Raw genomic sequence first — 144,179 nt, 5'->3', positions numbered from 1 at the left:
AAGATTTCATGGATTAAAGTGGAGTTAGCTAAATTTCTGATTTTTTTTTTGGGACTTTTCTGTTTCATATGATGGTTATGTTTGACCTTGGATTGATAGCTCTAAATTGTGTTAAATGGATCCCTTGTGCGTTAATTGCTGTTGTTTGCGGAAAATTTCAGTTTTGTGCGGAAATTTCAGTTTTAGGGTTCCAATCTGCCCTGTTCTGACCGGCTTTATTCATGCATGTTAGAGGCCGAATCAGGCTTAGGTTAAAACATGAAAGTTGTAGAAAATGGTGTTAACTAGTTGCCTACAAAATTTCAACTCTATCTGAGTACTGTAGCATATGAAATGACTGAAATACCCTTGACTGCCCATGAGCCCTGTTTCGCGGGCAGATTTCTGTTTTCGTGGGGATTTCCATTTTTGACCATGAAAATGCATGATTTGGCTTTGGAGGTCTTCATAAGAAATGTAGGTATATGTTTTGGCTTCGAAACGCCATAAGATTCGTTTCAATTCGATAAGTGTAGCTTCAGTTGTGCTTATTGTACCGAAAGGTGTATTTATAGTCTATGATGTGTATGTGGTTGATTTGAGATGAATTGGTGTTGCTTGTAGGATGGAAAAGTAAGGAAATGTAGGGGATATGCTGTCCAAATTTTGGGAGTGTTGGATTTCTTCGAGTTTGGTTTGGTTTGGAATATATATAAGAAGGGCTTTTGGGGTTGTTCGAACCCTAGATCTTCATGTTACCTTTTCGTCCCAAAATCATGTTTTGCACACTTGCATGAGTAATTATTTGGCGAGATCTACGACTTGTAGTCGAGTCTCATTTGTGCATTTTATTACTGGAATTGTGGCTGTGGGAACCATAATTGTTTACCTTGATTATTCTAGGGTTTCTTGGTGATTAGAGCCCTACTTTGGTTGAAACTTTTGAAGTATCCTTGCTTTAATTGGTGAGTGTACCACTCCCCTGAATTATTGCTAAACTGGTTATCTATACTTGCAAAATGCTATTTGAATGTCCTTACCGACTGTTTATTTTGTACGAGATAAGTGTGTACTTTATCGCACTCGTTCTCTGGCCTATGTGACTTGTTTCCTGTATATACTTGAATCTATTACATGCGCCTGTTATAATGTCGATTGGAAGTGCATCCAACGACCCTCCTGTTAAATCTGAGCTCAACCTCATGGGAAGTCAATTGGATCGAGTCAGCGAGGGCCTGGTCGAGAAAATTTAACAATCCATGGGTGCCTGTTCCTGGGAAATCTTTGGGTATTGAAGACTCTAGATTTCCGGTATACTCGAGTATTACTATTCATGTTCTTGTTTGGCGTTTGGGCCCTGTAAGGGGTATGTTTGGTGATCGGGATTTTGGCGTAAGCGGGGTCTACGGACATGTGTGTTTCATTAAACGTTGACGAAGGGTCAACGAGACTGAATCAAGTATTGCAACGGGGATTTGGCTCCTGAGAGCCACCTGTATCCTTTAAATTGTGGTGTTCGTTCATTTCTCTTATTTGATGTGTATATGTGCCCTAAAAGTAATTTCTCATGATTTCTATTTTTTATACTTTTGGATACCTCATTGAGCTTCTAGCTCACCCCGTTCCGTTATTCTTGTTTTCCTTACATGGAACAATCTTTTGGAATTTCGATGTTTTGAAGAATGAGTTGAGCTAGTTAAAAATTCTTTTGTACTTTTGGTATAGCTCCTCGACAATTTGGAAACCCTAAATGTATCTTAATACACTGTTTCCTTTTGGATTTGTAAACTTACTAATATGTATATTTTAAAGTGTGTCCTCATGTTTATGTGACCTATGTATTTGGGAATGTACATTCTCTCATGGTAAGCAAAGTTTACTTGTTCTTAGTTGGATTGTGATGTGGCAGTCACTGTTCATCCGTGGCTTGTTTTCGTTTTTCGTTTCATTTTTTTATCGGTCATTGTAGCGCTCGAGCACTGTATTATCGTTCAGAACGAGTATTTCAGGGTGTGATTAGCTTATTGTATCTTTTAGTTCGGCTCAATTGGGTTCTGAATGTTATCTTCTCGAAGCTCTTTTGAGCGTTTGGTAAGATTTCCGTTTGTTCCGGATCCATAGTCCCGGCGAGAGTTGGGCAGGCGGTCCGCCGAACCCTTTGGTTCGCCTTAGGGTGAGGTGGGGCTGTCACATTGTATATTCTTCCCTCTTTGCTTTTTTTAGATAGGTTTGAAATCCCATTAAAACGTTTGGAGGTAGAATATCTTTTTGAGGCCTAAACCATTGCCACCAATGATTGAACCAAATTGGAAATTCTCTGCTGCAACTTTCTTTGAATGTGAAAAACCATGAATGATTGAAAGGTCTGTACAAAAAAGCACGATACCATGCCATTTTGTAATCTTGATAAGTGAATCCATCTGGAATGAATCTTACTGAGAAGGATTTCTTTGAATAAAGAGAAGTCCATTCATTGGGAGAACAAACTTTCTTTATGATGCATTTTGAATGGCTAATTATTTCTGGGTTCTTTTTATCTGGAATAGGAAAAATTTCCACAGATTGAGTATCTGTGAGAATTAATTTATAATAGTCTCAATTCCTTTACTCAAAGACTTTTTCCTTCAAAATGTTTTTGGCAACCAGATGACCCATCCAAGTAAAGAAAGGAAAATCAAACTTTCTAGTTTCTAATTCTTTCTTCCACTCTAATATTAATTTTTCTATATATTCAGAAGATAATTTAAAAAACCAAATTCTTTTTTCTGTATTTTCTTCATCGTCAAAATCTTCTTGTAAATACTTATGATTTATCTTATATTCTCTAGTTATTTCATTTATTTCTACTTTCATTTGAGAATGTGTTGGAGAATATTCTGATTAATTCTGATTAACTACTTCTAGTACAGGAGTTTTGAACTTAAATGTTGAAGAATTTTCTGGAGTAAAATTGGTATCAATTGATTCATAACTGGATCTTCTAGTTGGTATCCATGAATGACTTGAAGTTGAAGGTCTTTCTCTAAACGAAGAAAATCTCAGTAAAACTTTTCCATCAGCTTCTTCTATAATATCTTCTGGATTTGTTTGTTTTATATATCAAAATTAGGAATAGTTGATGTATACAATACTTCACAAATAAATGTTCAAACTAATTTATATAAAAAATAAAAATTAAAAGACGATCAAGTAATAACGTCAATTCATCCTCCATTACAAGAGGTAAAAATTAATATAGGACAAGGAGATATAATTGCATCCCCCTTTAAAAAGGGTAGAGAAGCTGAATCAAGTAGTAATAGTACTAGTAGTAATGTAAATTTGGAAGATATTAAAAAATTATATTAGCAAAATAATTATACAAATCAAATTCTTCATACTATATCACAACATATAGAAGTAATAAATACAAAAATAGACAGTATTCAAAAACTAGTTACTAGATTTCCTAATGATATTTCAGCACCACATTTTCAACCAAGAAGTTTGACTAGAGAAAGAGAACAAGAGTCAATTCAAAGTGTTAATACTCAAAGAATAAATAATACAGATAATATATGAAATAGAATATCTCAAACATTGCAGACTTTAACAACAGAAGCTCAAACTCAAACTCCTAGAATAAGTACATTAGAAAATGTAATAAATAAAGAAATATCATCAGAAGAATCAAGTTATTCAGAAAGTAATGAAGATATAATTTCACCTATTAAAGATCAATTTAAAGAAGAAGGAGATAATCAAATAAATAAAAGAAGAAGAAGAAAACATTTTAGGAGCAATAAAAAAGATTGGCAAATGGTAAGCACTAGAAATTATTATCCTAGACCTAGTCCCCCAGATATTCAATATGAAGAAAGATCAAAATTCCACACTACAAAATATGATGGAGACTCAATTTATGAATGGAATATAGATGGAAAGGCAGAATATGAAGTATTAAATACTTTACAAGAAATGGGAATGGCTAGATTAGCTTATAAGCTTAAAAATATTCAAGAAAGAAATATTACAACATTATTAGTATCAGGATTTACAGGACAATTAAAAAATTGGTGGGATAATACTTTAACACTTCAAGATAAATTATCAATATTAGATCATACACAAGATATTGAAGATGATCAAGGTAACATTCAAGTACAATCGGATGCTGCAGAATTTTTAATTGTAACAATAGTAATGTATTTTGTAGGAAATCCAAAAGAAGAGTTAAATGCAAATAAAATATTTTTAACAAATTTAAGATGTCCAACTTTGACAGATTTTAGATGGTATAAAGATATGTTTTTAACAAATGTATTAAGAAAACCAGATTGTAATACTTCATTTTGGAAAGAAAGATTTATTACGGGATTACCAAATCTATTCTCATAAAGAATTATGGACAATTTACAAAAAGAAATGGGAACAGATGTTATTTCCTTTGAAAACCTTACTTTTGGACAATTATTTGCTTTTGTGAAAAAGGAAGGTTTAATATTATGTTCAGAATTAAAACTTCAGATTAAGTATGGTTCTAAAACAAAAGAAGTAGGGTCATTTTACGAAGCATTTGGTATAAAAAGAATTAAATCATCATCAGCATATAAAAAGAAAAGTAAAAAGGACAAAAAATATATAAGATATAAAAAATCTAATAAAGATGAAAATTATGAGAAAAAGAAAAATAAAAAATTTTATAAAAAGAAAATTGTTTGCTATAAATGTGGAAAAGTAGGACATAAAGCAAATAAATGTAAATTGAAAGAAAAAATAAATGAAATCTGTGCAGAAGAAGAAGATATAAAGAATAAATTAATAAATTTATTAATAAATGAAAAAGAACAAAGTATAGAAGATGATTATTACAATGATATAAGTAGTTCAGAAAGTGAAGAAAATTGTAATTGTTCTAACAGTCCAAAAAACATAAATGTAATTACAAATCCAAAGTACATAAATGTAATTACAAAAAAGGAAGATAAAGAATTCTTATTAGATATAATAGAAAAAATTGATGATCCTTTAGCTAAAAAAGAATATTTAGAAAGATTAAAAAGTTTAATCATACAAGAAGACAAGATGCCAAAAATAATTGAACCTTTTAGCATTTCAAAATTAATAGATAAATATCCCAATATAAATAATATAAAAAAGGAAACTACTAAAGATCTTCAAACTGAGATTAATAGTTTAAAAACTCAAGTGAAATAATTACAACAAGAAATTATAGAATTAAAAACTAATGATTTGGATATAGAAGCTAAAATGACATTATTAGAAAACCCACCTTCTACCTCAAAATTGTTAAAAACAGAAGAAATAATTATTTCAGAAGAATCACAAAATGAACAACAATATTTAAATGTAATAGAAAAAATAACATTTCAAAAATGGTATGCTTTAGTCACAATAACAGTAGAAGATTTCAAAGAAACATGTGTAGCTTTATTAGATAGCGGAGCAGATTCGAGCTGTATAAAAGAAGGAATAATTCCCACTAAATATTGTGAAAGAACAAATGAAACATTAATGGCAGCAAATGGAGAAAATTTACATAAAGGAAGAAAAAACTTATTTAAAAATTGAAGAACAATTAAAAGAAATAAAAATAAAAAAGAATTTCAGAATTAGAAGAATTAATTAAAAAAGAAGTTTGTGCAAACATTCCGAATGCTTTTTGGGATAAAAACAACATGTGATAAAATTACCTTATGAAAAGGATTTTAATGAAAAAAATATTCCAACAAAAGCTAGACCTATACAAATGAATACCGAATTATTAGAATTTTGTAAGAAAGAAATAAAAACATTAATAGATAAAGGATTAATAACACCTTCGAAATCACTTTGGAGTTGTGCAGCTTTTTAAGTAATGAATCAAGTTGAAAAAGAAAGAGGAGTCCCAAGATTAGTTATTAATTATAAACCATTAAACAAAGTTTTACAATGGATTAGATATCCAATTCCAAACAAAAAAGATTTATTGAATAGATTATATAATGCAAAAATATTTTCAAAATTTGATCTAAAATCATGGTATTGGCAAATAATAATAACTCCTGAAGATAGATATAAGACAGCATTCACAACACCTTTTGGTCATTATGAATGAAAAATAATGCCATTTGGATTAAAAAATGTGCCTTCAGAATTTCAAAATATAATGAACGATATATTCAACCCTTATAGTTCATTTAGTATAGTCTATATTGATGATGTGTTAATATTTTCAAAATCATTAGAACAACATTTTAAACATCTAAATATATTTTTAAAGGTAGTTAAGAAAAATGGATTGGTAGTATCAGCAGGGGTGATGCTAAGTGCTGAAACCATTGTATTTTGCATGATTGTGTGGCCTACTTTTGAGGCACTTGTTTTTACTTTAGTCTCTTGTGACTAAAAGTACTCTTGTGGCACTTACGTGCTATATTTTTGTGATCTCCCCCATGACTTGCTAATTATATGAACTTGAAATGTTAGTGAATGTAAATTATTATTATTTCCAATGTTTCTTGATTGGTTCTCGTTTTTGACTTTTCTTGCATAATTGATTTGTTTCTTGCACTAGACATGCTTAGGATAATGGAAGGACTAAGAAGTGGTCGAAACCGTGGGCGAGGGACTAGACAGGCCCAACCTCATAGGGATGACCAGGGATCGGCAACTGGACCGACCCAGGGACAGGAAAATGTAGAGGGAAATCAGGTGGCTACTGCCATTAATAGGATGACTGATATCCTAGAACGTTTAGCGGAAAGACAAGGTCATGAACCATTTAACCAAACTGGGGGACAGGATAGAGGAGAGGATAGAGCTCTAGAGAGATTTTTGAAGTTTAACCGGCCTAAATTTATTGGTGAACCCGATCCTGAGGTAGCGAAGAATTGGTTGGAGAGAATGACCAACATATTCGCCGCTCTAGACTATACTGAGGATAAGCTAGTGAATTTTACTGCTTTCCAATTTGAGGGAGTGGCTCGTACTTGGTGGGATGTGGTAAGGGGAAAGTGGGAGAGAGTCCAAACCCCTTGGATTTGGGAGAATTTCACGAGAGAGTTTAATGAGAAATTCCTTCCGCCTTTGATCCAAGAAAAGAGAGAGGATGAGTTCATCAAATTGAAACAAGGGACCCTTAGTGTAGCGGAATATGAAGGAAAGTTCACTAAACTTTCCAAGTATGCCCCTGAATTGGTAACTAATGAGCGAAAACGGATAAGACGGTTTGTACAGGGACTTAATATGAAAATCCAGGAGGGCTTAGCCACAACCCAAATCTCTACTTTTACTGAGCCTCTAGAGAAAGCACAAAGGGTTGAGAGTACCAGAATGCAAGTTAAAAACTTTCACAACAGGAAGAGAAACTTTTCCAGTCACACTTCTGGACAATCTGGTAAAAGTGCACGCCTTCCAAAATGGGAAGAGGAATGGAAGGAACAAGGACTGCAGGAGCTTCTAAGGGAGCTTTATCCAAAGGAGGTCGTGGTGGACCGGTTCAAGTTAGGAGAGCGCCTTCTAGTGGATCGGCAGTGACCCTTCAACTTACTTGTGGGTACTGTGGTAAACCCAACAATTCTAAGAATGACTGTTGGAGGAAGTCGGGGAAATGTCTATTTTGTGGGAGTGCCGAACACCAACTCGCAGGTTGTCCAAAGGCACCAAAATTGGGAGGTAACCCTCAGAGGTCTGAAAAGTCAACCTCTAAGCAGACTAGTGCTGGAGGGAGCCGACCTAAGGTACCGGTTAGGGTTTATGCACTGGATCACCAACAAATACCTGATGCGACTGAGGTGGTTGAAGGTACAATTCCTATTTTTCACCGCTTAACTAAGATTTTAATTGATCCGGGTGCGACTCATTTTTTTGTAAACCCTAATTTCATGAGTGGAATAGATTTGAAACCAATTAAGTTACCTTACGACTTGGAAGTTAAAACGCTTACTGGGGATCAAAGTCTAATTGCTAACTTGGTATATAGAAATTGTGAGACTGAGTTGGAGAACGGAAATTATTGGCCGATTTGATAGGTTTAGCAATTAAGGGATATGATATGATCTTAGGAATGGATTGGTTAACCCGTTACAATGCCCAGTTGAATTGTAAGACAAAGATAGTAGAATTATGCATTCCGGGAGAGGCAACCATGAAATTGGATGTAAAGATAGATTAGTCTCATCTGCATTTATTTCACGGATTTGAGCTAGGAAAATATTGAGTAAAGGAGTTCAGGGATATTTGGCTTTTCTAATCAACACCCCCAGTGATAAAGTGAATCTGGAAGACATGCCTATAGTGAAAGATTACCCAGATATTTTTCTTGAAAAGTTAGAATCTTTACCCCCGGAACGGGATATAACTTTCAAGATTGATGTGATTCCGGGAGTAGCACCTATCTCTAAGACGCCATATAGAATGGCGCCGGCTGAATTGAAGGAATTGAATCTGTAATTGCAAGACTTGTTGGAACGGGGTTTTATAAAGGAGAGTGATTCACTGTGGGGAGCCCCGGTCTTGTTTGTTAAAAAAAAAGATGGGAGTTTAAGGTTATGTATAGATTACCGAACCTTGAATGGTGTCACTATCAAGAATAAGTACCCATTGCCCCACATCGATGAATTGTTTGATCAATTGCAAGGGACGGTAGTATTCTCGAAATTGGATTTGAGACAGGGTTATTATCAATTGTGGATTTTGGAGAAAGATATACCCAAAACTGCTTTTAACTCGAGATATGGACACTTTGAGTTTGCAGTAATGCCATTTGGATTGACCAATGCACCTACTGCTTTCATGAATTTAATGCATAGGGTTTTTAATCCTTATCTAAACCAATTTGTGGTGGTCTTTATTGATGATATTTTAGTATACTCTAAAAATGTGAAAGATCACGAGAAACATATGAGAATTATTTTACAAACTTTGAGGGAACACCAATTATGTGCTAAGTTTAGCAAGTGTGAATTTTGGTTAAAAGAAGTGACTTTCTTGGGACACATAATTTCTAAATATAGGATTAAAATAGATCCAAGTAAAGTTGAAGCTGTTTCAAAATGGAAACGACCGAAAAACCCTACAGAGGTTCGAAATTTTATAGGACTAGCAGGATATTACCAGAGATTTATCCAGAATTTTTCTAGGATTGCTAGACCCATGACTGAGTTGACCTAGAAAAGTGGGAAGTTTGTTTGGAGTTCCAAGTGTGAAGAGAGTTTCCAAGAGTTGAAAAGATGTTTGACAAGAGCGCCTGTGTTAGTTTTACCAAATGGAAAGGATAATTTTGTGGTCTACACAGATGCTTGTAAGGAAGGATTAGGATGTGTTTTAATGCAAAATGATAGAGTGATAGCATATGCATCTAGGAAGTTGAAACCACACGAAGAAAATTACCCGATTCATGATTTGGAGTTAGCGGCTGTAGTGTTTGCTTTGAAGAAATAGAGACATTATCTGTATGGAGTGACGTTTGAGGTTTTTACTGACCACAAAAGCCTTAAGTATTTATTTTCTCAAAAGGAGCTGAATCTGAGGCAACGTAGATGGATGAAATTTTTAGAAAACTATGATTGAACGATAATGTACCATCCAGGAAAAGCCAATGTAGTGGCCGATGCTCTAAGTCGTCAAGTGCAAGTGGTCGGATTGATGATTAAGAAATTACACTTGTTAGAGGAAATTAGTTATTGAAATTCTAGACCTGAACTAAGAAAAGTAATTTTGAAAAAAATTGTAGTGAATTCCACTCTGTTGGAGCGTATCAAAGAATCTCAGGCAAAGGACGCTGAAGTGCAAAAGTGGTTGAAAAATGTCAAAAAGGGAGAAAAGTCGGATTTTAACTTGGGATCAAATGGTATATTAAGGTTTCGGAATCGGATAGTAGTGCCAAAAGACGAGGGGCTTAAAAAGAAAATTTTAGAAGAGGCACACCGATCGAAGTTTACGGTACACCTTGAAGGGAATAAAATGTACCAAGAATTGGTGAGAGAGCATGAAGAAGAAAATCGCTCAATTTGTCCAGACTTGTTTGATTTGTCAACAAGTAAAAGCCGAACATCAGAAACCATCGAAACTTTTGCAATCTTTGGAGATACCCGAGTGAAAATGGGAAAATATCACTATGAATTTTGTATAAGGGTTACCAAGCACACAAAGAGACCATGATGCTATTTGGGTGATAGTGGATAGATTGACCAAATCGGCTCATTTTCTGCCCATTAATATGAAATACCCATTGGAGAAATTAGCTAAGTTGTACTTGGATGAAATTATCATATTACATGAAATACCTGTGAGTATCGTATCCAATAGAGACTCGAGATTTGTTTCGAAATTTTGGCAAAAGATGCAGAAAGTGTTGGGAACTAAATTGAATTTTAGTACTACTTACCATCCCCAAACCGATGGACAGTCTGAGAGGACAATTCAAACCCTTGAGAACATATTGAGGACTTGTGTGTTGGATTTTGGGGAGAGTTGGAGTAAGTATATAACTTTAGTGGAATTTGCCTATAACAATAATTTTCACTCTTCTATTCAAATGGCTCCATATGAAGCATTTTATGGTCGAAAGTGTAGATCTCTTATTTGTTAGGATGAAATAGATGAACGAAAGATTTTAGACCCGACTACAGTGTCTTGGATCGAGGAGGCCAATGAAAAAGGTGAAGTTGGAGCGCCAGAGGATTCAGACCGCACAAAGTCGTCAAAAGAGTTACGCAGATAACCGAAAAAAAGATTTAGAATTTGCGGTTGGGGATCTAGTATTTCTTAAAATTACACCTCTGAAAGCAAGTTTAATGTCTGGGAAGGGAAAGAAGTTACAACCGAGATTTGTAAGACCTTACAAGGTTATCCAACATGTGGGAAAAGTAGCGTATAAGTTGGAATTGCCACCGAATCTGTCTCGGATCCATAATATTTTCCACGTGTCCATGCTTAAGAAGTATCATCCAGACCTTTTACATATTTTACAACCGGAAAGTATAGAGATTGAAGTGATTTTGACCTACGAGGAGAAACCGATAAAACTTCTGGTTAGGAAGGTGAAAGAATTGAGAAATAAACGGATACCATTAGTAAAAGTTCTTTGGAGGAACCACGGACTAGAGGAATCGACCTGGAAAATTGAAGAAGCAATTCGAGAAAAGTATCCAAACCTGTTCGTGAATCAAGGTAAATTTCGAGGACGAAATTCTCTTAAGAGGGAGAGGATGTGAGGACTCGCAAAATTGACTAATTTAAATTTCCTATTTCTAGTTTATTTAATTATTTATTTGGCCATTTATTCAGAATATTTTATTTTGACCTTTTATTACTCAATTACATAGAATAATAGCTCACATGTATTTTTTTAAAGTAGCTCGTTTCAAAATTTAATTTTTGAAAATTCGTTAAGTGAGAACAGCTAATACGCGTTTGGAGACAATAAGCGATTTGAGAGTACTATGACCTTGAAAAATTGGAGACTTATACACTAGTTTTAAAATAGGTATTTTTATGTTTAAGTACTCAAGTATTAGTTAGTGATACTATCGTTATAAGAATTTCGAAAAAATTTCACTCTACCGCGCACAAATTGGAAGTACGCGTTTTTACACGCGCGATTTAATTGAGGTACTTTAGACCCTTATTTTTAGACCATTAAGAGTGAATAATAATAGTAGGAATACAAGTGCATTAGAGGTTTAGTGCACAAGTGAAACAAACTCGAGAGGAATTAAGCACGAAACGCGCGCGTTCGCGCGGGAGAGAGTGTTGATTTTTGAACCTATTTAGAGCCACACATTTTAGCTTCTCTTGGAAGCTTCATTTGCAGCCAAAACCTCTCTCTCTCTTGCTCTAAGACAGTTGGCCATCCAAGGAGAAAAACAACCAAAGTTCTTCATTTTTCTTCATCAATCCTTGCTTCAAATCTTCATCAAATCACCTCAAAATTCACATACACTTTACTAACCACTTGGAGATCAGCTCAAGTTAGGAAAAGGGGCTTGCTCTCACAGTTTTTTTTGAGCAAAAAGGACCAAAATTTCTGCCTTGATCATCTAAGAAAGTAAGTGATGATCAACCTCTCAAATCTTGACTTATGCAAGTTATATTGCACTTATAAGCTCATATATTTATGTGGGTAACTTTATTTATGTTAAAAATTTGGTGTATGGGCTCTATGAAATTCCATAATAGTTTGGTGGATTGATTTGATGATATATGATGCTATTTATATTGGATTAGTGCTTAATCTAGTGGAAATACGTTGGGTTGTGAAGGAAAACTCAAAAGGAGAGAGTTGAAGTGACAAATCTGCCCTTGTTATTGCCGTGACCCTTAGTGCATTTTTTTGTGGTTCAATTGACTTGTTTATGATGTATACATGTTGTGTGGGTTGTGTGGAAGGTTTCCACAAAAAATTACATGATTTGGATGATTAAATGTTGAGTTTTCGAAAATTTGTCAAAGCTGGAAATGAGTCCCGTATTACTCTGCCAGTGTTTTTGTTTCGGTCATAACTTTTTACTCCGATGTCAAAATCGAGTGCTGTCAGTGGTATTAGAAACTAGACACTTCTAGTTTTTTAATGGTATAAAACACATGCCCTGATTCCACCTGAGTGAACCATACCAATCTTTTGAACATGACTGCCCTGTTTCGCTGATTCACTGGAGTGCAGGTCATGAGCTGCAACTAGATGCTCGAATATGGGCTAGTTGTGGACAAATTTTTAAAACGATTCCTTCTGCGAACTTTTATCCTTATGAATGTAGTTTCCAAAGCAAACAACCATGCTCAATTCCAAGTTAAATTGAGTGAGTTGTGGCCGAAAGTTCGAAACTGATTCAGTGGTTGAAAACCCTCTTTTTGACTAGTAAATGCATAAATCTTGATTGGACTTGTTATTTTAAAATTCTTGGTGTTGATCACCTACCAAATGTATCTTGGATGTTTCTTAGATATTGTCTACACAAATGGACCGTGTTTGAGACATTTTGTTGGCCAAACGTTTTGAAAACGAAAAACGGAACCACAAGGCAGTTTTGTCTTGGAAGTTCTTGGAGTTTTAATGATTTTGTTAACCGATTTCCTGTACGTATTTTTTTATGAAATTTGACAGAGAAATAACCCTCATATGGTAGTAGAATCATACCAAATTTGGTGTCATTCCGAATCTATTTCGAAGTTCAAACAAAGTCCCGAAGTACGTGATTTAAACCTGAAATTTGCTTAACAGTTTCATTTTTGCAGCAACTTTGAACTACCATATTTTAGTGCCCAAAACTCCAATTCTTGTTCTGCTTGTTGTGTTGAAAACTTTGATTGTAACTCTAATGCAGTTCCAAATTTCAGAGGCTATTTCACATTGTGTGAGTTTTGCCGAATTTCCAAACTTTGCTGAAAATCAACCCAAATCTGTCTTGGCATTCCAAAACAGCTACTTTGAGCTAAATTTTGAATGTCTTTCATTTGGAATCATGGAAAAGTATCTTCTAGAAACTTTTAGTACTTTGGAAGAAGTTTCCAACGGTACAAGTCTTCCAATTTTGGACTTGTAAAGAGTGAGATACGATTTTTCAAAAATTGCTCGACAAATCTGAAATTTCCAAACTTAAAGGAAATTGAGGGTTTCGAACTCTTTATCTCCTTTGATATTACTAGACCGTTGTATACTTGATTTCAAAGATGAAAAAAAATCAGATTTTGTTTGTGTTTTAAAACCCCATTTTTTTTAGTCTCGATTTACGAGTAATTAAGACTCATTTCGTGAAATTTTCTTAGATTGTACAAGTGTACAATCTTTCTTGATAATTGGGATTTATAAGTGATAGTTCATTATTAATTGTTTAGGCACTCAAGAGGACCTCCAAGAGGATCTCACGGGAGACTCTTAATCAATCGCTTGTACTTGCTACTTGAATCACTCGGTGAGTGTCAAGTGTATGAGTACTTGATACATGCTTAACTGTTATAAATGATTGGAGATTTTGAAAATAGAGTCGAGTGTGTACTTTACCGCCCTCGTTCTCATTTGAAATGAATGGAATGAAATGTATTCAATGAAATGAATGATTGAATGATATTAAATGATTGAATGAAATGAAATGGTATGCTATGACTGCATACGTCGCTGAAGTGAATCTTCTCGACTTACAAATGAACATAGGGGACGCCCAAATCTCACTGGCTAACTTTGGACTCGAGTCGGCATGGGTTTGATCGGATTCCTTGGTGAACCATGAGAAAATACAAGCTTGACCTATTGAGAGGTCTTGCTTGGCATACTCGAACAGTATCGCCTCAAACAAACGACAGGCGGGTCCGATACAGGGGTATGTAAGGTGAAAGGGAACATGATAAGTGAAGTTCTACGGACTAAACTTACCCGGTTGACGGAGTGTCAACTAGTGGAGGTTCGTGATCGTGCAAGTGGAAAATAGCTCTTAAGAGCTCCTATATCCTTGAATTATTTTTGTTTACTTTTCTCGCTCGAATTGTTAATTATTGCAATATTATTGCTCTACTTGTAAATAAAGATTGTTACTTGAACAACGTGTCTGCATGTGTGTTCTTGGACTCACGAGCGTTTTGCTCACCCTGTAAATTTGTTTTCCTTAACAGGAAAGGATCTGGAATGGACCTCAGAAAAACCCCTTTCGAATGTACTTTTATATTAAGGTTTTTCAATGTACTTGGCTAAACTCTGGATTATTGTATATGTTGAGAACTTGATGTAAAGATTGGATACTTGACATATTTTGGAACTCGTGATGTAAGTTTGAATGTTATTTATGGGAGTGACCTCCCTTTCTTACTTATGTCATCGTGATAGCTGGTATTTCATTAAACTTCAATGGGAATTGTCTTGAATCCTGGCGAGAATTGGGCAGATGTCCCGCGGATACCCTTTGGTTTGCCTTAGGGAGAAGTGGGAGCGTCATAATTATATCTAATAAAAATTCTTTATCTTCCTTTTTTGTAATTACATTTATGTACTTTGGGTTTGTAATTACATTTATATATTTTAGATTACTTGAACAATTACACTCTTCTTCACTTTCTGAACTACTTGCGTCATTGTAATAATCATCTTCTGTACTTTGTTCTTTTTCATTTATTAATTTATATTTTATTTCTTTGTCTTCTGCACAGATTTCATTTATTTTTTCTTTTAATTTAAATTGATTTGCTTTATGTCCTACTTTCCCACATTTGTAACACACAATCTTATTTTTATAAAAATTTTTGCTTTTCTTTTTCTCATAATTTCCATCTTTATTGTATTTTTTATATCTTATGTATTTTTTATCTTTTTTACTTTTCTTTTTATGTGATGATGGGGATTTAATTTTTTTTATACCAAATGCTTCACAAAATGATCCTACTTCTTTTGTTTTGGAACCATACTTAATTTGAAGTTTTAATTCTGAACATAATATTAAACCTTCTATTTTCACAAAAGCAAATAATTGTCCAAAAATAATATTTTCAAATGAACTAACATCCGTTCCCATTTTCTTTTGTAAATTATCCATTGTACTTTGTGAAAATAAATTTGATAATCCTGTAATAAATCTTTTTTTCCAAAATGAAGCATTACAGTCTGGTTTTCTTAATACATTTGTTAAAAACATATCTTTGTACCATCTAAAGTCTGACAAAGTTGGACATCTTAAATTTGTTAAGAATGTTTTATTCGCATTTAACTCTTCTTTTGGATTTCCTACAAAATACATTACTATTGTTACAATTAAAAATTCTGCAGCATCTGATTGTACCTGAATATTACCTTGATCATCTTCAATTTCTTGTGTATGATCTAATATTGATAATTTATCTTGAAGTGTTAAAACATTATCCCACCAATTTTTTAATTGTCTTATAAATCCTGATACTAATGATGTTGTAATATTTCTTTCTTGAATATTTTTAATCGTATAAGCTAATCTAGCCATTCCCATTTCTTGTAAAGTGTTTAATACTTTATATTCTACTCTTCCATCTATATTCCATTCATAAATTGAATCTCCATCATATTTAGTAGTATGAAATTTTGATCTTTCTTCATATTAAATATCTGGGAGGTTAGGTCTTGGATAATAATTTCTAGTGCTTACCAATTGCCAATCTTTTTTATTACTTCTAAAAGGTTTTCTTCTTCTTATTTTATTTATTTGATTATCTCATTCTTCTTTAAACTGATCTTCTATGGGTGAAATTATATCTTCATCATTTTCTGAATAACTTGATTCTTCTGATATTATTCCTTCAGTTACTACATTATCTAATATATTTATTCTAGGAGTTTGATTTTGAGCTTCTGTTGTTAAACTTTGCAACGTCTGAGATATTCTATTCAATATATTATCTGTATTGTTTATTTTCATAATATTAACACTTTGAACTAACTCTTGTTCTCTTTCTCTAGTTAAACTTCTAGGTTGAAAATGAGGTGTTGAAATATCATTAGGAAATCTAGTAACTGGTTTTTGAATACTATCTATCTTTATATTCATTACTTCTATAATTTGTGATATAGTGTGAAGAATTTGATTTGTATAATTATTTTACTGATATAATTTTTTAATATCTTCCAAATTTACATTACTACTACTACTTGATTCAGCTTCTCTTCCTTTTTTGAAAGGAGATGCAATTATATCTCCTTGTCCTATGTTAATTTTTACTTCTTGTAAGGATCGAAGACAACCAAGTGGAAGAGATAAACAATGTAAAGATCACAAACGTAACAATAAGTAAATAAAAAGGAAAGAATTGCAAACCAATTAACTATCCAACTCCTCTTGAGCTTGTAGATTAATTCAAATAAACTTCTTCAAATTGATGAATTACAATCACTCTTGCGTACAATGGAAGGTTCACCTCCTCCTTGCCCTGAACACTACTCGGTCAAGTCAGGAAGTTTTACTATCCCTCAGTACAACCCTCACAGAGCTACACTCATGAAATATTCACTCACAAATGAAAAATTTACAATGAACCTCACACCACTAAGACTACAAATCTTCTTTGAAAAATATTTTCTCATTAAAATCACTCTAGATCTTTTGTATTTTCAGTGTGCAAAAGTTGTTTGAAATATCTGACCAACCACTATTTATAAAGAACCAAGAGAGTTCCTCATTAATGCTTCCAACGGATAGAAAGTAGCTGAAGAGTCAGCTAGCCGTTGGAGTATCGGACGTCCGGTAGTCTTGTTTCTTGCGCCGACAGCAGGCAGTGAGGAAAAGAGATTTTCTTTAATTCTTTCGGACGTCCGGTAGGTTGGTTTTCTGCGTCCGAAGGTATGATGTAAAATTGAAAATTTTTCTTCAATTCTTTCGGACGTCCGGTAGGCTGGTTTTCTGCGTCCAAAGTGTCGCAATGATTATCGGACGTCCGATCCTGACTTCTTGAGCGTCCGACAGCTTCAGCATACTTTGTCCCTTTCAAATGTGATTAATCTTTGAATCTGATTTGCTTCATGGCTGAAAGTTTTTCTTGAAGAGATATTAGTATTATCCATTGTTTTGTAAACATCAAAAGCAAGGGACCAAGGCCAACATTCTCCCCCTTTTTGATGATGACAAAACAATGGATGAAAGAAAGAAAAAGATTGAGCATATGAGCATAAGCTCCCCCTCACTCATTGCATCCAAATTTATAATTTCAAAATAACTCCCCCTTACACATAGCATCCACATTTCTCCCCTTTTTTGTCATCATAAGATTAGAGTAAAAATATCATACCGTAATCCAGCAACAATAACAAAAAATCTAATATTTCAAACAAAGACAGAGAAATGATACCAGAATTCAGCAAAACAAATCATCACTAGATCAGAATTGTTCTTTTCTCTCCCTTTTGACATCATATAAATTCAGTAATATTCAAAAACATCAAGGAAAACTCAGTTCTAAGCATCAGAAACTTCAAAAAAAATTACAGAAAAGCATTATGAACAAGAATTTCACCAATCTTACCAATATCTCCTACTTGTTAGAATTAGTATCATGTCTAACTATCCACATGCATTTCATGCCACTTCTCATATTTTTTCTTACATAACAATCACTTTTCATGTGACCTTTTTGACAACAAAAATTACACATAACAGAAAGATTATTTATATGAACAGGTTTAACAAATCTAATTTGCCTTCTTTTGTAAATGGTAAAATCATTTGCAACAGAATTTATCTTCTTCTCATAAGTGTCAAAATGAGGTTTTGCTCCATTTTCTTGAAAGCAGTTTTGTTTCTTATATTGGAGTAACGTATTTAAATTATCCATTCTTCTTTTCAGATCACCTTGTTCCTCTTTGAACATTTCACAAAACCTTATTTTTTTATCAAGTTTATTTTGTAAATCAATCTCATTCTTTTTCAAGAAATCATTTTCAGTTTTCAGCTTCTTGTTTTCTTGAAAAATGCGTGTATTGTCCTGAAGAAGAAAACTAATTTTGTGTTTCAATTCCTTATTTCTAACACAAGATTCTTTCAAACTATCATGCAATTTTATAATAAAAGATTCAAGATCATCATCAGTTTCATCATCACTTTCAAATTGAGAGTTAGAAGATGTTACCTCATCATCTCCAATGGCCATGAAAGTCAATTGAGCAGATTTTTCTTCCTCTTCAATTTCACCATCGGAGTTGCATTCATTCCATGTGAACTGAAAGTTATTGAATCTGGGTTTTCTTTCATCTTTCCTCTTCTTCATTGGGCACTCACTTGCGTAGTGTCCAGGTTGGCCGCATTCAAAGCTCTTATCAGTTTGCTTTTTGTTGAACTCTTGCTTCCCTTTGTTTCTCGAGTTGTTGAACTGATTTGGAAATGAATTGCTAGGTCCACATTTTCTGAATCTCCTCTTGTTGAGTATTCGTTTGAAACTTCATGTGATGAGTGCAATATCACTGTCGTCACCTTCTATGTCATCTCCATCTAAGGAGACTGTATCATCTTCATCTTGTGAGACTTTTAGAGCAATACTCTTTCTTACCTTTGCATCCTCTACCTCTTGCACTTTGGACTTAAGTTTCAACTCATAAGAGGTTAGAGAATTAATAAGTGATTCAATAGGCATATTATTCAAATCTTTAGCCTCCTCAATAGCAGTCACTTTATTTTTTCAATCATTGGATAAGGCATTCAGAATTTTTCTGTTTTTCTCACCTAAAGAGTATTTATTTTCCAGCACCTCCAAATCTTTAATGAGGTCATTGAATTTACAATACATCTTATCAATATTTTCATGAGGTTCCATCTTGAACGATTCATACTTGGTAACCAAAATAGATTTCTTTTGTTCTCTAACATTCTCACTACCTTCATGAATTTCTTTCAATTTATCCCAAATTTCTTTAGCTGACTTGCAACCCTTGACTCTAATAGATTCATTTGAGTCTAAAGCACAATATAACACATTCATGGCTTTTACATTTAAGGTGAGATGAGCTCTATCCACAGCAGTCAGTTCATTTCTAGTTTTTGGTCTAGATCTATGAGTATTTTCTTCTATAAGAGAGGTATCATATGGACCTTCACTAATAATAAACCACAATTCAATATCAATTGATTGTAAAAATATAATCTTTCTTTCTTTCCAACTCAAATAATTTGACCCATTAAACATAGGTGGTCTAATCACAGAATGTCCTTCAAAAAATATGACATTATTGGTTGTCATTTTTACTCCAAAGCCGATTGAGCTTAATCTCTAGGAGACCAAACTCTGATACTAATTGTAAAGATCGAAGACAACCAAGTGGAAGAGATAAATAATGTAAAGATCACAAACGTAACAATAAGTAAATAAAAAGGAAAGAATTGCAAACCAATTAACTACCCAACTCCTCTTGAGCTTGTAGATTAATTCAAATAAGTTTCTTCAAGTTGATGAATTACAATCACTCTTGCGTACAATGGAAGGTTCACCTCCTCCTTGCCCCGAACACCACTCGGTCAAGTCAGGAAGTTTTACTATCCCTCAAAACAACCCTCACAGAGCTACACTCATGAAGTATTCACTCACAAATGAAAAGTTTACAATGAACCTCACACCACTAAGACTACAAATCTTCTTTGAAGAGTATTTTCTCACTAAAATCACTCTAGATCTTTTGTATCTTCAGTGTGCAAAAGCTGTTTGAAGTATCTGACCAATCACTATTTATATAGGACCAAGAGAGTGCCTCATTAATGCTTCCAATGGATAGAAAGTAGCTGAAGAGTCAGCTAGCCGTTGGAATATCGGACATCCGGTAGTCTTGTTTCTTGCGTTCGACAGCAGGCAGTGAGGAAAAGAGATTTTTTTTAATTCTTTCGGACGTCCGGTAGGTTGCTTTTCTGCGTCCGAAGGTATGATGTAAAACTGAAAAAAAATTTCAATTTTTTCGGACGTCCGGTAGGCTGATTTTCTGCGTCCGAAGTGTCGCAATGATTATCGGACATCCGATCCTGACTTCTTGAGCGTCCGACAGTTTCAGCATACTTTGTCCCTTTCAAATGTGATTAATCTTTGAATCTAATTTGTTTCATGGCTGAAAGTATTTCTTGAAGAGATATTAGTATTATCCATTGTTTTGTAAACATCAAAAGCAAGGGTCCAAGGCCAACACTTCTTGTAATGGAGGATGAATTGAAGTTATCACTTGATCGTATTTTAATTTCCATTTTTTATATAAATTGGATTGAATATTTATTTGCAGAGTATTATATACATCCTCTATTCCTATTTTTGAAATATAGAATGATAACCAAGTAAAGAAAGGAAAATCAAACTTTCTAGTTTCTAGTTCATTCTTCCATTCTAATATTAATTTTTATTTATATTCAGAAGATAATTGAAAAAATCAAATTCTTTTTTCTGTGTTTTCTTTATCATCAAAATCATCTTGTAAATATTTATGATTTATTTTATATTCTCTGGTTATTACATTTATTTCTGCTTTCATTTAAGAATGTGTTGGAGAATATTTTGATTGATTTTGATTAACTACTTCTGGTACTGGACTTATCTTTATTTAAAAAAGTCCTTCTCAGTTAGATTCATTCCAGATGGATTTACTTATCAGGATTACAAAATGGCATGGTATCGTGCTTTTTTGTATAGACCTTTTAATCATTCATGATTTTTTACATTCAAAGAACGTTGCAGCAGAGAATTCTCAATTTGATTTAATCACTGGTAGCAATGGTTTGGGCCTCAAAAAGAAATTCTACCTCCAAACGTTTTAATGGAATTACAGACCTATCTCAAAAAAGCAAAGGGGGAAGAGTATATAAGGCCAATTTTATTTCACATGGAATACAAAGTACCATGAATTTTTTGCTGGAGTTTCAAAATTCATCAAGAACTAGAAAGACCACTTCTAATGTCATTAGTCAGATAATTCAAGATCAAATGGTGGACAGGATTCAATCAAGAATTCTGTGATCAAAAGAATATTTTATGATTTTTAGAAACAGGAACAAAGCCCAAATGGACAAATCCAAATCAACAGAATGCAAAAGGAGTTAGTACTCCAACAACTCCACAAAAGAAGGAAAAAGAATCAAGCAGTTCAGTCTCAGAGACAATTGCAAATGATTTCTTAATGAGAAGATGATGTAAAATCCGGAAATGCTTAAAGAATATTTGAATTATTTACAGAATCAAGACAAAAAAGATGAGTCAGCTGGATCATCGTCAGAATCTACTTTTGATCCTTTTGGTGGGCCTTATGCTCAAGACCCGACAGATTTTTGATAAAGTTGTCGGCCAATTTCAACAAATAAGGATAAGAATCTCAAAACCAACCAATCAAAATAAGGTGTCGGCAGAAAAAGTAAAATGAAAAGGTGTCGGCAGAAAAAGCAAATGAAATTCAAATAAAAGTGTCGGGAACCAAATGAAGATGAAATTTTAAAAGCCTCTATAAATAGAGTTCAAAACCAGAAGAGGAGGCATCGAGTGTTTTAGCTGTTTTAAGAAACTTTCTGAAAACCTCTTACTTCCATTCAGTTTTAAATTCCTCTGTACTTATATTTCAATAAAGACTTGAAGTTTAATTTCATCTCAAAGGTTCTACAATTAAAAGCTTCCGTTCCAAAGATTACTCTGAATTTCTGTAAGTTTTTTATGCTTATCTATTTAACATTATTAATTAGCTTTACTTTATACCTGGGTTGGTTCTTATTTAACATTATTAATTAGCTTTACTTTATACCTGGGTTGGTTATGGTATCAATTGATTCATAACTAGATCGTCTAGCTGGTATCCAAGAATGGCTTGAAGTTGAAGACCTTTCTCTAAATGAAGAAAATCTCATTAAAATTTTTCCATCAGGTTCTTCTATTATATCTTCTGGATTTGTATGTTCCATATTTCTTGGTACTTGTGGATTTTGTATTATAAATTCACTATGTATAGTGATTTCATTCTTGGATACCAGCTAGACGATTTAGTTATGAATCAATTGATACCAGAACCAACTCAGGTATAAAGTAAAGCTAATTAATAATGTTAAATAGATAAGCATAGCAATTTCCAAAATTTTCAACTCTGCCCCACTAAATTTTAAGAAATGTAAATATACATAACTTACTTTATAATTTGATAGAAATGGAGTACAAAATAATCTGAAACCATATGCCTTTTACTTTAGTCTTTAATTCCCTTGGAACTCGTTATATTTTACTACTCCTATGCTAAAGGAGTTGTTTGGGCTTTTTTCAATATAACAAAAAGTACATTACTTCAATATGCCTAGAAAATGATTAGTACTGCCTAGTAAATCAGAGGTGACATATCCTAATAAAACAAAAAAAAATGTAATCCTAACTATCACAAAAAGTTGTAGGGACAAGGGAAATTGAAATGTTCTGTATGCTTTTTGAAAGAAAATGATTCTTGTATTGGCGAATTTGAGTATGTTATTTCCGGTTCTATTATACATGAAATAGTTGTACTACTATTACTTGTTAAGTGAATTTCGTTGTTATATCCAAAGTTTTTAAAGGAAGAATTGCCCCCACATGAATCTATACTTCTCAGAAAATGAAGCATGAGAAGCCAAAGAGGGAGAAGGAAAAGAAGAATAAAACTAATCAAGCTTGATGCAAGATGCACTAGGGTCAACACTTTTACAAGTTTTACAATGAAATGTATTTAACAGTGTTCTAAACACTTTCATAATGATGTAAACCTGGAAGCTGCAAAGTTTAGTGCAAGCAGAAAAATTCATTATTTATAAATAATTCCAAGTTTGAATATTAGAGAGACTTTTGGCCAATTAGGATTACATGTCATCAGAAAGATATTTGGCTTTCCAAATTTTTGAACTAATGTCATTGCATCCATATATTTATGTCTCACATTCCTTGGTCCTCCAATGAAGGAGGGTGGTAATATGATTCGTTGGCCAACTTTTGATGCTTGTGTTTCACCTGTAGTCACAACATCAATGATTCCTTGTAAAAATTCCTTTCGTATTTCTTCTAGCTGATTCCTAAAGAAGTCAAGTCTTTGACTTTCTAATTTGACATATTGATCTACAACGTATTGTTGTAGTAGCCTTGCAAAGTGAAGGAGAAATGATTCATCGATAGTCCTTATTTGAAGTTTGTAAGCATAATGATATGAATTCGACTCAACAAGAACCTGTCTTAAAGAATCAAGTTGATCAGGCAGTGGAAGGATCTAATTTGATCAAGTTATGGAAAAATAACTACTTTACTAGATCTAAGGAGAACCCGTCTCTAAAAACCTAATGGATTGATTATTGACTTGGAAAAACAAGATTATGTGATCATCTTGCCTTGAACACGACAAGTATCCAAACTAAATACTTGATACAATTCAAGAAGAAACTCAAATTCCATCAAGAAACTCCATAAAAGAAGAATAACTTACTTTTTGTTAATTCATCTATCAAAAGTTGTCTTACAATGGAGTAGAAGAAGCCTATTTATAGCTAAAACCTAAACTACTAAGACTAATCCAATTTGAACAAGAATTTAGTCACTTATTTCCCTAACTACTTTTAAATGGCTCAAATATCTCACATAGTTGGCCATATTTATTCATAATAATGATTAACTAACCAACTAAACAAGAAAAAATAAGCAAAACAAAAGAAATTAAAAATCCGAAAATCACATAACTGGCGCTCAATCGCCTCCATGACTTCATTTATTCCAATGGAGTTTTGAACGTCATGGATTGGGTTGAAAAGACTCTCAAGCATCTTGGCACGAGCTAGTGATGGTTCTGCTGCTCGTATCAAGCCTCTTTCTTGTCAATTAATTCGTCTACATTAGATACATTTATTGGGCAAATAGATTCAGTTGTAAGTTTGTTTTCCTCAATCTCTTAGTTTGTGCTTTTATTCCCTTTTTGGGAATACCTTGGTGCCATCCTGTGACGCCCCCACATCTCCCTAAGGCGAACCAAAGGGTATCCGCGGGACGCCTGCCCAACTCTCGCCAGGACTCAAGCAATTCCATTCCTCTTAAAACCAAACCGAACATTTCGAAGAGAGTAACATGAGTACAAATAATGCGGAAGCGTTCAACTTAACAAGTCACTTAACATGTAACCAGTACATCGGGTAAACATAATATGACTTAAATTCTAATTACACGTCAGGGCCCAAATTTTACATTTCAATTCCAAAAGTACAGTCCAAACCAGGGCCTAGCCAAAATATAGAAGAAATCCTAAACAAAAGTACAACGAAGGGTTTCTCCATACTTCTCCGAAATTCGGTCCTGTTAAGGAAAACAAAACTATGGGGTGAGCTAAACGCTCGTGAGGCCAAGAACACACATTCAAGCACATTGTTCAAATAGCAATCCCAAATTTATTAAATAAAACCGTGATATTCCAATAATCAACCATTCGAGCAGGAAAAGTAATCAGAAACAATTCAAGGATATAGTAGCTCTCAGGAGCTAAGTTCCACTCGCTCTGCCGATGTCATTCGTATACCTTCCCACGATGACCCTCCGTCAACCGGGTCAGTATTTTCATTTCCGTAGATCACCACTTACTTCCCTCCGTCCACCGTACACCTCCAGGGCCCACAAGTCATTTATAAGGCGATACTCCACGAGTATGCCAAGCAAGACCTCTCATTAGGTCGAGCTTATATATCTCATGGCTCGCCCAGGTTCCCGACCAAGCCCATTGCCGGCTCGAGTCCAAGGTCGGCCTATGAGTTTGGGCGTCCCCCATTCATTTGAAAGTCGAGGAGATTCACTCCAACGACGTATGTAGTTATAACATACCATTGCATTTCATTCATTCATTCAATACATTTCATTCATTCATTCAATACATTTCATTCATTCATTTGAAATTAGAACGAGTGTGATAAAGTACACACCCGCCCTTATTTTTAAAATCTCCAACAATTACCACAAATAAGCAAGTATCAAGGATTCACACACTTGACACTCACCGAGCAATTCAATAAGAATTATTTTCTGGAAGTTCAAGTGTCCACTGTAAGATCCTCTTGAAGGTCTCCTTGTGCGCCTGGCAATTAATAGTGGATAATCACTCAAATATCCCAATTATCAAGGAAGATTGTACACTAGTACAATCTAAAGAATATTTCACAAACATGAACCTCAATTACTCGTAAATCGAGGTTCAACTTGCATTTTATTAAGTACAATATTATTTGAGTTTTTATCATGAAAATCGAGGGCAAAACGTTTGAATAATACTAAGAGAATTAAGAGTTTTGGAAAAACTCCTTTGCCTTGAAAATTGAAAATTTTCAGTTTTATTATAAATCTTTGAAAATTCGTATCTCTCTCGATATAAGTCCAAAATTGGAAAAATTTATACCGTTGGAAACCTTTTGGAAAGTGTTAAAAGTTCTTAGAAGACACTTTTCCATGAATCTAAGTGGAAAGTACTTAAAAATGAGCTTGAAATCACTGTTCCAGAATGTTCAGGATTGAGCTAAGGTTGGTTTTTTCGCTAACTTTGGAAATTTGGCAGAATTCACTCGTTGCAAGCTAGCCCTTGAAATTTATAACTCAATTAGAGGTGTAAGTAAGGTTTAGGACAGAACAAGCGGATTGAGAATTGGAGTTTCGAGCACCGAGATACGGTAGCTCGAAGTTGGGAAAATTCAAGTCTGGTGAACAATTTCCAGATTTGAGTTTCCAAAAATTGGAACCTTAGCTAAGTGTCAAAACGAACTTGGATTGGTATAAAATTTTGCAGTATGTTACTCCTATATGAAAGGTATCTCTCTATCAAATTTCAGGGAAAAAATACCTTCGGAAAGATAGTTAATTAATCATCCAAGGTTCAGGAAAATTTCTAAGGCAACCTGTCTTTTGACTTCATTTCCCAATTCAAATCGTTTAATCAAGAAAGCTATCCAACCATGGTTCATTTGTGAAATAAAGGTCTAAGATACATCCATGATACCTTTGGTAGGTGTTTAGCATCAAGAACTTCAATTAATAAGATCACTCCCAGGTTTTGTCCCAAACCAGTCCAAGTATTACGGTTTTTCCAAAACAGGGCAGTCCTCTTGTTTTGGTCACAACTCAGTCAATTTAACTCAGAATCGAGCATGGTTTATGTCGTTGAAAAATACATTCATAGGGCTATAATATCACAGAAGAAATTATTTCAAAATTTGGCGCCCAACTAGTTCAAAATCGGGCATCAATTTGCTGCCTTATCACTTCATTCCAGTTGAACAGAGCAACAGGACAGCGATCTTAAAACGTTTGGTTCGGCTCACTCACAAAGAATCAGAACGTGCATTTTATCTCAAATTAAATCCTGAAATGTCTAGTTTCCAACGCCACCAACGGCACGTGATTTCGACATCCGAGGACGGAGTTATGGCCGAAACACCACCGCTGGTCAGAGCCATACGTGAACAGTTTCCAGATTTGCTAGTTTCACAAAAAAAATTCGTTTGCCCAACCAAACCTCATTATTTTTCAATGAAATTTTTCACACATCTAATACGTCATATAAACATCAAATTCAAGCCATTAGATCATTAAAAATTGGCCTTAAAATGGCCGAACAAGGCAGGGGCAAAATCGGAAACTTTTGCTTCTTGCACCCAATGAAGTTTCTATCAATTTCACACCATTAATCCATCATTTTAACCACTAAACCAACAATATATCCACCATCAATCATCAAATCAGCAACAACCCAAGAGTGGGAGTTCATAGAGCCCACTTTCACATTTTTCCAACAATATCAAGTCATCTACTTACATGCAAGTACTTAGAGATGCATATCTACTACTATAAATCAAGTTTAAGGTGATGGATCATGTTATACCTTCTTAATGTACTAGATCAGAATTTTGGCCCTTGAAATGCTCCAAGAAACCGTGATTTCCAGCACCCTTTTTGCAGCTCAAAATGATCTCCTAGTGTTAAGCTAAGTGTGGTGCAAGTTTGGTTGAATTTGGAGATGTTTTGGTGGTGGTTTGAGTAAGCTTTGTGAAGTAAAATGAAGAACAATGAAGCTTAAGAGAGAGAGAGAGCTGGTCGGCAGTCTTGAGAAGGAAGAGAGAGAGAGTGATCAGATTTTTAAGCTTCCAAGAGAAGATACTAACTTGTGGCCACAAATCACCCATTAGTCAACTCACATTAGGGGGCGTTTGGCGCGATTAGGGCTCGTTTTCACGCGCGTTTGGTTCACTAGTGCACTAAGCCTCCAATGCACTTATTTTCATGTAAATATTATTCACTCTTAATTGTCCCGAAATAAGGGTCTAAAGTCCCTCAAATAAAGTCGCGCGTATGAAAACGCGTACCGTCAATTTTAATGCTATAACGCGAAACCTCCGAGAAATTCTTATAACGACCGTACTACTAACTATCACTCGAGTATTTATTCATAAGATTACCTATTTAGGACCATATTACGAGTCTCCAATATTCCAAGCTTATTGTGCTCCCACGCGGTAAAATCTCCGAGCACTGTTCACTATTTTTACTAAACGCACTCCAGGAAATTAATTTTTGAAACGAGTCACTTTAAAAATATAACGAAGTTATATTATCATGTATTTAGGTCTAATAAGACTAGAAAATATTTCTCGTGGTAAAAATCCAATTAAATAATTTATTAAGCCATAAGTTAGGCTAAATAAAAATAATAATAATAGTTTTTACGAGTCCTCTCACATCCTAGATCACCAAAAGGAAACATTAGTGGGTATTGAAATAGATTATAACATCTGTAATAATATTGAATATTCTTTGAGTCCCACTATGAGTGTCCACTCTAATGTTTCACATTCCTGTCTAACCATTGTTTTCACCTTCAACCCACAAAGCTGCTACTTGTGAAGTTGTAGGTTTATTTTAGACTCTTTGGCCTAGACCACGAATAGTCTTTAAGACGATGTGATGATTATCAAGGTTAGGCACTCCACTTATAGTTCTAAAAAATTTAGCATCAGGATTGTTTTCCAATAAGTACATCAGTTTCCTAACTAAAGTTTTTGATAATCTCGGGCAAGACAATATTCGATTGGCTAACTCAATTTCAGGATCACAGAAATATAATTGAAGGTTTTCGCCATGATCATTGGTTGAATTTAAGTCATTTAGAAAATGATAACTTGCCCTTGAATTCTAAATGTATAAACTTCTTTATTTCTTCTGCAGAGTTTTTTGTCATATTTAACACCAAAAGAAGTGAAGCTAAAGTGGTTGTTGTAAGTTCCAATCATAGCTCTAAAGATTTTTGCTTCTTCTGAGGATGAAGTTAAGAGCTCTTTTAGAATATCGGGGAATTTATTTTGAGAGAGGACTACTTCACCGTTGGAACAGCAGAAATTTATTGTCTCAAAATAGAATTTTGTTGCTCCAAAATGTTGACATTGTGGCTCTAATGGGAACCTATTAGGGCAATTAGGTATGAAGCTTAACAATTATCTTCCAGTTGGACGGATTTTACCTATAACGTGATTTGCATTCATTGATTAGTATTACTCAAATGTTGCAATTTTTTGTATGGTAAAAATTAAATAGAAGTGAGTATAAAGCTGAATGGTTATTATTGGAGAAAACGTTTTCTTGCATGAAAACATTTATAGAAGAACGTAGAAATAGACATATATTAGATAGAGCATTAATTACCGTTTCGTGTTAGTGATTGTACGTTAGGTTGTGATGCAAGGTTGGTAGCAGTTGTGCAACTCCGAACCCTTTCCAATCTGATGGTCGATATATGTTGCATTTTAGCGCTAACATGTGTGCATAATTTCTTAGATTTCTACTTTATGTATGCTTGTCTTCTATAACTTTTTTCTCTCCAGGTGTGCTTCTTGAAGATAATATGGAGGAAGATGAGAAGGTATAGCAGAAAAAGATAGTAAGGAAGGAGGTGGCTGAGAAGTGGAAACGTTTTGTGTTCCACTTATATCATGAGGTCGCATGACCGTTAGATTATAGTGTTTTGACATGAGGATGTTCTATTTGAGGTTGATCTAAGATTGATATCGTTAGGTTGAGGATAATTCCTGATATGAGGAGTATGGATTTCAGGGACACATGTAAAATTGATGGGAGGTGAATATTGAGAGTGAGCATAAACCTCATCAATATTAAAGGTTAATAAGAGTTGGTCACGATTAAATTGATCTAAGGTGTTTAGATGAGAACCATCTAATGTAGGCATAAATGCAATATTGGGAGTGGATAAATGGTTCAAAACAGGCAGAACTCCACTATTATAATTTTCATGATCCTTCCTAATAATGTTATTATTTAGGTCTGTCATAGAGTGGAGAACGAGACCAATTAGATGAGTGTTATTTGTTGAAGTCTCAATATCTGCATATCCAGCATTAGAATGGATATGAATTTTATTAGGAGGATGATGTTGAGAAAGTGGCAGATTTCTTGATAGCTCTTGACATTGTATTGTTTTATGAGAGCTATTTGGGTTCCCTTTTAGTGAAGCCTCAGCATTGTAGCATTCATCAAATCACTCATCTACTAAACTAAAGCTTTCACTTGCATTCTTTTTTCTTTTCATCTTAATGAGAGTAGTAGTAAGAAAATGTGAGTAATAATAGGTAAATCAAGAGAGATAATAAATTATATATATGTAAAATGCAAACTGCTACTTAGAAGCAGTTGAGCAAGAGATACAAAGGTGCAGACTAATCGTTTGAAATTATCATATTCGACCAATTAGAGTGATTAAATAGTACAAGGCAAAATGTGAAAAAAAATAGTCATATGACGCATACATTTAGTTATCATATTGTGGATGGTGCACTAATGTAGAACAAAATTTAAGCACTAAAATTGCAGAGTGTAGTCAATGGATAGAAGAAATGACCTTGAATTGAAGCAATTCCTTCATAAGAATCTGTCAACCTCAAATAAAAGCTTCTTTGGAACCGATACTTATAAACTGCAACTCAACTGTTGAACAGAGTTGGCAATCTAAATAGGATGTAGAAGAATGCTATTAGCCAACGTGAAATTATGCAAACCATCTAATAAGTTTAATACCGACAGAGGAAAAAATTAGACAAAAAGAAAGGCGTAATTAGTTTTAGTAGGAAAGATTGCAGAGGTACAATCATTTTCAGCCATTTTCAGTCGATAAGTGAAACCAAATGAACTTACAATCTAAAAACTATAGTCATTTTAAGCCACAAAACAACACAGTACTGTTGCTTACCAGACAATCTGGCTCCATTAGGTTTGTGCATTTTTTGGTCCAAATATGAGGATGTATGGTTCAAAGTTAGTCGAGAACATATTTCATCAAGGAAACCTCATGTTTTTTTTTGATGTTCCAGCTTTATACATGCTTGAATTTAGAGAAACTGCCATAGATTCTGTAATCTTTAATTGGGTGTAATAGTATTCATATAACAGATTATGCATCACTCACTGCATTCAGAATATGTGAATGCATAAAACAGGCAACATGTGGTTTTAAGATTTGTGAGTTCTGTGGAACCCGGAACATTGCCTTTAGAAATATATTTGAGGAATTAATATTCTACACCTCTAAGCAACCTACAACAAATCCTAGAAACTCAATATTAGGATTATCTGTTTTAAATTTTGTTTCTTCTGTCGCCTACCTAACTTTTGTGCATAATACCTCCAATGTGGGGCAAAAGCTTAATATGTAAGACTCTATCTTTTATTCTCATTTTCATAAGTGGGATTTTGGCAATCTGTTCTTGTATATGTAAGACATGGATGTCACTACTCATTTGTAGACACCAAATTTTGAATAATTTGTATGTGGCATCTACTTCATGATTTTTATTTTAGAACGCTTGCATTTAGTTCATTGTTGTGTGTTTTGCATTTCTAGTTGTTATTTTATTTTAGTTTTATTCATTTTGCTCTTTTAGTTTGTCTATTCATTTTTATTTTGTCATTTTAGGTTGATTTTAGTTTTTAGTTTTTAGTTTTTAGTTTTTTTAGTTTTTAAGTTTATAGAGTTTTTAGAAAGAAAAGAAAAATCATTTTAGTCATTTTGTTTTTATTCAATGCTTTCTTGAAAGAAAAATGAAAATGAAAAATCATAAAAAATGAAAAAAAGAGGAAAAAGAGGAAAAATTCAAAAAAAATAGGCTTTAGTTGGGTTGGAAAAATGAAAAAAAGAGGAAAAGGAAAAAGGGAAATTTGTTCACAAAAATATGTTTATTTCTTTAAATTCAATCGTTGGGCACTTTAGTTATTTTATTAAGTTATTTTGAGAAAAAGAAAATGATGAAAAATGCAAAATTGGAAAAAATTAAAAATGGCCATTTTTGTTTAGTTTTTGGTTAAAGTTATTTTTGTTTTCTTCTTATTATTATTATTACTTGGTTTTTGTTAATTTGTTATTATTATTATTATTTATATTTTATCATTTATGTATTTATTAAGTTGAAAGTAAAAAAAAAAAAAAAAAAAAAAAAAAGGAAAATTGTTGCCGCAGCATGAAAGCTGCGGACTTGCGCCGTTTGCAAAAAAAAAATCTGGGACGGCTCCTGAAGCTGCAAAATACAGAAAAAGGACAGAGGTTCTTAGGGTTGAACTGGGGATATAAAAGCTAAAGGAAATGGTAGCCGCAGAAAAGGAGAAAAAGGGTAAGCTTCGGGGAGAGTCAAGAACGAAAAAGAAAAACTGGGAGCTGAGAAGAAGAGAGCATCGACGGGCTGAAAGAAAATTGAGCAAGGGTTTTGGGGATGAGAAGGGAGTTAACGGCTAAGAAAAACTGAGCAGAGGGAAAAACAAAGGAGAGGTTTGGAGGGGGAATCTGGGAAGCAAAAGAGACCAAGGAGGGAAGTGAGGAGAGCTTCGGGAGTTGCTGGAGTTTTTTCCATACCCGCTGCCAACCTTTGCCGAAACAGAAGCTTTGCGGTAACCCTTTTTTTTTTTATCTTCATAGCTTAAAGTCGCTGCCTTTCGTTGATTATTTTTGCATGACAAGTTCGATAGGTTTCCAAATCTGTTTGTTGTTGTTAATTTCATCCTCAAGTTGTAGTTTAGTGGTAAAGGTGTTAACTTTGAAAAGAAAAATAACATTTCCTTGGCTGATTCGTTCGATTCTGCGTTTGAAATCACATGTCGGATGGTTGTTAAAGTTTCCAGTTTGTGTGTATTTCATATTCGGATGCTCATGTTGAAATCTCAATTCCCTACGTTTGCAAAGTTTGAAGATAGCTTGAGGATTTTTTTTTGCTGGCTGAATTCAAATGAGGTGTGATTGTTTTTGCGCATGAAAGGGAGTCTGCTGCAATGACGGTTGTCGGCCCATTTGCCGCAGCCTTTCTCTTGCTTTCGGATGATGAAATTGCAGTAGCTTGATCACCTTGTTATTTGTGTAGTTGGATGTCGATTTCCAGTAGTAAAACATTCAAGTTAGGCATCCTAGCTGAAATGATAAAGCTGCGGCAATGATCCAATTAGGAAATGCAGGAATGTTTGCGATTGTTTCTGGTTTGCTTGGGTCGGATTTTAGCATGAATATGTATCATTTCTGATGTATCTTGAATCTGAAAGTTTGTTGGAAATTCATGATATGAGCTGCAGAGTTGCAGCAACAAATTGGAGATTGTGGCTTTTCTCTGTTTTGACTCTTTTGTTTAGCATGATTAACTGCTGTATGTGATGTCGGTCTTATGGAAGCTAATCAATATTGAGCTGGGAGTTTGTCTGAGTTGTTTGGGTAATTGGTGAGAAGCTTTGGCAGAAATTTAGCAACCAGAAATGGAGAAGGTTTCATTCGGTTCATGGGCTGGTTGGAGCATATGTTTTTGCAACTATCTTTGCTGCATTCTTGCTGTTTGTTTTTTGATTTCTTGGTTTGATTTCTATCCAAGGGGTTCATGAAAACTGAACAAAAATGATTGAGTTGAAAATTTGTGAATGAACAATGGAATGTAGGAAATGTTTTGATGGATTTCGTTTAGAGTTTTCTTACCAAAAGCTTCACAAGTTTGTGAAAGTGATTGCAGAAGCATTGTCTAAAGAAGAAAGCTACGTGATTGCATGCTTATGCATGAAGTAATTTCTACAAATTGAACTTTGATCCCCCAAATCCCCTCTTGATCTACTAAGGCCCAATTACATTCAAATTTCTTGCAATTAGATCCTAGGATAGTTGCAATTGGAACCATGGCTTGACTTTTTCTTTGCTATTTGACCTTTTAAAATTCCTTGAACATTTTGATTGGGCTTGCATGGTTGATTAATTTTCGCAATTGGATCTCTTTTGTGTGATTATGCCTTGATATGTTTTTTCATGTGAATTGTGGACAATGTTAATAGAATTCTAGGATCAAATCATGAAAGTTTGGTAGCTTGGAAGCATTGGTGGTCTTGATTTTGTTTGATTTAAATTTTGCTTAGCTAATCTTGTTTCTAAAACTTTAATATTTTTCCATTTCTTCCTTTCGTGATTTTTTTGCACTTGATGGCGATAGATTCCACTCTCAGCATTTCAATTTAGCACTCCATTTTAGATTCTTGAGGCTTTTTATTTGAGACCGAGTTTTGCTTGCACATGCATGGTCTATTCCATATTTAATTTTCGTTTCATGCTCAATTTCCATTTGTTTGTGTTTAATGGTTGTTTCGTGTGATTATTCGATAATTTAAGTGGTACCTTGACTTGTTTATTATTTTGGAGGGTAAATTAGTAATTTCACTACGTTAGGGCGTCGCTTCAAGGGAGGTACACTCTATCCCTCATTTGCACTTCATTTGACCCTACGTGCTCCTACGTGTTATGTGAACATGCATGTCTACTTCGCTTTCCTTACCTCCCTGCGTGCATTTACTTGCTTTTTACTTTTATTTAAGTTTTTATGGGGTATGTGTACACCTCTTGGCTTGTAATAGATAGTGCTCGGAGAGCATCTGGTCCATTCACCCTTTCCCTTTTATGCTTTTATGGGGTATGTGTACACCTCTTGGCTTGTAATAGATAGCGCTCGGAGAGCATCTGGTCCATTTCCCCTTCCCCTTGGTTGCTTGTTTTTGTTGCTACATGTTTAATTGCTTTAGTAGGCTCTTGCATCTAGTCGAGCATGCTAAGTGCTACGTGCTACGTGTTTACGAGCGTTTTGGCATGTCTACTTGCTTTCATAACCATGAATGAATGGAATGGATGAATGTACGCCACCACACTAGTCCAATGCTAGTTGTGGCTCATTAGGCCATCCCTTTTTGTTAGTGCATATTTGCATGTTCACTACATGTCATGCATTTTTCTTAGTTTTATCATTTGGCATGCTCCTCGAGCCCCTTTTCCCTCATTTTAGGATTTTTTGCATCTCATGCTAGTTAGGGTACATTTGCGTGAGAGTCCCCTTAAATACGGGATATAGACGAGTGTGGCTTTTTCTAAAGCCTTAGCACGCTTGTATCCTCTCTATAAAAGGGCAAATTGAGTCACGATTTAGGTCTCCCCGTACCCAATATGCATACATTCCCTAGGATCATGCATCCACTCTACCATTTTTATACTCTTATCACACTTTCATTTTTTCCTCCTATCTTGCACACGTGCACCTTTATGTTTCTTCACTTGCACACGAACACTTTTATCATCACTTGCACACATGTACTTCATATTATCATTTCACATACCGTACCTTGCCCACTCACGTGCACATTTTCATTTACATATTTATTGTTTTTTTATTACTTTTTTCAAACTCATATCCTCACATTGCATACATGCATTCCATTCATTTGCATCCCACTCGCATTATTCGTGACTTCTTCAAAGGATCGTTATTGGGCTTCACAACTAATGTGATTGGCACCACTCAACCTTTGAAGAGAAATTTCCCCCATGTCCCCCTAGGTCTAGGTTTTTGCATTCATATAGACATATCCAACACGCGATACATACCTTGGGTAGAAAAATTAGGAAAAATTGGTTTAAGTCACGCAATTAGCCTTGGCTAGGTCGAAGGGGTGCCTTGGATTTTTATCCTTGCCTTCCCCTTCGTCAAATGTGACCCCCGATCCCTCTTTTGGTTACGTAGACCCAAAAGTTCTCTAAAAGGGTTTATTTACTTTTTTCATTCAAAAACAAAAATCATTTTTGGGTGACTTGGTACACCCTAACTCTATACCAAGTGGCGACTCCATTTTTCAAGAAACCCTTTTGAACTTTGTTTGGCCAAAATCGTCGCATTCTTAAGTCCCATGGCCTTTTACTTCTCATTTCGCACACGTTCACATTCCACTATACACACACTACACACAACATCACACACATCACATTCGAAAAGTGGGGCGCGACAGTTGGCGACTCCACTGGGGACTTCCTAAGTGGGTCCAAGCATTTGATTTGGCCATTCTTTTCCCTTTTCTACCCTTTCTATGCATTGCACTTGGATATTAGGGTTGCATTTTTTTTATTTTATTTTAGGCCTTTTTGCCTCGCGCGCGTATCCAACTATTCCCTCACTCACGTACGTGTGATTGGTTGATTGGATGTATGTTTACTTGTTTATCTCGCGCTTGCATTGCATTTGGGGGGGTGTGTGTCACCTTTAGAGCCTCGCGTGGTTCTCACCCCTTTCCCTCAAAATAGGGAACACTTCATACGTGCACGTTTACTTGCTTTTATCCCATTTTATTTTATTTTTCGTGGGCGTTTCCCACACCGCCTTGTAGGAATAGGATCGATTGCCTTGGGTAGGCGGCTGGTGTGCTCTGCGCCCATAGCGCTACCTAAGGGATCACTCGAGCCACCGATCAAAGGCCCTGGGAGTGATGACCCTTCGCCTTTAGGTCTGAAGGCTTGGGAGCCGAGACTTATCGAGTCTAGTTGCATTAGTGAGCCCCAGCCTCATGCATCCATGTTAGAGTTTGCCTAGGTTAGAGTCAACCTCACCCTTTTGAGCACATTAGGCACGAGGGAAGGGGTTCCACCCCTTTTGCTTGTTTTTATTGTATTTCTTTTCTTAATTGTTCCCAATGTGTTATGTGTACTATCAACTGCACTAACCATTTCATTGTTTCCTTGGTTTGCATTCATGTGCCCTAGCAATAAGAGGCCTTTTTGGCACTCTTTTAGTGACTTACCCCACTAGATGACTCACATGTTTAAATTTCAGTTATTACACTTGATTTTCAATAAATACATTTCATTTTTAGACTTTTTCCCCCGATACGTTATTTATGTCCTTTAGGTCATATTTGTCACATATTTACATCGCTTTGATAAATGGCATCATACATTAACCCTAGAAAGGGAATGCCACATAGGGGATCCCGTGCTAGGAATAAACCACCCAATGTCTCGGATATATAATCCAAATGAGGCTTGCACGTTTACCTTTCTCGTACCATCCGAAGGGGTAGTGCACAAGATAAGGTAAAGATCCGATCATTTTCATGAAGCAATTTTTGGAATATGAGCATCTAATAATCACTTTTTGGCCATTTTCTCAAAATTGGTAAAATTCCCTTGCGTAAAAGAACGTTAATTCGAAGAAAATTCACAAATGATTCCTCATTGTTGAGACGATAAATATAGAGGCCAAATTTTGATTTTAGAGGCTCATAGACCAGGGCATTGTAATGATTTCTTGAAACCACCCAGTGGGCGAATAATTCAATCGATTTTTGAACAAATCATCCATCTTATCCAATCCATTTTTTTCAATTCATTCAATTTTAGTACAATTTAATCATTTTTGAATAAATTCATTTCATCCAACTCGTTTGACCAATTTACCCTTTTTAGGGTCATTTGACCAATTTCCCCTTTTTGGGGTCATCCGGTCGTTTTTGAATAAATCGTCAAGTCATTTGATCAATTTATCCTTTTTAGGGTCATTTGACCAATTTACCCTTTTTTTGGGTCATCCGGTCAATTTTGAATAAATCGTCAATTCATTTGACTAATTTACCCTTTTTAGGGTCATTCGGCTGATTTTTGAATCAATCATTCATTTGGCCAATCTACCCCTTTTTAGGGCAACCGAGCCGATTTTGAATAAATCAAGTTTTCGTTCAATCTATTTGATCAATTTACCCTTTTTTAGGGTGATCTGATTAATTTTGGATAAATTTCATTCAATTCATTTGACCTGTTTCCCTTTTTAGGGTAATTTGGTCGATTTTAAATAAATTGTCAACTTCATTCAATCCATTTGCCCTATTGGGGTTTCATTGTCAAATTCCAAATTGGGAAATCTAGTCAATTTTGAAGAAAACCGTCCATTGCATCCAATCACTTGATCAATTGGGGTTTTGACCCGTAATTCACTGAGAAATTTTATCAACGAATTCCAATCTCTTTGAATAGGAAGTTCGTCAAGGTCAAACCCATGCGTTTTGCAAATCAAAGGTAATCAATCCATTCGGACGAGGTCCTCATTTTGACAAACGTCTCTTCTTATTCCAATGGGCCAAATTTTTCAAAATTATTTTCACTCCATGAGTTGATCGGATTCATCAGGTGTTGTATGGTGCCTACCCTAGAGGATTGCATTTTCATGCTAGGCCTACCCTTGGCATAAAAGGGTTCCACCATAGGGCATGCATACCGATTTTATGGTTTTGATTACTAACTTTGGGTATTTTTCTTTTTTTTTCCCCCCTTCCCTGCATTCATAAAAATACTTCAATAAAGGGAAAATATTTTTCTATATCTGACGGCACTTTCGATCTAATAAAGTGTCAAAACTGCAAGTGTTATTTGATTCTTGGGCAGATCCTACAACGAAAACATAAATGATTTATCTGGAAGCTCTACGCCAAAGCCTCTGAGAGATGTTGTAATTGTTTTCCAAAGGAAAATTTTGTATATTTGAAAAGGAGACAAAAAGTGTATATGTGGAGCTCTTTACAAGTCTCTCTCTTCTCATTTGTACCATAATTGAATGAGAAATTTTGTTTCAAACTTTTTCAGCAATAAAGTTTTGGACAATTATTGTTTTGTGTAAATTTATGTACATTTCATTCTTTATTCTTATTCATTGGAGATTTCATGAATTTTAAGAAGTAAGACCAAATTGAGAAGCTTCCTGATCACAAGTGTATGCTTTCTAAAATCCTTATGTACACCAGATTGTTGATCCGAGTCATCCAATAAGAGTGCTCAGAAAGAAAGAGAGTGAGCGATCACTCAAAAGGCCCTATGAGATACCTTTCTCCTTCACTTAATTCCAAAATAAAATCAGTCACATTGATTGATGAATTGCAAGTTGGGGCAATCTTTGCTTGAGAAATTTTCACTATGTCTAATTATATTCAACTCACATCTAAGTGAAAGCAAAAATGTGCATCATCCTTATTCGTTTGGAAAATTTGGAGTGATACTTTGAGCATTCTTTTCTCTACCTATACAGATTTTTATCACTTGCTCTCCCATTTGAGCCTATGAAAGAATAATTTCGTTTCAAATAAGAGCCCTAATGATCACTACCCTATGTTGGAAAATTTTCAAATATCAAATAGGGGAATGGATTTTCAATAACCGTTTCGTTACTTTGGTTGTCATGAGGTGTAAGAATGATGCTTTGGCCGTCGTTTCTACAACCTAAACACTGATCACCCCTTGCATCCCCATTTTGAGCTAAAATTGGTGGTTCTTTTCTAATGCACTCATGATCGTACCCCGCATTGGGGAAGGAGATTGGGAAATTTTAAAAAGAAAAAGGAAAGGGGAAAAGCAAAAATGCTCGAATAAGGAGGGAACCGCAAATTGGGGAAAATTGACTCCACTTGGGTTCCGAATTTTGAAAAAAGAGAAAAGGAAGGGATTTGTCCGCGTGGATCGCCTATGTTTCACAAATATGGATGAACAAGGGTTTTCCTCAATCAGTTAATTCAGGTACATGCTAAAAATTTCCCATTAATGAATGTTTCCTTTCAGAGTTATTGTAAGGAATGGAATAAAAGTCAGGCCCTCTTCTTTTCCAATCAAGCATTCTATCTCTAGTTATCCCTTTTGAGCCTTCAGAATAAAATACTTCGTTTGGCGAACCCTGAGAATCGCAAACCCCACACTGGGGGCGAGTTTGAGTTGAAAAGAAAATTTCAAGAAGTGAAAAGTGAAAAGCAACAAGATCAAAAACAAAGGAAGAAAAGAGAACCTCAGTTCAAAAATAAACTGGGGCAAATTTTATGAAAGTTCAAAAGAATGGCAAAAGGCCGAAAAGTCAAAAGGAAAAAGGAAATGAAAGTGAAAAGCCTCAATTGAGCAAAAACCGAGGCAAATTCTGATTTTACCCTACAATAGGGTTTGGCGCAACAATGCGATCTCAGATTCTTCAAACCACTTTTGAAATCCGTTTTCAGGCCTTAACTTTTCTAAGCACCCCACCTGACCCCATTACAAAGCCGAAAGTCCTGACTCCTGTTCTTTGCAATGGCCCTGTCAAGAAAATTTCTGATGCCGGAAAATTTTAGCTGTATTTCTGAATTGCTTGAGTATGAGGTTGACGCTACTCACCATGTGAAAACCCATCAGCTCGAGGGAAAGGGAAAAGAGGCAAAAAGCAAAGCAAGAAAAGTAAGTGCAAGAAAATGCAGAAAATTCGACGCTGAAGTCTCCGGTGAGTGATGAGAAAAATGCAAACAAAGTCTGAGATCTTTTGATTTCAAAATAGGGGCAATTTTGGAAAAATGCGATCTATGGTGCAATATCCTTGAAAGTCTTAAACTATCGTTTTCAAGCCAAATTACAAGCTAAGAAAGTCCATCGTTGACTTATTCTTTCATGACAATCCAAAATGAGGATCATGCTCATAAGAAACTCATCAAATCATTTGTGATCATAAGGGCATAACCCGTTTCCACATGTTTAGCTATCACTTCTGTCCATACGTTACAAGCCTAGAAAGCTTGTTTGTTGACTAAGTTTTCTTGAAAATAAGGGTAACAAACTCTTTGCTTTCACTAAGATGTGACATTGAATGGATTACATACAATTGGGGCACAAAAATGAGACAGATTCTTATCTCCCATTTCCTTAGCCATTTCAAAAATAAAGTCACTTGATTGATTCTGAAAAGATGAGCCAACCAAAAGTGGTGACCCGTTACCCTAACACCAATGCTAAAAAGTGAGGAAGAAATCTTCTTGAATTTGGTGTTACTTCGAGGAATTCATCATGAAATTTCTGCATGAGTTCAAACTTGACGATTAAAGTTTCTTCACATTGTTGTATATGCGCACTCTTTTCTAAATTTTAGAAAGTGCGGTTTTTCTTTGTTCAAGTAAATGGGAAATCATCTAAACCAATTTTTGCAATCAAATGGGCCCAAACTGGGGCAAAATTTTTATTTGCAAAATTTCGCAAAATAAGCCCACACAGGGGCAAATATTTTTGTAGTCCAATTGAGGATTTCGTCCAAGAATCAAAATAATGCATTTTTCAAATCAGTCACGCTCATTTGAGTGCACGTAAGCCCTGTGCAGGTATTCACAGTTGAAGTCGACGAAAAGCATCTGGCGATGTAGAAGGCCGATGCCGAAGAAAGAGGAGAAAGAAGGGAGAAGGGCCCTACACTGGGACAAATTATTTGTGAAAAAGATTCTCTCGAAAAATCAGAAAAATTCAAAAAAAATCAAAAAAAACAAGTTCAAAATATTGTTTCTTGGAAAATCAAATTTAATTTTTTGTATTTTGACGAATCAAATTCAATTTCTTCACCAATTGGATGGCAGGATTGGGTCTTATCCCACTGACCATTCTAAAAATCACGTTGGGCCTGGATTTTGTGCCGCCAACATTCCAAAGATCCCGTGGGTCTATCCCAATTTTAAATCATTTTCGGGTCAGTCCCAGGATCAAAAGCATTTTTTGGGTCAGTCCCACGAGCAAAAGCATTTTCGGGTCAGTCCCACGATCAAAAGCATTCGGGTCAGTCCCACGATCAAAAGCATTCGGGTCAGTCCCACGATCAAAAGCATTCGGGTCAGTCCCATGATCAAAAGCATTCGGGTCAGTCCCACGATCAAAAGCATTTTCGGGTCAGTCGCCACATCACAAGCATTCGGGGTCAGTCCCATGAATCAAAAGCATTCGGGTCAGTCCCACGATCAAAAAGCCATTCTGGTCAGTCCCATGATCAAAAGATTTCGGGTCAGTCCCATGATCAAAAGCTCATTCGGTCAGTCCCACGATCAAGACATTTTCGAGTCAAAGTCCCATGTCAAAAGCATTTTCGGGTCAGTCCATGATCAAAAGCTCATTTCGGGTCAGTCCCACGATCATAAGCATTTCGGTCAGTCCCATCGATCAAAAGCGTTTTCGGGTCAGTCCCACGATCAAGAGCATTTTCGGGTCAGTCCCATGATCAAAAGCATTTTCGGGTCAGTCCCACGATCAAAAGCATTTTCGGGTCAGTCCCATGATCAAAAGCTCATTCGGGTCAGTTCCACGATCAAGAGCATTTTCGGGTCAGTCCCACGATCAAAAGCATTTTCGGGTCAGTCCCATGATCAAAATCGTTTTCGGGTCAGTCCCACAATCAACAGTATTTTCGGGTCAGTCCCGCGATTCAAAGCCTGTTCGGGTCAGTCCCGCTTAAATTCTGTTCGGGTCAGTCCCGTTTAAATTCCTGTTCGGGTCAGTCCTGTTTAATTTCATGTTCGGGTCAGTCCCGTTTAAATTCTTGTTCGGGTCAGTCCCGCTTAATTCCTGTTCGGGTCAGTCCGCCTTAAATTCTGTTCGGGTCAGTTCCCGTTTAAATGCTGTTCGGAGTCAGTCCGTTTGTTTAAATTTCTGTTCGGGTCAGGCCCGTTTAAATTCCTGTTCGGGTCAGCTCTCGTTTAAATTCTGTTCGGGTCAGTCCCGTTTAAATTCTTGTTCGGGTCAGTCCCGTTTAAATTTCTGTTCGGGTCAGTCCCGTTTAAATTCTGTTCGGGTCAGTCCCGTTTAAATTTCTGTTCGGGTCAGTCCCGTTTAAATTTCTGTTCGGGTCAGTCCCGTTTAAATTCTTGTTCAGGTCAGTCCCGTTTAAATTCTGTTCGGGTCAGTCCCGGTTTAAATTCCTGTTCGGGTCAGTCCCGTTTAAATCTGTTCGGCGTCAGTCCCGTTTTAAAATTTCTGTTGGGTCAGTTCCGCTTTACAATTTCTGTTTCGGGTCAAGTCCCAGCTATTAAATTTCTGTTCGGCGTCAGTCCTGTTTAAATTTCTGTTCGGGTCAGTCCCGTTTAAACTCCTGTTCGGGTCAGTCCCGTTTAAACTCCTGTTCGGGTCAGTCCCGTTTTATTTTTCATGTTCGGGTCAGTCCCGTATTAGAATTCCTGTTCGTCGGAATTTTTTGCAGCCCAATAACACAGGTAAGTATTTGGTGTCCACTTCTTTGTCTCAAGTTTTTTCAAAACTCAGACAAAGAGGGGCAAACTGTAGACACCAAATTTTGAATAATTTGTATGTGGCATCTACTTCATGATTTTTATTTTAGAACGCTTGCATTTAGTTCATTGTTGTGTGTTTTGCATTTCTAGTTGTTATTTTATTTTAGTTTTATTCATTTTGCTCTTTTAGTTTGTCTATTCATTTTTATTTTGTCATTTTAGTTAGATTTTAGTTTCTAGTTTTTAGTTTTTAGTTTTTTTTAATTTTTAAGTTTATAGAGTTTTTAGAAAGAAAAGAAAAATCATTTTAGTCATTTTTGTTTTTATTCAATGCTTTCTTGAAAGAAAAATGAAAATGAAAAATCATAAAAAATGAAAAAAAGAGGAAAAAGAGGAAAAATTCAAAAAAAATAGGCTTTAGTTGGGTTGGAAAAATGAAAAAAAGAGGAAAAGGAAAAAGGGAAATTTGTTCACAAAAATATGTTTATTTCTTTAAATTCAATCGTTGGGCACTTTAGTTATTTTATTAAGTTATTTTGAGAAAAAGAAAATGATGAAAAATGCAAAATTGGAAAAAATTAAAAATGGCCATTTTTGTTTAGTTTTTGGTTAAAGTTATTTTTGTTTTCTTCTTATTATTATTATTACTTGGTTTTTGTTAATTTGTTATTATTATTATTATTTATATTTTATCATTTATGTATTTATTAAGTTGAAAGTAAAAAAAAAAAAAAAAAAAAAAAAAAAGGAAAATTGTTGCCGCAGCATGAAAGCTGCGGACTTGCGCCGTTTGCAAAAAAAAAATCTGGGACGGCTCCTGAAGCTGCAAAATACAGAAAAAGGACAGAGGTTCTTAGGGTTGAACTGGGGATATAAAAGCTAAAGGAAATGGTAGCCGCAGAAAAGGAGAAAAAGGGTAAGCTTCGGGGAGAGTCAAGAACGAAAAAGAAAAACTGGGAGCTGAGAAGAAGAGAGCATCGACGGGCTGAAAGAAAATTGAGCAAGGGTTTTGGGGATGAGAAGGGAGTTAACGGCTAAGAAAAACTGAGCAGAGGGAAAAACAAAGGAGAGGTTTGGAGGGGGAATCTGGGAAGCAAAAGAGACCAAGGAGGGAAGTGAGGAGAGCTTCGGGAGTTGCTGGAGTTTTTTCCATACCCGCTGCCAACCTTTGCCGAAACAGAAGCTTTGCGGTAACCCTTTTTTTTTTTATCTTCATAGCTTAAAGTCGCTGCCTTTCGTTGATTATTTTTGCATGACAAGTTCGATAGGTTTCCAAATCTGTTTGTTGTTGTTAATTTCATCCTCAAGTTGTAGTTTAGTGGTAAAGGTGTTAACTTTGAAAAGAAAAATAACATTTCCTTGGCTGATTCGTTCGATTCTGCGTTTGAAATCACATGTCGGATGGTTGTTAAAGTTTCCAGTTTGTGTGTATTTCATATTCGGATGCTCATGTTGAAATCTCAATTCCCTACGTTTGCAAAGTTTGAAGATAGCTTGAGGATTTTTTTTTGCTGGCTGAATTCAAATGAGGTGTGATTGTTTTTGCGCATGAAAGGGAGTCTGCTGCAATGACGGTTGTCGGCCCATTTGCCGCAGCCTTTCTCTTGCTTTCGGATGATGAAATTGCAGTAGCTTGATCACCTTGTTATTTGTGTAGTTGGATGTCGATTTCCAGTAGTAAAACATTCAAGTTAGGCATCCTAGCTGAAATGATAAAGCTGCGGCAATGATCCAATTAGGAAATGCAGGAATGTTTGCGATTGTTTCTGGTTTGCTTGGGTCGGATTTTAGCATGAATATGTATCATTTCTGATGTATCTTGAATCTGAAAGTTTGTTGGAAATTCATGATATGAGCTGCAGAGTTGCAGCAACAAATTGGAGATTGTGGCTTTTCTCTGTTTTGACTCTTTTGTTTAGCATGATTAACTGCTGTATGTGATGTCGGTCTTATGGAAGCTAATCAATATTGAGCTGGGAGTTTGTCTGAGTTGTTTGGGTAATTGGTGAGAAGCTTTGGCAGAAATTTAGCAACCAGAAATGGAGAAGGTTTCATTCGGTTCATGGGCTGGTTGGAGCATATGTTTTTGCAACTATCTTTGCTGCATTCTTGCTGTTTGTTTTTTGATTTCTTGGTTTGATTTCTATCCAAGGGGTTCATGAAAACTGAACAAAAATGATTGAGTTGAAAATTTGTGAATGAACAATGGAATGTAGGAAATGTTTTGATGGATTTCGTTTAGAGTTTTCTTACCAAAAGCTTCACAAGTTTGTGAAAGTGATTGCAGAAGCATTGTCTAAAGAAGAAAGCTACGTGATTGCATGCTTATGCATGAAGTAATTTCTACAAATTGAACTTTGATCCCCCAAATCCCCTCTTGATCTACTAAGGCCCAATTACATTCAAATTTCTTGCAATTAGATCCTAGGATAGTTGCAATTGGAACCATGGCTTGACTTTTTCTTTGCTATTTGACCTTTTAAAATTCCTTGAACATTTTGATTGGGCTTGCATGGTTGATTAATTTTCGCAATTGGATCTCTTTTGTGTGATTATGCCTTGATATGTTTTTTCATGTGAATTGTGGACAATGTTAATAGAATTCTAGGATCAAATCATGAAAGTTTGGTAGCTTGGAAGCATTGGTGGTCTTGATTTTGTTTGATTTAAATTTTGCTTAGCTAATCTTGTTTCTAAAACTTTAATATTTTTCCATTTCTTCCTTTCGTGATTTTTTTGCACTTGATGGCGATAGATTCCACTCTCAGCATTTCAATTTAGCACTCCATTTTAGATTCTTGAGGCTTTTTATTTGAGACCGAGTTTTGCTTGCACATGCATGGTCTATTCCATATTTAATTTTCGTTTCATGCTCAATTTCCATTTGTTTGTGTTTAATGGTTGTTTCGTGTGATTATTCGATAATTTAAGTGGTACCTTGACTTGTTTATTATTTTGGAGGGTAAATTAGTAATTTCACTACGTTAGGGCGTCGCTTCAAGGGAGGTACACTCTATCCCTCATTTGCACTTCATTTGACCCTACGTGCTCCTACGTGTTATGTGAACATGCATGTCTACTTCGCTTTCCTTACCTCCCTGCGTGCATTTACTTGCTTTTTACTTTTATTTAAGTTTTTATGGGGTATGTGTACACCTCTTGGCTTGTAATAGATAGTGCTCGGAGAGCATCTGGTCCATTCACCCTTTCCCTTTTATGCTTTTATGGGGTATGTGTACACCTCTTGGCTTGTAATAGATAGCGCTCGGAGAGCATCTGGTCCATTTCCCCTTCCCCTTGGTTGCTTGTTTTTGTTGCTACATGTTTAATTGCTTTAGTAGGCTCTTGCATCTAGTCGAGCATGCTAAGTGCTACGTGCTACGTGTTTACGAGCGTTTTGGCATGTCTACTTGCTTTCATAACCATGAATGAATGGAATGGATGAATGTACGCCACCACACTAGTCCAATGCTAGTTGTGGCTCATTAGGCCATCCCTTTTTGTTAGTGCATATTTGCATGTTCACTACATGTCATGCATTTTTCTTAGTTTTATCATTTGGCATGCTCCTCGAGCCCCTTTTCCCTCATTTTAGGATTTTTTGCATCTCATGCTAGTTAGGGTACATTTGCGTGAGAGTCCCCTTAAATACGGGATATAGACGAGTGTGGCTTTTTCTAAAGCCTTAGCACGCTTGTATCCTCTCTATAAAAGGGCAAATTGAGTCACGATTTAGGTCTCCCCGTACCCAATATGCATACATTCCCTAGGATCATGCATCCACTCTACCATTTTTATACTCTTATCACACTTTCATTTTTTCCTCCTATCTTGCACACGTGCACCTTTATGTTTCTTCACTTGCACACGAACACTTTTATCATCACTTGCACACATGTACTTCATATTATCATTTCACATACCGTACCTTGCCCACTCACGTGCACATTTTCATTTACATATTTATTGTTTTTTTATTACTTTTTTCAAACTCATATCCTCACATTGCATACATGCATTCCATTCATTTGCATCCCACTCGCATTATTCGTGACTTCTTCAAAGGATCGTTATTGGGCTTCACAACTAATGTGATTGGCACCACTCAACCTTTGAAGAGAAATTTCCCCCATGTCCCCCTAGGTCTAGGTTTTTGCATTCATATAGACATATCCAACACGCGATACATACCTTGGGTAGAAAAATTAGGAAAAATTGGTTTAAGTCACGCAATTAGCCTTGGCTAGGTCGAAGGGGTGCCTTGGATTTTTATCCTTGCCTTCCCCTTCGTCAAATGTGACCCCCGATCCCTCTTTTGGTTACGTAGACCCAAAAGTTCTCTAAAAGGGTTTATTTACTTTTTTCATTCAAAAACAAAAATCATTTTTGGGTGACTTGGTACACCCTAACTCTATACCAAGTGGCGACTCCATTTTTCAAGAAACCCTTTTGAACTTTGTTTGGCCAAAATCGTCGCATTCTTAAGTCCCATGGCCTTTTACTTCTCATTTCGCACACGTTCACATTCCACTATACACACACTACACACAACATCACACACATCACATTCGAAAAGTGGGGCGCGACATCATTCAAATGCTTTTACATAAGTCTGGAACTTAAGCTTACATTTCAAATTGAGAAGTTAACTGGTTTTAGCTTGGTTTTCTCTATTCAATAAGTGGTGACAGCCCTTCCATGGTTATCAGTTGTATTATATTATTAACAGGAAAAGAAAAAGCAAAAAACTGAAGGATTGAAGAGAGTGAATCAGAAGTTCATCTGCACCAATTTTTTCAAAGTGCAGTTGAACCCCTGAAGAAATTTGGCAACCAAAATAAAAAGTTGATAGATTATCCAATCTCTTTAATACTGATAGAGGAAAAATTTAGACAAAGAAAAGGAGTAGTTACCTTTAGGATGAAAGGTTGCAGAGGAGAAGGTGGAAGAAGCGTGAAGTTTTTTGTCACCAGTATTTTTGTTTTTCCTAAATAAAGGCACAAACTTTCCTTCATTCTTGATCATTTGCCAATTGGTCAACAATAAGGAAAACAAAAGGACAAACCTATATCTCTAGCAATGGTATTAGCTATCATGAGCAGAATAGATAAAGATGCAAACTTAATAAGTTGTCAGAGATTTTTCTTTTGACTGTCGATAATTTCTCAATCAGGAAATGAAAATGAATACAAAAGGACAAAGCACAATACCATGGTTGAGATATGATAAAGAGTACAGAAGTAAAAAAAAAATTGGATGGATAGCCATAATTTAGGGAAGAAATTCGTCAAATTGTTGACTGAGTGCTGGAGGAATTCAACTGGTACTTTTCTTGGTCTGAACCAGAAAGAAAAGGAAGGGGAAACAAAAGCATGGAAAACAGAGAAAAAGAGAGAAAGCAAGAGGAAAACATTGGCTGGGAACAAAAAGGAATAGAAAAGGACAAACCACAAAATCCAATAAGGAGCCGTAATTTAGCGAAGACAATCGTCAAATTGTTGACCAAATGTTGGAGGAATTCAACTCGCACTTTTCTTTGTCTATAAACCAGAAAGAAAAGAAAAGGAAGGAGAAAAAAAAGAATGGGAAGGAGGGGGGAGAGAAAGAGAGAGAGAGAGAGCAAGAGATTGTTGACAAAGTGCTGGAAGAGGTCAATTCATACTTTTCTTTCTTTGTTTTGGATGTACGGATAGTAGGTGGACAACCCGTTTCTTGGCCACTGTCTCTAAAAGCTGTTCACCTACTTCTCTGCTTCTACTTTTCCACCGAAGAAGAGTAGTTGAAGAAACGGGAAACAATGAAAAGGAAAGGAGGATAATTTGAGCTAACATGCCGGAAATAACCCTTAATAGTAACCTACTATTTTGAGGGGATGTTATCTATGGTAGGGCAAAGTTGCAATTAGATGGTAAAAGACGTATGATCCCCTTATCAATAGTTAACTGTGCAGCCCAGGAGTTAAATTTTGCACGGCATTGTTGGCAAGACATCTACTACAATAGACTCCTTCCCCAAAAGCAGCCACGTGGCCCAATGTGGGAGTAGAAGTCTTGACTTTTTCTATATATGTAACTAGAATGGTTCTGGCTGTGCAAGGCACAGCCAATGCCCAATCTATTGTGTTACAAGTATTGAAAAATTCCTTGCCACTCTTTATTTTTAAACTTGGGCACGATTGTATCTAATTCTTATTCTAAATTAGAAATAAATTACCCATTTGAAAAGGTTCAAAATTCTCATCAGACTAAATAATCATTCATCTAAATCCAATAACACAACCAATTCCCAACCTATTGTGTAGAAAATATAATTCAGAGCACCTAAATTATAAGTAGTGACAATTCTTATGTAGACGTATATAATGTAATAAGATGTTTACCATAGCTCACGCCCACCTATTAAAATTGAAGAAGTGTTGATCCTAACAATATTAGCTATGAACATTATTTTTTATTTTTATTAATTGAAATACCAACCTAAATACTGTTATTATTTGCTGTTCTTTTTTCTTTTTAAGTTTAAAAATTTTTTAAAAGCATTTTTAGGCTAGAGGATTAAAGTTTTACTTGAAAAGAAATCCGATATTAGAGATTCTTGTAGAAAATTTTATTAAGTTCAATGATTTTGTGGTATAATTGAAAAACTTTTGTGGATTGCTTGCATCATTGGTCATCAGGTTGTAAACATAGCATGCCAAATACGTTTACGGGCAAGAAGTGGAAAATATTAAGTGCGTAAATTATTGCTTTCTAGCAGTAGCATCTCTCCAATGAAAATCAAAATATCCTATACTATGTTGCATTTGTAAATGTTTAATCAATAAGAGTAAGAATAAAGAAGCAAAGGTAGAACCTTACTTTTTAAATGAAATTACATAATATCCTTTCCATTTAAAAAGTATAAATTCATACACCTTTACAATGAAGATACCAGTTTCTGGGGATTACATTCATTCACCTTCAGCTTAGAATATTATTTTTCACATGAAAGAAAAGGAACATTTGTACAACAGAGAAGAAAGTGTAAAAATGGCTTTCAGTAGAATGATTGCTTCCATGGCACCTAGCCATCTGTAAAACAGAGAACAAAGAACACATATTGCTTTTAGTAGAATGGTTGTCCCCATAAAGAGAAGTTATTCACTTAATTTCTTAAGAGTTAGAAAAGGGGAAAAAAATCTTACCTTCAAACCAACTTCAAGTAGAAAGAACAGAATTCTGGAGAAGGGAAATTCAAAAAAACCCAAATCCTCCAATACTCTCCTACAAATTTTCCATGTCGTCAGTCATAAAATAAGAAGAGAAAAAAAAAACTAAAAAGCAATGCATTGAATGTTTAGAGAATGAAAAAAATTACTCAAGAACTTATTTTGGTCATTAGAGTAATATCGAAAGGATCAAAACATGTCGTAATCATCATATTTAAAAATGGGGCTAAATTTGTATTAAAAGTTTAGAAGAACACATTCAGCTACACTGAAACTAATAAAATAGGAAAAAAATGAATTTTGACGATCAAAACCAAGACTCAAATTTATCTATAAAAGTCAACCAAAGAAGAAAAGCATCCCCATGGCTACAAAGTCGGCTGTAGTTGGGGGATAATATTCCCCAAAATGCCATCCTGTAAGAATTATCTATAAGATGAATCCGAAGGCTACGCATAATTTGGGGAAAAATTTGTTGATTTTTTGGCCAAGAAGTACAACCTAATCTAACCAAAAGTTCCCCATTTTCCTCCTTCCAAGTAGAATTATCCTGTGGGTAAGCAAATTCTGAGCAAGAAATTACAAAAAAAAAGAGTTTATTTGACATTGAATAAAGGAGAAATCGAAACACATCATAAAGCCCTAGAATTGGAAATAAGAAACTCCCTATTTGTAGTCAGTATTGATGCTTTAACATCATCTAAATCAAAGTCCAAAGGAATATATATCATCCAAAAAAGCAAGTAGAAATGAAATATTGGCCGGCAATAGAAGAATATAGTAAAAAAAAAAAGTAGTAGTAAAATTACATATTCTACAAAGCATGTCAAGAATTTCAAATTCCGTTGAATAGAAAGCAATTTTTATTGACAATAAAAAATTTCCAGTTTGGTAAAGAAAATGCACCTCTGGATTGCTAACTGAAAGTTGAACTGGAGATGCGGTATGGAAAACACCTTCACATCCCTCAACTATTGCATCAAAGGATCCCTCATCTAATAAGTTTGCCGAGAACAAGTGAAGCCTTTCCTTTGCTCCAGCAAGTGATGCCAAATGTCGAGTCTTTTTTGGATCATCTGTGGCATACTGGCATGATTGCATCAAGGAGAGGTTCAGACAACTATGTTGTAAAATGATGGGCTAAAGTTGTAAAATGAAGTGGAAAGGAAGTGTTTTGCTTTCCTGCCACATCGGTGCACTTCCATCTTTTTGTTTGACTTTTTGGCTTCTTGTCTTCCACAACAGAGACAAAGGAGAACCAAAGTAGAACTAATGCCAATGACCGCTTTCTTTGGTCAGGGAAAAGAGGGACGGGAAAGACAGAAATAAAGCAAAAGGTCATTCACAAAAAGTCACAAATAGCCCTCAACAGTTGGTTACTGTTTTGGGGCTAGTTATTTCTATCTGGGCAGGGTAGTAATTTCATGTGAAAAGACAAAACTGACCTCAATAGTGATATACTATTTGGAGAAGTAATCACCGCTCCTGAGACATAAACGGAAGAAAAAAATTCTCCCTCCCTGATATCGCCACGTGGATCAACTTGAGAGTAGAAATCTTAGGTCTTTATATATATGTAAGATAAGATAAGATAAGATAAGATAAAATATTACAACTTTTTTGTTTTTGTTCTATTTTATGTTATTTCAATTTTTGATGGGCACTAGCACAATTTCAAAGAAATCATGGGAGATCTTCTATAATTGCCGAAAACCTAAGAATAGATAATATTTGAATTTTTTTTTAAGATTTGAAAAGATATTTAACAAGTTCAAAATATCTCAAAAGCATTCATTTACAACTAGTATTCTCGTTAGTTCCATAACCTTCACCTATGTTGAAAATAATTTGATTAATCTCAAGCTTTAAACTAAAAAGGTAAATTCATGAAAGTATATTACAACTTCTTTTTTTTTTTTTTGTTCTTTTTTATGTTATTTCAATTTTTGATGGGCACTAGCACAATTTAAAAGAAATCATGGGCGGTCTTTTATAGTTGCAGAAAACCTAAGAGTGGACGTCACTCTAATTTACTGAAGCACCAAAAGACACAAGGAGTCTTCAAAACGCGCAAGACTCGTATACCATCACACCCCAAAGAAGTTGAAGAAGATATTTATGCTTTTCTGCAGGAGCTAGAGCTCATTTCATGTTCTTCATTTCGATCCGGAGCCTAGTTTTATGTAATTTATGCTTTTCCCACGGATCGAGCATGTAGATTCAGCTCAATATTCGCGTTCTCGACCCTAATCAGGTAAAATTTCAAAATACTGAAAAACCCTAATTCATGTTGTGTTGCCCCGTGGTTTTTGGCAAAATAGTTCTAATTCGCTTAACATACCCATCAAATGTATTTCCTTTTACGATTTCATATTGTTTAGGCTATTATTGGATCATCTATTGTTCTATTGAGAGAATATATTAGGCGTATTGCAGGTTTACCTGAATTGGGTTGTGATAAATTAATTGTTCATCGTTTTAGGGTAATAATTTATTTGATTTGAGATGATATCTACTGTTTCGCACTTGGTTTTGGGGGTTTTGCATTTTCGTTGCTCAGCGGGTGATGTTAGTTGCTTTAAAAGTAAGAATTTAAGTTAACGAGTAGAAATTTGTTGAAAGAATGTGAAAATGGAGAAAGGAGAAAAGATTTGGAAAGGGAAGTGATTAATTTCAAGTAAGGCAGTCTTTGGGCTTTTTAAGCTTTGATTCTACGCAGACCTATGTTTCTGTTCTCCTTTTTCGTTTTTAATTTTCAAAGGTGACATTTTATCCTGAGATTTTATGTTTTCGTTGGTGCAAGTGATCTGATAGGAGACTTCTGTTTTGCAGTTTGAGTGAAATGGCGAATCCACCTAATGTGGAGCTGGAAGCGGCAAAATTCTTGCATAAACTTATTCAAGACTCTACAGATGAGCCAACAAAGCTGGCAACAAAGCTTTATGTGGTTTGTATACTCTTTTTATAAGATTTAGACACAGCTTGAATATTTTATCTGTTTCACGAGTATGGGGATTTGGAGTCTATGCTAATTTCTGTCCATGGATGATTTTAGATTTTGCAACACATGAAATCTAGTGGGAAGGAGAATTCAATGCCCTACCAAGTAATATCTAGGTATTTGTCTTGAGCTTCTTCCAAATCTGTTATGCTGCCTACTGCTTCCATGAATTGAGCTTTTCATGCCAAAATTCTTAGTAGTTTTTCATACTCCATCGTCGTGCATGTTTGGTACGTCTTATTGCTGCTTTGTCCATTTCTTTTGGGTGATTCTTCTTTTTTATAAGATATCATTTCTGTTTCTGTTTGGGTAAGTATAATATATTTATGCTTGTCAAAAAGAAAGGGCATTTTCATTGTGTATAACATTCTCTCAAACTTGGGATTAAAATGAATATTGAGGCTGTAACTACTAAAGTCATCCACTGGTTTACAATTGAACATGTACTACTAGTGACGATCTTTACAAGATTTTTTATTTTTTATTTTAATTTTTTTGTACCTGCAGTTAACTTATCATTGGTTTCAATGTTTTGTTTTTATTAATCCAAGGGCCATGGAGACTGTGATTAAGCAAAATGGCCTTGACATTGAAGCTTTAATGTCATCAAGGCTCCCTCTCGCTGCTGGACCACAAGCAGGAGAATCTGGATCATCCCATGTTGCAGGTACTCCCACAGTTAAATTGGTTGTGCAGTGTGTATAATTTCTAGTTTTTTTCTGAGAGACCATTTGGCTATGCTTGATTGCAAGTTTTGGAAAATTAGAAATTGTACTAACTGCTATACTTGTTACCTGGCTAATGGGTATTGTGAATTGAAATTTTCTGAGTGAAATCAAAAAGGAAAAGATGAAAAAGCAGCTGTGTACCCCACCAAATTTGGATGATTTGGTGTTATTGAGTTGAAATAAAAAGTACTTAAGTAATTTTTTCTCCTCCCCAGTTGTATCTTCATCTCCTCCCCCACTTCTTACCACCATTTTTTCCCTGGCCTCTTGCAATTGTCCCCCTCCCTTCTTCACTACCCCTTATTTTCTAGGCTCTCCGCTGTTGCCGTGGACCCTCTTCCTCCACAACCCACCAACCCACTCTAGTTGCTGTCATCCCTAAAGCCCCCTCCTGCTCATCCCCTTCCTCCTCATCCTGCTGTGAGTTTCCTGAAACCCCTAGTGCTATCTTCCCCCTCTCGATTGTTACTGCCTTTCTCCACCATCCCCCTGAAAAGCAAATTTTCGATCTCCAAAGTCCACTACTGGTTGATATCTAACCTTCACTTGTACTGTTGTCCCTGTGCTGCAACTTTAACTTGAAACTTGGAATGGTTGTGTGAGATTTGCTGATCCAGTTATAGTCCCCAGTTTTGTGAGTTGCTTCGTGAAACCCCCAGCGCTACCTTCCCCCTCTCGATTGTTACTGCCTTCCCACCAACCCCCTGAAAAGCAAATTTTCGATCTCCGAAGTCCACTACTGGTTGATCTCTAACCTTCACTTGTACTGTTGTCCCTGTGGTGCAACTTTAACTTGAAGCTTGGAATGGCTGTGTGAGATTTGCTGATCCAATTATAGTCCCCAGTTTTGTGGTGGCAGTATTCAGTTGGAAGAATGATAATAGAAACTATTTTAGTTTGATACCAATTCTTTCAAAAACTGACCAAACATTAGTTATTTTGATGATTCTATAGGCCCAATTTATACTGATTCTTTGTATATGATTCGTACTATAATGTCTATTCCCAGGCCTAAACCCCAAGCACTGCATAAAATGATGCATGTGTTGGTAATGGAATGGCTGTTTTTATAATGCTTGGTGGTTATGGTACTACAGGTTCTTCACAGAGGACGGGGGTTATAAAGGACCCCAAGTCAAGCTTGACTGCAAATGAGATGTCTAAAACTGATTCCTATAGCTCAGGCGTGTCGCTTGTTGGTCCAACTGCTGCTGGGCATGATATATATCAAGGATCAGCCAATATGATGGGTAAGGACTTGTGTCTGCTGATGCAGCTTTTTATTGGGCTGACATGGCTTTTCTATTTGTAAAATGTTTCTGCTTTAAAATAAATGTGGGAGAACATGGTGTAGAATGGTATCAAAAGAGTTAAAAGGAACCAAAAAAATCTATTCAAGAGAATCAATTAAACACTAAAAAAAAGGTTACATATTTGCTAGTGACTTGTAACTACTTGATATTGCTAGGAGCTTTTAGGATCAAGGAGGAATAAGATGTTACACCATGCATCCATGCTTTAGAATGAGAAATTTGCAGTTAAGTTGATGTTGTCTGCCCTGTCTACACGAGTTTCCACTGCAACATGTATGTATTAAGTACTCAAGAGTGAAAGGCCATTTTCAAAATTTGAATTCCACAAGCAAATGATATTTTTCCGGCCCGAATCACAATTACACCCTGAAGAGAAGATGTATTAATGACTAATGAAGCTATATTAACAGCTGGAAGATTTGGATTGCACCAGGTCTTATGGATTAAAACAATAGAAGTTACAATGGAGGCATCTAGGTTTACTTGTTTCTGGATGCTTATGGATGTAATCTGACAATAAAAGTTGCAATTGCAGTTATGGAATCTTTAGTGATAACGAAGATTAATGTCTTCTTCGGCTCACTTTCATCTCTTACTGAGCACTCAAAAGACTTTCATTAATTGCTGCTGCTCTTCACATCCTCTTCCTGTGAAAATTGAAATCTTTTGGTATTGCTACCTCAAGTTTGAACTCTCATTCCAAAGATCTTTTGGCTGCTACGCTTTTGATACATAAGTTTGCACCTAGTTTTGTCCACGAAGGTGGATTGGACACACCAATACTATTTGCAGCTTTGCAAGTTGTTGATCTTTGCATCAGTGACCTGCCTGCTCTGTCTTTGTTTAACTGGTGGTCATTTCCAGAGAGACAAAAAGGTGAAAAGTCCCCACCAAGGTGGCACAAGTAGGCTGTCTGAGATTGTCATATGTTGGTCTTTTTAGACCATTTATTGTTTAATGCTGCTTTTGAATTTCTTTCAAATAGTATTATCAAAATTTGGTGCAGCTATATTCCATTCTGATTGATTAGTTGTCATTTTTTTTTGCTATCAGTTCCTGTTTGTTTTGGTGTCTTTTGTTTTTTTTTAGCACCTATTGAATCTAAACTTTCCATTGAGGTTTCAGGTTGAGCCAGGTTAGACCTGGACCAAGTTGGTATAGAATCTAGTTAACTTTTTGGTTGCAAGAAACTTGATGTCGATAAGATGTTAGAATTCTGTACATTTTGTTGAATTTTGTTCTTCTTTCCTTCAAATTGATGCTAATTGATTTGTATGCAAAAGAATGAAGCAGAAAAAAAAATGGATGATATTCATTTACGTATCTTATTACCAGTTTGATGCTATTGATAGTAGGCAGAACTGATGTTTCAGAGGTGTCATTGTCAACTTATAGTTATGTCTGACATGGTGAGGCATTTTCAGGTGGAGCTGGCAAGGTACGTGGACTGACACCTGGTGCTACTGCTTCATATCAGCCAGTAGAAGCAGGGATGTCAGTACCTATGCAGTTTGCAAGTTCTTCATTTGCTAATCAGGGTTTTGCTGCAAAGATGAATAAGGATGGAATGGAAGCTTTTGCAGCTGCACCATCAATGGATCTTTATGCAGGCAAGAACATTGCTGGAAAGATAATGGAACATGAAGGAACCAGTCTACCTATTCCTAATAAGTTAAATCAGGTATTTTTTTTATTTATTTTATCATGTTTCTTTAATTAATTCTATCATCTTTTTTGCTCACAGAATGTCTCCTATGCTGAGAAGTTGTCCGTTTCTTCTACATATATTTTTGGTATATGAGTTTCAATTTTGTTGGCTTTCGTTAAGCTGCGGACAGTATTAATTTAGATGTTGTCATCAAGTCTCAAAACTCTCAGGTTGTCACGGGTTTATTGAAAGAAAATGACACAACAGCATGAATTTTGTAGTTGAGCTATTATGTTCCAGTTATATATCCTTGTCAATGCTAACTGTAAACAGTGAGTTTTTTTTCTCCATCCTTTCCTGGAAATTGCCAGGTGTGAAAATTAAAATTGAAATTGTAAACTGCTTTGGTTGCACAAGCTTTCTAACCATATGTACAGACAGCTCTTGATTGTAGTAGACAGCATATTTAGTACTGGAACCGGTCACTAACAAGCTGGCTGGCTTCTGGTTCTCCATCCTTTCCTGGAAATTGCCAGGTGTAAAAATTAAAATTGAAATTGTAAACTGCTTTGGTTGCACAAGCTTTCCAACCATATGTACAGACAGCTCTTGATTGTAGTAGACAGCATATTTAGTACTGGAACTGGTCACTAACAAGCTGGCTGGCTTCTGGTTGGTGTTTATTTGTACTGTACAAGTGTTTTGTTTTCTGTCTCCTGAGTCTTTTTCTGGCTCCAAGTTGAGCAGAATGTAGTAGCGGAACTTCTTTCTAAGATGAAGAATACAGTCTCATCTTTTCAATCTCCAGCTGTGATTTGAATTTTCTGGTGCTTATTTTCCTGTTTATCTTTTTAGCTGTAAATGAAATGATCAGCAGTCTGCTTTGTCAAAATTTCTGCTTTTAGTGGTACTAAATTTTTCTTTGACTAGAGAAGTGCATAATTGTGGTCTATAGATTTAGCTGGAATATGATTGTAATGTATCACAGGGGGCAATTCCAAGTAACGTTCCAGAAACAAGTATGATACCAAGTTCAGCTTTAAGAGATACTGGAAAATCTCCTGTTGCTCAGGCTCCTGTTTCTGGCTTGCCTTTTAAGGAACATCATCTGAAACAGCTTAGAGCTCAATGCCTTGTGTTTTTAGCTTTCAGGTGAAAGTTGTGCTCTTGTATTTTCTCTAGCTTTTCTAAGAATAACATCTTCTGAAGGCGTTAGATTCTTGAAACCATATAATTTTATGCAATTCTGATTTCTATGCGCAGAAATGGTTTGATGCCGAAGAAACTTCATCTTGAAATTGCTCTTGGAAACTTCTTCCCTAAAGAAGGTTGGTAATACTTATTATCATTACAGTGGTCTTTCTAACTTAAACTAATAGGCTGTTCTTCAGAAGGAGCTCGCAAAGAAATGATTGATCATAAAGGGAAAGAGCTGTCTGTTAATGAACCGACAACTGGAGTGCTTGATAACACAAGGGGTGCACTTTCTACAGGGCCTCAAGCAGGAGGAAATTTTTTAAAAGATGCCGATAATAATGCAAGCATGAAGGAAGATAAAAGTGGTTACCATGCCATGCCATCTGAACATGCTGAAGATAGCAGACAGCATTCAGCTTTAAGAAGGAGATTGGAGGCTGAAATGCCAAAGCAAGAAACATCAGAATCACAGGCATCTTCACTCAGAGGTATACAATCTGATTCTAATTCAAGGAGTATACCTGTTAGTATTCATGAGGATGATTCAGGGAACAATCATCAACAAATTGTAATTTCACACCATGCTCCCTTAGTCACGGGGAGAAGTAAGACAATGAAGCATGATGTAAGTTTTTGGAATGGAAATGGATGCCAAATGGAGGCTTCAGGTCTGACACATGCATCACAACAACAAAGAAAAGAGAATTTTGCTAATCAATGTCAGAATGCCGCTGAAAGCAATGGTCTAGGACATCGAGATACCGATAGTGACTTGCCTAGTGTACCATTAAGGGAACAGTGGAAACCTATTTCAGGAATGGATGGCCAAAATAACATACTAATGCCGGTGAAGGATTCTGATATAGTACTAAGAAATGTTTTGCCAGGTGAAGTTATGCTTTTGACCTCAGTAGAATCGGATATAAAAACTACACTTATTTGCTATGTTTCTTAAAATTCTATGTTCACGATATTCTACACTTATTTTCTATGATTACTATGTTTCTTAAAATGAATATGATTTGATTTCATAAAGCCTGTCGTTTGTTGTCGGCTTGCTTTAGAGGATAAAAACAAGTAAAATCATTTTGAATCCATCTTTTTGGTTGGCACCTTTTTTGAAAACCTTTTGTTACTTATTGATGGTTACTCCTGAGAAAATGAAAATGCTTTACAGCACAAGAAACTGATACAGAAGAGGAAGATGCTCCTGCAAATGCTGATAGGCCTCCATCTCCAAAGTATACAACATCAGAAAAATGGATATTGGATCGACAGAAAAGGAAACTTCTCAATGAGAAAATGTGGGCATTGAAACAGCAGAAAACAGAGCAGAAAAAGATTGCTGTTTGTTCTGCCAAGCTAAAGGTGGGTGATAATCTTATGCTTCTTTCTTGATCATTGAATTTTGCAAAGATTTTGATGCTTGTATCTCTAGTAAACTTTTGTTATCAATAGGAAATTTTGGTTTAAGTTGCTATCATGACTAGTCTGCTGACTTATTAAGAAGTTCCTCTTTCGATGAAGATTTGGAATCTGGCAGTTTAATAGTAGTCTACCAGAACTTCAGAAGATTCCATATATTTTTCCTCGTGCAAAATAGTTTTGCCAAGACAATTAAAAAAGTCATACAGGATGCTAGATCATATCTCTCCGATCATCAAATGCCTGATTTTGAGGCTATAAATCCCATAATGTGCTAATTTTTTTGTTGATACTTGCATAATGATATTTTAGCGTGTAAGATCTTTCAAAGGACATGAAATATTCTTGTGGTAACTATCAGTTCTAGTGTATACTGGTATCTCCCCCCTTCACCCCTTGAAGTCTTTTATTGTTATTACTGTTGTTGCTATTGTTGAATCCAAAATGAGGGTATAATTGTTATTATTAAATCCAAAATGAGGGTATAAACCTTCTGGGCTGCGCTGCCTTTTCATGTGGATGCTCAAAAAACTGTGTGCTCAAAAAATCTTTAGAAATGACAAACATGACTGAATAAACTATGAACAATTGACATGGATGCTGGATTTTGATGACTTGCATCTGTAACAGCAGGATTAGTGTTGAGGTCATTAATAAAGGATAATGTTGAATGATTAAGTTATTGAAGAACAAAATAAAGAAGAATGAGGTAAGCAAAGTTAAGGTATCATGGTGGGTGCCACGTTTTTGCAATCATTTACGCACAATGAATGTTAAGTAGGTTTAGGGTGGTTAATGGTCATCATACTATGCCTTCTTTATTATTCTCAGTGGACTTGATTATAGAAAGACTTGCCAGAGTAAAGAAGTACAAGTCCATTGTCTTTGTTTTGGCCCAGGCAGTGGACTGTTCTCATCGTTGTAGGCAGTGTTGTTGACAGAGTTTAAAGCTTGAACCAGAAAAGCCTAAGTATACGGTCTTAGGAACTACATAGGTACTAAACTGATACAGTACCTCGTACATTTCTATGTTAGGATTATGTATCTTGTTTCTGAATGTGATAGATCAGTTTGCTTGTCAATTATTATTAGAATTACTTATTTTGGTAAAGAAACTTAAAATTCACAATAGCCACCGTCATTGGTAAGGTGCTTAATATGGATGTGTGGTTGATAGGAAATTCCTTTTTTTTATTCTAAGAATGTTTGATTGAAATTTGCAATATGTCATTGGCATGATTATGAATGAAATTTCTGTGAATCAGTTGCTGATTCTGTTCTTCGAGAGATGGTAATCAAGTTGGGTCTATAGTATGTCTAGAATGAATATTAAAATTTAAGGATCTTTGGATTTTCTGCTTGGAAATAAGATAGGTGCTAAGTTAGTCTTGCATGTTTCAAGTACAAGATCACAGTCTTAAACTTTTAAACTGTCCATCAGATTGTTCGATTGACGAGAATTTTGACTCTGTAACTGAAGAAACAGATGAATTTTTTGCAGAGGTCTATTTGTGTTTAGGAATGAGGTTTGATTCCTCTAATAAATAACGCATGGAAAAAACACTTTTTTCTTAAAATTTTATTGTTCTATAATTTTATTTTGCCTTGTTTGTGAAAGCGTCAGCTTCTTTCCGTCAAAGTTCAGATTTGAGTTTCTGGGTATGTGTCATTTACTTAATGTTATCTGTTGTTCAGTGATAAAATGGGTTTTATGTCCTATTAGGTTAAAAATGTGTGTGACCAAAATTATGCATATATTGCAGGAAAGTGTGAGTTCTTCTGAAGATATTTTTGCTAAAACAAAAAGTGTGATTGAATTGAAGAAGCTTCAGTTATTGGAATTGCAACGTCGTCTTCGGAGGTTTTTTATATTTCCATTCGTTATTCAAATTTCTATTTTCTTGTGGTCCTTTCTGATTTTTCTTTCCTTTCTTTTTATGGTTTTTTTCTTTTACTTCGTCCTAATATGCTTTGTTGACAATGTGAAACTTTATTGGGCAGTGACATTTTGAATGACTTTTTCAAACCAATAGCACCTGAAATGGACCGTCTCAAGTCGATCAAAAAACATAGAATTGGAAGGAGATCAAAACAACTTGAGAGGTATGAACAGAAAATGAAGGAAGAGCGACAAAAGAGAATTCGTGAGAGGCAGAAGGAATTCTTCAGCGAAGTAGAGGTTCATAGGTATGTAAACTGCTGTATGTTGAATCTTTCGCTTTTGTTTTTGGAGGATTTGGCTACTCAAACTGGTTCAATTATGTCTTTTGACAAACCAACTTCAGGGAAAGACTGGAAGATGTATTCAAAATGAAAAGAGAACGCTGGAAAGGTTTCAATAAGTATGTGAGGGAATTCCATAAGAGGAAGGAACGCATACATCGAGAGAAGATTGATAGGATCCAGCGTGAGAAGATTAATTTATTAAAAATCAATGACGTTGAGGGGTATCTTCGGATGGTCCAGGTATAGTATGGCTTTATTACGATTTTCCTTGAGGCTAAGATTAGGTTGTTGTACTTACTATGCCCGCAATGGACTTACAGGATGCCAAATCAGATCGTGTAAAACAACTACTTAAAGAGACTGAAAAATATCTTCAAAAGCTTGGAACCAAACTGCAGGAAGCAAAGTCAATCGATGTAGATGAGAGCAGAACAGCTACTACTGTGGAGAAAAATGAGATTTCAGTTGAGAATGAAGATGAAACAGACCAAGCAAAGGTTTCTGATTAAGATTTCAAAATGTTCTGTTGTGGTAGAATAATTTATTTTTTTCCCTGGCTTATTTGTTTGTGATCCCATTTTGTAGCATTACTTGGAAAGCAATGAGAAATACTATATGATTGCTCACAGGTAATAATTCTAGCTTTCTTCTCAGAATGGTAGCAATCTACTTAGCATTTTGGTAATCCTTGACTTCAACTGTTTTGGTAGTGATAATGTGCAATTTAGCTGTCAAAATATTTGCATCTTATTTTATTCTGTACTTCTTTTACTGACAATATTGTATTTTGCATAGTGCATTTTGGATTTCTCAAGACTTTTATTGTAATTCTTCCAAGCTATAGGATATAATTTTATCGAGGACTCTTTCTTCTGCAGTGTAAAAGAGAATGTATTGGAGCAGCCAACCATTCTTGTGGGTGGGAAATTAAGAGAGTAAGTTATATGTTTTACCAGCATTAATTAACTTTATTGCAAGCAAGTCTATAATCTTGTTGGTTGCTCGGGATTGAAGCTTATTATCTTGGGCACAGGGTTACTTTAAAGCTCTCTGGTGTATGCATTGTTTCATTTTATTTTTGTTTTGTTTCAGATACCAAATGAATGGGCTTAGGTGGCTGGTTTCACTTTACAACAACCAATTGAATGGTATTCTTGCTGACGAAATGGGCCTTGGTAAAACTGTTCAGGTACAAGCAGATTTACAGAAGTTAATTTTTACTGTTCTTCCTGACAGCATTCAGGTCATGTCACCAAAAAATTAATTCTGCTATCTCGAGTCAAATCATGTACCAATCCTTCATTCTAAGAATCAACTATATTGGTTGCATGAGCTGAAGGATTTTAGTTTCAAGCAGATTATGGTTTTTGTTGAAGGTAGACTTTTTTGATGGGTCTACTTTTGCAGGTTATTTCTCTTATGTGTTACCTCATGGAGACTAAATATGATAGAGGACCGTTTTTAGTAGTTGTGCCTTCTTCTGTGCTACCTGGGTGGGAGTCAGAAATTAGCTTCTGGGCACCAGGCATCCACAAAATTGTGTATTCTGGACCACCAGAGGAGCGGCGTAGGCTATTTAAGTAAGTGTGAATGTGTTTCCTTTTCCTTTTTCTCTGATATTTATGTAGGCAAAAGGCTTTGCTTGAGGATTTCATGTTGTCCTTGACAGGGAACAAATTGTTCATCAGAAATTTAATGTTCTATTGACGACATATGAGTATTTGATGAACAAGCATGACAAGCCAAAACTGAGCAAAATACAATGGCGTTATATCATCATCGATGAAGGGCATCGTATAAAGAATGCTTCCTGCAAGTTGAATGCGGACTTGAAGCACTACAGAAGTAATCATAGATTGCTGTTGACTGGAACTCCGCTGCAGGTTTAATCCACGTTCATGTTATATGCGAATTATTTGTGTAGCACAAGGGTTTCATTTAGTTCATGCTCCATGGAATGCTACTACTTGCTTCAGTCATTCACTCCATTTCTTTTCTGTTTAATCTTTCTTTAAATGTCTCTATTCTTGTTTTTAATTTAATCCTATGTATATGCAGAACAATCTTGAGGAGCTTTGGGCACTGCTCAACTTCTTGCTGCCAAATATTTTTAATTCTTCAGAGGACTTCTCCCAGTGGTTTAACAAACCTTTTGAGAGTAATGGCGACAATTCTCCTGATGAGGTAAGCTTCTTTTGGTTTGTGGTTTCTTCTAGTTATCTCCAATTATAGCACTTCATCTTTTCATGCTGCTTCCTGATTTACTTAATCTGGGAGCTCCAGGTGTCTTGAAAGATGCGTCATTGTTTAACTTTCATAAATAAATGGCCTTGTAGTTCTGACACTTGAAGTTCTATTCCAGAGTTGATTCCATAAGTACAGTTTCCTTGTAATATTTGGTTCATAAGGGTGTTTAACCTATAGTGGTTGTTTTTGATTGTCATATAATATACTTCCAAGCTTTTGTTCTTTGTGCTCATCAGGCTTTACTATCCGAGGAAGAGAATCTTTTGATCATAAATCGCCTTCATCAAGTTTTACGTCCATTTGTCCTTCGGCGATTGAAGCACAAGGTTAGACCTATCTATTGTTACATAGGAATTTTCTGCTGTATGAGGTGTAATGTCCTATATTGGGATAGCCTGCATCCATTTGCTTCTACTGTATCTTATATCTGTGTGCCACCTTTGCATGGATTTTCTTACCAAATATGTGCTTTGGGCTTTCTTGTGATTCTTGGCATGCAAGGTGGAAATGTTGGAATGAGTTTAGGCATTTTGTTAAAAGCTTAGCAATCATCTCTATTATGCTTTGTGGAGAATGCATGGTTTTATTTATTTTCATAACATTTCTTCAGTGGTTCATTGAATGTGGTAGGTTTCTGACCTAAATACTTTAGGTCCAAGCTCAAAGTGTTTCATGGAGAGTTAATCATGTTATGTCAAACAAGTTTTAGGGAAAAAATGGGAGAGAGAAAAAAGGAGGGCAGATGGAGAATTGTCACTGGACTGAAATCTTCTGGAATACCGTATACTTTTCTGCAGGAGAATTTTTAGACACGGAAGAGAACTTTTGTGAGTTGTATATTAGGATACAGTAGATTTGAGTTCTGTGCTGGTAGACTGCACAATTTTTGTAGTTTTGGTGTGGAAAGCAAAAAATTTTGGGGTGGAAAGCAAAAAATTTCGCACGCTGCTCATAAATTGCAGCAGGTGCTTGTCCATGACAGCGTGCTCAACTTCTGTTTCTAATTATATGCATTAATGAACTCTGACGTGAAACACTTTCCTGTATTGAACTGTTGTACTAAGGCATGCATGCCTTTTTGTTGTCTTCTTTATTGAGGTGGTTTCTTAATTGTGTGGGCTATAAATTATGTATCTTCTACCATTTTTAATTCCCTCCTTTATGGGGAAGAGGAAGTTTACAATTAAGAATTAAATTGCATAAGCAAATATTGATATTGTTCGTATTGTCCTGGTAAAGTTTGTGAATAATTATCTTTGCCAAAAATGGAAAGAAACTATGTTTATACCAAGAGCTGACTTGTCATTATCATGTTCATTTATTTATGGTTCTCTTCTATATTTATTATACCTATTGGTCGAGAATAAATATCTATTTATTTTTGGCCTGCATCCAAAGGCTAACTTGCTTTGTTATCCTTGGTACTTTCTAATGCTATCTGTAGGTTGAAAATCAGTTGCCTGAGAAGATTGAGAGATTGATTAGGTGTGAAGCATCTGCCTATCAGAAACTTTTAATGAAGAGGGTAGAAGAGAATCTTGGTGCAATTGGAACATCAAAGGTTTGTTCTGGTTGTACCTTTTTTATTTTGTGAATGCTATTATGCCGCTCATGATCAATGTCTGTTAAGTACGTATGATATATATGCTAAGTATGCATATGTATCTGTTAAATGGTCTAGGCAGTGTCAATAAGATGGATGGATGCCCTGTTTGTGAGTGAATAGTAGCATGAATGGCGATGGCAAGGTTGAGACGGCATGCATACTTCAATGTGAAAATAGATTTACAAAAGAAAAAGAATTTTATGGGAACTGAAGAGATAGGATAATTGTTGATGAAGAATTATTTATATCTTATGATTACTTTAAAGCCAAACAGATTGTCACCTTATTCTGTGATATTTGGACTTCCTCTTCCCTTGACTTTTAATTAGAGCAAAAAATGTGCACCTGGTATGCTGAACCCATTTGATCAGTATTCTTATAGGTAGTTTATATTTATATTTAAATGTGCTTCCCATGGGCTTTTCATAGCAATCATCTTCATAAAATTATTTCACTGTATAACTAGGCCCGATCGGTGCATAACTCTGTGATGGAGCTCCGGAACATCTGCAATCACCCCTACCTTAGTCAACTTCATGTAGAAGAGGTAGTTGCTCTCTGTCAATTATGTCCGTGTTCTGGTAGCTATTGGTGTACTCATGGTCATTATTTTTGGTTGTTTTGAATTTGAGTCATGGTCAGTATGTAACATAAAAGTTGTGCAGTGAGCTGTCTTTCTTGTACAGTGCTTGGATAAGAAGTTAGGGGGCGTTTGGTAAGAGGGTATCGGATTCGGGGAATGGAATGAACCCCATAAATGGTGTTTGGTTCACTGGAATGGGAATTGAAATCTTGGAATGATTTCTAAAAATTTGGTGTTTCTCCATTCCCAAGTATTTTGGTGGGTTTTGTCCGATTCCCAAGTTTGATTCCAAGAAACAAATCCAATTACATATTTTAATTATACAATGATATAATTAGTATTTATATATATTATATATATTATAATTATTTAGTTAAATATAATTATATTCATATAATATATATTATAAATTTATTAATATTATATAATAATATATTTATAATATATATGTATATTTATAAATGCATATTATATGTGCATATGATTATAATATACACATGTATATAATATTAATAAATTATATAATTATAATTATAATTATATTTATTATTTTAAATACAATAATATATAATAATTACTATATCTAATATTAATATGCATTATACTTATATAAAATATGAGTACAATAAATATTTATATATTATATAATTATAATTATGTATTTATTTTATAGCGTTTGTATAATTATAATTAATTATATATATAATATTTAATTTAATTAGTTACAAACTTATAATAATGATGTTATTGTATTATATAATTATATATTATAATTATTTAGTTAAATATAATTATACTTATATAATATATATTATAAATTTATTAATATTATATAATATTATATTTATAATATATATGTATATTTATAAATGTATATTATATGTGCATATAATTATAATATATACATGTATGTAATATTAATAAGTTATATAATTATAATAATAATTATTTTAAATATAATAATATATAATAATAACTATATTTAATATGTAATATATATTATATTTATATAAAATATTATTATAATTAATATTTGTATATATTATATAATTATATATTTATATTATAACATTTGTATATTTATATTTAATTATATATATAATATTTAATTTAATTAGTTACAAACTTATAATAATAATAATATTATTTATATGTATTATTTAATGTATATTAATTTATGTAATATAATTAATATTATCCATTATACTAATAATTATACATGTTTACTAATAGAAATTATTAATTAGTTAGACTAAATTTACTAATACATTTATACTAATATATTTAATTAGTGAAGATTTCTTATATCCCATTTACAAAGAGCCAATAACTATCATTTACGATGGGGTTTATAATATATTTATTATATTCCATTCCGAAAGAGTCGACGAACCAAACATCAACTATAGTAATGATACACATTCCAGGTACTTGAACCAAACAAATGTATTGGAATGAATGACCTCATTCCAAACCCAAGATATCCGATTCTGAATCCGAATCCAATACCGATGTGCAAACCAAACGCCACCTTAATCTGTTTCTCCTTTTGACATTCTTCATGATGCATGTTATCATTGCTTGGAAGTCGAAGTGTTTTGTGTTCTTTAATTGATTTTGTTATAGATGTAGAATTTGGGCTTATCCAGAGAGAGAATCTGCTCTGCCGTAGATGTAGGAAACTCAATCGGCTAAGTCTAGTGTATAGATTATGTAACATTATTATGTGGAGATGAAATGTAGGTTGAAGATGTCAGACTAAGCTAATTGATGGAAATGTAAAACCATTTTTGTGCTGTCTTTTGTAATCTTTAGGCTGTGTAGATTGAGTATTTGGCAAGAACAGTTTTCCAAATACAAGTCTACTGGAACATACCCCCAAAACTCCAAATACACCTACCAAAAAATCAAAGAAATAACTATTAAAAAAAATCACCGCCCCTTTCTTCCTTCACGACCCCACCACTCTTTCCCTGCACCACCACCCCTGCCACCTTGTCCCTCCCTCCAAAAGCCCATCACCACCCCCCTGCAGCCACACCCTCGCTCTTCCTCTTTCTCCATCTTTCCCTCTTCCCCACTTCCTCCTCCCTCCTCTCCTGCTGCTCCCCCCACAGCCACTCCTCATCCCTTGCCACCTTCTCCCCCACTCCAGATCTGGATCTGGGTCACTAGATTAAAGTACTTGACTCCTTGAAACCTTGTTTTGATATGATGAATTGTTGTTATTGTCAAGTCCAACACACACTATTTTGTCCTCATTTTTTTTTATATTGGTTTACACAAGGTTCATGACTGGATACCGAAGCATTATCTGCCAACCTTTATAAGACTTTGTGGGAAGCTTGAGATGCTAGATCGCTTATTGCCCAAACTAAAGGCAACTGATCATCGGGTATGTAGACATTTGCATATATTTCCTTTGACCATGGTCTACTAATGCTCCCTGACATATGTTTGAATTCTTTACTGGCTTGATTTCCTTGAATTTATCTTTTCTGAAGTCTTATTATGGTTATGTCAATATTGATTATGTTGAGCTTTTACAGAAAAGATTAAAAACTAAGGGGCCTTTTGTTTCAATGTAAAAAATTTTCTTTGGGAAAATAATTTCAACAAATCATTTTCCAGGAAAATATTTGTTTTCTCAATTTTTATGTGTGTGGTTAATTTTTTGAAATATATTTCCATCAATAATATATCCATTAGACATACCTGTCACCCTTCTCTCCTGCCTCCACCACCACAATGTTACACCACAACTACCACAGACAACTCTCCTCAATTACTTCTATACTACCAAGAAGATAACAGCCACAAGAAGAGCTGAGATTACTGTCCAAATTAACCTTGATCAATATTGAAGAATTAAATAAGACATGAAAATAGAATCAAATTTCACAAGACAGTTTACTGCAAAATCTGTTCAAAGATCTGAAAGATCTCATCAAGAATCATGACGCAAATTGCAAAATAAAAATCTGGAAAATTGATAGTGAATGGTGAAATTGTTCATCCCTTCCTCTATAACGGATCTGGAAATTTCATTTCTTTTCTATAAAACTCTCCTTGAATTGTCTTCTTTAGCCAATCCGCATCTTTTCCTATGCAGATCCTATTTCCATTAATTAATCTAATTCATTTTTGCGGGCCTCCCATGAGAATGTTTTGGAGGATGTGCAATAGGTGAGCTTTTGATTGTATGTAGGGAAAGAAGAATATGAAATTAACAGAGTGGCTGGAGGCAAAGGTGTTGGTGACGTTGCCGGCGAAGTATGCCAGAGCAATTTCCTGAAGGCTTATGTCTAAGTTGTGGTGATGGAGTACTACTTTTTTGAAGAGACAATAGATGCCACAAACAAAGGCCAAAGATACAAGAAGTGTAGGTGGAAAATAACTTCAGAAGGTTCACAACTGAAGTTATTTTGCATCAACTGATGTAAAAGATTTTGCAAGGGAAATGATTTTCTCTGGATTAATTGAATCAAACACTGGAAAATTAGGAAATTATTTTCCGGAAAAGATTTTCCTTTGAAACAATCAGACCTCAACTGCTGTTTTGCAAGCTTGAATTTTTGAACTCCTGATAATGTTCAGCTTACTGACTTACAATAGATGAGTATATATTTTTAATATTAATTGAAGGTTCTCTCTTCCCCATTGCTTTTTAGAAATACTTATTCTTGTCATCATGTTTCCTTCTAATGTTCTGTTCCCCTTGAGTTTTCTTCCTAGGGCTCGTAGATGAGGAGATAATTTAAAGAAAGTGTGCTATTATACTGTTTTCTTCTCAGTCTCATGATATATATTTGTGGTTCTCTGTGTATTTTGTTTTCGATGTTGGAGTTAGTTGGAAATCAGAACCTGAAAGTCTTCAAATTTGCAGGTTCTTCTTTTCTCAACAATGACTAGGCTGCTTGATGTCATGGAGGACTATCTTTGCTGGAAGCAATATAAGTATCTACGCTTAGACGGACACACATCTGGAGGTGATCGAGGAGCGCTGATTGAGCAGTTCAATCAACCTGGTTCTCCATTTTTTATATTTTTACTTAGGTAATCAGCTGCCTGGGCAGCCATCTAGAAGAAAAATGAATTAACAAAGTCTATGTCAAGTTAAGCACTGTGAACAGATTTTCAAAAATTAAATAATGTTGCTATCGAGTTGACATGCTTAATTGCTGGCAAGGAAATCTGCTGATGACTTCCACTTAAGAGTCCAAAGTGTACAGGATTTGTTTGCATACCAAAGGGAAGTTTGCTTTCTTCTATTATTGGTGAACGCTATCTAAGGGTTGGTTTAAATTATCCCCTTGCAGTGTATTAATTCAGAGGTAATGGTACCATTGGCTTCATTTTTGGAGCCAAGACTCCTTGGAAGACATAGCAAAGTTAAGACTTCTATTTGCGTGCTACTAGGTTGGCGGAAGAATAATATTAAGAGTTACTGTTTGATTTAAATGCTAGCACATAGAGTATTTTAATTTGGTTCAGAAGACTTCAAGTATGTCTTTAGGACTGGTTGCATGGATCCTGTTAATCCCTTTTTTTTTCTCATTTTTTTCCCCGGTAAGCCATAGACTACCTTAACCTAACCCTGCCTTATCCCTTGTAATTTTGAATAACTTGGGGAAGCTGTTCGTTCAATATAAGCAGAATTGCTGACCATTTTAATAAGCATGTTTAGTTTGAGTTAGAGAAAATAAAATAAAATAATGATCTATTTCATCTTACAAACAAAAGATAATCTACTAATTGCAAAGATACCAAATAACCTTAGTCGTATAAGTATGGGATAAAATAATTTTTTTTTAAACTGAATTCATTAGTTATAGGCACATTGCTGCTTTATTTCCAAGATATATGATCTCTTAGTTTAGGAAAAACAATAACAGATAGAATTGTCTTATATAAAAAGATTTTTTATTTGCCTAAGTAAAATATTATTGCTTACAATAGTGTTGATTTTGTGATGATATTGGGACAATTTGGAGGCTTTGTCCTCTGATTTCTTAAGATACACCCTTGAAGAGTCTCAGAAGACCTAAGTGGTTTGCTTGGGCAATTTTTCATACGTGTCTTCAGAGAAGCCTGGCCTTTTATTCATGTTATTCTATTGCATGTGCACATATTCTATAATTCATGCATACACAGTTTTCTGCTGCTTATCAAGGTGTGTACCAAGCATTTTGTAGGTTCATGGAGACAAAGCATGAAAGTTTTGCCCTGTTTTATCTTTATATCCCTCTACATGCATTGTGACATATGCTATGCGTTCTCTCTAACAATAAACTACTTCATGTCTTACCAGTATTCGAGCTGGAGGTGTTGGGGTTAATCTCCAAGCTGCTGATACTGTGATAATTTTTGACACAGATTGGAATCCTCAGGCAATTTATTGATGCAACTCCTTGCTAGCATTTTTCCATCATTTGAACTTCAATGTTTATTTCCTAAAACGTGTTAATCCATTTCTACTTTCACACAGGTTGATCTGCAAGCACAGGCAAGAGCTCATAGGATTGGACAAAAGAGAGATGTTCTTGTTCTTCGACTTGAAACGGTAAATCACTTGATCGCTTGTTTTATCTTGATCGCTTAAAGAGTATCACTTGATCGCTTGTAGTTTCTTCTCAAGAATGAATAAATTACTTGTTTGGTGATGGGTGGTTGCTCTTATAATGTGATACTTGGGTTACCTTTGTGATATACCTAAAATCTCAATCTTGTTCCTGTTGGCTCTTTTTGGACTTTATCAGGTGGTTTGAGTTGCAGTGTTTTGAAACAGTTCACCATTTATTGATAAATGTTACAATCTCAACTGCATAGATTTCTGACCATTTTTATCCTTTTCTTCTTATTGGTTTGTCGAATATATGATGTTCACTGAAAGGTATATCCTAGTTCAGGATCTTCCTCTCCTCATTGGCAGTTTGCTATAGTCGCTTCTTTTATAGTAGATAAATAGTGCATGTAATACAAATTGGAAGAAAATGTAGTGAAGATGTTTGGAACCTAGGTATTTACTGAGGCTCATAACTAAATTTCAAATTTTATAAAACAAATGATAATTTTTTTTGGATAAGAATGAGAACTATTATTTTGCTTGCGTTTATTGAGAATTTAAGTTCCAATTAATTTGATCTAATAACAATCACGACCTTGTGGTATTTGTAGAAATTACATGTGTGCAGCATATACGTTCAAATTATTAATTGGGAAAATTGTTCTGTTGTCTAATTGTTTGAGGCACATACATATTTGTGGGTGTCTGAAAAATAGACGTTGTGATGTAAGGCAAAGCCTGAATAAGTCTTAGTAAACAAGAAAAGCTGTATGTGTACGTGAATCTTGCAATGTATTTGCTGCCTTTAAACTCTGTAGAAATTGGATGTGCAACTTTTCACATTGAGCAATTTGAATGGTTGAGATTGTGATTGCTTGAATGTTTGTGCGATTCATAATGTGTTTTTTTTCCAATATCTAGGCACCTCAATTTTCAACTGAGACTAAACAGTTAATATGGTTACATCATTCTTTTCCTATCAATCCATTGAGGCCCTTAAATGCACTTAGTTTTAACTGCTGAAAATGGTCTGATTATGGTCACTACTGAATGCTGTCCCTGCTCACAAGTACGTTGTTCATAGAATTGCTGATCAATGTGGTTAATAGTAAATTGGCTGCTTTCCCTGAAGGATGATGCAAATCCTATTAAACACTTGTAAAATGTTATGGTGCGTCAGTCTTCCATCTTGTCCAGTCTCTGGACTCATTAATGCATCAAATAGAACTTAATGTCTACAGATTCATTAACGTATCAAACAGAATAAATGTCTGAAGGGCATGGTCCACAATTAACATTTCCAAATAATGTATGTCTTTACTTTTTCTGCTTTTCTTTTCCCATTGTATTAATTTATTTGTTTTGGCTTGGTTCAACAATTTACGTTTACAATTTTCTCTAAAGCTGCATCATTTCTGTTCCTGTGTCAAGGTTCAAACTGTAGAGGAACAAGTAAGAGCTTCAGCAGAACACAAACTAGGAGTTGCAAATCAGAGCATCACTGCCGGCTTTTTTGATAATAATACCAGGTTTTTGTTGAACTGCTTGATGAAATCTTATTATCAATTGTGTATCCATAATTCCCTTAGTTGCATGCTAACCTTTTAGCCAATCAACAACAGTGCAGAAGATAGAAGAGAATACTTGGAGTCCCTTCTGCGGGAGTGCAAGAAGGAAGAAGCTTCACCTGTTTTGGGTGATGATGCTTTGAATGATCTTATAGCCCGCAGGTTGGTTTCCTTCTCTGGCTTATTGAATAATTTGGTCTTACATATTCGTAAATTGCCTGGTTACGAAGTATGTAAGGTTGGCAATTGCTGGCATTAAAGTCCAAAACAGTGGGTTTAGCTTTTAAATTGACACATCTTGTCTGTGGCTGAAAAATGTGACCGAGTTATTTGCTTTTTTCTGAGATAATGAGTTCTAAGTACTGGGCATACATATTTAGTGAGTTGTATTGTTTGGATCTCTTTGCAATTAAGATTACTTTTTGCAAATTTCTTATGTCTCATGGATGAATCCTGTTTGTAATCTGTGGCTCCAGTTTTTCTTTTTGCATCTGGCTGCAAATTTTTGACACTCCGGCTGCAGCATTTCAAATAAACTGTTGTCTGGCTTACTGTATTTTGGTCATCTCTAATGATAATTTTGTGTTGCAGTGAATCAGAAATTGATATATTTGAATCGGTCGACAAAAAAAGGCGAGAAGAAGAGATGGTAATTTGAGAATTCTTGCCATTTCCTGTTTATCCATGGTCCCTTTAGTTTCCATTATCATTAAGTTTTTTGCTTCTTTTCTTAATTTTGAGTGCTACAAACTCTGCAGGGGGCATGGAGGAAGCTGGTCATAGAGAGTGGGGCTGAAGATCGTGAGTGCTTACCTCCCTTGCCTTCTCGACTTCTCACTGATGACGACCTCAAATTATTCTATGAAGCAATGAAGATATCTGAAGCACCACCACAAGTGGTGGCTTCTAATAGTGGAATGAAAAGGAAGAGTGATTACCTTGGGGGCCTTGATACTCGCCAGTATGGAAGAGGAAAACGAGCGAGAGAGGTTGGTGCATGACTTTCTAATGTTTGACTAAGCATATGCTAGGCATTCCCAAATGAATTAGCATCGCATGGTCAATGCTTGTGCAATTTACTAAATTTATAGTTGTGTCTTGATTGCGTTCAAGTATACATCCTTGAAATGGTAGTGAGAAAATGGTATCACATTCTATTAAGCTACTAGCTAATGTATAGTTCTGCTTCTCCCTCAGTCCTGAAATTTCAATTGCATTTTGTGAATCCACCTTATTTTTTTACTAATGGAAAGATGTGTGATGATTGTGCTCTATGTTTCAATTTTGCCCCTGTTTAAGCTTCATCCTGTATGTATTATACGGTTGCGTCATTATATGTAGACCTGAAGATAACATAAACATGATGGACCGGAAATATAGAAATGTTGAGGCCTGTGGACTTATCATGCAGAGTGTTGTTTCCTTCTAATGTGCTAGTAACATGCCATCAAATGCTTTATTTTTCTTGGAAAGTAAACTTTTGGGGCCCTCTTAGTGACCCACCAAAAAATAAAGTATGTGGTTATGTATAAAGGGTATAGAGTGGAAAGTGATAAAAGTGTTCTTTTCCATTTTAGGTAAGGGATGATAATTTTGGTACAAACCAAAAAGGAAATAATGAAACGTTTTGTGGGATGGAGAGAGAGTACTGGTTAATTAGCAACAAAATACAAGGGCAGTTATGGAGTTGGTAGTTTCGATGGGAGCTAAAAGGCAGAGAGACCACCAGACACAATGGTGCTATCCTTTTCATTCTGTAGGATGGATGGATATAGTCAGTTTGCCCCAACTGTCATGTTTGTGTTTCACTTTGGTGGTGTCTGTTTGGATAACAAATAAAAGATATTAGTAATGATGTGTCTATTTGGAGTTATTTAAAGTGGGGGTAAACCATATAGATTTTAAATCACCAGTTATTAGGCAAGCAAAAACTCAAAACTCGCATAACATTGATTGATGGGCATGCATTGTTCATTTTCTAGTAAAGAAATAGGAGAAGCTTATTTGCAGTAAGGGAACAAAATGATCTTATGAGTTGGATATTGCTGCATAGTGCTTTGGTATTCAAGTATTATGGGACAAAATGAATTTATCAGTTGGATATTGCTGAATAGTGCTTTGGTATTCAAGTCTTGTGGGAACAAAATGAATTTATTAGTTGGATATTAGTGATTAGTGCTTTGGTAGCCAAGTATTATTGAAATTCCCTTGCTGTTAATAATTGTTGGTGCGTTTTGTAATTAGGTACGATCCTATGAAGAGCAATGGACTGAGGAAGAATTTGAAAAAATGTGCCAAGCTGATTCACCAGGATCCCCTCAAGTGAAGGAGGAGATCATAGAAAAGAAATTGTCAGCCGTTATTAGTGACTGTGTCATGTTGACTGGTGAAACACAGGCACAGATGCCACAGCAACCACTGAACCCTATTGTTCAGCCAGCGGCAGAACCAAGCAAAGAGGTAACTCCACCATCTAAACGCGGACGTGGTAGGCCAAGAAGAACACCAACTACTACGGAATTATTGCCCTCTCCAGGGGCTCTTCTAGCATCTTCTGGAGTACAACCAATGAATGCTATGCCCAAGACGGAAAATGTCTCCTGCTCTCAGGTGGTTTCTCTTTCTGAAGGTTTGCAAGATTTGGCTCCTGAGAACAGCTTCACTGTGACTGTCCAGCAAATTGTCGTGGGAAGTGATCCTGGAGTGCAGTCAGTTTCTCTACCTCCTGTTACTCCTGCAGTTCCGCCTACTACTCTTCCGTGCCCTTCCACACCTGTACAAGGAAGGGGCCGAGGTCGTAAGGCACAATCTGCTGGAGAAGCCCCAAGACGTAGAGGTAAGAGACTGAATACTGTAGTTGTTCCTTCTCCAACACTGACAGCAATAAGCAAGCCTGAGTTTGAGACCCTGGTAGAAGGAGCTTCAAGCTCTTTGAGAGCCTGTAATCCTGATCCTGCATCTCAACCTTCAAATGCGGTACACAATACTGAAAAACGGACTCTGGTTTCACATGTTCCTCTTCTGTCATCTTCTGCGATGAGCAAATCAGACTTGGGATCTCAAGAAGTGTCTGTTTTGAACTCAACAATGCCAGTTTCTGATGCTTTTCCCTGCTCTTTGGTTATGGCTGCTCCAAATTCCTCAAGTATACCTACTGATGCTTTTCCTAGTTCTTTGGTCACTGCTGGTGTTACTCAACAAGATCCCCTTGCAAGGACTGCTCTTGCTGTTAATCCAGTCCCAGCTCCTCCTTTTCCTTCTGTTATTTCTGGTTCACAGTCTACTGCCCTTGCCCATCCTGCACCAGCGCGAGGCAGAGGACGAGGCTGCAAGGCTCAAAGTGGAGCAGAGGCACCTAGACGCAGAGGAAAGAGACAGAATCTTCAAACACCTGTTTCTTTTGAAGTATCAATTGATCAGGATCCAAGATCAGTTGAACCTCCTGAAAAAAAATCCAGGGTGTCTGTTGGGAGGAGGCCCACCACGAGAAATAAGCAGGAGCATGATGGTTTGAAACAGGCAAATGTCTCGGTTCCTTCCCAAAGTATTACTGATTCTGTGATTGGAAAATTTGATACTAGGCCAGAAAATGGAGCTCAAAAACCAACGGACATTACCCAGTTAGATGCATCTAAAAACTTTGTGGATTCTGTTGGACCCCTTGTTGATAATAAGCAGGATAATGGAGTTTTGAAACCAGTTAATATTGTTCAAACAGTTGCATCTCAAGGCAGTGCAGAACCTTCTTCCGATGAAATGAATAAAGATCATGAGAATCAAACTCAAGATAAAACCAATTCTATACTGTCAAATGCATCTCAAAACATGAAGTATCTTCCTATGGGTCAAGTTTGTGATGGTAAACCAGAAAGTGAAGTGAGACTAATAAACAGCGGCAACTCTGATGCATCCAGGGTATTTACTGATCCTCCCACGATTAAAGAAGGTAAAGATGAGACAGAAAGTGAAGGTAGGAGACTTAAAGATATCCAATTGGATTTATCTACTGGATTTGGGGATTCTTCAGTCGCAAGCATAAGCCAGTATAAACAGGGGAATACAGCTGAGAAAGAGATGAACATTATACTGTCTGATCCATGTCAGAGCAGAGAAGATGGTACCCCAGCCCAAGCTAGTGAGGCGGAGGATAACAGAACCGATAAATCAGCTTGTGATGTTGAGGCTGATGCATCTCAGTTCATTGCAGATCCTTCCAGGGGACACAGGCAGGAGAGTGAAGCCGAGGGGCAAGCAAATACCGGTCAAATGGTTGCATCTCAAAGTTTTTTAGATCCTGCTGGAGTACAAGTTAATACTAGTGTGCAAAAGAATGATGCTCCCATAGTGGATAATGTTGTGGAATTGGATTCATCTCAAAATATTGCATATTCCCCAGCTGTTGAGGTCCAGGATAATCAGGGAACAGAAGCTCAGAAGGACATTGATATTCAATTGGAAACTGCTGCTATACTTTCTGGATCAGTTCCCATAATTGAGAGTGCAGATGATAGGTGTTGCTGTGAACATAGGAAGGAAGTTGAGGATGAGATGGAAGAGGAGAACAGAACTGATACATCAGCTTGTGATGTTGAGTCTCATGCATCTCAGTTCATTGCAGATCCTTCCAGGGGACGGGGGCAGGAGAGAGAAGCTGAGGGGCAAACAAATACTGGTCAAACGGATGCATGTCAAAGTGTCTTAGATCCTGCTGTTGTACAAGTTAATGCAAGTTTGCAAAAGAATGATTCTCCCATAGTGGATAATGTTGTGGAATCAGATTCACCTCGAAACATTGCAGATCCCTTAGATGTTGAGTTCCAGGATAATCAGGGAACTGAAGCTCAGAAAGACACTGATATTCAGTCAGATACTACTGCTATACTTTCTGGGTCAGTTCCCATAATTGAGAGTGCAGGTGATAGATGTCGCAGTGAACGTGGGAAGGAAGTTGGGTATGAGATGGAAGAGGTGGAGAGCTCCTTTTTGGATCTACATCCAACTATTTCAGCTTCAGTCACCCCAGTTTCTGGTCTGTTGCACAGATCTGTTGATCAAGCTAAAACTGAGGAACAGGTTGCAAAAGATTCTTTTCCAGATCCAGGCTGTGTGTCAGCTCCGCCAACAAAGGAAAATGCAGCTCGAGATAAAAACGTTGCTTTGAAAAAGTCTGATGATTTCTGTGCAGAACTTGAAACTAAAAAAGAAGAAATCAAGGAGGCAGGTGTAAATGATTTTCTTGCCTTAAAGCCTGAGGTGGATGCGAAAATTCTCTTGCAAGAAAATTCACATTCTTTGGTGGTGGTTGAACCGATTGTTGTAGCCTCAAGCTCTAGTGTGTGCAATCCTGAAAATCAATCAGGTAAGGAGCGTGCAAAAAGTAAGTTTCTGGATGATTCCGTTGTTTCAGACCCTGGATTGACTGAGAATACAATTTACTCTGACAAAGGTGCAGACAACCCACTTTTGCTGATGTCAAGTGATTCAGACCTTTTGACACTGAATGATCAAAGGTGTGATGGTAAGACTTGTGCAACTGTACCAACTTTTGCATCGATGGGTTCAAGTGGTGCAGTTGTTATGTTTGAAAATCCAAGTGGAAAGCTTAGTGATGGAGAAGTTGAGCAAAAGGGCTCTGTTGACAGATCTCAAACCTCAGATTTATTGGAAGAGGGAACAACTGCTCCTGATTCTGAGATTTTGGAGGATATATCTGAGATTCATTCTAAGAAAACATTCCCCGAAGAGAACAAGAAGCAAGACAATCTTCTGAGTCAGGATTCTGTTTCAGTTTTATTTTCTGCTGAGAATGTGGCTTCTGTACTGGATAATGCTCAAAATAAGTCACAGGATATATGTCAAAATGTAGATGGAAATGATCCAGAGAGCAAAGGTTCTGGTTTGGATGAGGTCGTCTTGTTCAAGCATGAGTTGACTCGTGCTGGGGAAATCAAGCAAAAGGATTCTGCTTTTGATGGACCCCAAACCTCAGATTTGTTGAACGAGGCAATAGCTGCTTCTGATTCTGGGGCTTTGACAGAGATATCTCATTGTGATAAAATTGCCACAGATCAGTATGAGAAGCAAGACACTGTTCCGTGTCAGGATTCGATTTCAGTTGTATCTTCTATTGAGAATGTGGTTTCTGTTGTGGATCAAGCTCCAGAAAACTCACAGGACACATGTCAAAAGGAAGATGGAAATGACCTTAAGAGGAAAGCTACTGGTTTGGTTGAGGTTTCTGTATTAAAGAATGAGTTGACCATGACACTGGAAACTTCATCTCAAACTCTGAGAGCTTCAGAAGTGGCTCCGGTATTAGATACTACTGTAAAAGAAACTAGGAATCAGGCCACAGAAGAGGATGCTAATGGACGGGGGAGTAAAGATTCTTCTGTAATGGAGTCTGTTGTTCCTAAGCCTGAAGTGTCAGAGGTTGAAGCTTGTCCTGGGAAAGCAGATGCTGAAGGGCTTCAAAGCAGAGGCTGTTTTGTGGAGAGTGCCAATGCTCCTGTTTCAATGTATGGCATAGCAAATAACCAATCTTTGGTTCAAAATACATCCTCCACCCGTTCATCTCTTGAAATTGAAGAAGTGGTAGCTGATCTTCCAAATGAAGAATGTGTGAAACAGGCTGATGATCAATTTCAGGTGGGACAGGTTGGAACAACTATAACTGAGGCTTTTGTTCCAGCACCTGATAGCGGTGATTTTGTTAGTAAATCATCATCAATGATTGTTACTGAGCTAAGAGAGGATTTTGAGGTGAAAAAATCTTCAATTACTTGTGATGGAACAACTGAAGAGAAGTCTGATTTTCAAGCTAGTGAAGATTATGCAACTGAAGTGCTAGAGACCAGGAATATGGAGGTTGAACCAGATGCAAGCCTTGCATTTGAGACCTTTAAGGGCATAGAAGAGAGGGTTGTTTCAAATGCTGAAATAAATGTCACCAGTCATAGTCCCAATGAAGGAAAATCTGAAAATTTGGTTGACTCCAAAATTATCGAAGAAAAGCCTGTGAAGGATATTGATAGAGAAGTTACTGAATTTACCGTGCAGACTAGCAACTTGAAGGATGATCTGCCTGAGATGGCTGAGGTTGATTGTGATTCTAGAACAGATGATTCAGGAAAACATGAAAGCCAAGACAGCATACTAGAAAAGGACTCTGCTACAACTGCTATGGTAAGTGGTGCTCAAACTTTGGAGGAAATGACATCCTCAACTTGTTTAGTGCTCGAGACAAACAGACTTAATGGTAATAATGAGCAATCTGAAAATGAGGCAGACTTGCAACATTTTGAAGAAATCATTCCAATTAATATTAGTAAAGAGGTCAGTGTATCCTGTATGAAGAGTGTTAATTTGATTGATGCTCTACCAGAGATGGCTGTGGGTGAAGATGATTCTAAACGAGCTGATTCTGAGATACTTGCAGCCACTGACCACATTCTAGAAAATGTTTCTGTTTCAACACTTGAGGCAACTAGAGTGCAAAATTTGGAGGAAACAACACCATCAACCATTTTAGTGCTTGAGACAGAAGGTTTAGTTGTTCAGCCTCCGAAAAAGAACTGCGACGAGCAATCTGACAAAGATATCGAAATGGTAGAAGATGGAAGTGTCCCTGATTTAAGCGCATCTTCCATTGCAGCAGCCGAGTGTTGTGAAATTGATACCAAGTCTGCTACTAATTTGCTGGAGAATATGGTTGATTCCATACAGAGTGCTGAGGAAGAAGCATCTCTGCCCTTGGAAATAGCTAGTCAAGATGTCACACCTGCTGAAGTGGCTGAGAAGTCCGAGATTGGATCTGGTAGAAATTTTGTAGCTGAAGCACATGGGAGCGAAAATGCTGAAATGGATGACACTCTGGTTGCTGCTGCTGAAGCTAGTGAACCTAAACCTTATGTGAACTTAGGGACAACTGAAAGTAAAGATGCTTCTACTAATATGGAGAACATGGCTGGTTTCAGACAGAACATTGAGGAAGAAGCACCTCAGGCACCTCCATCCATGGAAATAGCTAGTGAAGATGTTACACCTGCTGAAACTCTTGCAGACAAGTCTGAGGTAGGATCTGGAAGAGATGATGATGATGAAGTAAAAGGCAGCAAAAGGGCTGAACTGGTCAAAGTAGTAGTTACAGATGCTGAAGCTAGTGAACCTCAACCTTGTATGGATGCTGGAGCACCTGAAAATAAAGATGGTTCTGCTAATTTGTTGGAGAACAGGGTTAATTCCAGACAGAGCAGTGAGGACGAGGCATCCTCATCGTTGGAAATAGCTAGTCAGGATGCTACGCCTGCTGAATTTCTTGCGGAGAAGTCTGAGATCGGATCTGGAGGAGATTTTGTAGCTGGAGTACAAGGAAGTGGAAGGACTCAACTGGACAAAACTGTTGTTGCAGATGCTGAAACTAGTGAAACTCAACCTCACACTTATGGGGAAGCCTCTGAAAGTGAAGATAGTTCTGCTAGTTTGTTGGACAAAATAGTTGATTCCAGACAGAGCATCGGGGAAGAAGCTTCTTTGTCCTCAGTAATGGCTAGCCAAGATGTTACACCTGCTGAAGTTTTTGTGGAGAATTCTGAGAATGGATGTGGTAGAGAATCTGTAGCTGCTGTACAAGGGACCAGTAGAGCTGAACTGGACAAAACTGTTGTCGCATATACTGAAGCTAGTGGACCTCAACCTTGTACAAATCAGGGAGCATCTGAAAGTAAAGATGGTTTACAACAGCTTGTTGAAGAGTACTCGGACATGGCTAGTGATATGTAGTCTTCGCTTCGGACATGCCACATTACAATTCCTGGTTGGTTATAATCCAGATATTCTTTAGACTTTGGACTTTGTGACTCTATCCTGATATTGAAAGGAGTTTGGCTGGCTTATCGTTCAATTTCTTGAATTTAGATCTGCTGTGTGGTATTATTAGTCTTTATTTGCTGCCTATACTATAGTAGTGATTCCCAACGAAGAAGAGGGGGAAACATGAATTGAATGTATAGTTCGCACTTTTAATGATCTACTGACTCATGTACAGTGTTCCGACTTGGATGTTTAAGTTCAGTTGAAGTGTTCTCCAATCTTTATCCGGGTTTGACTTGGATGTATATGCCTCTTCTTTTGTGTCTCACTCGTTGCATTTCTTGCTCCATCCTAATTCATTTTTTGTCCTTATGCTACAGTTAACTCTTTTTTTTTTTTTTTTTCCGTTTCTGTTTGCAGTTTGGAAGCATTTGGTCAATTCGTGGGTGGCTTTTTCTTTCGGGTTGTGATTCAATTGTTGGTTGGCTTTGAGGCTCCAAAAATCCTGCTCTGGTATAGCTGTCCATCTGTGTGTGCTCTAATAATTTCTAACAATGTTTTCCATGCACGATACACTGAGGAGAGTTGGCTTGAAAGCATGATTATTTTTCCCTGTTTTTCATTAGAGTATTTCCTTTCTGGTGGAAATAATTGCGCTATTGTTTTCTTCTAGGTGGTTAATTGCTATTCTGTGGTTGGGACCGCAAATGCCATTTTGTTGATTTGATCACACAGCCACTTGGATGGCTGTGAATATGAAGTCTCTCTCTCTCTCTCTCTCACATGCTATAATTTGATGGCCATTAAGGCGGGAAGGATCAGATTTGCTATTTGCTCTCCCAAATTTTGTAGCTTGCTTGTACATCTTCTCTGAACGGGATTTTACTCTTTCCCTTGGGGATGGAAAAAACAAACATGTACTAAAACGCACAAAAAGCATGTCTACAAATCCTTGATCGAGAGAATGTATTATGTGCTTGTCGCTTTACAAATCTGCAAATTCATGTGGTGTATAGATTTTCATATACTCTTGCCCCTTGTGTCACTGGCTTGGCGAAATGTTTGTTGTTCCAATTGTCTTCTCTCTCCCTCCATTCCAGTAAAAGAGAATATTTGAACACAGACCAATGTTTGTTTGCTTTAGCGGGATGTAATTTTTTTTCATCAAAATTTCATCCGACATCTCAATCTTTATCCTTCAAATGAAACCGGGAAAGATGCGTATGATTTTGCCATGTGATTTTAAATCGTGAATGCATCACCGACACGAGCTCATCTCTGATTTGCTATTTGTTTCCTCTCTTCTATTGGCTGTCCGCATTAGGAGGTTCAAAAGAAGGTGTTATGAAAAACTAGAGCTGCCTGCGGTGATGGAAGCTAAAATTTGTTTGAATAGGGTGGGAAAAAATTTTGTTTATTTTGTGAAATTTTCTGAACATTAATATGATGACTAGATAAAAGTTAGATCCTTTTGTCTTGTTCCTTATTTGGTCTCAACGATGTGGACATGATGCTTTCTTGTGAAGCTTTTTGGGTATCTTTTCATTGTTTTAGGAAATGTCTTTTGGAATTTAAGAAAGAATCATGTGTTTTGAATCTTGATTTATTTCTCTCAAGATTGTCTCTAACCCAGAGGCAGAGGTACGGACAAGGAATATAGAAAGTTTGGGAGTGGGAGAGTTTGAAAATGTTTGTACATTATTTTGGTTTAATTTAAGCAAGTGGAAGAAGGGGAAGAGAGAAGATTGTATAAATCACATTAAAAAAAATAAAAAAGGAAAAGAGAGCTTGTATCACATACAAAAGTACCTGTTTACAATGGAAGATGAAGAGTAGACATTCTTAGGGAGAAAGGAAAAAGGAAAAGAATAAAATTATGAAAATTAATAGTAAAGCATGTCTTGACGTGCATTCAAAATTAAAATGGATCCATTGTTGCATGTTAAAAAAATATATATTGAAACTTAAATAAGAAACAACAATGGACATCAGATGTTGAAATTTTAACATTCACAAGGTCATGGGAACTAATAAATCAGAGTAATCATAATTTGACATCAAGATTGGAGGATGTCCATCGTTCTTAATGTAATCTAGATGGGTTAATACTATTTATCACAATTCTTTAACATAATCTGGCATTTTATCAACCCTGGAACAAATCCACTTAATCAACCAAGCAACCAAAGTGTGGATGTCAAAATTACATTTCATGGAATATATTTTATAAACAATTCATGAGTTGAATCTCTTTAATCTTTGTTTTAGCATTTCTTTAGCAAATACTTCTTATTTCCCAAAATCATCCACTCAACATATTGTTCTTCCTAAATTCAATGGAACTCCAGAATTAAACACCCTGAAATACATTATTCAAAGAATATATCCATAAGGACGTCAATGGTGCCCTGATGATTCTACAAAAGCTCAAAAGTACTATGAACTCTTTTTTCTTGACGCTGAATCTATGGAAATTCTTTATAGATTGGACAATAGAAATCTAAACCATATAGCCTTTTCAAAATGTATAATTAAGAAGGTTTGTAAGCCTAATGAATAGGCTTCTCTTTATTCCAAAAAGAAATTTTTTGTTCGAGTTATTCCAAATGGATATACATATCAGGATTACAAAATGGCTTGGTACAGAGCCTTTCTATTTCGGCCATTTGATCAGAATCATTCTTGGTTTTCACTTTTGATCAAATGGCTGAAACAGAAACGCTCTATACCAAGCCATTTTGTAATTCTGATATGTATATTCATCTAAAATGAATCGGCTAGAAGATTTCTTTTTGGAATAAAGAGAAGCCCATTCAATAGGCTTACAAACCTCCTTAATTATGCATTTTGAAAAGACTATTTGGCTTGGATTTCTATTGTCTGGTTTATAAAAAATGTTCACAGATTCAGAGTCAAGAAGAATGAGTTCATAGCACTTTTGAGTTTTGTAGAATCATCAAGACACCATTGACATCCTTCTAGATATATCCTTTGAATAAGGTGTTTTAGGTTGTGTAGTTCTGGGATTTCATTGAATTTAGTAAGAACAATATGTTGTTGAGTGGATGATTTTGTGAAACAAGAAGTAGTTGCTGAAGAAAAATTTTGAGATTGGGATTGTTTCTGAGGCGGTTTTGAAAATGAAAGAGTTTGAGAACATGGAAGTGGAGGAAAACCTTGAAAAGCTTAAAATTGGTTTGAAACTGGTATTGAATTCATAGTCTTAGGCGGATTGAATTCTTGGAATTCTTTCTTTATCTTTATTGTGTTTTGAAACGCTCATTTTTCCCTGTCAAAAATTGTTTTGTTAGAAAACCAGGAAGTGAATTATTTTCTCATTCGATGAATTCAATTTCAAAATCAAATACTGATAAAATAGCTTGCCATATGATAGAAATTTATTTTGAAATAATATTTTGCACATCTTTTTGAAAAACTTCTTTTGCAGATTTACAATCAATTCTCAAAAGGAATATTTTATTGTATAAATCATCTTGAAATTTTAAAATATAAAATACTATTGATAAAATTTCTTTTTTAATAGTAGAATAGCTCTTTGGGGTCTAAGCCAGACTCCTGAATGAAACCTAACTAATTGTTCTATTGACCTTGAGATTTTTGTTTTAGAGGTATCCATTTCTACTATCATGAATGCGGATGGATGAGAAATTCCTAAACATGATAGTGATCTAACTTTTTTCTGTCATCTTTCCTAAATAAGATGTGAACTATATGAGTATGTTGATTAGACTGTGCTGGTGGATTTTTCTGTCATCTTTGAAATAATGGAGCACAAATTTGGCAAAATTTTGAAAAGAAATTTAAATTTTTAAGGTTTGAAGTGGAGGTTGCACTAATGATACTACTTGTTCATTTAAAAGAGTCCATTTTTTTTTTTTGTAAAAATTTGCATAGTCTTTGTTCCACAAAATGGGTCTGTGAGACCTTGAAATTCTACTTGTCTTTATAACTCTTATTTGAACTTACTTGCTTTGAATTCTTGGTTGCTTTACTGGTTTAATCATGGGTTTTACCTATTTTCTTATTTAACTTGGTTCATGTCGAGTTTCATAGTGTATTATATTAGTGTGACTGACAAGTGCGATGTGTGCGTTATGTTTGGTGAACGAGAACAATTGTGGTGTTAGAGGAATTATGCGATTAAAAGTGTTAAGAGTGTATTAGAAGAACACAAGATAAATTGGCTATAAGAAACACAAGAGAGACAAAGAGATAGGAATGAAATCTTACCTTGCCACTTGTCACTTATCCATGAAACCTTGACCAAGACCTTTGACCAAGACTAATCCTTATCTTGCCATTTGTCACACCACAACAACATGTTGACCACCAAGACTAATTCTCATCTTGCCACTTCTCGAACCACTACAACTTTTTAACCAAGACTAAGCCTTATTCTTATCCAACTAAAACTTTAGTTCTTCACCATTTTTTTCTTCTTTTTCTTTCTTGTCTTGGCTGAGTTTAGAGAGAGAGAAAGGGAGAGAAAAGAAACAAACTTAAAGCATTGATTCTTGCCTATTTAGTGAAAAAAAATAAGAGAAAACCCAAATCTACTCCGACAAACCTTGAATCTAGCTTGGAGGGAAGCTCTTGGTGAAGTTTTTGGAGGAAGAAAGCTTTGCAACCTTCTTGATTTGCTTGCCATCTTTGGGTTTTGAGGTAAAGAGGTGAACTTTGCTAGAACTTCTAGTTTCTTCCTTGATTTTTGAATTTAGTTGATGCATGAGGTAATAGAAGCTAAAGGAAGGACTTATATGAAGGCTTTTATGGTTTTCAAATTATGTTGCAAAATTCCAGCTTTGGTGCATAATCTAGTTAGTTTAGTTTTGAGCTTTATATATATGCAATTTTGATGAAAAGAAAGGATTTTATGGAGGCTTGCATTTTTTTCAAGTTATGTTGAGAATTTTTCAGATTTGGTTCATGAAGTGCATAGCCTAGGTTAAAGTTAGATATTTGTGATTTTGATGTTTTTTCTTGCCAAGAATATATACCGTATGACACATGCTATGCTAGCCATGAATTATTGTGATTTTGCCATGAAGATAAGGTTGAAACTTTGAGGTTAGAGGGAAGCCATGAAGATAAGGTTGAAACTTTGAGGTTAGAGGGAAGGAATTTAAGGACAAGTTGCTAGAAATTCTTGTCTGAGTTGGAATTTTGGGATAGTTTTGACATATTATGCTCAAGGTACTTGCTAAAACTTTGATCTTCACATGTGTGTTGCTTTTGAGTCAAAACAAAGAGGTATAAGAGGGGAAAAACCTAATTTTCCAAACTGTTTGCTTGCTGAAAATTTTCGCAGGGAGCTTTGCGTAGATTTGGAAAATTGGCTATAATTTCGAATAAAAAAGTCAGAATTGAGTTCCGTTTGTTGCGTTTGAAACTAACCTCATAGTCCTTTTAACCATGAAAATTTTAAAATTTTTCTCAATTCCTATGAATATCTGTGATTTTCCAAAGTTGACTGAATTTCCATTCCTGTTCTATCTTTCTACTGGATAAAGTAGCAACTTGAGATTGGATTTTGACTGGTTTTTTGATAGAATCTTGCAAAGGTATCTTCTGAGAAATTGTACCCCTTTGAATCTATTTTCCAAAGGTGCAAAGTTTATAAATTTTGGACTTGAAAAACTTTAGATATGATTTTCAAATAGCGTTGCGCAAAACTGGAAAAATTCTGTTTCTTAAAACTGTCCTTACTTTCACTTCCAACTTCAAGTTGGAGTTGTTGAACCATTTTGAGCTTGATTTTTCTTTTGGAATAATGTGACTTGGCATAGTGGATTTCATGGCACTTTATAAATGTGATTTTAGGACGTGGAGGTTGTGACAGCCCCACCTCCCCCTAAGTCGAAGCAAAGGGTTCGGCGGACCCCCTGCACAACTCTCGCCAAGACTCACTCACTCACTACAGTCCTCAATTAAATTACAATGCACATCTCAAATATTATATCAAATATTCCATGAAATTACATATCACAAGCGAAGCGAATACTAATTCCCAAGTGTGGAACGTACACATACCTTCGTTCCATTTCCAAACATTCATACAAGCTCCACTATTACACAAGATGAATCTAAAACAAACTGTACATGAGATATCTCTTCAGACACACTAATAACTCATTACACGCGTTTCCTTTGTCTCGAGCCCTGTGGAGGGGAAAATATTTTGGGGTGAGCTAGAAGCTCAGCGAGTGTCCAGTAAAATCAGTAATCAAGTACATTTCACAATAATGCATTTAGATGATGGCATGACTCAGTGATCAAATGTAAGTTTGTTGCTCTTGTGAGCCAGTGAAATCCTCGTACTTAGAACTCCAACGCTCAAACTGATCAATTAACAGTCAAATAGTATTAGGGAGCCATCGGTGCTCCAAATAAACAGTGGTGGAGACGTTGGTTCTAAGCACAAGACTTCCCAAGAACTCATTGGAGCCAAATCATATCATGGCACACACACAAACACAAATGATATGCAATCGAGTAACCAATGCAAGAATTAGTTCGAAAAGTAACTTTGGAAATAGTTGTGGAATCACTCACCAACAACAGCTCAGGAACCATCCATCACAGACATTGCCTTGTTCAAGTCCAAGCCTTTCATTTCTACCAAGAGTTAACCCAAACTCAAAGCGATCAAACGTCCTCAAAGATTGGACAACACTTCCCCTTAATTTCCTTAATTTCCATCCTACAATACATTATCAATCACATCTCAATTCAATCATAATTACACGTACAAATCATAGACTATAAAACACACCTAATTAGGGCCACAATACCCTTAAATCTTAACCAATTAAGAGCTCAATAACCAACCGTAAGAAAGCCCCAAATTTGAAACCCTAAAACTGAAATTTTTCGCAAACAACCACAACTAACACACAAAGGCTCCATTTGACACCATATCAAGCTATCATTCCACGACCCACCAATAATTATCATATAAAATCAGAAAATTCACTAATAAATCAGAAATGTGTCAAACTCTACTTAAAATCATGAAATCATCCACAAAATAGCATATATAACATCTCTAATCCCCCAATTAACAATCAATTGAAGTAGATAAGAAGTTCTTAGCAAAATACCTTCAAACCTCAAGAAAAGTGGTAGCTTAGTGCTTCCTCCTCCAAAACAACTCCACCAATAGCTTTAAACCTCCTTAGTGAGCACTTGTATGGAGTAGATTACAAAACTAACGGTTAAAACTCAAGATTGAGCAAGAAATTGAAGAACTTTCTCTCTTATTTTGCTCCTCAAAGTGCCGGCCAAGAAGGTGAAGAAATGAGAGAAATATCAGCTAAGAACCAAGATAAGAATGAAGGAAAAACAGCCGGTCAAAGTTGGCTGCCGAGGTGCCACGTCACAATCCGGCCAAGATCTGACCGAATTTCTAGCCGAATTTCTGGCTGGATTCGTGGCAGTGGCGAAATCCAATTTTTTTCCAAAACCCCTTCTAATCCGACCAAGAATCCGGCCAAGAATTGGCCGGATTTTTTGGCCGGATCCTCACTGTTCAGCAGAAATGTCCTTTTCTTCTTTTTTCGGGTGTCACAAACTTCCCCCCTTAAAAGAATGTCGTCCTCGACATTCCAACTTATACTAATCAGATCAGAATAGTCCTCGAAAGTTAGTCGAGTACTACGAATCACTCTAATCCCACTTCTCACTTTGTAACGAGCCAACAGATAGCTAAACAAGTAACCAAAGAGAACAGGCAAAAGGGCTCGGTTCAACCAACTAGCCCTGAGTTGGAATTAAACGGAAAAGTCAGGACATAACGTAGCCTCAAATCGGAAAATTTCCCCCTGGCGGTACTGGACAACACAACAAACTAGCACAACGGCTATACTTCACCAGAGAGTCTCAGGAATTTGTCACTGGTGGTGCTGGACAACACAACAAGCTAGCACAACGGCTATACTTCACCAGAGAGTCTTAGCTCAGGAATTTCATCCCTGGTGGTGCTGGACAACACAACAGGCATGCCTCGCCAGAAGAATGGCGGTGCTTGATAACACAACAGGCAATGCCCCACCAGAGAGGCTCAGTTCAAAAAGTTCATTCCTGGTGGTGCTTGATAACATAACAGGCATGCCTCGCCAGAAGAATGACGGTGCTTGATAACACAACAGGCAATGCCCCACCAGAGAGGCTCAGTTCAACCGCTACAGAAGAGTAACAGGCAATGCCCCACCAGAGAGGCTCAGTTCAACCGCTACAGAAGAGTAGTAGCCGGTCTACAACCACACATAAAAGCATATAAGTTCAAAAGCAGGATCAATTACTTCAAGTCCAAGGAGCACGAGTACGAATAAGAACTCACTCGCCTAGCCTATGCCCAGCAATTCACATTCTCAAGTAGTCACAAAATTCAAATTCACATACAGGTCATATACGAATCAAGCTACTTGCTCATGCGTAAATAAAATACCATATATTCAGGCAAGTCAGGTCATTAAGTGTACGTAAGAGCACACTCGCCTAAACAGGTTCAAGTCTCAAGTGAGCTCAGCCTAGTCGATCTCAGGCAGTTCAAGTATTTCAAATCTGAACACTTACAAATTGGGTGGTGCAAACTTTAGTCAAACAAGAAGACTAGAAGAAGGATGCAAAACCAGAAGTTTTCTCAATAATTTTGGCCACCACCATAATCTATCAAAACCCAAGCCAAAATCTTATTGGACAAGTTCTAGATAACATTCATCATTTCAATGTCCTCATTCGGTTAATTCTCGAGTACAATATGAAATCCTCTGTACTCTAACCTGTGCCATTACAACTTATCTCAAATTCACTTATGATTCCTATTCACATCATCATATACTAGACCATGTTCCTTCCAAATTCACAAGCATTTCTTCAGGAAAAGTATCGAATACTCAAGTACAAGAATCCAAAACTAAGAAACTGTACAACTCAGGCCGCACGCTAGTACCAGAATCGGTTGATGTACGCTTGGGAGCAACCAAGTCATATATTACACTTACCACTTTCAAACCAGTCCCACAGTCCGACATCCTAAACGTTAGCCTAGGATACACCACAGAGATCTGAAGCCTAAACTCTGATACCAACTGTGACAGCCCCACCTCCCCCTAAGGAGAACCAAAGGGTTCGGCGGACCTCCTGCCCAACTCTCGCCAGGACTCACTCACTCACTACAGTTCTCAATTAAATTACAATGCACATCTCAAATATTCTATCAAATATTCCATGAAATTACATATCACAAGCGAAGCGAATACAATTCCCAACCGTGGAACGTACATATACCTTCGTTCCAATTCCAAACATTCATACAAGCTCCACTATTACACAAGATGAATCTAAAACAAACTATACATGAGATATCTCTTCAGACACACTAATAACTCATTACACGCGCTTCCTTTGTCTCGAGCCCTGTGGAGGGGAAAATATTTTGGGGTGAGCTAGAAGCTCAGCGAGTGTCCAGTAAAATCAGTAATCAAGTACATTTCACAATAATGCATTTAGATGATGGCATGACTCAGTGATCAAATGTAAGTTTGTTGCTCTTGTGAGCCAGTGAAATCCTCGTACTTAGAACTCCAACGTTCAAACAGATCAATTAACAGTCAAATAGTTTTAGGGAGCCATCGGTGCTCCAAATAAACAGTGGTGGAGACGTTGGTTCTAAGCACAAGACTTCCCAAGAACTCATTGGAGCCAAATCATATCATGGCACACACACAAACACAAATGATATGCAATCGAGTAACCAATGCAAGAATTAGTTCGAAAAGTAACTTTGGAAATAGTTGTGGAATCACTCACCAACAACAGCTCAGGAACCATCCATCACAGACATTGCCTTGTTCAAGTCCAAGCCTTTCATTTCTACCAAGAGTTAACCCAAACTCAAAGCGATCAAACGTCCTCAAAGATTGGACAACACTTCCCCTTAATTTCCTTAATTTCCATCCTACAATACATTATCAATCACATCTCAATTCAATCATAATTACACGTACAAATCATAGACTATAAAACACACCTAATTAGGGCCACAATACCCTTAAATCTTAACCAATTAAGAGCTCAATAACCAACCGTAAGAAAGCCCCAAATTTGAAACCCTAAAACTGAAATTTTTCGCAAACAACCACAACTAACACACAAAGGCTCCATTTGACACCATATCAAGCTATCATTCCACGACCCACCAATAATTATCATATAAAATCAGAAAATTCACTAATAAATCAGAAATGTGTCAAACTCTACTTAAAATCATGAAATCATCCACAAAATAGCATATATAACATCTCTAATCCCCCAATTAACAATCAATTGAAGTAGATAAGAAGTTCTTAGCAAAATACCTTCAAACCTCAAGAAAAGTGGTAGCTTAGTGCTTCCTCCTCCAAAACAACTCCACCAATAGCTTTAAACCTCCTTAGTGAGCACTTGTATGGAGTAGATTACAAAACTAACGGTTAAAACTCAAGATTGAGCAAGAAATTGAAGAACTTTCTCTCTTATTTTGCTCCTCAAAGTGCCGGCCAAGAAGGTGAAGAAATGAGAGAAATATCAGCTAAGAACCAAGATAAGAATGAAGGAAAAACAGCCGGTCAAAGTTGGCTGCCGAGGTGCCACGTCACAATCCGGCCAAGATCTGACCGAATTTCTAGCCGAATTTCTGGCTGGATTCGTGGCAGTGGCGAAATCCAATTTTTTTCCAAAACCCCTTCTAATCCGACCAAGAATCCGGCCAAGAATTGGCCGGATTTTTTGGCCGGATCCTCACTGTTCAGCAGAAATGTCCTTTTCTTCTTTTTTCGGGTGTCACAAACTTCCCCCCTTAAAAGAATGTCGTCCTCGACATTCCAACTTATACTAATCAGATCAGAATAGTCCTCGAAAGTTAGTCGAGTACTACGAATCACTCTAATCCCACTTCTCACTTTGTAACGAGCCAACAGATAGCTAAACAAGTAACCAAAGAGAACAGGCAAAAGGGCTCGGTTCAACCAACTAGCCCTGAGTTGGAATTAAACGGAAAAGTCAGGACATAACGTAGCCTCAAATCGGAAAATTTCCCCCTGGCGGTACTGGACAACACAACAAACTAGCACAACGGCTATACTTCACCAGAGAGTCTCAGGAATTTGTCACTGGTGGTGCTGGACAACACAACAAGCTAGCACAACGGCTATACTTCACCAGAGAGTCTTAGCTCAGGAATTTCATCCCTGGTGGTGCTGGACAACACAACAGGCATGCCTCGCCAGAAGAATGGCGGTGCTTGATAACACAACAGGCAATGCCCCACCAGAGAGGCTCAGTTCAAAAAGTTCATTCCTGGTGGTGCTTGATAACATAACAGGCATGCCTCGCCAGAAGAATGACGGTGCTTGATAACACAACAGGCAATGCCCCACCAGAGAGGCTCAGTTCAACCGCTACAGAAGAGTAACAGGCAATGCCCCACCAGAGAGGCTCAGTTCAACCGCTACAGAAGAGTAGTAGCCGGTCTACAACCACACATAAAAGCATATAAGTTCAAAAGCAGGATCAATTACTTCAAGTCCAAGGAGCACGAGTACGAATAAGAACTCACTCGCCTAGCCTATGCCCAGCAATTCACATTCTCAAGTAGTCACAAAATTCAAATTCACATACAGGTCATATACGAATCAAGCTACTTGCTCATGCGTAAATAAAATACCATATATTCAGGCAAGTCAGGTCATTAAGTGTACGTAAGAGCACACTCGCCTAAACAGGTTCAAGTCTCAAGTGAGCTCAGCCTAGTCGATCTCAGGCAGTTCAAGTATTTCAAATCTGAACACTTACAAATTGGGTGGTGCAAACTTTAGTCAAACAAGAAGACTAGAAGAAGGATGCAAAACCAGAAGTTTTCTCAATAATTTTGGCCACCACCATAATCTATCAAAACCCAAGCCAAAATCTTATTGGACAAGTTCTAGATAACATTCATCATTTCAATGTCCTCATTCGGTTAATTCTCGAGTACAATATGAAATCCTCTGTACTCTAACCTGTGCCATTACAACTTATCTCAAATTCACTTATGATTCCTATTCACATCATCATATACTAGACCATGTTCCTTCCAAATTCACAAGCATTTCTTCAGGAAAAGTATCGAATACTCAAGTACAAGAATCCAAAACTAAGAAACTGTACAACTCAGGCCGCACGCTAGTACCAGAATCGGTTGATGTACGCTTGGGAGCAACGAAGTCATATATTACACTTACCACTTTCAAACCAGTCCCACAGTCCGACATCCTAAACGTTAGCCTAGGATACACCACAGAGATCTGAAGCCTAAACTCTGATACCAACTGTGACAGCCCCACCTCCCCCTAAGGAGAACCAAAGGGTTCGGCGGACCTCCTGCCCAACTCTCGCCAGGACTCACTCACTCACTACAGTTCTCAATTAAATTACAATGCACATCTCAAATATTCTATCAAATATTCCATGAAATTACATATCACAAGCGAAGCGAATACAATTCCCAACCGTGGAACGTACATATACCTTCGTTCCAATTCCAAACATTCATACAAGCTCCACTATTACACAAGATGAATCTAAAACAAACTATACATGAGATATCTCTTCAGACACACTAATAACTCATTACACGCGCTTCCTTTGTCTCGAGCCCTGTGGAGGGGAAAATATTTTGGGGTGAGCTAGAAGCTCAGCGAGTGTCCAGTAAAATCAGTAATCAAGTACATTTCACAATAATGCATTTAGATGATGGCATGACTCAGTGATCAAATGTAAGTTTGTTGCTCTTGTGAGCCAGTGAAATCCTCGTACTTAGAACTCCAACGTTCAAACAGATCAATTAACAGTCAAATAGTTTTAGGGAGCCATCGGTGCTCCAAATAAACAGTGGTGGAGACGTTGGTTCTAAGCACAAGACTTCCCAAGAACTCATTGGAGCCAAATCATATCATGGCACACACACAAACACAAATGATATGCAATCGAGTAACCAATGCAAGAATTAGTTCGAAAAGTAACTTTGGAAATAGTTGTGGAATCACTCACCAACAACAGCTCAGGAACCATCCATCACAGACATTGCCTTGTTCAAGTCCAAGCCTTTCATTTCTACCAAGAGTTAACCCAAACTCAAAGCGATCAAACGTCCTCAAAGATTGGACAACACTTCCCCTTAATTTCCTTAATTTCCATCCTACAATACATTATCAATCACATCTCAATTCAATCATAATTACACGTACAAATCATAGACTATAAAACACACCTAATTAGGGCCACAATACCCTTAAATCTTAACCAATTAAGAGCTCAATAACCAACCGTAAGAAAGCCCCAAATTTGAAACCCTAAAACTGAAATTTTTCGCAAACAACCACAACTAACACACAAAGGCTCCATTTGACACCATATCAAGCTATCATTCCACGACCCACCAATAATTATCATATAAAATCAGAAAATTCACTAATAAATCAGAAATGTGTCAAACTCTACTTAAAATCATGAAATCATCCACAAAATAGCATATATAACATCTCTAATCCCCCAATTAACAATCAATTGAAGTAGATAAGAAGTTCTTAGCAAAATACCTTCAAACCTCAAGAAAAGTGGTAGCTTAGTGCTTCCTCCTCCAAAACAACTCCACCAATAGCTTTAAACCTCCTTAGTGAGCACTTGTATGGAGTAGATTACAAAACTAACGGTTAAAACTCAAGATTGAGCAAGAAATTGAAGAACTTTCTCTCTTATTTTGCTCCTCAAAGTGCCGGCCAAGAAGGTGAAGAAATGAGAGAAATATCAGCTAAGAACCAAGATAAGAATGAAGGAAAAACAGCCGGTCAAAGTTGGCTGCCGAGGTGCCACGTCACAATCCGGCCAAGATCTGACCGAATTTCTAGCCGAATTTCTGGCTGGATTCGTGGCAGTGGCGAAATCCAATTTTTTTCCAAAACCCCTTCTAATCCGACCAAGAATCCGGCCAAGAATTGGCCGGATTTTTTGGCCGGATCCTCACTGTTCAGCAGAAATGTCCTTTTCTTCTTTTTTCGGGTGTCACAAACTTCGCCCCTTAAAAGAATGTCGTCCTCGACATTCCAACTTATACTAATCAGATCAGAATAGTCCTCGAAAGTTAGTCGAGTACTACGAATCACTCTAATCCCACTTCTCACTTTGTAACGAGCCAACAGATAGCTAAACAAGTAACCAAAGAGAACAGGCAAAAGGGCTCGGTTCAACCAACTAGCCCTGAGTTGGAATTAAACGGAAAAGTCAGGACATAACGTAGCCTCAAATCGGAAAATTTCCCCCTGGCGGTACTGGACAACACAACAAACTAGCACAACGGCTATACTTCACCAGAGAGTCTCAGGAATTTGTCACTGGTGGTGCTGGACAACACAACAAGCTAGCACAACGGCTATACTTCACCAGAGAGTCTTAGCTCAGGAATTTCATCCCTGGTGGTGCTGGACAACACAACAGGCATGCCTCGCCAGAAGAATGGCGGTGCTTGATAACACAACAGGCAATGCCCCACCAGAGAGGCTCAGTTCAAAAAGTTCATTCCTGGTGGTGCTTGATAACATAACAGGCATGCCTCGCCAGAAGAATGACGGTGCTTGATAACACAACAGGCAATGCCCCACCAGAGAGGCTCAGTTCAACCGCTACAGAAGAGTAACAGGCAATGCCCCACCAGAGAGGCTCAGTTCAACCGCTACAGAAGAGTAGTAGCCGGTCTACAACCACACATAAAAGCATATAAGTTCAAAAGCAGGATCAATTACTTCAAGTCCAAGGAGCACGAGTACGAATAAGAACTCACTCGCCTAGCCTATGCCCAGCAATTCACATTCTCAAGTAGTCACAAAATTCAAATTCACATACAGGTCATATACGAATCAAGCTACTTGCTCATGCGTAAATAAAATACCATATATTCAGGCAAGTCAGGTCATTAAGTGTACGTAAGAGCACACTCGCCTAAACAGGTTCAAGTCTCAAGTGAGCTCAGCCTAGTCGATCTCAGGCAGTTCAAGTATTTCAAATCTGAACACTTACAAATTGGGTGGTGCAAACTTTAGTCAAACAAGAAGACTAGAAGAAGGATGCAAAACCAGAAGTTTTCTCAATAATTTTGGCCACCACCATAATCTATCAAAACCCAAGCCAAAATCTTATTGGACAAGTTCTAGATAACATTCATCATTTCAATGTCCTCATTCGGTTAATTCTCGAGTACAATATGAAATCCTCTGTACTCTAACCTGTGCCATTACAACTTATCTCAAATTCACTTATGATTCCTATTCACATCATCATATACTAGACCATGTTCCTTCCAAATTCACAAGCATTTCTTCAGGAAAAGTATCGAATACTCAAGTACAAGAATCCAAAACTAAGAAACTGTACAACTCAGGCCGCACGCTAGTACCAGAATCGGTTGATGTACGCTTGGGAGCAACCAAGTCATATATTACACTTACCACTTTCAAACCAGTCCCACAGTCCGACATCCTAAACGTTAGCCTAGGATACACCACAGAGATCTGAAGCCTAAACTCTGATACCAACTGTGACAGCCCCACCTCCCCCTAAGGAGAACCAAAGGGTTCGGCGGACCTCCTGCCCAACTCTCGCCAGGACTCACTCACTCACTACAGTTCTCAATTAAATTACAATGCACATCTCAAATATTCTATCAAATATTCCATGAAATTACATATCACAAGCGAAGCGAATACAATTCCCAACCGTGGAACGTACATATACCTTCGTTCCAATTCCAAACATTCATACAAGCTCCACTATTACACAAGATGAATCTAAAACAAACTATACATGAGATATCTCTTCAGACACACTAATAACTCATTACACGCGCTTCCTTTGTCTCGAGCCCTGTGGAGGGGAAAATATTTTGGGGTGAGCTAGAAGCTCAGCGAGTGTCCAGTAAAATCAGTAATCAAGTACATTTCACAATAATGCATTTAGATGATGGCATGACTCAGTGATCAAATGTAAGTTTGTTGCTCTTGTGAGCCAGTGAAATCCTCGTACTTAGAACTCCAACGTTCAAACAGATCAATTAACAGTCAAATAGTTTTAGGGAGCCATCGGTGCTCCAAATAAACAGTGGTGGAGACGTTGGTTCTAAGCACAAGACTTCCCAAGAACTCATTGGAGCCAAATCATATCATGGCACACACACAAACACAAATGATATGCAATCGAGTAACCAATGCAAGAATTAGTTCGAAAAGTAACTTTGGAAATAGTTGTGGAATCACTCACCAACAACAGCTCAGGAACCATCCATCACAGACATTGCCTTGTTCAAGTCCAAGCCTTTCATTTCTACCAAGAGTTAACCCAAACTCAAAGCGATCAAACGTCCTCAAAGATTGGACAACACTTCCCCTTAATTTCCTTAATTTCCATCCTACAATACATTATCAATCACATCTCAATTCAATCATAATTACACGTACAAATCATAGACTATAAAACACACCTAATTAGGGCCACAATACCCTTAAATCTTAACCAATTAAGAGCTCAATAACCAACCGTAAGAAAGCCCCAAATTTGAAACCCTAAAACTGAAATTTTTCGCAAACAACCACAACTAACACACAAAGGCTCCATTTGACACCATATCAAGCTATCATTCCACGACCCACCAATAATTATCATATAAAATCAGAAAATTCACTAATAAATCAGAAATGTGTCAAACTCTACTTAAAATCATGAAATCATCCACAAAATAGCATATATAACATCTCTAATCCCCCAATTAACAATCAATTGAAGTAGATAAGAAGTTCTTAGCAAAATACCTTCAAACCTCAAGAAAAGTGGTAGCTTAGTGCTTCCTCCTCCAAAACAACTCCACCAATAGCTTTAAACCTCCTTAGTGAGCACTTGTATGGAGTAGATTACAAAACTAACGGTTAAAACTCAAGATTGAGCAAGAAATTGAAGAACTTTCTCTCTTATTTTGCTCCTCAAAGTGCCGGCCAAGAAGGTGAAGAAATGAGAGAAATATCAGCTAAGAACCAAGATAAGAATGAAGGAAAAACAGCCGGTCAAAGTTGGCTGCCGAGGTGCCACGTCACAATCCGGCCAAGATCTGACCGAATTTCTAGCCGAATTTCTGGCTGGATTCGTGGCAGTGGCGAAATCCAATTTTTTTCCAAAACCCCTTCTAATCCGACCAAGAATCCGGCCAAGAATTGGCCGGATTTTTTGGCCGGATCCTCACTGTTCAGCAGAAATGTCCTTTTCTTCTTTTTTCGGGTGTCACAAACTTCGCCCCTTAAAAGAATGTCGTCCTCGACATTCCAACTTATACTAATCAGATCAGAATAGTCCTCGAAAGTTAGTCGAGTACTACGAATCACTCTAATCCCACTTCTCACTTTGTAACGAGCCAACAGATAGCTAAACAAGTAACCAAAGAGAACAGGCAAAAGGGCTCGGTTCAACCAACTAGCCCTGAGTTGGAATTAAACGGAAAAGTCAGGACATAACGTAGCCTCAAATCGGAAAATTTCCCCCTGGCGGTACTGGACAACACAACAAACTAGCACAACGGCTATACTTCACCAGAGAGTCTCAGGAATTTGTCACTGGTGGTGCTGGACAACACAACAAGCTAGCACAACGGCTATACTTCACCAGAGAGTCTTAGCTCAGGAATTTCATCCCTGGTGGTGCTGGACAACACAACAGGCATGCCTCGCCAGAAGAATGGCGGTGCTTGATAACACAACAGGCAATGCCCCACCAGAGAGGCTCAGTTCAAAAAGTTCATTCCTGGTGGTGCTTGATAACATAACAGGCATGCCTCGCCAGAAGAATGACGGTGCTTGATAACACAACAGGCAATGCCCCACCAGAGAGGCTCAGTTCAACCGCTACAGAAGAGTAACAGGCAATGCCCCACCAGAGAGGCTCAGTTCAACCGCTACAGAAGAGTAGTAGCCGGTCTACAACCACACATAAAAGCATATAAGTTCAAAAGCAGGATCAATTACTTCAAGTCCAAGGAGCACGAGTACGAATAAGAACTCACTCGCCTAGCCTATGCCCAGCAATTCACATTCTCAAGTAGTCACAAAATTCAAATTCACATACAGGTCATATACGAATCAAGCTACTTGCTCATGCGTAAATAAAATACCATATATTCAGGCAAGTCAGGTCATTAAGTGTACGTAAGAGCACACTCGCCTAAACAGGTTCAAGTCTCAAGTGAGCTCAGCCTAGTCGATCTCAGGCAGTTCAAGTATTTCAAATCTGAACACTTACAAATTGGGTGGTGCAAACTTTAGTCAAACAAGAAGACTAGAAGAAGGATGCAAAACCAGAAGTTTTCTCAATAATTTTGGCCACCACCATAATCTATCAAAACCCAAGCCAAAATCTTATTGGACAAGTTCTAGATAACATTCATCATTTCAATGTCCTCATTCGGTTAATTCTCGAGTACAATATGAAATCCTCTGTACTCTAACCTGTGCCATTACAACTTATCTCAAATTCACTTATGATTCCTATTCACATCATCATATACTAGACCATGTTCCTTCCAAATTCACAAGCATTTCTTCAGGAAAAGTATCGAATACTCAAGTACAAGAATCCAAAACTAAGAAACTGTACAACTCAGGCCGCACGCTAGTACCAGAATCGGTTGATGTACGCTTGGGAGCAACCAAGTCATATATTACACTTACCACTTTCAAACCAGTCCCACAGTCCGACATCCTAAACGTTAGCCTAGGATACACCACAGAGATCTGAAGCCTAAACTCTGATACCAACTGTGACAGCCCCACCTCCCCCTAAGGAGAACCAAAGGGTTCGGCGGACCTCCTGCCCAACTCTCGCCAGGACTCACTCACTCACTACAGTTCTCAATTAAATTACAATGCACATCTCAAATATTCTATCAAATATTCCATGAAATTACATATCACAAGCGAAGCGAATACAATTCCCAACCGTGGAACGTACATATACCTTCGTTCCAATTCCAAACATTCATACAAGCTCCACTATTACACAAGATGAATCTAAAACAAACTATACATGAGATATCTCTTCAGACACACTAATAACTCATTACACGCGCTTCCTTTGTCTCGAGCCCTGTGGAGGGGAAAATATTTTGGGGTGAGCTAGAAGCTCAGCGAGTGTCCAGTAAAATCAGTAATCAAGTACATTTCACAATAATGCATTTAGATGATGGCATGACTCAGTGATCAAATGTAAGTTTGTTGCTCTTGTGAGCCAGTGAAATCCTCGTACTTAGAACTCCAACGTTCAAACAGATCAATTAACAGTCAAATAGTTTTAGGGAGCCATCGGTGCTCCAAATAAACAGTGGTGGAGACGTTGGTTCTAAGCACAAGACTTCCCAAGAACTCATTGGAGCCAAATCATATCATGGCACACACACAAACACAAATGATATGCAATCGAGTAACCAATGCAAGAATTAGTTCGAAAAGTAACTTTGGAAATAGTTGTGGAATCACTCACCAACAACAGCTCAGGAACCATCCATCACAGACATTGCCTTGTTCAAGTCCAAGCCTTTCATTTCTACCAAGAGTTAACCCAAACTCAAAGCGATCAAACGTCCTCAAAGATTGGACAACACTTCCCCTTAATTTCCTTAATTTCCATCCTACAATACATTATCAATCACATCTCAATTCAATCATAATTACACGTACAAATCATAGACTATAAAACACACCTAATTAGGGCCACAATACCCTTAAATCTTAACCAATTAAGAGCTCAATAACCAACCGTAAGAAAGCCCCAAATTTGAAACCCTAAAACTGAAATTTTTCGCAAACAACCACAACTAACACACAAAGGCTCCATTTGACACCATATCAAGCTATCATTCCACGACCCACCAATAATTATCATATAAAATCAGAAAATTCACTAATAAATCAGAAATGTGTCAAACTCTACTTAAAATCATGAAATCATCCACAAAATAGCATATATAACATCTCTAATCCCCCAATTAACAATCAATTGAAGTAGATAAGAAGTTCTTAGCAAAATACCTTCAAACCTCAAGAAAAGTGGTAGCTTAGTGCTTCCTCCTCCAAAACAACTCCACCAATAGCTTTAAACCTCCTTAGTGAGCACTTGTATGGAGTAGATTACAAAACTAACGGTTAAAACTCAAGATTGAGCAAGAAATTGAAGAACTTTCTCTCTTATTTTGCTCCTCAAAGTGCCGGCCAAGAAGGTGAAGAAATGAGAGAAATATCAGCTAAGAACCAAGATAAGAATGAAGGAAAAACAGCCGGTCAAAGTTGGCTGCCGAGGTGCCACGTCACAATCCGGCCAAGATCTGACCGAATTTCTAGCCGAATTTCTGGCTGGATTCGTGGCAGTGGCGAAATCCAATTTTTTTCCAAAACCCCTTCTAATCCGACCAAGAATCCGGCCAAGAATTGGCCGGATTTTTTGGCCGGATCCTCACTGTTCAGCAGAAATGTCCTTTTCTTCTTTTTTCGGGTGTCACAAACTTCGCCCCTTAAAAGAATGTCGTCCTCGACATTCCAACTTATACTAATCAGATCAGAATAGTCCTCGAAAGTTAGTCGAGTACTACGAATCACTCTAATCCCACTTCTCACTTTGTAACGAGCCAACAGATAGCTAAACAAGTAACCAAAGAGAACAGGCAAAAGGGCTCGGTTCAACCAACTAGCCCTGAGTTGGAATTAAACGGAAAAGTCAGGACATAACGTAGCCTCAAATCGGAAAATTTCCCCCTGGCGGTACTGGACAACACAACAAACTAGCACAACGGCTATACTTCACCAGAGAGTCTCAGGAATTTGTCACTGGTGGTGCTGGACAACACAACAAGCTAGCACAACGGCTATACTTCACCAGAGAGTCTTAGCTCAGGAATTTCATCCCTGGTGGTGCTGGACAACACAACAGGCATGCCTCGCCAGAAGAATGGCGGTGCTTGATAACACAACAGGCAATGCCCCACCAGAGAGGCTCAGTTCAAAAAGTTCATTCCTGGTGGTGCTTGATAACATAACAGGCATGCCTCGCCAGAAGAATGACGGTGCTTGATAACACAACAGGCAATGCCCCACCAGAGAGGCTCAGTTCAACCGCTACAGAAGAGTAACAGGCAATGCCCCACCAGAGAGGCTCAGTTCAACCGCTACAGAAGAGTAGTAGCCGGTCTACAACCACACATAAAAGCATATAAGTTCAAAAGCAGGATCAATTACTTCAAGTCCAAGGAGCACGAGTACGAATAAGAACTCACTCGCCTAGCCTATGCCCAGCAATTCACATTCTCAAGTAGTCACAAAATTCAAATTCACATACAGGTCATATACGAATCAAGCTACTTGCTCATGCGTAAATAAAATACCATATATTCAGGCAAGTCAGGTCATTAAGTGTACGTAAGAGCACACTCGCCTAAACAGGTTCAAGTCTCAAGTGAGCTCAGCCTAGTCGATCTCAGGCAGTTCAAGTATTTCAAATCTGAACACTTACAAATTGGGTGGTGCAAACTTTAGTCAAACAAGAAGACTAGAAGAAGGATGCAAAACCAGAAGTTTTCTCAATAATTTTGGCCACCACCATAATCTATCAAAACCCAAGCCAAAATCTTATTGGACAAGTTCTAGATAACATTCATCATTTCAATGTCCTCATTCGGTTAATTCTCGAGTACAATATGAAATCCTCTGTACTCTAACCTGTGCCATTACAACTTATCTCAAATTCACTTATGATTCCTATTCACATCATCATATACTAGACCATGTTCCTTCCAAATTCACAAGCATTTCTTCAGGAAAAGTATCGAATACTCAAGTACAAGAATCCAAAACTAAGAAACTGTACAACTCAGGCCGCACGCTAGTACCAGAATCGGTTGATGTACGCTTGGGAGCAACCAAGTCATATATTACACTTACCACTTTCAAACCAGTCCCACAGTCCGACATCCTAAACGTTAGCCTAGGATACACCACAGAGATCTGAAGCCTAAACTCTGATACCAACTGTGACAGCCCCACCTCCCCCTAAGGAGAACCAAAGGGTTCGGCGGACCTCCTGCCCAACTCTCGCCAGGACTCACTCACTCACTACAGTTCTCAATTAAATTACAATGCACATCTCAAATATTCTATCAAATATTCCATGAAATTACATATCACAAGCGAAGCGAATACAATTCCCAACCGTGGAACGTACATATACCTTCGTTCCAATTCCAAACATTCATACAAGCTCCACTATTACACAAGATGAATCTAAAACAAACTATACATGAGATATCTCTTCAGACACACTAATAACTCATTACACGCGCTTCCTTTGTCTCGAGCCCTGTGGAGGGGAAAATATTTTGGGGTGAGCTAGAAGCTCAGCGAGTGTCCAGTAAAATCAGTAATCAAGTACATTTCACAATAATGCATTTAGATGATGGCATGACTCAGTGATCAAATGTAAGTTTGTTGCTCTTGTGAGCCAGTGAAATCCTCGTACTTAGAACTCCAACGTTCAAACAGATCAATTAACAGTCAAATAGTTTTAGGGAGCCATCGGTGCTCCAAATAAACAGTGGTGGAGACGTTGGTTCTAAGCACAAGACTTCCCAAGAACTCATTGGAGCCAAATCATATCATGGCACACACACAAACACAAATGATATGCAATCGAGTAACCAATGCAAGAATTAGTTCGAAAAGTAACTTTGGAAATAGTTGTGGAATCACTCACCAACAACAGCTCAGGAACCATCCATCACAGACATTGCCTTGTTCAAGTCCAAGCCTTTCATTTCTACCAAGAGTTAACCCAAACTCAAAGCGATCAAACGTCCTCAAAGATTGGACAACACTTCCCCTTAATTTCCTTAATTTCCATCCTACAATACATTATCAATCACATCTCAATTCAATCATAATTACACGTACAAATCATAGACTATAAAACACACCTAATTAGGGCCACAATACCCTTAAATCTTAACCAATTAAGAGCTCAATAACCAACCGTAAGAAAGCCCCAAATTTGAAACCCTAAAACTGAAATTTTTCGCAAACAACCACAACTAACACACAAAGGCTCCATTTGACACCATATCAAGCTATCATTCCACGACCCACCAATAATTATCATATAAAATCAGAAAATTCACTAATAAATCAGAAATGTGTCAAACTCTACTTAAAATCATGAAATCATCCACAAAATAGCATATATAACATCTCTAATCCCCCAATTAACAATCAATTGAAGTAGATAAGAAGTTCTTAGCAAAATACCTTCAAACCTCAAGAAAAGTGGTAGCTTAGTGCTTCCTCCTCCAAAACAACTCCACCAATAGCTTTAAACCTCCTTAGTGAGCACTTGTATGGAGTAGATTACAAAACTAACGGTTAAAACTCAAGATTGAGCAAGAAATTGAAGAACTTTCTCTCTTTTTGCTCCTCAAAGCCGGCCAAGAAGGTGAAGAAATGAGAGAAATATCAGCTAAGAACTAAGATAAGAATGAAGGAAAAACAGCCGGTCAAAGTTGGCTGCCGAGGCGCCACGTCACAATCAGGCCAAGATCTGGCCGGATTTCTGGCCAGATTAGTGGCAGTGGCGAAATCCAATTTTTTTCCAAAACCCCTACTGTGACAGCCCCACTTTCCCCTAAGGCGAACAAAAGGGTTGGGCGGACCGCCTGCCCAACTTTCGTCAGGACTCTCTCAAACTCTTCAAAAGAAATAAGAAATAACCGCAAGGATAAGAAAAGAACAATTCCCAAACTTGAAACGCATACTTACATTCATTTCTATCTCAAAATAATACACAATCCCAAAGAAAACGAAAGTTCTCAATTCTTAATACATCCAACCCTATTCAAGCACTAGCGTGAGAAAATCAACAAAACAAAATTCAAAAGAACTAGTACAGACTAGTCTGCACAGATCTCACGCCCTCGCTCGTAACCCCTGTAAGGAAAACAAAGCTAACGGAATGAGCTAAAAGCTCAGTGAGGTTCCAGAAACATAATCAACTTAAATAAGGACATGAATCATGTAATAACAAGTAATCCAAGAAACATTTACAATATGAAGCAATGATAACACATTCATTAAAAGGATACATGCTTACATAGAGCCTTTCGTTCTTTCATTTCCTTATTCCCCCAATCATTTTAAAATGCATTTTGTAAGTGAAAACCCTTCTATTGACATTGTCACTCGTTCATTCATTTCATTCTTCCCCTTTCTGAACATTGGCTAGACTCCACCCGACAACGTGGTAATACTCGAGTATACCAAACTTTCACTCAGGGTCACCAAATCGACCGACCGAATCCGCTTCTGGCTCGAGTCGACCGGCAACGATGGGCAAGGCCCAGTTCAGCCAAAAGGCTTACATTCATGCACAACTAACATTTAATCACTTAAACATTGAAAATTTCACATTTCATTTAGGTCGAGTGCGATAAAGTACACACTCGTCTAGCAAAATTCATTTGTAACAAACATTTATCATTTAATCAAATATCCAGAACAAATCATATAGTTCATGGAAACATAACAAACAAAGAACACTCACCTATTTAAGCAAAATAACGTCCAAAGTATCCTTCCGGATAATACCCTCAAGCACCAAGGAACCCTAATAATAACCAAGGGAAAATATTACAGTTAAACCATCCAAAGTTTAGGTGAACCAAAGAAAATCCGAATAACTACTAGTACAAAGTATAAATATGGTTTTGGAAGTGAAAAGAGTACATTTAAACCAAAGGACATGAGTAAAATATTTGTAAAACTTATGCTCGCTCGTAAACCTTTGAAATCTCCATTTGAGTCGAAGTGATAAAGAAAACGTATTTCTATTAGTCGTAAATTTCATTTTTCCAAGGGTACAAGTTTCGGCCGGATTCTAACTTATATACCTCGATAAAAGAAGACGCAAATATCCTAGATGGTTCAAATGGTATTCGTCCTCAAATCCTTACCTAGTCCTCGAGTGCAAATGTGGGCAGCACGCCCTTTATATTTACCTATTTTCTAACAATTTATGGCTTCATTCTTTTCCTCAATCAGTCCCAAAGTCACACACAAAGAGTCTCATTACAATAGCCGTTCAATAGGCTCAACGTCATACAATTACAAAACCATGCTACAGAAATAACCGGAAATAAGGTTTAAGGCAAAAAGTAAAAAAAATAGGTTCGACGTCTCTTAGTGCATCGGTCACAACCAAAGCTACGCTTATCGGATTGGGGGTGAAATTTATACCATTTTGAAGCTAAGACAAAGGGCTACAACTTTGATGCAGACATTTCAATCCAGTTCATAGTGTATCCAAGTCAAATTCATCATTTACAGAACTAGAATTTCACCGTCAGGCTGGTTAATAGGACTGCGTTCAACTGACAATAACTCAGGCTACAAAAGTCCGATTGAGGCGTTTTCAGAGGCGTTAGAAAGCTAAAACATAGTACTACAACTTTCATGTTTTGGCCAAATGCTAATTCAATACGGATCAAGGTGAAAAAATGCGGCCAGAATAGTGAAATGTCAAAACGGTCCACAGAGCTCTACCTATGGCAGTCAAAGGTATTTTTGTCTTTTCACATTCTACAGTGCTCGGGTTGAGCTGAAATTTTGTAGGCAGCTATAAAACATCATTTCCTACAACTTTCATGTTTTGACCTAAGGCTGATTCGGCCTCTAACATGGACTAAAATACACAGTCAGAAATAGGACAATTTCAGCATTAAAACTGGAAATCAATTCTGACAAATCACATTTCTTGCTGACCGAAATTTTTACAAACCCAACAATTTTTAACCATGAATTCACTTCCATACACTAAGCATAAGCATTACCACAACACGAACACCAAGAACAACCATCCATTTCAACAACCAAAGCTGAAAATTACACTAGAAGACTGGAATTTACTATAACCACGACTAAAATCATGAAATCTACCTAAACAAGCCATAACTTTCACTTGTAAACCAATAAAGAACACAAACATGAACTAATACCAACCTTACCTAGCATTAGAGAAGCACAACAACCCCTGGGAAGCTTGAACCACCAAAACACTCCACTCCAAGATAGCAATCCACCTTCCTAAGCAATTTCTATGGATTATTTGGTGAAGCTATCGGTTAGTTTGCAAGATTGAGCAAGAAATCAAGAAACCAAAGTTGAAACTTTTCCTCTTGAACCTCCCATAGAGTCTCGGCCCTCTCTCTCTTTTTTCCTCTTAATTTTTGGCTTTGTTTTTCATTTACTAACAATAGAAGATATTTAAGCCAATGGTCAACTTAGACTTTTTCTCCACCAATCAAATTTAAACTTAGGAAGATCCTAGAACCTTTGATGTTACTAAAAATCTTACTTTGCTAATCCTCACACTATGACCTCAACTTCTTTTAATCTTTCCAATTAACTCCATAGATCACTAACTTAATGAAATCCACAAGCTTAATTACACCTCATTAATCTACTAACCACCCAACCATTATAATTACCTATAATAAAATATGCATTGTCATACATAAACTCAATTACATAATAGCCTTTTAGTCACAAGTAAAACTAGGGTTTTGATTTAAATTTAAAGTGTCCAATTAAAAAAACAATGTTTTTAAAACAAAACAAAAGAAATAAATCAAAATTTTAAAAGAACGAGGGAAAAACATTGTCCTAAAAATCGGGGTATCACAATCTCCCCTCCTTAAAAGAATTTCATCCTCGAAATTCATACATTTATTTGTAAATTCGTATATTTATTTGTAAATAAGGTTCAATAAAAGCATTTTCAAATCATAAAACGAAAACTAATAAAACATATTGAAAATAACATCCTTTCGTTATATACATATCATAGCAATTCACATATCCTACGGGACAACAAACCCTAGGTATTGCTCAGGCACTATACTTAATCAAAACTTGACGAAGTACAACCAAGTACGTACGCGTGACTAATCAGGGTCCCCAAGCTCACTAATATCTTCAATATATCCTAAGTCCAGATTATTCGCATTCCCCGTGCCTTGGCTTTCGCCATTCAAACTTACTCTCATATTACTCGGGATATCGACTTATCAAAAAGGTATCACTCTTTGGTATTCGGATACAAGAATCCGAAAATATGATCATTTCCCCACTCGAGTTACCTACTGTGAGAACCCGTAATTTTCCATTTTCTAGGTTTTATTATTTTCATGGCTTGTTTTCTGCATTTTCGTGAGTAGGAAAAATTTCTAGATAATTTTAAGGAGCAGATATAATTGTTAGATGATTTTTCTAGTATCGAATAGTTTTTGAGAAATTAAGAGCGTATACCGGACGTGGGACCCACTAGTGCGAAAAGTTCAAAAAAATTCGGCCAACTAGGTTAAGTTTCGGATACTGGGTTTAATTTACCGGGTGTTAAGAGATAATTAGAGGAAGCTAATTGGATTGATGTGAGAGGGAACAAAGTGATAGACTTGCATTAAATAAGTGACAAGTGTCACCATTTAATTGGAGGAACTTGTAAGACCACTATTCATTTTCTTACCATTGACCAAATAAATCAAAAATTTACCAAAAATTCCTCATTTTTGTCTTCCTCTTGGCCGAACCTCTTCCTACAAGAAAAGAAAGAAAAGCTTCCAAGTTTCTTGCTCCAATCTTGCCCAATCTCACAAACTAACCGTTTCATCTTGAATTCCTTCCATAAAACCTCTTCAATTAGTGTTAGTGAGTTGATTTGTGGAGTTATTTGGAAAGCCAAGAGGACCTATTGCTCTTTCTCTCTTGTTTCTAAGGTGAGTTGTGAAGAACCACCCTCCTTTAATTGATGCTTAAATCATGCTTAGTGGTAGTATGAGATGCAAGTTTATGAATTATTTCTTGATTTGTGGTTGAAATGATGAAGTTTTATTATTTTTGGGGATTTTTCTGTTTTAATATAACCATGATTGTGTGGCTATCTATGATGATTAGAAATGGTATATAATGACTCTAGGAGGTGGAAGAAGTGATTGATTGCAACCAATTTCTGGTTTGGAAGAAATTTCAGAAAATTAGGGTTCTTGAGGGAGCATTCTGCCCAAATTTTTAGGTCCTAGTTAGAGGCCGAATTTGTGACGGCCCCACCTCCCCCTAAGGCGAACCAGAGGGTTCGGCGGGTCGCCTGCCCAGCTCTCGCCGGGACTCAGTCGTTCACTACATTCCTCAAATGAATTACAAGAATAAACCTCAAATATTACAATATAAATCTCCAATATACATCAAATTCTCCAAAAATTACATGTCATAAGCGAAGCGGAAACAATTCCCAACTATACATAAAATGATTCCAAATCCAAATTGTACAAAATATAGGCCATCCATTCACGTGAATAAGCACAACAAGCCCTTCCTTCGCCTTGAGCCCTGTGGAGGGGAATAAAATATTTTTGGGGTGAGTTAGAAGCTCAGCGAGTAACCAGAAAAATCATTAGACAAATATATTTCACAATGTTGCATTTCGATGATTTCGATGATGTCATGATTTAGAGATCAAATGTTCATTTAGTGCTCTCGTGAGCCGGTGAAATCATAGCACTTGAACACCCAACGCTCAAATAGATCATTTAACATTAAGAGGGAGCCCCTTTTTGAGCTCCAGATAAGCATGAACATGAACCATAAACAGAGTGGAGACGTTGGTGTCCAGTACAAGACTTTTCCAGAACTCATTGAAGCCAAAACATGTCATGAACTCACATGCAAGCACGCATGATATGCAATCGAGTACATAATGCAAGAAACATTTCACAAGTACTTTGGAAATAGTTTAGGGTCACTCACCTCCATGGCTCAGAAATCATCCATCATATATCATTGCCTTGCTCAAATCCAAGTCTTAGATCTTAGATCACAAACCCTATGCAAACAGGTCCCTTCAAAGTTCGGACAGCACTTCCCTTGAATTTACTAACTTTTCCAGCCATCATGGCTTCATTATTTTTCTCATTCAAACCCAAAGGTACACACAACAACAAGTTCATCCAATAGCCATTCAGCAAGCTCCAAGTAGTACTAGTACAAGTCAAACTATGGAAAAGTCCGGAAATGAAAGTTAAGCTCAAAACCAGAAAAACAGTTTTGACGTCATTTTGCGGTAATGGTACCAAAGGCACTACGATGATCGGATGAAGGTGTAAGACCCACCGTTTCGAAGCTAAGAGATAGGGATAAAATATTTCAGAAGGTCACTCAACCCAGTTTCGAGTGTAACCAGGTCAAAAATGCAAGATACTATACCAGAATCACAAAAACGGATTCACAGAACGCATTCTAGCGGAAACATCATAACTCAGGCTCTCCAAGTCCAAATCCAGAAATTCCAAAACCAGATAAAAGCTAAGAAACAGGGATACATTTCATCAGAAGGCCTCAACAACCAATTCGGAAGCAATTCCAGCCAAAGCAACCAATTACAGGCGCAATTCTTACATTCGGGTAAAACCAGGACAGCAATAGTAATTTCGACGTTTCTCATTCTACACTACTCCGATTGACCTGAAATTTTGTAGGCACCTCCAAAATGTCATTCCCTACAACTTTCATGTTTTAAGACAAGGCCAATTCGGCCTCTAACTAGGAGCTAAAAATTCGGGCAGAATGTTCCTTCACAAAACCTAATTTTCTGAAATTTCTTCCAAAACAGAAATTGATTGCAATTGTCCACTTTTTCCACCTTCTAGAATCATTATATACCATTTCCAATTATCATAGTTAGCCACACAATCATGCTTATATTAAAACAGAAAAATCCCCAAAAATAACAAAACTTCATCACTTCAACCACAAATCAAGAAATAATCCATAATATTGCATCTCATACTACCACTAATCATGATTTAAGCATCAATTAAGGGAGGAGGGTGGTTCTTCACAACTCACCTTAGCAATACAAGAGATAGAGCAACTAGTCACCTTAGCTTTCCAAACAACTCCACAAAACACCTCAAGATCACCAAACTAAGAAGTTCTATGGAAAAATTTGAAGATTAAACGGTTGAATTGAAAGATTGGGCAAGATTGGAGCTTGAAAATTGAGAGAGTTTTCTTTCCTTTGTTCCTAGCAAGAAATTCGGCCAAGAGCTTCAAAATAAGAAGAATTTTGGGTCAATTTTGGTTTAAATGGTAAAGGCATGAATAGTGGTCAAAAGGTCAAAAAGGTAAGAATAAATCCTCAAGTGACACATGTCCTCTTCATTAATTGCTTGCCTAACTTTTTGTCTCTCTTACACCAATCCACTTGGCAACCTCTAAATATCTCATAACACCCGGTAAACTAAACCCAGTATCCAAAACTTAACCGAACTGGCCGAATTTTTCCGAATTTTCCACACTATCGGGTCCCACGTCCGATATACGCTCTTAATTTCTCAAAAACTAACCGATACTAGAAAAATCATTTTAAAACTATCTTTGCTCATAAACTTTATCTGGGGAATTTTTCTAATAAAGAAACCCTAGAAAATTAGAAAATTTTCGGGTTCTCGCACTCATTTTTTTCGGGGCGTCACAGAATTGGCCTTGGCTTAAAACATGAAAGTTGTAGGGAATGATATTTTAGAGGTGCCTACAAAATTTCAGGTCAATCGGAGTAGTGTAGAATGAGAAAAGTCGAAATTACTATTGCTGTTCTGGTTTTACCCGAATGTAAGAATTGCGCCTGTAATTGGTTGTTTTGGCTGAAATTGCTTCCGAATTGGTTGTTGAGGTTTTCTGATGAAATGTGTCCCTGTTTCTTAGCTTTTATCTGGTTTTGGAATTTCTGGATTTGGACTTGGAGAGCCTGAGTTATGATGTTTCCGCTAGAATGCGTTCTGTGAATCTGTTTTACGTTTTTGGTATAGTATCTTGCATTTTTGACCTGGTTACACTCGAAACTGGGTTGAGTGACCTTCTGTAATATTGTAGCCCTATATCTTAGCTTCGAAACGGTGGGTCTTGTACCTTCATCCGATAATCATAGTGCCTTTGGCACCATTACCGGAAAATGAGGACAAAAACTATTTTTTTCAGGGCTAAAGCTAAATCATTTCCGGATTTTTCTGGTTTCCTCTATTGTTTGTGTATGCTTAGGGAACCCTATTTTGGTAGTATGTAGAATTGGTTTATGACTTGTAATCGAGTCTTATTGCGTTTATTTGAATCGTTTAGGGCTTGACTTTCATATCCGGTCATTTCCTAGCTAAATGTTGTACTTGAATGCCATTAAGCCTAGTGAATGGCTTTTGGGAATGAGATTATTTTTGTACGAGATGTTGGGACTGTTTTGAAGAAATAATGAAGCCATGATGGCTGGAAAATAGGTAAACACAAGGGATATGCTGCCGAAATTTTACTTGAAGGCTAGTTGGATTTACTTGTGATTTGAGCGAAGGACTTTTGGGTTGTTTGAGCCTAGGTCTTCATGTTACCTTTTCGTTTCCAAAAATTCATGTTTTGCACCCTTGCTTTAATAATTATTTGGCGAGGCATACGACTGGTAGTCGAGCCTCACATATATTCAATTTTTGGAAGTGGAACCTTCAATTGTTTTCCTTGGATTATTTTAGGGTTTCTTAGTGATTAAAGCTCTCTTTTGGGAGGTATCTGTACTGACCCCGGTGAGTGTTCCACTACCTGCTACCCGTTATGTGAAATATCAGAATATCTGAATACTTGATTTATGACTGTTGGAGCCCAATACTATTTTGATAAAAGGGAGGCGAGGGTGTACTTTATCACACTCGTTCTCTGGTCTGTTCATATGCCAATTTTGAACGCGTATCTGAATCTGTATCTGTATCTGTTATCTGTATCTGGATCTGTATCTGTTCTGATGTCGTTTGGAAGCTTGTGTCCAACGACTTTTCTGTGACCTCTGAGCTCAACACCTGTGGCCAGTTACTCGAGTCGGGCCGGCAAGGGCCTGGTCGATTAGATAACGAACCACGATAGTCTGTTTTGGGATCTTTGGGTATTGAGACCCTTGATTTCGGGTATACTCGAGTATTACCAATTCTGATCTGATTGGATTTCGGGCCCGGTGGGGGTATGTGAGGTGGAAGGAGTCGAAGAAAGTGGAGTCTACGGTATTGGTTACTCCTTTAGCGTTGACGGAGTGTCAACTATTATTTCGATCAAGCTTCGATGACGCAAATGGGAATTTGGCTCCTGAGAGCCACCTGTATCCTTCTGATTTGAATCATTGGTTCCTGTACTTTATATCTGGCATGTGTACCTGATTTGTTAAATGTGAAATGCCATGATTTTACTGCTATATGTCTGGTACCTCATTGAGCGCAAGCTCACCCCTTTCCGTTCCTTTTTGTTTTCCTTACAGGAAAATAATTACTTTTGGACTGGATTTGACAATTGGCTGCCAAATTGAGCTAGTTGAACATATCTTTTGTATAGCTCATGTATTGAAACCCTAAATGTACTTTTGGGACCGTTTTCCTTTTGATTTGGCAAACCAGACATGTATCCACTTTTGAATACTTTTGTATGCCACTTTGGCTTGTAAATGCTAAGTTTTAAGATGTGAATGTTTACTTGATATTTGGTTGGGTTCTGACGGGTCGGTTACTATTCATAGCCGACTTCGGTTTCATTTTTTTTTTATTTTAACATTTTGATTTGTTTACCCGTGTTGGTAAGCTCCGGAATGTATTAGCTTGTTCTATACCGAACCGTTAGTCCTGGCGAGAGCTGGGCAGGCGGCCTGCCGAACCCTTCGGTTCGCCTTAGGGGGAGGTGGGGCTGTCACACCTACGCTCTAGAGGAAATCAACCACTTTCAAGATTCCTACCCAACATACATATCTAAGATCCCCAACAATAGACATTTGTTCCACACTTAACAAGTCAATCCCCACAGTCCGAGAACCCTCTCCCGGCACGAGCTCGATAGGAGCTCTGATACTACCTGTGACGGCCCCACTTTCCCCTTAGACGAACCAAAGGGTTCGGCGGACCGCCTGCCCAACTCGCGCCAGGACTCACTCAAACTCTTCAAAAGAAATAAGAAATAACCGCAAGGATAAGAAAAGAACAATTCCCAAACTTGAAACGCATACTTACTGTAGACACCAAATTTTTGGTTTTAAACTTTGTTTATTTAATTAATTTAATTTTAGATTTATTTGTTTCAATTTTAGGTTTTTATTTTTATTTTTATTTTATATTATTCGTGTTTCGTGTCTCTTATTTTAATTGTTTTAAGAGCATTAAAAAAAAAATGGTGAAGCCTTCGGATAGTACAAAAGAAAAATTTGCAGCCGGCCATTTCTTTCATTTTTTTTACTCATTTCTGTTGCATTTTTTTTCTTTTTCCTCCAAGTACTCTCGGTACAAGTCTAGCTCATCACTCAAAGATCTCGTTAATAAAATCTAAGGGCTCCACAATTTTGGTAAAAACCCAACTATCATCCTAGCCTTAGGTGTGAGGGTTTGGGGGTTTAGCTTCCCATATAAGAGTGATAAGAGGACGGCTGGACAGAAGAGAAGGAGTGACGGCTGGGAAGGGTTTTGAGAGAGGAGAAGGAGAACAGCGTGAGAAAGGGAGAGAGGACGGCTGAAATATAAATAAGATGAAAGAGAGAACTTACGGGCGAGGTACCGAGAGCAAGGAACAAAACTGAGAAAGAAGAAAGGATGCAACCGGGAGAAGAAAAGAGAGATTGAGAGCTGGACAGAGAGGGAACAATCTGGAAAATCTAAGGAGAGGGGCTGAGTTTAAGAACAACGGAGGAGAGTTTCTGAGCAAGGAGGAGAGGAGGTCTGGTGTTACTTCCCCAAGGAGCAAAAGGGCCGTTGGAACCCTTAACCTTCACTACTGCCACCATTTCAGCCCTCCATCAACACCGGCAGATCTTTACCGAGGTATTTCAGTCATGAATTCATGCCAAGTTTGGATTTTTCTGTTGTTACTGTTTGGTTTATGATTGAGGAACGCATGGGGTTTTGACCTGGGATTTTTAGGGACAGTAGTTGGGGCTCCTAGGTGGTGGTTTTATAATGAATTTAAGGTGCTTTTGTGTGGTGTTTATGGCTGATGTTTGTGATAAATAAGCCCAGCAAAGCGTAGATCTTTTCTCCCTGTTATCAGATTCGCATGACCTGTTAATCTGTTTTGGTTTTTCTTAAGATGCTTTTGTTTTTTTTTTTTAAATCTGCTCGGTTTCTGTAGGCAATAGAGGGTTAAGGATGTAAGTCCCACAGACAACCAAGAGGGGGGGGTGAATTGGTTTGATTAAAATCTTAACCAAGTTTATGCACTTTTTCTTTAATGAAAATTTACCTTCCTTTTTAGTAATGATCAACCAAGTAGATTAGAAGACAATAGCAATATTGATCAGAGAAGCGAGTTTAGATAAGCAATGAAGATTTTATTAAACAGAAATGTAAAATAGAGAAAGAAACCAAGTGTCTACCAAGCTTTACCCAAACTTGAAGACTAAACACTAGGAAGAGCAACTTCTCTTTGATGAACGAAGATCAACTAGATGTACAATGGAGGGAGCACTTCCTCCTTGCCCTAAGCCTCACTTAGTCAAGCTAGGAAGTTTTACAATCACTCAGAAAACCCTCAACAAAGCTACACTAAAGATCCTTTCAACCACAAAAGAAATGCTCAACAGAAATTCACACCACTTTAAAACAAATCTGCTTTGGAGACTATTTTCTGGCTAAAATATCTCACTAGATCTTGTAAACAAAGTGTGCCAAAAATTCCTACTTCGTTCAGACCAGTTTGATTTTAAAGGGAACCAGAAATGGGCTTCATCAATGCTTCCAACGGATAGAAGGCAGCTGAAGAGTCAACTAGCCGTTGGGGCTGTCGGACGTCCGACGATCAAATCATCGTCCGAACCAATCGTCCGATGGCATCCAAGTTGACGTTCGGACGTCCGATGCATCTTGATTGTCCGACACCGCAGCGTCCGATCGTAGGCAGAGAGTTGGCAAGTCAGCTTGGAATTTTTCGGACGTCCGATGCGGTTGATGAGCGTCCGATGGCAAGCGTCCGATCCTTCCGGACGTCCGATGCTTCCTCACGAGCGTCCGACAGAGCTTCCTTCTTGATGCTCTTTATCCTTTCGGACGTCCGACAGATTCCTTTTGGCCGTCCGACGTGAGTATCCTGTTTTTGCTTCTTCTTTTGGTTGAAATGCATTTCATGACCTATTCATACCTGATTCTTTGATATGTAAAGACACTTATAATCGAAGAAGGTTAGATACATTTCAAAATACCAAGAATAGCAAAATTGTCATACTTAAAGGACAGTATCTTTGATTGGAACAAAACAATGACTAAATTCATTCATTTTATTCCAATCTTGTTTGCCACATCCAAAGCAACGTAGTCAGGAGATAAACGAACATATGCTTTCTTTGTTCCATCAGACCTGATCAAAGTGTTCACTTTTTTGGTTAGTATAAACATTTCAAATTACTTTGTGATCATCAAAACCAAGAATAACATTCTCCCCCTTTTTGATGATGACAAAACAAAGGTTTGAAATGAAATTTTATGATTGCAATGAAAACTCCCCCTTTCAAAATAGACAAGAACTCCCCCTGTCTTAGTGAATCACAAAATTTGAAAATTTTGGAAAACTCCCCCTCACAAGGCTGCCCATCCGAGTTAATCAATTAAGCATATCAGCCAATCCAAATTTAAACAATCAATCCAACATATCCTAACATCACCAATCATCAATCATGCCAACATCACCAATCATCAATCATCTCCCCCTTTTTGTCATCACAAACGGGCAACCAATCACATCACCACATCCACAAATTCACAAATTTAGACAAGTTCACACATCAAAACTTAGACCATCAATCAGAATAGACAATCCACAAATTCATTACATTCACATAAGCAGAATAGACAATCATTCATCAAAATATTCAGACATCCATCAAAACAGTACTTAGACATCCAAAACGAAACTTAAAATATCCATTACATTACACATTCATTGTTGAATACTACAAAAACATAAAAGAGACAAACAACATGCAAATGTCCTAAATGATGAACTAAGTGGATCCAGGTGTCCTCCGAGAGAGCTGATATTGATCAAGATCCTCCTCTTCAGTTTCTTCATCATCTTCAGCAGCCTCTTCAACTGGTGCCTTGCCTTTATCTGATGTAGAGGTGCCATGAGGAGTCACAGGGGTTGAAGAACCAGGATCCGGAATTGATGAACTTGGATCAGTGGGGTGTGACTCTTTGTCATGGGAAACTTCCTCAACAACAGGGGGGGAAACAGGAGGTTCTTTTTGTCTAGGAAGGCAGTTTGTTGCTCAGAGGACATAGTGAGCATTAGACCATGTTCTAGAAGAAGAACATGCTGTTTGAGTTCACGAAGGAGCTCAATTACTTCATCACTGGAAGAGGAAGATGCTTTAGTGGCAGACTTCCTAGGGTGAATGGGAGTGAGTGAAATGGGTGAAGGATCATGTGCAGTCTTAGACCTAAGTTCACTAGAAGATGCACCCTTATAAGCCCACAGATTATCTTTGAAAACAAGATTTTTCCTTTCAAAATACCCTTTTGTAAAGGCATAAGAAGATGCTTCTTTAGGACAAACACCTAGAATAGGGACTTTGTTAAACTCAAAAATCTTTTGAAGAAACTTTCCATAAGATAATTTTCTGCGAGAATCAGTGGCATAGCGAAGTAAGAACTTGCACATGACAAAACCAAAATCAATACGAATTTTTTCTTGAAAACAATAAAAGAGGTACAACTCCATTTTGTTTGCATCAGTTCTGTGCCCATCAGTGGGCACAAGCAGGTTTGAAATGATAGAAAAAGCAATTAAATTCACAGGAGCCAGATCATTCAATTTAGCATCAGCAGGTGAGGAAAAACTTCTTTTGAAATAGGTTAACATTTTTGTCCCATCAAAATGATTTGCAGCAGTAGGAAGCTCTTCATAAGAAAAGAAATTAGCAATCTTATCTTTGCATAAACGTTCAATGGTAGTATTTAAAATGGAGTTCACAATTTCAGAGTCAATGATTAAGTCTACCCCATTAACCCTGGAAAATATTTCAGTTGGGTCAGAACCTTTCCTTAGATTGGCAAAAAATTGATGCAACATATCAGGATAGTAGACATTTGGCATAGAAATAAGATGTGACCATTTCTGGAAAGCAAATAGACTCAGAATGGATTCTAAACCTATGGAGCGAAATTCAGAGGGGTTTACAGTTCTTTGAGGGATGACACCCTTCTGGGATATCCAGGAGTATTTGTCTTTCGCAGCATCATCAAAGAATGTAGGAGGAGGGACTGATTTAGGAGGCGGTTGAGAGGAGGTCCCCTGTCCAGATTCAGGCTGAGATGTGGGTTGTGGAGTAGGCCGTGACATTTGACCCTTGATAGCTCCCCTTTTGAAGCGTTTGGATGTCCGTTTGACAGTAGGAAGATCCTCATCCTCATCCCTGAGTGGATGCTTGCGTCCGGCAGTAACTTTTCCTCCCCTTAGATTCACCATTGTTCTAAATGTGTGGAATGGAGGATGCAAATGATGCACACAGCAGTAGGGAAGTGAATCGCACAGAAATATTGGGACAAAAACACCTTGAACGAGATTTGACAGAGCGGTTATGCAAGAGTAGGGTTGTGAGGAAAATTTGGGGATTTGCAAAATGTTACTCAGTTTGGTGAAATGATCAGGAGAAATGAAACGCAAACGATGGGGAAATGTTTTGGTTGAGTCAATTTGGGAATGGTAGCTACAGAATGGTACGAATTTGAGAGTGAGGGAAGAGAGAGTTTTCGTCCGAGAGGAAATAGGATATGAAGAGACTAAAGCAAATAGGGAAGAAAGTTGATTTAAAAAATGAGCCGTTGCACTGTCGGACGGCCGACCGAAGTTGTGCGTCCGACAGCTGCGTCCGAACAGGCGCAATCTGGAAAATGACTGAAGAACATCATCGGACGTCCGTTCATCTTCTTTCGGACGTCCGAAGACCCAAAGAAAATTAAGATGATTTTTCGATTATTCCTAATTTTGATCTTAGATGAATGAACTGTTCTAATGGCAAAGCTTTCGTAAAAATATCAGCAAATTGATCTTTAGAACAAACATAATTTACACAAATTTCACCTTTTTGAACAAGATCACGAATAAAGTGATGCTTTATATCTATGTGCTTTGTCCTAGAATGATGAATAGGATTTTTGGTCAAATTGATAGCACTAGTATTATCACAGAATACAGGCATGCAGTCATACAACAATCCAAAATCATTCAAAGTGTGCTTCATCCATAGAAGTTGAGCACAACATGCACTAGCGGCAATATATTCCGCCTCGGTGGTAGACAAAGAGATTGCACATTGTTTCTTGCTAAACCAAGAGACTAAACAATTTCCAAGAAAATGACAAGTTCCACTCGTACTCTTTCTATCCACATGACAACCTCCAAAATCAGCATCCGAATAACCATATAGAGCAAACTCATTAGATCTAGCATACCAAAGACCATAGTCTAATGTACCTTTCAAATACCTAAAAATTCTTTTTACAGCATTCAAATGTGATTCTTTTGGACAAGATTGAAATCTAGCACACAAGCAAACAGCAAACATAATATCAGGTCTACTTGCGGTTAAATAAAGTAGGCTTCCGATCATACCTCTATAATGCTTTTCATCCACATGATTACCTTCTTCATCTTTGTCAAGCTTTGTAGAAGTGCACATTGGAGTTCCAACTTGTTTTGAGTCCTCCATGCCAAACCTTTTCAGCAATTCCTTGGTATATTTTGCTTGATTTAAAAAAATTCCCTCAAGAGCTTGATGTATTTGAAGTCCAAGGAAGAAATTTAATTCTCCCATCATACTCATTTCAAATTCATTTTGCATAGTGGTGGAAAACTCCTTACATAGATACTCATTAGTAGCACCGAAAATGATATCATCAACATATATTTGCACAATAAGAAGGTCTTTCAACACATGCTTAGTAAAAAGTGTGGTGTCCACAACACCCCTTTTGAAACCTTTTTCAATCAAGAACCCACTTAATCTTTCATACCAAGCTCTTGGAGCCTGTTTTAAACCATATAAAGCTTTAGATAGTTTAAACACATGACTTGGAAATTTTGTATTTTCAAAACCGGGGGGTTGATCCACATATACTTCTTGATCAATAAAACCATTTAAAAAAGCACTTTTAACATCCATTTGAAACAATTTGAAGCCTTTAAAGCATGCAAACGCAAGAAGCATTCTAATAGATTCTAATCTTGCTACGGGAGCAAATGTTTCATCAAAATCAATTCCTTCTTCTTGTGCATATCCTTTAGCAACTAATCTGGCTTTATTTCTTACAACAACACCTTTATCATCTAACTTATTTCTAAAAATCCACTTTGTGCCAATGATAGGCTGATTTTGAGGTCTATCAACAAGTGTCCAAACTTCATTTCTTTCAAATTGATTAAGTTCCTCTTGCATTGCCAAAATCCAGTTTTCATCCTTTAAAGCATCATTGACATTTTTGGGTTCAAAAAGAGACACTAAAGCAAAATTGTCAATCAATTTTCTAGATGAGGAACGAGTGTTTACCTTCTCGGATGGATCACCAATTATAAGCTCTTTTGGATGATTTTGGCTGAATTTCCAAGCCTTGGGAAGATCTTTGAGTGGATCATCATTTTTGTCTTCATCTTCCTCTTCTTGATCATTATGAACTTCATTTTCCATTTCAGTTGCTGCTGGTTTAGAACTTCCTTCATTTCCAATTGACAGCTTTTCCATTCCTGCTCGAACACCTACATCATCATCCTCACACGGACTTTTGGAATTATCATCATTGGTTTCATCAAATGTTATATGTATAGCTTCTTCAATCACAAGAGTCCTTCTATTAAAAACTCTATATCCTCTTTTATTCTCACAATACCCCAAAAATATTCCTTCATCAGATTTTTTATCAAACTTACCAAGATGTTCCTTTAGATTCAAAATAAAACATTTACAACCAAATACTTTGAAATAACCAACTGTAGGTTTCTTATCAAAAATCAGCTCATAAGGAGTTTTCTTTAAGATAGGTCTCAAGAGAATTCTATTCATCACATAACATGCAGTGTTTACCGCTTCAGCCCAAAGATATTTAGGCAACCTACATTCATTTAACATAGTTCTAGCAGCCTCTTGGAGAGTCCTGTTTTTCCTTTCTACAACACCATTTTGCTGTGGAGTTCTTGCAATAGAAAACTCATGAGTTATGCCATTATGATCACAAAATTCTGGAAAACCACAATACTTGAATTCTGTTCCATTATCACTTCTAATTCTAACAATTTTTAATCCAAACAGATTTTGCACTTTAGCAAACAATGAAGTGAAATTCTTGAATGCATCATCCTTATGAGCAAGAAATATTACCCAAGTGTATCTAGAATAATCATCTACAATCACAAAACAGTACTTCTTACCACCCAAGCTAGAGATTTGAGTAGGGCCAAATAAGTCAAGATGCAAGAGTTCTAAAGGTTTGGAAGTAGATACACACTTCTTTGGTTTAAAAGAAACTTTTGTTTGCTTTCCAAATTGACATGCATCACATATTTTATCCTTTTCAAAACTGATTTTTGGCAAGCCTCTAACTAGCTCCTTTTTCGAAATTTCCTTTAGTAACTCCATGTTAAAATGACAAAGTCTTCTATGCCACAACCAAGGATCTTCATTTGAAGCTTTAAGACATTTTAAGCTAGAAGAATCAATTTTATCAAGAATCACAATATATATGTCGTTGAACCTCTTACCTTTGAACACAACATTGTATTTGGAATCAAGCACAATGCATTCATGCTTTCTAAACAATACATTCAAGTCTTTATCACACAATTGACTGACACTAAGCAAATTATAACTCAAGTTATCAACTAAGAGCACATTATGAACAAAAGTTTCACCATCCTTACCAACATCACCTATTCCAATTGTTTTAGCTTTCACATCATCACCAAATGTCACTTTTCCACTTGATCTTGATTTCAGCTTTATGAACAAAGCGGGATCACCGGTCATATGCCTTGAACAACCGCTATCAATGAACCATTTGGACTTGTGTGAGCATATTTCCTGAAAAGAGAAAGTGTTTGGTACCCATTTTAATTTTTGGGTCCATAATAGTTAGCATTATATCTAACTAACCACATGCATTTCATCCCTTTGTTCAGATTTCTTTTCACATAGCAATCACTTTTCAAATGCCCTTTTTGACAACAAAAATCACACATAATGGAAGAGTCCTTAACATGTACTGGTTTGACATATCTTAATCCACCTTTTCTATATGTTGTGAAATCATGTGCATTTTTGTTGTGTGCAAATGTTCTTTGAAAAATAGTAGGATGTGTAGGTGGCATGTTCCTTTTGATAAACTCCTGCTTCCTTGCTTTCAAAGTCTCATCCAAGTTGTCCATTCTCCTTTTTAAATCACCATGTCTTTCGTTCAGCATTTTACAAATATTTGTCTTTCTATCAAGCTCATTCTGAACATCAAATCCGGCTCTTACAAGACATTCATTGTCAGTTTTTAGTTGTTTATTTTGTTGAAGGAGACATGCATTTTCATGAATGAGAAAAGCAATTTTCTGTTTTAGCTGTTTGTTCTTATCATAAGATTCCTTCAAAGCATTATGCAGTTTTTCAACAAAGGATTCAAGATCATCATCTTCTTCATCATCACTTTCAGATTGAGAGTGTATGGAAGTTACCTCATTATCTCCAATAGCCATGAAGGCCATTTGAGCTGATTCTTCCTCTTCTTCAACTTCCCCTTCAGAGTTGCATTCATTCCAAGTAATCTGGAAGTTGTTGAATCTTGGCTTTCGATCAGCTTTTCCATCTTTCATTTTCTTCATGGGGCATTCGTTTGCATAGTGTCCAGGCTGTCCACATTCATAGCATTTGTCCACTTGCTTCTTGTTGAATTCTTGTTTTCCTTTGTTCCTTGCATTTGATGAATAATTTTGGAATTGATTGTTAGGTCCTCCCTTTCTGAACTTTCTTTTATTCAAGATTCTTTTGAAGCCTCTTGTGATGAGAGCAAGATCATTATCATCACCATCCGAATCTTCATCATCCAAGTGAGCTGGATCATCTTCATTTGAGTAGTCTTTAGAGCAATATTTCTTTTTGCTCTAGCATCCTCTTCCTCCTGCACTTTAGATTTCAGTTTTAACTCATAAGAGGTTAGTGAGTTAATGATAGATTCAATAGGCACAGAACTTAAATCCTTAGCCTCCTCTATTGCAGTCACTTTATTTTCCCATTCTTTGCCCAATGCATTGAGAATTTTTCTGTTCTTCTCTCCCAAGGTGTACTCTTTGCCCAACACCTCGAGATCTTTGATCAAGTCAGTGAACCTGCAAAACATTTTGTCAATATCCTCAAGAGGTTCAATCTTAAAAGATTCATACTTTGTGACCAAGATGGCCTTTCTCTGTTCTCTCACATTGTCACCACCCTCATGGATTTCTCTTAACTTATCCCACATTTCTTTGGCTGATTTACAGCCTTTCACTCTAATTGATTCATTTGAATCTAAGGCACTATAAAGAACATTCATGGCCTTGGCATTCAATGTGAGGTTAGTCCTGTCTTGAGCATTCATTTCAGCTCTCATTTTTGGCCGAAGCAGCCCTGTATCTGCATCAAGAAAGTTAGCTTCATGCGGTCCTTCACTCACAATAAACCATAGTTCAATATCAATAGATTGTAAAAAGATAATCATCCGTTCTTTCCAGCTAACATAGTTAGAGCCACTGAACATGGGAGGCCTAGTAACAGATTGCCCCTCAACAAACATAGCATGACTGGTTGTCATCTTTACTCCAAGCCGTTAGAGCTTAATCTCAAGGAGACCAAGCTCTGATACCAATTGTAAGTCCCACAGACAACCAAGAGGGGGGGGTGAATTGGTTTGATTAAAATCTTAACCAAGTTTATGCACTTTTTCTTTAATGAAAATTTACCTTCCTTTTTAGTAATGATCAACCAAGTAGATTAGAAGACAATAGCAATATTGATCAGAGAAGCGAGTTTAGATAAGCAATGAAGATTTTATTAAACAGAAATGTAAAATAGAGAAACAAACCAAGTGTCTACCAAGCTTTACCCAAACTTGAAGACTAAACACTAGGAAGAGCAACTTCTCTTTGATGAACGAAGATCAACTAGATGTACAATGGAGGGAGCACTTCCTCCTTGCCCTAAGCCTCACTTAGTCAAGCTAGGAAGTTTTACAATCACTCAGAAAACCCTCAACAAAGCTACACTAAAGATCCTTTCAACCACAAAAGAAATGCTCAACAGAAATTCACACCACTTTAAAACAAATCTGCTTTGGAGACTATTTTCTGGCTAAAATATCTCACTAGATCTTGTAAACAAAGTGTGCCAAAAATTCCTACTTCGTTCAGACCAGTTTGATTTTAAAGGGAACCAGAAATGGGCTTCATCAATGCTTCCAACGGATAGAAGGCAGCTGAAGAGTCAACTAGCCGTTGGGGCTGTCGGACGTCCGACGATCAAATCATCGTCCGAACCAATCGTCCGATGGCATCCAAGTTGACGTTCGGACGTCCGATGCGTCTTGATCGTCCGACACCGCAGCGTCCGATCGTAGGCAGAGAGTTGGCAAGTCAGCTTGGAATTTTTCGGACGTCCGATGCGGTTGATGAGCGTCCGATGGCAAGCGTCCGATCCTTCCGGACGTCCGATGCTTCCTCACGAGCGTCCGACAGAGCTTCCTTCTTGATGCTCTTTATCCTTTCGGACGTCCGACAGATTCCTTTTGGCCGTCCGACGTGAGTATCCTGTTTTTGCTTCTTCTTTTGGTTGAAATGCATTTCATGACCTATTCATACCTGATTCTTTGATATGTAAAGACACTTATAATCGAAGAAGGTTAGATACATTTCAAAATACCAAGAATAGCAAAATTGTCATACTTAAAGGACAGTATCTTTGATTGGAACAAAACAATGACTAAATTCATTCATTTTATTCCAATCTTGTTTGCCACATCCAAAGCAACGTAGTCAGGAGATAAACGAACATATGCTTTCTTTGTTCCATCAGACCTGATCAAAGTGTTCACTTTCTTGGTTAGTATAAACATTTCAAATTACTTTGTGATCATCAAAACCAAGAATAACAAAGGATTATGTGGGTTTTTGGCTGACAAGAATGATGGGTTCGGTTTAGAAAGTCCATAGCAGGAAATCTGCCGCAGCATTGTCCATTTCGACTAGGCTACATTTCTTTTCCTTTTTGTATGTTGTTGTTGTTAATTGAACTATCATGGCTGTGTTTGTTTCAGTTTAGGAAATGTTCAGTCAGAGCGTTAGGAAAGTGAAGTCTTGTTTAAATTTGTTCATAGAATTTGTGGTCCTTTTGTTTGGCTGAAGTTACAAACGCAAAAGCTGCTGCAATAAGCATGAAATTTTCGGCTTATTGCAGCAATACGTGCGGACAGTTGTTGCTCCCTTTTGTTTGCTGAACTTGTGGTTTGGTTAACATGTTCCTTTTGTTTGTTGTTCGACTGTTATGTCATAAACATATCAGCTATCAATTATTTTTGAACCTGGGGGAATGTGAACTATGTGACGCCTCGAAAGAATGAGTGTGAGAACCCGAAAATTTTTATATATTTTTGAGACATTATTTTGTTTCCTTGTCTATAATTTTATGCCTTTCTTCAATATATTAATTTCCTATACATTTTTATAAGGGAATATAGTTTTCAAATCATTTCCTTGATACAGGTTAGTCCACGTTGAGTTTGAAGTGTATTATGGACGTGGGACCCGCTAGTGCGGTAAATGCAATATATTTTTGACAACTTGTTGGAGTTTTGTATGAAGTGATATTATTTTATAAGGTGTTAAGAGAAAATTAGAGGTTAGCTAGATTAATTAGTATGGAGAGACAAGATGTGAGAACCCGTATTTTCATTTTCTAGGTTTTAGAATTTTTCATGGCTTGTTTTCTGCATTTTCGTGATTAGAAATTTTTTTATATAATTTTAAGGAGCAGATATAGTTTTTAGATGATTTTCTAGTATCGAATAGATTTTGAGAAATTAAGAACGTATACCGGACGTGGGACCCACTAGTGCGAAAAGTTCGGAAAATTTCGGCCAACTAGGTTAAGTTTTGGATACTGGAATTATTTTATCGGGTGTTATGAGATATTTAGAGGTTACCAAGTGGTTGGTGTGAGAGAGACAAAAGTTAGGCAAGTAATTAATGAAAGTGACATGTGTCACTTAGAGATTCCATCTTCAATTTGACTTACTATTTATCCTTTTACCATTTATTACATAAACCCAAAAATTGACTAAAAATCTTCCATTTCTTCCAAGCTTGTGGCCGAACCTCTCTTGACAAGAAGAAGAAAAAAAAAACTCTCCAAGTTCTTGATTTCATCTTGCTCCAAATCATCAAAACAACTACTTAGTCTTACTTTTGTTCCATAAAACCTCTTCACTTAGTGATTTTGAGGTGATTGGTGAAGTTATTTGGAAGGTTGAGGTGACCCATAGCTCTCTCTCTCTCTTGTTTTAAAGGTAAGTCATGAAGAACCACCCTCCTCCCTTATTTGATGCTTAAATCATGCTTAGTGGTTGTATAAGATGCAAATTTATGGGTTATATCTTGAGTTGTGGTTGAATTGATGAACTTTTATTATTTTTGGGGATTTTTCTGTTTTAATATGAACATGATTATGTGGTCATGTATGATGATTGGAAATGGTATATAAGGCATCTAGAAGGTGGGAAAAGTGGACAATTGCAATCAATTTCTGTTTTGGAAGAAATTCTGGAAAATTAGGGTTCTTGGTTCTTCATTCTGTCCGAAATTTTTGGTCCTAGATAGAGGCCGAATTGGCCTTGGATTAAAACATGAAAGTTGTAGGGAATGACATTTTAGAGGTGCCTACAAAATTTCAGGTCAATCGGAGTAGCGTAGAGTGAGAAAAGTCGAAATTACTATTGCTGTTCTGGTTTTACCCGAAATTGGGATTTGCGACTGTAATTGGTTGTTTTGGCTGGAATTGCTTCCAAATTGGTTGTTGAGGCCTTCTGATGAAATTTATCCCGGTTTCTTAGATTTCAGCTGGTTTTGGAATTTCTGGATTTGGACTTGTAGAACCTGAGTTATGATGTTTCCGCTAGAATGCGTTTTGGTGAATCTGTTTTACGTTGTTGATGAAGTATCTTGCTTTTTTGACCTGTTTTCACTCAAAACTGGGTTGAGTGACCTTCTGTGAAGTTGTAACCCTGTCTTTTAGCTTCGAAATGGTGGGTCTTGTACCCTCATCCGATAATCGTAGTACATTTGGTGCTATTACCGCAAAGTAAAGTCAAAACCTGTTTTTTTTTCAGGGCCAAAGTTAATTGCATGTTCGAATTTTCTGGTTTCTTTAATGTTTGTATATGTTTATGGAACCCTATTGGGGTCATATTTGGCATTGGTTTATGACTCGTTATCGAGTCTCCTTGTATTTGTTTGCATGTTTTAGGGATTGCTTTCATTCCGGTCATTTCCTAGCTAACTTTTGTACTTGTACTACTTTGAGCCTAGTGAACGGCTTTTGGGAAATGAGATGAATTTTGTGTGAGATGTTGAGACTGATTTGAGGAATTAATGAAGCCATGATGGCTGGAAAATAGGTAAACACAAGGGATATGCTGCCGAAATTTTACTTAAAGGCTAGTTGGATTTACTTGTGATTTGAGCGAAGGGCTTTTGGGTTGTTTGCGCTTAGGTCTTCATGTTACCTTTTCGTTTCCAAGAAAATCATGTTTTCCACCCTTGCATTACTATTTATTTGGCAAGGCGTACGACGTGTAGTCGAGCCTCACTTGTGCATTCAGTTCACTCGATTTTGGATATGAAACCTTCAATTGGTTTATTTTGATTATTTTAGGCTTTCTTGGCGATTAAAGCCAATCCGAAGTGAAAACTTTTGAGGTATCTGTACTTGAATCGGTGAGTGTACCACTCCCCTCCATTGCTGTTTAACTTGATTTCTGCTCTGCAATCTGTTTAATTTGTTTGAGACGAGTGTGTACTTTATCACACTTGTTCTCTTGTCTGTTCATATGTCAATTTACTATGCAAAATTTGAATCTGTTATCTGTGTCTGCATCTGTTCGGATTTCTGTGACCTATGAGCTCAAATCCTGTGGCTAAGTTATTCGAGTCGGGCCGGCAAGGGTCTGGACGATTAGATAACGAACCACGGTAGTCTGTTTTGGGATCTTTGGGTATTGAGACCCTTGATTCCGGTATACTCGAGTATTACCATTTCTGTTCGTTTGCGGTGAGCGGGCCCGGTAAAGGGGTGTTTGGTGAACGGGATTCGGTGTAAAGTGGGGTCTACGGACGTTGGTTCTATATACGTTGACGGAGAGTCAACCGGCTTGGATCAAGTACTGCGCTGGAAAGCTGGCTCCTGAGAGCCACCTGTATCCTTCCTATGTGAATCATTAGTTACTTTACTTTACATCTGGCATGTGTATCTGATTTGTTAAGTGTGAAATGCCATGATTTTTCTGCTATATGTTTGGTACCTCATTGAGCGCAAGCTCACCCCTTTCTGTTCCTTTTTGTTTTCCTTACAGGAAAATAAATACTTTTGGACTGGATTTGACAAATGGCTGCCAAATTGAGCTAGTTGAACATATCTTTTGTATAGCTCATGTATTAAAATCCTAAATGTACTTTTGGGAACTGTTTTCCTTTTGATTTGGCAAACCAGACATGTATCCACTTTTTAATACTTTTGTATGCCACTTTGGCTTGTAAATGCTAAGTTTCAAGATGGGAATGTTTGCTTGGTATTTGGTTGGGTTCTGACGGGTCGGTTACTATTCATAGCCGACTTCGATTTTATTTTTTTTGTAATTTTAACATTTTGATTTGTTTACCCGCGTTGGTAAGTTTCGGGATGTATTAGTTCGTTCTATACCGAACCGTTAGTCCTGGCGAGAGTTGGGCAGGCGGTCCGCCGAACCCTTTGTGATGCGGTTGAGCACGAGGCCCAAAGTGTACAAGTAGACCCTGTGAAGGTGCCCCAAGGCCCAATGACACGAGCACGAGCCAAGAGATTCAAGGAGTCCCTTCAAGCCTTGGTACGTGCCGTCCAAACCCAAGAGAAACCGGTCATTGAAGGAATTGAGTTGGAATATCCTTGCACAACTACTAAAATGCTGCTTACAATTGAAGATGCAAATGTTCAAGCTCCAAACGGCGGGCTGAGCCGCAGTTAAGTACCCTCGCTGAGCCGTACGGGGGTCTTAGTCACGGCTATTAATAGCCTCAAGCCGCATGTTACATTCAGTTTTTGAGAGTATTGAATAAAATTTCCAGAATTTCGTCCATCCCTTGTGGCAAATTCCCTTAGCTTGTGAAAGCTAAGTTGAACATCCTAGAGTCGATCCTAGGCTGTTCTTGACTTATCAATCAAGCACACATACTTGATTGTGGCGTCCTCTACCGTTAAATCTGTTCTTGAGTGGTCCAAGTTCGGGTTCAACTCCATCAAATCTTCATCGTGTTCCTCTAGATCCGAAGTAGCTTCCGCGTCTCGCATCAGCTGGCATCAGAGCTAGTTAGAGGTATCACGAATATCCTTTTTTATCGTTTTTAGATCTATTTTAGTCTTCTAATTCGTAGCTCAAGTGCTCGGGTTTGTCAAGTCCGAAATCTGTCTTTGTTGCTTCCTTGTCAGAAATCTGTCTTGGTTGTTTCCTTGTCAGAAATCTGTCTTTGTTGTTTAGTTGTTGTCCGAAATTTTCTGTCCAGTTTTGTCTTGTGTTTATGTTCTGTTTAAATCCAGAAAAAAAAAAATCTCTTGTGTTGCATACCTTATTGTCATTCCCTTGAGTCGTTGCTGGAATTAATTGCTGGGTTGCCGAATCTGTTTGCACTTGTTTCTTGAACCTTTGTGTTGTTGCTTTGCAAAACTCGAACATCAAAACCTTATTGGGGAAGTCTTGAGCTTCTTGGATCAAAGAGGTTAATCTTCGCAGTCTTGAAACCTGAAATAAACCTTCAACCGTGTTCTTGTTTTCATGGAACTTTGATCCTGAAACCAAATCTGTCCAAGTTGTTTACGTTAATTGCTGTGAAATTGTGGTCTAAACTAGCTGGCTATTGTGTGAAAACACCCCAACAGAAGTCAAAAAAAAATTCAAGAAAGACGGCTCTAGTTTCCAATTCTTGACCAGCCTTCAAGTTTTACCAAATCTGATTCAAAGGTCAAAAAATTTTTTTTCAAGAAAGTCGGCTCTAGTTTCCAATTCTTGACCAGCCTTCAAGTTTTACCAAATCTGATTCAAACTTGGACTTTCAAATCTGAACAGCCCTAGTCTTGGTCAGCCTTCAAGCCACCAAATCTGATTCAAACTTGGACTTCCAAATCTGAACAACATCCAATTCTTGACAGCCTACAAGTTTACCAAATTTGGTGCAAAATCTGACTTCCAAATCTGACCAGCCCCAAAATTTCGAATTTGGACCACTTGGGACTCCCAAATCTGACCAAACTCCAAGGTTTCCAATCTTGGCAACCCCAAGTGTCCAAATCATATCACGGACCAAAAAGACCACGGACCAGCAGCTCAACACATTCCAGAAATTTGGGTTTCGGGTAGAGTTTTCTAGGATTTTCAAAATTTCAGCATTCAAGTTAATTGTCTTACTTTCTTTTGAGTCGTTAGTTATTGTCCAGCTATATTTTGAGTCTTGAGTCGTGTCTAGGTCTTCAGTCATTCACCTCCATTTATTGCTACTAGCTTGTGTGTCACTTGTTGACTAGTCAAGAACGTACACTGCGGTGACGCCTAGTTTGTTCAACTCGAGCAACTAGCAAGCCAAGGAATTGCTTGGTAAGATTATTAGAGAGTGATACACTTGAGTGAAACACGAGTGTGAGTGACCTATACATCGTATTTAAAAAAAAAAAAAAAAAAAAAAAAGAGAGCAAGGAACTCGTTTTTGTTTATTTGTTTTGCAGGTGAACTAAATATGTCTAGTGGAGTGGGTAGCCAAACCATGGACATCAAACTACAGTTGGAAGCCATGATGGGGGAGTTCAAGCGATTGCTTAAGAATGAAATTGAACCATTGCATGATCGAATTGATCAGTTGGAGAACTCGAGACCTCCACCTACCCCGAGTAAGGGCAAAGAATCTGCATACTCAAACGATGAAGAGGAAGCGTTTGAGGGAAGGTACCAAAATGATCAAAGGTTCCAACGTCGAGGAGATGACACCATTAAAGGTGTCAAACTCAAGATTCCTTCATTCCAAGGCAAGTCGGACCCCGAGGCGTACTTGGAGTGGGAACGGAAAATTGAGTTAGTCTATGAATGCCACACCTATACGGAGGAGCAAAAGGTGAAACTAGCAGCCGTAGAATTCACTGACTACGCCTCCATTTGGTGGGACCAACTTAGGCTAAGCCGAAGGAGAAATCGTGAGAGACCTGTGGAAACTTGGGAGGAAATGAGGAGTCTGATGAGAAAAAGGTTCGTTCCGAGCTACTATAGTCGAGATCTACACCGTCGGCTGCAAGCTCTCAACCAAGGGTCCATGTCAGTTGAGGATTATTATAAGGAGATGGAAATGGCCATCATGAAGGCGGATTTGCGTGAAGATGGAGAGGCCACTATGGCTCGTTTTCTACATGGATTGAGGCCCGAGATTGCCGAAGTAGTGGAACTCCAACACTACCTCGACATGAATGAAATGCTCGAGAAGGCGGTTACAATTGAACGGCGCCTCAAGAGGAGGGGTACTGTGCGACAAAGCACTACTTATCAAGCTGGAAATTGGCGTACTTCTCAACCAAAAAGGGAGGAGAAAGCCGCAGCTCCTTCTTACCCTCCAAGGCCGAATAACCTCCCTTCCAAGGCAGCGCCCAAGCCTGACTTTAAGGCTAATAATGCAGCTACCAAACCGCGTGGTCGAGACACCAAGTGTTTTAAGTGTCAAGGATTTGGCCATATCGCTTCTCAATGCCCCAGCCAAAGGACCATGCTGATGTTGCCAAATGGGGAAATTGTATCAGATGAGGAAGAGGAGTACGAGGGGATACCGCCTCTAGAAGAGGAAGAGAATGAATCAAGTGAGGAGATACCTACGCATGAGGAGATTGGATGCCTAGTGGTTCGAAAGGTCCTCACTACCCGCGCCAAAGAGGAGGAAATGGAGGTACAACGGGACAACCTTTTCTACACAAGGTGTCATATCAAGGATAAGGTGTGTAGTGTTGTTATTGATAGTGGGAGCTGTGCCAATGTCGCTAGTCTGCTCATGGTAGAAATGCTAGGGCTCCAAGTTATCAAACATCCAAGACCTTATCGCCTTCAATGGCTGAACAATGAAGGAGAAGTCCGTGTGTTTAGACAAGTAAAAGTGTCATTCCGAATTGGCAAGTATGAAGACGAGGTTACTTGTGATGTCGTGCCAATGCAAGCAAGTCACCTAATTCTTGGCCGGCCTTGGCAATATGATCGCGATGTCGAATTCAAGGGAAGAGCTAATAAATATGTCTTTACTCATTGCAATAGAAAGGTGACACTTGTACCTCTCACCCCAAAACAAGTGTATGAAGATCAAATGAGGCTCCAAAAGGAGTATGAGCTAGAACTTGAGAGGAAAAAGCGAGAGAAAAGTGAGGAAGAAAAAGGAGAGAGTAGGGCCGAACCCCTAGGGAAGAAAAAGGCAACAAGTGGGTCGGCTATGAGAGAAGAAAATAAGGGGAAGCTAAGCTTGCTAGCAAAAGCCAAAGATGTAAGGCGAGCTTTGTCTTCCAACCAACTCTTACTTATGCTTGTGTGCAAAGAAGAGTTGGTCAATTCATCCATACCTACTGACTCCTTGCCTTCTACTATGTTACATCTCTTGCAGGAATTTGAGGACATATTTCCTGAGGATGTACCTGATGGACTACCACCGCTAAGGGGAATCGAGCACCAAATCGATCTCATTCCTGGAGCACCATTGCCTAACAAACCAGCCTATAGAATGGGTCCTGAGGAAACAAAGGAATTGCAAAGGCAAGTGGAGGAATTGCTAAGGAAAGGTTGGGCTAGAGAAAGTCTAAGTCCATGCGCTGTACCAGTGATTCTCGTGCCAAAGAAAGATGGAGCGTGGAGAATGTGCACCGACTGTCGAGCAGTCAATGCAATCACGGTAAAATATCGTCACCCTATCCCTAGGTTAGATGATATGTTAGATGAATTGCATGGTGCCATTATATTCACTAAAATTGATTTGAAAAGTGGTTACCACCAAATAAGAATGAAAGAGGGAGATGAGTGGAAAACCGCTTTCAAAACTAAACATGGTCTATATGAGTGGTTAGTAATGCCATTTGGCTTAACTAATGCACCTAGTACCTTCATGCGTTTGATGAACCATGTTTTGAGACCTTTTCTTGGGAAATTTGTAGTGGTTTACTTTGATGATATTCTGATTTATAGTAGAAGCTTAGAGGAACACTTTGAGCACCTCAAAGCCATCTTTGCAGTACTTCGAAGGGAAAGGCTATATGCCAACCTTAAGAAGTGCACATTTTGCACTGATCGTGTTGTGTTTCTAGGATATGTTGTAAGTGCGCAGGGCATTCATGTAGATGAAGAGAAGATTAAGTCCATCCAAGAGTGGCCAACACCTACCTCTGTAAGTGATGTGCGCAGCTTTCATGGACTAGCAAGCTTCTACCGTCGCTTTGTGAAGGATTTTAGCACCATTGCTGCACCTCTTACCGCGGTCATAAAGAAGAACGAGAAGTTCTTTTGGGGGGAAGCCCAAGATAAGGCTTTCCAATTGCTGAAACACAAACTCACACATGCACCACTCCTTGCAATACCTAACTTTGATCTCACTTTTGAAGTGGAATGTGATGCATCAGGTGTAGGAGTAGGAGCCGTACTCATGCAAGGAGGGAGACCGATTGCCTACTTTAGTGAGAAATTAAATGGCGCGGTCCTCAACTATTCAACTTATGACAAGGAGATGTTTGCCCTCGTACGTGCTTTGGAGACATGGCAACACTACCTACGTGCCCGGGAATTCGTCATCAAAACTGACCATGAGTCTCTCAAGCACCTAAAAGGACAACAAAAGCTGAGCAAACGGCATGCCCGATGGGTAGCCTTCATCGAGTCTTTTCCATACGTCATCAAATACAAAACAGGTAAGTCTAATGTAGTAGCTGACGCTTTATCTCGGAGACACATTTTGCTCACTGCCTTAGATGCTAAACTCCTAGGCTTTGAACTCATGAAGGAGTTGTATAAGGATGACTTGGATTTTGCCAACGCTTATGCGAATTGGGGAAAATCTGACTTTGAAAAGTTCTTTGTACATGATGGGTTCTTATTTTATCTTACCAAGCTGTGCATTCCTCGAGGGTCCATACGTGACTTACTTATTCAGGAGTCACATAGTGGTGGACTAATGGGACACTTTGGTGTCACCAAGACATTAGCTGTATTGCAGGAACACTTCCATTGGCCTCGCATGCGCAAGGACGTGGAGAGGATTGTTGAAAGATGTGGTGTGTGCCACAAAGCTAAGTCTCGGGTCAACCCAAACGGTTTGTATACTCCTTTACCCATACCTCACCAACCTTGGGTTGACATCTCCATGGATTTCGTGCTTGGTTTACCTCGTTCAAAGCGTGGCCATGACTCTATATTTGTTGTGGTAGATAGGTTCTCCAAAATGGCTCACTTTATTGCATGTCATAAGACGGATGATGCTTTACACATTGCTGATTTATTCTTTAAAGAGGTTGTTCGTTTGCATGGCATACCTAGGACAATAGTATCCGATAGAGATGTCAAGTTTTTGAGCTATTTCTGGAAATCTTTATGGGGTCGGTTGGGAACCAAACTGTTGTTCTCTACCTCTAGTCATCCTCAAACGGACGGACAAACTGAGGTAGTCAATAGGACTTTATCCACACTCCTACGTGCAATCATAAAGAAAAATATCAAGTCATGGGAGGAGTGTCTACCTCATGTTGAGTTTGCATACAATAGGGTTGTGCATAGTGCTACACAATTCTCGCCTTTTGAAGTTGTGTATGGTTTGAACCCCTTAACTCCCTTAGATTTGTTGCCATTACCTTCTTCTGAGCATATGAACTTAGATGGCAAGAAGAAAGCTGAGTTCGTGAGATCATTACACGACAAGGTTCGTACCAACATCGAGAGGAGGACGGCCCAATATGTCCAACAAGCTAATAAGCACAGGCGCAAGCTTGTCTTTGAACCAGGTGATTGGGTCTGGTTACATTTGCGCAAGGAGAGGTTTCCAAAACAACGGCAAAGCAAGCTGTCACCAAGAGGAGATGGGCCTTTTCAAGTTATTGAGCGCATCAACGACAATGCATACCGCTTAGATCTGCCTGGTGAGTATACTGTTAGTGCTACATTCAATGTTGCTGATCTAAGTCCATTTATTGCAGGGGACGAGTACGATTTGAGGGCAAATCCTTTTCAAGAGGAGGGGAATGATGCGGTTGAGCACGAGGCCCAAAGTGTACAAGTAGACCCTGTGAAGGTGCCCCAAGGCCCAGTGACACGAGCACGAGCCAAGAGATTCAAGGAGTCCCTTCAAGCCTTGGTACGTGCCGTCCAAACCCAAGAGAAACCGGTCATTGAAGGAATTGAGTTGGAATATCCTTGCACAACTACTAAAATGCTGCTTACAATTGAAGATGCAAATGTTCAAGCTCCAAACGGCGGGCTGAGCCGCAGTTAAGTACCCTCGCTGAGCCGTACGGGGGTCTTAGTCACGGCTATTAATAGCCTCAAGCCGCATGTTACATTCAGTTTTTGAGAGTATTGAATAAAATTTCCAGAATTTCGTCCATCCCTTGTGGCAAATTCCCTTAGCTTGTGAAAGCTAAGTTGAACATCCTAGAGTCGATCCTAGGCTGTTCTTGACTTATCAATCAAGCACACATACTTGATTGTGGCGTCCTCTACCGTTAAATCTGTTCTTGAGTGGTCCAAGTTCGGGTTCAACTCCATCAAATCTTCATCGTGTTCCTCTAGATCCGAAGTAGCTTCCGCGTCTCGCATCACTTTGGTTCGCCTTAGGGTAAGGTGGGGCTGTCACACAAGAGGATAAGGTTAAACATATAAGGTGCCACATTTCGCGTTTCTATTCGAGGGTGGACTTTTGACCAAGATATTTTTACCTTCTTAAAGCTAATTTTGACCAAAATATTTCTTCATTCTTAGCCCCTTTTGGCCGAGCTTCTAGGGAGAGAAAAGAAGAAAAAAAACCTCCAACTTTCTTCATCCAATCTTGCTCAATCTCACAATCCAACCGTTAAAACTTTGATTTGCTCCATAAAAACCTTTCTCTTGGTAGGATTAAGGTGAGTGGTGAAGTGGTTTGAGAAACAAAGGTGCTAAGTTGCTTGTTGTCTTGAGGTTACAAGGTGAGTTGTTAAGAATCTTTCCCTTTAGCTTTGCTAATGTTCAATTGGTGGCTTTAGTGGTTTAATATGATGACATATGGTGTTATGGTTTGTTTATGGTTGGAAGTGAAGGTTTGATGAATTTTGATTTATTCTTGTTATTTTTCTGTTTTGTATGAGGATCATGGTTTGATCATGGTATGATGGCTGGTAATGGTGTAAAATGAAGCTTGTATATGTTAGTTGAAGTTGGTTGCGGAAAATTTCTGGTTTGATACGAAATTCCAGGTTTAGGGTTTGCTTTTGCCCTGTTCTGACCGGATTTATTTGGGCATGTTAGAGGCCGAATCAGGCTTAGGTTAAAACATGAAAGTTGTACAAAATGGTGTTAACTAGCTGCCTACAAAATTTCAGGTCGATCGGAGCACTGTAACATGTGAAATGACCGAAAATACCCTTGACTGCCCATGAACCCTATTTCGCGCCCAGATTTCTGTTTTCGTGGAGTTTTCCATTTTTGACCATGAAAATGTATGATTTGGCTTTTGAGGTCTTCATAAGAAATGTAGGTTTATGTCTTGGCTTCGAAACGCCATAAGATTCGTTTCAATCCGATAAGGGTAGCTTCAGTTATGGATATTGTGCCGAAAGGTGTTAAACGGAACTTTTATACGTTAATTGCGATCGTTGCGGAAAATTTACGCTTGAGGGAATGAATTCCGGTTTCTAGGGTTTAATTGGGGGTTTTTCTAATGGTGGCTCTTAAGCTTCTAATTAGCTTTGATTGAGGGATATTGTGGCCTAATTGGATGCATTTTATTGCTTATTAACCGTATGTGTGATTGGTGATATATTGTAGGTTGGAAATGAAGCATTTATGGGGAAATGCTGTCCGAACTTTGAGAATGTATGATTGCTTTGAGTTTGTGATTTAGGGCTTGGACTCGGGCAAGGTAATGATATATGATGGATGGTTTCTGAGCCGTGGAGGTGAGTGACCCTCAACTATTTCCCAAGTACTTTTGAAATGTTTCTTGCATTATTTACTCGACTGCATATCATGCGTGCTTGCATGTGAGTTCATGACATGATTTGGCTTTAATGAGTTCTTGGGGAGTCTTGTGCTGAACACCAACGTCTCTACCCTGTTTATTGTTCATGACATGATCTGGAGCACCAACGTTGCTCCCCATTATTGTTTAACGTTAAGTGATCTATTTGAGCGTTGGGTGTTTAAGTGCAATGATTTCACTGGCTCACGAGACCAATAAACGTATATTTGATTACTGATTCATGACATCATTGAAATGAACTATTGAGAAACTGATTTGATGACTGCTTTTATTGGTTACTCACTGAGCTTCTAGCTCACCCCAAAAATATTTTATTCCCCTTCACAGGGCTCGTGCCGAAGGAAGGCCTGGATGGCATATATCTTGTACAGTTTGGATTTGGAATCATTTTATGTATAGTTGGGAATTGTTTCCGCTTCGCTTATGACATGTAATTATTGGAGAATTTGATGTATATTTGAGATTTATATTGTATTCTATTTGAGGATTGTAGTAAGTGAGTGAGTCCCGGCGAGAGCTGGGCAGGCGGCCCGCCGAACCCTTTGGTTCGCCTTAGGGGGAGGTGGGGCTGTCACAAACTGTGCTTTTAGTATCCATTTCTTGTCTAGGTTTAATGTCTGGAAGAGTTGAAGTTTCTTGCTCATAAGCGTAACCCATTTCTTGTTTCTTTATGATGATTTCAGTTTTAGGTTGAAGAGTGGGATGTGTTTTCTTTTGTTGTCTTAATTGGCCGTCGCGAATAGATGATAAATATACCTCTGCTGCATTTTTTTTATATACATATATGGTTGCACATTCGAATCAGTTGGGAAACACTCTGAGGTAGGAATAATAAGCATAAGTTGAAGGCCTTGCATTTGTTTTCGGTTTGTCGATTTGACGGACCTTGCTTGGGCTGCCTCACACAAACATGTTTGGGTGAATAACAAAGGATTTCTGCAGCTTCATACCATTAGGAAAAGCTGCGTTTCTGCTGTTTTTTTTTTTGCCGTAGCAGCCCACCAAAAAACTGGTTTTAGTCATCTAGTTTACTAATTAAGCTTTGTGCCTAAATGATCAATGATGAAGTTGCACGCTTTAATCTGAAACTATAAATGTTTTGGTGTGTATGCCGCGTGGGTTGAAGCCGCAAGTTTTGCAGCAAAGAAAAACATTTGCAGAAGGCTTCAGGAGTTTACGAAAGTTTGTTGCAGAAAGTTTGTTTCATTCGTAGACTTTGCATGCATGGGATCTTCATAAAATTGCACTTTGGCCCCCAAAGTCTCCCTTTGTTCCGCTATGGCCCAAATAATTGGAAAAATCAATCAAATTGATCCCTCAAACTTTCTTTTTCCTTTCAATTGGATCCTAATTTTGTGAATATGGACTGTTTAGTTATTTAAATGCTTTTAATGCTTCAATTTCATATTTATGTGGTTATTTGTGATGCCTTGACCTTTTCTTTGTTTTTGGAGGATAAATAAGTAACTTCACTCCATTAGAGCTCCAACTCAAGGGAGGTACACCTTACCCTTTATTTTTTGACTTTATTTGACCCTATGTGCGTATATGTGCCTTATGTGTGCAATTGCATGACTTTAAGTGTTTACTTCATTTTCACTTTATTTATTTCTTTAGTTATTTAATTTCACTTTAATTTTAGTTCAATTTTATCATTTGGGAGGCATTTGAATGCCAAGTTGTAATAGTTAGGTATGTGTTTCAATTATTTATTTTATTTCCCCTTTTAGATTGTAGTAGGCCTCCCCCCACAAATGTAATAGTTAGGGTTTTGATTGTTTTGTGTGGTTTGCATGCTTAGGTGCTATGTGTTTAATTGCTTTCTTAGGGCTTGGCATCTAGATATGCATGTTTATGTGTTATGTGTTATGTGAATTACGTGCTCACATGCCTACTTGCTTTAATTATGTATGTTTACTTATGTATATATGGTGGATGCAAATGCACATAACCGTGGCTAGTCCAATGCTAGTCACGGTCTTTCCCTTGAGCTCACAAGTCCAATGCTTGTGACAAAGCGTTAGTAAAGGGCTAGTCCAACGCTAGACCCTTAGGAACCATCCGCACGTTAGAACATGATTGTGTGATAACATCACTTCATCTCATGCATATCTTTACTTTCTAGGGCCTTTTTGTGAGGACCCGAAAATTTTCCGAATTTCTAGGCATTATTGTATTTACATGCACACTTTTATACCTTTTCTTTATTAGAAAATTCCCCAGATAATTTTTATGAGCAAATATAGTTTTTAAATCATTTTTCTAGTATAAGTTAGTTCATGTGAAATTAAGAGCGTATATCGGACGTGGGACCCGCTAGTGCGGAAAGTTCGGTAAAATTCGGCCAATTTGGTTAAGTTGTGTATACCGGATTTAATTTAGCAGGTACTAAGAGATAATTAGAGGTTACCTTAAGTGGATTATTGTTGGAGAGACAAAAGGATAACCATGAACAAAAAGGGTGCTAGGTGGCACTTTTCTATTGGTCATGGACTTTGACCATTTAACTTTACCTTTACCATATAACAAAATTGACCCAAAATCTCTTCTTATTTCTTTCTTGTTGGCTGACCTTCTCACAAGCAGAAAAGAAAAGAAACTTGTGACGCCCCGAAAAGTATGTGTGAGAACCCGAAAATTTTCTAATTTTCTAGGGTTTATTTTATTTAATCGCCCGCCTTTTCTACATTTTCTTTATTAGAAAAATTCCCCAGATAAAGTTTATGAGCAAAGATAGTTTTAAAATGATTTTTCTAGTATCGGTTAGTTTTTGAGAAATTAAGAGCGTATTTTGGACGTGGGACCCGCTAGTGCGGTAAATGCATTATATTTTTGACAACTTGTTGGAATTTTGTATTAAGTGATATTATTTTACAAAGTGTTAAGATATTTGTATTGGAGAGACAAAAAGATAAGTTTTAAATCAAAAGGTGACAAGTGTCACCATCCTATTCACTATTGGACTTTTGACCATCTTACCTTAACTTTACTAAAACCAAAATTGGACCAAAAATCAAGCCATTTCTTCCTTCTCATGGCTGAAACTTGGAGAGCAAGAGAGAGAGAAAAACCTTCATCTTTCACTCCAATTTCTTACTTCAATCTTGAGTTTTAACCGATGGAATTGCAAATCACTCCATAAAAGTTGGTTACTAAGGAGATTCCAAGGTCTTGGTGGAGTTATTTTGGAGAAGGAACCACTAAGCTACTATCTTTTGTGAGGTATCAAGGTATGGTGTGTAAAGATTCATTGTTTGTTTCCAATAATGGTGAATTAGTGACTTGTGATGGCTAAAGAGATGGTTTGATGGATTATATCTTGAGTTTTGGTTGAATGATGAAGTTTTATTATTTTTGGGGATTTTTCTGTTTTAAAATAAGCATGATTATGTGGCTATCTATGATGATTGGAAATGGTATATAATGACTCTAGGAGGTGGAAAAAGTGAGTAATTGCAAACAATTTCTGTTTTGGAAGAAATCTTGGAAAGTTAGGGTTTGATGTTCTTCATTCTGCCCGAATTTATAGCTCATAGATAGAGGCCGAATTAGCCTTGGATTAAACATGAAAGTTGTAGGGAATGACATTTTAGAGGTGCCTACGAAATTTCAGGTCAATCGGAGAAGTGTAGCTTGTGAAAAGTCGAAATTACCCTTGCTGTCCTGGTTTTACCCGAATGTAAGAATTGCGCCTGTAATTGGTTGTTTTGGCTGCAATTGCTTCCAAATTGGTTGTTGAGGTCTTCTGATGAAATGTATTCCTATTTCTTAGCTTTCAGCTGGTTTTGGAATTTCTGGATTTAGACTTGGATAGCCTGCTTTATGATGTTTCCGCTAGAATGCGTTCTGTGAATCTGTTTTTCCGGTTCTGGTGTAGTTTCTTGCCTTTTTGACCTGGTTACACTCGAAACTGGCTTGAGTGACCTTCTGTAATATTGTATCCCTATCTCTTAGTTTCGAAACGGTGTATCTTGTACCTTCATCCGATAATCGTAGCGCGCCTTTGGTACCATTACCGCAAAATGACGTCAAAACTATTTTTCTGGTTTTGAGCTTAACTTTCATTTCCGGACTTTTCCCTAGCTTGACTTGTACTAGTACTACTTGGAGTTTGCTGAATGGCTATTGGATGTACTTGTTGTTGTGTGTGTACCTTTGGGTTGGAATGAGGAAATCATGAAGCCATGACGGTTGGAAAAGTAAGCAAATTTAGGGGAAGTGCTGTCTGAACTTTTAAAGGATTTGTTTGCATTGAGTTTGTGATCTAAGATTTGGGTTTGAGCAAGGCAATGCAATATGATGGATAGTTTCGGAGCCGTGGAGGTGAGTGACCTCAAACTATTTCTAAAGTTATTTATGAACCGTTTTCTGCATTATTTACTTTTAAACTGTTTCCAAAGTTACTTTTGAACTGTTTTCTTGCATATCATGCGTGCTTACATGTGAGTGTTCCTTGTTTGCTATATTTTCTTGACTTATTGGCTTGTTATTATTGATTGATAATGTGTTAAATGCTTTCAATGATTGTTAAAACCAGTTTTCTAGGCGAGTGTGTACTTTATCGCACTCGACCTAAATAAATATGAAATTTTCAATGATTAATGATTAAATGCTGGTTGCGCATAAATGTAAGCCGTTTGGCTGAATTGGGCCCTGCCCTTCGTTACCGATCGACTCGAGCCAGAAGCGGACTCGGTCGGGCGATATGGTGACCCTGGGTGAATTTGGTATACTCGAGTATTACCTTGTAGTCCGGCTACGTCCGGATGGGTGGAGTCCGGCTACGTCCGGATGGTTGGAGACCGGCCAACGTCCGGAAAAAAAAGAAAGATGAACGAATAAAAAGATGAACGAGGGATTATTTATAAAAAAATGAACGTATCCTTTTCATGAATGTTACTATCGCTTTCCATTGTACATGTTTCTTGAATTATTGATACTCCATATTTAATGTTTTGTAAATGCTGTAATCGTTTCTGGACTTATCATGTGATTTATGACATCATTGAAAAGAAATATTGTTAAACCGATTTGATTACCGATTTTCTGGTTACTCACTGAGCTTTTAGCTCACCCCAAAAATATTTTATTCCCCTCCACAGGGCTCAAAGCGAAGGAAGGACTTGTTGTGCTTATTCACGTGAATGGATGGCCTATATTTTGTACAGTTTGGATTTGGAATCATTTTATGTATAGTTGGGAATTGTTTCCGCTGCAATTGTGACATGTAATTATTGGAGACTTGGATGTATATTTGTGGACCATGTGATGTATATTTGAGGTTTATTCTTGTAATTCGTTTGAGGATTGTAGTGAACGACTGAGTCCCGGCGAGAGCTGGGCAGGCGGCCCGCCGAACCCTCTGGTTCGCCTTAGGGGGAGGTGGGGTTGTCACAAAACTCTCCACAATCTTACCTCTAATCTTGCCCAATCTCTCAATTAAACCGTTTAATCTTCAAATTACTCCATAAAAACTCTTAGTTTAGTGAAGTTAAGCTTGGTTGTGAAGTGGTTTGGAAGGCTAAGGTACCAAGTTGCTTCTTTTCTTGGGTTTGCAAGGTAAGTGACCAAGGAACCTTTCCT

The 144,179-nt window shown here is 37.2% G+C and overlaps 1 protein-coding gene across 6 annotated transcripts; it reads left to right on the top strand.

Moving 5' to 3' along the window:
* Window positions 1-52,001: 52,001 nt before the first annotated feature.
* LOC113761363 (chromatin structure-remodeling complex protein SYD) lies at window positions 52,002-82,990 on the top strand. Of its 6 annotated transcripts, none has more exons than XR_003467133.1 (34): window positions 52,002-52,205; window positions 52,784-52,898; window positions 53,007-53,068; window positions 53,504-53,619; window positions 54,778-54,930; window positions 56,418-56,674; window positions 57,630-57,793; window positions 57,905-57,969; window positions 58,135-58,725; window positions 59,016-59,206; window positions 61,027-61,124; window positions 61,265-61,450; window positions 61,549-61,729; window positions 61,810-61,986; window positions 62,075-62,118; window positions 62,368-62,424; window positions 62,582-62,678; window positions 62,897-63,069; window positions 63,159-63,372; window positions 63,548-63,673; window positions 63,973-64,062; window positions 65,181-65,297; window positions 65,809-65,889; window positions 68,213-68,320; window positions 69,812-69,981; window positions 71,237-71,315; window positions 71,414-71,488; window positions 72,923-73,020; window positions 73,114-73,221; window positions 73,651-73,708; window positions 73,818-74,048; window positions 75,304-81,874; window positions 82,291-82,383; window positions 82,544-82,990. XR_003467133.1 is itself a non-coding variant. In XM_027304332.1 (33 exons), exons 2-32 carry the CDS (start codon window positions 52,794-52,796, stop codon window positions 81,838-81,840), a joined length of 10,911 nt encoding a protein of 3,636 aa, XP_027160133.1. In that variant the 5' UTR covers window positions 52,002-52,205; window positions 52,784-52,793; the 3' UTR covers window positions 81,841-81,874; window positions 82,291-82,990. The 6 variants fall into 6 exon arrangements, 1 of the variants encoding a protein (XP_027160133.1); XR_003467132.1 differs by having other exon boundaries at window positions 58,036-58,725; XR_003467134.1 differs by having other exon boundaries at window positions 58,033-58,326.
* Window positions 82,991-144,179: the final 61,189 nt, after the last annotated feature.

Source organism: Coffea eugenioides, chromosome 1, assembly GCF_003713205.1.
Source record: "Coffea eugenioides isolate CCC68of chromosome 1, Ceug_1.0, whole genome shotgun sequence".
Classification (NCBI taxonomy): domain Eukaryota; kingdom Viridiplantae; phylum Streptophyta; class Magnoliopsida; order Gentianales; family Rubiaceae; genus Coffea; species Coffea eugenioides.
The sequence above is the reverse complement of the archived record's forward strand: the minus strand, read 5'-3'. Positions and strand labels throughout refer to the sequence as shown.

Bases quoted from the DNA above. Each gene is read 5' to 3' on its own strand.
- LOC113761363 (XM_027304332.1), top strand. From the start codon at position 52,794: ATGGCGAATCCACCTAATGTGGAGCTGGAAGCGGCAAAATTCTTGCAT. The intron at 61,730-61,809 runs GTATAGTATGGC...ATGGACTTACAG, and splicing joins GGTATCTTCGGATGGTCCAG to GATGCCAAATCAGATCGTGT. The intron at 63,674-63,972 runs GTAAGCTTCTTT...TGTGCTCATCAG, and splicing joins GCGACAATTCTCCTGATGAG to GCTTTACTATCCGAGGAAGA.